The sequence below is a fragment of the Periplaneta americana genome, chromosome 3 (genome assembly GCF_040183065.1).
Source record: "Periplaneta americana isolate PAMFEO1 chromosome 3, P.americana_PAMFEO1_priV1, whole genome shotgun sequence".
Taxonomy (NCBI): domain Eukaryota; kingdom Metazoa; phylum Arthropoda; class Insecta; order Blattodea; family Blattidae; genus Periplaneta; species Periplaneta americana.
The window spans coordinates 199,913,997-200,029,591 of record NC_091119.1 but is presented as its reverse complement, the minus strand read 5'-3'; the positions used below and the strand labels follow the sequence as shown (position 1 = coordinate 200,029,591).

The following is a 115,595-nucleotide window of genomic DNA, read 5'->3' as shown; positions in this document are numbered from 1 at the left end:
GGAAGTCACGGATTGGTGGAAGGAAGAGACTGTCAGTTGCTTACATCATACGTGAATGACTCACTTTTGGTTGACCCTGACCCTCAACAAAGGGAGAATTATTGAGCCCCTAAAAGGGCTTAACTTACGTCATTGTTGTTCACAAATTTGTAAATACTGTAGCATGACTTAGCTAACTTGATTTATATCTGTAAGAACCATAATTTGATGACTAGGTACCCAAAACTTTTACGATATCCTATGCGACCAAACGCACAATATCCAAGTGAAAAAAATTATGATTTTCACGAATATTATTTTAATTTAGAAAATAGCGAACATATCACATCAGGCATTTTCAAATATATGATATATGTACATTTTCAACTTTAGATATCGTCTCAAACGCTTGTGTAATGTACCAAAAAAAATCTTTGTCGTAAAGTTGGTTTCTTTTGAAAACAAAAGTAGCATTTGTTCCCACAAAATGATCACCATGTAATTACAAATTAGTTCTCAATATAGGCGACCTGGTGGCTCATTGGTAGAGCAATTGGCTTCGTACTAGAAGGTTCGGGGTTCGATCCCGGGTGGTGACGGGATTTTATCGTTGGCAAACTTAGGAGCGTGGTGCCGACCACACCACCTCATTCTAGAGTCGTCACGGAAAGAATGGGGCTCTACCTTCATGTCCCCCCAAAAAGTGCCTTCATGGCATGCGACTGGGCTAACTTTACCTTTTTTATTATAGTAACCTTAGCATAATATAGTAGCCGCCACTGAATCACTAAAAGCGTGCCATCTAGTAATACCACAGTCTTATATATAGTCACGAAGCTCAATACGTAGGGAATATGCATTCATGGATAGTTGCTAACCACTAGGATCGCTACTATCGCCTCATCACAGACAATGCGAAATTGTACCGACAGTCTATTGTTCCTAGTAATCTCGTCAACTCAAGCTTCGTGACTGTGGATAAATAGAAAAAAAAATTGAACATCACTTTATCAGAGTCATCTTGTGTCTGATGAATAAACTGCTTATATCAGTTACTGAAATGGAGTTGCAGATCGATAAAGGAGCAGCGGGAAGTACGAAGTTCCCTTTCTTTTCACATTCGTAACTTTGAGGAGCAACTTCTTTGCATAAAATAAAGTATGAATAAATCACGTAACTTATTTAACATATGGGCACATTACATCTGACAACACGTCAGTGCAGCAGTGTTCAAGTTTCATGTCATTATTACAATGTCGTTTAATCACAATTTAGTATATACAGTCACGAAGCTTGAGTTGTTGAGAGTACTAGGAACAATAGACTGTGCCGGTACTATTTCGCATTGTCTGTGATGAGGCGATAGTGGCGATCCTAGTGGTTAGCAACTTTCTATGGATGTATATTCCCTACGTATTGAGCTTCGTGACTATATATACTTTTTTTTTAATTACTAGCCATTTTATTATTATTTTATAATCGGTATAAAGAACCTTGTTTCACCCGACGGTATATTACGGTCGTAGATCAAGACAATGTTACTATTTATACATACACAAACTCAGTGACGGCTAAGGCATATTGGTGACACAAGAGGCGTCATTGTTGAACCTATGTGTACGCTATCTTTTTGGAAACGTAATCAATTATTGGTGGTACACTGTTCTACACATCAGGCAAGGGACCAAGAGACCTGGTACTTTTAATAAAAAACATGTTTAAAAAATCTACACATTTCCCGAGTTGGGAGTCGATCAGGCCATTCTTTCTGGGTGTTGCACTTTTCACAAACATTGGTGTATATTTAGGGAACCCAATAATTTAAATTTATTATCATTTTCAACGTCCAAGACCGACGATTCATGATTTTTCACTCTCTCAAAAAGATGTTTCAGATTTTTATTACCTACGATTGTCCAGTTTTTTACAGTAATCTCACTAGAGGTTTCGATTTATCTACAGAAAATCAAAACTCTAATGGAATTTTAATTGGCCATTACACGATTAGAAGAAAGTATATAAAGATTAGAAGAAATAAAGTACTCTAATACAATAAAATATTAATCAACTTACTAAAACACTAAACTGTCTTGAAAATGTATTATTTTACCATCTCATCATTACATAATATTGCGCTAGATGACAGTAGTGTGTTATGATCAGTTGTGCCAACTATACAATCTTTATTGAACTCTATGGACGATTACTAGCCAAGAAGACTGTTGATTCAGTTCCAACAGTTGCACTGAATTATCAATATATGTTAAAACAATATTTCTGATCCGTGACTATCCATAATCTCATACAGCAGAAGCGATAACATAAGCTAAATAATATAAACAAGATAAATGACAGAAAAGTTTTAATTATGAATGATAAAATAAACATGATTTTAAAAGGTACAATTATTGAAAGTTGGCAAACAAAGAAATAAATGGTGATAAAAACAAATGCTAGGGAGGTTACAAAAATTTTAGGATAAGCAGCCATGATTGGTTGAAACACGTCATTCTGTACCATTTTATTGGTCAAAAGTATTATACGTAGTAAAAGTGTGATAGTTCCCACAAATAGAACACACACGAAACAAAATAAAGACCATTTCTCTCACTTAGACTTAACCAGAATTTCTCATCAAACCAGGCAGTTGAGAAAGATCTTTCCTGATTCTTCCCACTTTGTTCAAGACCTACAACACGCTATCAAAACAATCATATACAGAATAAAGGGACTCACTATTTTGCAGAACAAATCACTATCTTCCCTCCAATGAAAAACAAAGAACTAAGACAGCTGAATTCCAAAGCATATCCTGGGGGCACGAGTAAACAAATGAAGCCCCCAACCTAACGAATGCATCGACGCAACCCCTAAAAATGGCAAAGCTGTTGTCTGTGTTATGATCCTGCTCGAGTGGTCGACGACAATTTCTTTTAACTTTTCCATTGATTAAATAGGGATTTAGCGACTTTTCAGCACCCTCCAATGGCAAAAATAAAACTTTCAGTGGCGAAGCTAAGGTGTGAATACTGGGTAGGTTAAAAAAATTTGCTTACCTTATATCTTTTTATCCAGCAGATGTTTCTCGGCTTTTCTATTATAATTTTTTGTGACACAGCACCTTGTTAGCCAAGCATATTTTTTATACCATGAAAATTGAAATTTTCTATTTAGTCTTCCTTCATCTGCAATTTTAATACGTAAATGTGGTGTCGATCTCCTCTATTTGTAAAATTCATAAGTCCAACTTGAAAACGGTTTCTCTATTAATTCAACAAATAATGTCCTCAATGTTATCTCAGTACGAGCCATCTTACACAAAATTAGCATGTAACACACACACGCGCATGCTCTTTTGATTAAACTAACACTCAACAATGCAGCGTATTCACAGAACACCAATATAGTGCGACGTATTATTATCGCGGTTGAGACTAGCCACGCTTCCTGCTAATGAGTCGTAGCGAATCAATACCCCCTCCTCCCCGGCCTTTCCTCAAGCTTGCGCGTGTCGCTGCCTGTGAGCAAAGCCTCGCTACGAGGCTTCTGCCACAAGCCTCTCGCGGTGGAATGACTGCCAACAGTGAATGAAAGGATCGGAGTAAAACCACAGTCTAGTATATAACCTACAGTCATGAAGCTCAATACGTAGTTTTTTATTTTATTTCAGTAGGTTATTTTATGACGCTTTATCAACATCTTAGGTTATTTAGCGTCTGAAAGAGATGAAAGTGATAATGCCAGTGAAATGAGTCCGGGGTCCAGCACAGAAAGTTACCCAGCATTTGCTCATACTGGGTTGAGCGAAAACCCCGGAAAAAACCTCAACCAGGTAACTTGCCCCAACCGGGAATCGAACCCGGGCCACCTAGTTTCGCGGCCAGACGCGCTAACCGTTACTCCACTCTCAATACGTGGTAAATATGCATCCATAGATAGTTGCTAACCACTAGGATCGCTACTATCGCCTCATTACAGACAATGCGAAATAGTACCAGCACACTCTATTGTCCATGTATTGTGGATCCCTATCACCACGGCATGGCGCGTCCTCAGGTTGCGGATAGAGGAGACGGCCTCCAGATATGGAGGGTAGCTGCGAATATATTGAATAAGCAGTCGTGGACAGCCGATAAGGGGTGGTCCTCCAGCTGGGGGGTTGGGCGAAGGGCTAACAACCCATCACCGTAAAAAACAGCTTGTTACGTATCCCTATAATAAGCCTCGGAATAGGACTGATTCTCTGGCACGACCACAGCAAAGGAATAGACATAGATGGGAGGATAATATTAAAATGGATTTGAGGGAGGTGGGGTATGGTGATAGAGACTGGATTAATCTTGCACAGAATAGGGACCGCTGGCGGGCTTATGTGAGGGCGGCAATGAACCTTCGGGTTACTTAAAAGCCATTTGTAAGTAAGTAAGTAACACTCTATTGTTCCTAGCACCCTCACAACTCAAGCTTCGTGACTGTATATACTAGACTGTGGTAAAGCCAAGTTTTACAATACATCGTTATACTGTTACTTGATATAGTATAACTTTTCTGTGTAAGCTAAGCCTCAAAAGTCTCGTGAGAGCTTCACCACTAAAAATTTTCTCTATTGATAATAATGAATCTAGCGACTTTTGAAATATCGTTTAACGGCATTCTGTACACTGCAGTTGGTAACACTGACAACGACTGAGAACGTTATCGCAATTCATTCATATAGGCCTAAGACAACAATGGCTCGTTGACTGGGCACTGCCATCAAGATTATACGCCAAAATCGGCGTACAGTCTGAATTAGAATATACGTTGATTACTGTAAAAAGAAGATGCTTCTCGAAAAACCATGCTATAGGCTAAATACAAATACGATGTTAATATTGTTAGGTTATATACATAAATAATACAAATGTCGAAGTTTATAATAAATTATATTACAAGATTCTTATTGCCAAACTGAGGTTAATTTCAAACATGCCTCACTACAGTTGATAACATGAAAATAACTACAGCTATATACAGGGTGATGCTACTGCTTGACTGATGCGCGGAATCGCGGCTGCCCTGTGTGCTGGGGTCTTCTACACATCTCAGGCCTTCATGACGCAGCAGGAATCTCACTTGGTCCGGATATCGACAGTCATCCTCTGAAAGCAGTCAAGAGTATGCATTGCATTTGTTATCATTTTTATTTAACGTAATCATGGACGTCATTTTAATTTTTGCTTGTGGGGGGGGGCAAGGAAGACCTTATAGGGTATATCGCGTGGCATATTTCTTCTCTATTTCCTCTAAAATGAACCACTGGTAGGCCCTAACATGATTACCAATGGTTCAGTAAAACTGTAGCCCGTCACGACGATCTCTTTTTGGTTTTTCTTCCATTAAATGGCCATATTTCATGGTTTTTCAGAAACGAAAATCACAGAAAAATGGCTGAAAACACAATTGACATTTCTAAAATGTTTTTTATAAAAGTGGTATTACTTTAATATTAAAGGTACAGTATTCACATTTTTCTTTAGTAGTATTACTCAATTATTATTTTTTTAATCTGTAAATACAGGAAAGAAAATATTGCCCTACCCTGCCCCCGTCGTAAATGACCCTCTACTCGTAATAATTCTTTTTAATAACTAGACTTCGTTGAATTGCCACACGCAGCATGCAATCAGGTTGCCGATGTACGGTAGTATAGAGGAGGTGAGCGACCGCCCGGTCTCGTAGTATAAGCAGTTCATGTTAAGAGTTGTGACCTGTCCAAATAGATAGAGCAGCTACAGCTAATGTATACCTATGTAAGCACTTGTTTTTGCATTACTGTGGTTGAAACAGTCAAAGCTTAACATTTGTTCAGTGCAGACAAGAATTCAATCAAACATACTACAATGAGAGTGTTGCTGTCCCAAAAAATTGCCCCTGGAATACCGTTACCCCCGCAGCCAGTCTTGACCCGTTTGGAAACGTGGTTGGATGCTGTTAATTATTATGCAGAATATTACGGCAAAATAATGGAGGTAATTGATGCATTGGATAGCACAGACAGTTCTGCTGTTGCAGCTGTAAAATCATTCTCTTCTGAACAGCTATTGGAAGATATTCTGTTCATTGATTCTAATTTTAAAATCGTGTCCAAAAGCATCACTCTGTTAGAATCGTCTAAACTACAACTCTCAGAAGCCCTTAATATAGTGGATAAAGTATCACAAACCGTTATCCAAAATAACAATTCAGTAATTTCAGAAAAAGTGAAATGTAAGTTGAGAAACATTATTGCTAAAAATTCTGCCTATTCACAACTTCGTATTATAAATGATGTACTATCAGGTCACGACAAGACGTCTGAAGTTGGTGTACTAAAAAGTAGTGACTTTCCGTTCTTCAAATATGCACGTATTACATCGTGTGATGTTGAACGTACATTTTCCCAGTATAAAAACTGTTTGAGTGACCATCGGAGGAGGTTCACTTTGCAGTCGCTCAAAATGTACGTAACTGTTCACTGCAATGCACATATTCAAGGATGATGTGAGTATCTTACATTAAATTTTAAGAGTTAATATATCTCACTACAAAATAATTGTGTATTTACATGTTTAGACATTTCCTACTTCAATGATCATTCATTATATTTCTTGAATGCAGGATACAGGTTTTATTGTAACCGCAGTATACTGCTCTGTGTTTACATCAGAGGCATACTCCATCCGTTGCACGCTCCCTTCTCATACAGTCTATACCGCGTGCGTAATAAAAAAACCTTACGATTCTCGTGGCAATTCCACGAAGTCTATTAATAACGATTATTCTACAGAGCGATCCATATGAACCTTTACAATTTTAATGACATAACCTCTGAACCAATAATAGCAAACGTGTGCAATCTGCTCTGAATTGCAGAGTAACTGTGGGAGATTCCTCAGAGTAAAAGATTTTCACTACTATTTTCATCGTTTACGATCGCAGTTATTTCATCAATACAGTAGGCACGTACCTGCACAATGCACCGAGGTGCGCGTGGCAGTCACTGTTAAGTACACCGGAGGACACCGGAAGGAGTAGCTGGCGCACGGGGCAGGAATCTTGATGTCGGTCTGCTCCAGACCCGTCACCTCGCTGCAGTCCGTGCCCACGGCCGCCACGTCCCGCGACACGCACACAAGTAACTCGCCGTATCCGCTTCCTTGGAACTGATCACAAAAAAAAGAAAACGCTCCAACTATAATGGAAATCTTGGCATCATTAAATACAGATTTTCATTAAACTTTACACAGGAGTTACAGGTAGCAAACTTTTTTTTTTTGTATACGAACTCTCATTACGTTTGTGTAAGAAGAACTATCCTTTTATAGGGGGTTGTTTTAGATAAAATTAATAACTTTTCTCCTACCAAACGGTTTTCATGAAACTTTGCACAGGAGCTACAGGTAGCAAACTATTTTTTTGTATACGAACTCTCATTACGTTTGTGTAAGAAGAACTATCCTTTTATAGGGGGTTGTTTTAGATAAAATTAATAACTTTTCTCCTACCAAACGGTTTTCATGAAACTTTGCACAGGAGCTACAGGTAGCAAACTATTTTTTTGTATACGAACTCTCATTACGTTTGTGTAAGAAGAACTATCCTTTTATAGGGGGTTGTTTTAGATAAAATTAATAACTTTTCTCCTACCAAACGGTTTTCATGAAACTTTGCACAGGAGCTACAGGTAGCAAACTATTTTTTTGTATACGAACTCTCATTACGTTTGTGTAAGAAGAACTATCCTTTTACAGGGGGTTGTTTTAGACAAAATTAATAACTTTTCTCCTACCAAACGGTTTTCATGAAACTTTGCACAGGAGTTACAGGTAGCAAACTTTTTTTTTTGTATACGAACTCTCATTACGTTTGAGTAAGAAGAACTATCCTTTTATAGGGGGTTGTTTTAGACAAAATTAATAACATTTCTCCTACCAAACGGTTTTCATGAAACTTTGCACAGGAGTTACAGGTAGCAAACTTTTTTTTTGTATACGAACTCTCATTACGTTTGAGTAAGAAGAACTATCCTTTTATAGGGGGTTGTTTTAGACAAAATTAATAACATTTCTCCTACCAAACGGTTTTCATGAAACTTTGCACAGGAGTTACAGATAGCAAACTTTTTTTTTGTATACGAACTCTCATTACGTTTGTGTAAGAAGAACTATCCTTTTATAGGGGGTTGTTTTAGACAAAATTAATAACTTTTCTCCTACCAAACGGTTTTCATGAAACTTTGCACAGGAGCTACAGGTAGCATATACTTTTTATGTAAAACTCTCATTATATTTGAAGAGTCCACTGCAAGAATGATGGATGTCATTCGGAATACATTTTGCAGGAGAAGCAATTGAAAGTTTGAAATGCTTAGCGCTCAAAGCTTAACTGTGATTTTCCGATCATTACTGGACAATGACTATCAGTGTTAATGCTATATAACTCTGTATGTACATTCTATATGTCTTAAGCTATGCATTGACAGTCTTGGTTCATTTTCGACAGGAAAGTGACATCCATCATTCTTGCAGTGGACTCTTCATTTGTATAAGAAGAACTACCCCCTTACAGGGGTGGTTTTAGATAAAATTAATTACTTTTCTCTTATCTATCAGACTTTCATGAACATTTATACAGAAGTTGCAGGGAGCATATAGCTATTGTTTGTATAATTACTTTTCTGTTAGAAGAACTATCCCTTTAGAGAGTGCGGTTTTAGAGAAAATTAATAACTTTTATATAATAATAATAATAATAATAATAATAATAATAATAAATTTATTTATTCTGGTTGTGTTAAGACCATCAGGCCTTCTCTTCCACGCCACCATAAATATGCACCGTATACATACAGGGAAAAAAAACAAAACTTTTCTCCTACATAACAGATTTTTATGGAACTTTGTACAAGAGTTACAGGTAGCATACATTTTTTTGTACAAGTTTTCATTACGTTTGTGAGGAAGGAACTATCCCTTTATACATAATGATTTAAACAAAATTAATAACTTTCCTCCTGTCTACAGATTTTCTTGAAAACTTGTACAGGAGTTGTAAGTACCATATATCCTATACGTGGTTTCTAGAGCAGGGAATTTAAGAACAGTTACTGTGAATAATATACAAGGAATAAATAAATGACTTTTGATAATGAAGAAAAATACTTTTGTCTAGGCAGATTCGTAATTTGACCCACTGTGCGCATGTCAAAGGAAAAGAGAAGAAGCAGACGAAGGAGGTATTACTATTATTATTATTATTATTATTATTATTATTATCATCATCATCATCATCATCATCTATGTTAGGAGAAAATACACAAACGATTAGGGAAAACACAGAAATTTTACTTGAAGCAAGTAGAGCGATCGGTTTGGAAGTAAATGCCGAAAAGACAAAGTATATGATTATGTCTCGTGACCAGAATATTGTACGAAATGGAAATATAAAAATTGGAGATTTATCCTTCTAAGAGGTGGAAAAATTCAAATATCTTGGAGCAACAGTAACAAATATAAATGACACTCGGGAGGAAATTAAACGCAGAATAAATATGAGAAATGCCTGTTATTATTCAGTTGAGAAGCTTTTATCATCCAGTCTGCTGTCCAAAAACCTGAAAGTTAGAATTTATAAAACAGTTATATTACCGGTTGTTCTGTATGGTTGTGAAACTTGGACTCTCACTTTGAGAGAGGAACATAGGTTAAGGGTGTTTGAGAATAAGGTGCTTAGGAAAATATTTGGGGCTAAGCGGGATGAAGTTACAGGAGAATGGAGAAAGTTACACAACACAGAACTGCACGCATTGTATTCTTCACCTAACACAATTAGAAACATTAAATCCAGACGTTTGAGATGGGCAGGGCATGTAGCACGTATGGGCGAATCCAGAAATGCATATAGAGTGTTAGTTGGGAGGCCGGAGGGAAAAACACCTTTAGGGAGGCCGAGACGTCGATGGGAAGATAATATTAAAATGGATTTGAGGGAGGTGGGATATGATGATAGGGAATGGATTAATCTTGCTCAGGATAGGGACCAATGGCGGGCTTATGTGAGGGCGGCAATGAACCTTCGGGTTGCTTAAAAGCCATTTGTAAGTAAGTAAGTATCATCATCATCATCATCATCATCATCATCATCATCATCATCATCATCATCAAGAAGGTAAACTTGCGAATTCTAAATGAGGCAGTAGAGCAAGTGGACAGCTTCAAATACTTGGTGTGTACTATAAACAGTAACATGAGCTGCTGCCAGGAAGTCAAAAGGAGGATAGCAATGGCAAAGGAAGCTTTTAATAGAAAAAAGAGCATCTTATGCGGACCTCTGGAAAAAAGAACTAAAGAAGAGACTAGTGAAGTGCTTTGTGTGGAGTGTGGCATTGTATGAGGCAGAAAAATGGACTTTACGACGAAGTGATGAGGATCGAATAGAAGCATTTGAAATGTGGATATGGAGAAGAATGGAGCGTGTGAAGTGGACAGACAGAATAAGAAATTGGCTGGGTCACTGGCTAAGAAGAAACTGCCTACTGAGGGATCCACTGAAAGGAATGGTGAACGGGAAGAAAAGTTCGGGGTAGAAGAAGATATCAGATGATAGACGACATTAAGATATGTGGAGACTAAGAGGAAGGCAGAAAATAGGAAATATTGGAGAATGCTGGGTTTGCAGTGAAAAACCTGCCCTGGGGCAGATAACTTTTAATGAGTCAATTATTATTATTATTATTATTATTATTATTATTGTTGTTGTTGTTGTTGTTGTTTTTAATATCCGGATGTTTCGGTTGCTCTTACCTGAATACTGATATCACCTGCGCCTTCTAGGAAGACGGGGTGTATTCTGTACGTCCGTGGTTGATCGGGGGTCACGTAGTCCTCAAATTCGTCGCGGTATCCTTCCGCATCGTCACCAAGACAGTACGCAGTCATTATTCTGCTGGGCACTGGACAACAGAGAAACACAGCAACGATTAAGGGAGAAACTTCACCATTCCTTGAATGAATGAATGAATGAATGAATGAATGAATGAATGAATGAATGAATGAATGAATGAATGAAATGAATGAATGAATGAATGAATGAATGAAATAGCCTTTGGATTTCCCGTGAAGGGCTATGGCCTCCTAAAAGGGGAGCTCTTTAGAGATCATGCGGTGAGCTAATCCGCATGACTGTAGATTCTGTTCTATATAAGTTTTGTTCGTCGTTTGTGTGTGTACACTTGCGCTCTCACTCGATACTGGCAAACTGTAGCGATCTCCATTCTTCTCGGTTCTTGGCTGTTCTGGACCACAGGGGTCCAGCTAGGCTCTTGAAGAAGTCCGCCCATCTGGTCCCAGGTCTTCCTCGGTTTCGCCTCCCGATGCGTGGGTCCCACGTGGTGGAAATATGCGCCCATCTGCAGCCTTGGAGTCTCGACACGTGGCCTCCCCATTTCCATTTCAGGCGTTCCCCTTGGTGTGCCATGTCTCTGGTGTTTGTCATCTGCTTGAGTCTGGTGTTGGAAATCTTGTCTCTGAGGGAGAGTCCTAGGATTTTCCTCTCCATTTTGCGTTGGCAGACCTGAATCTGCGTCTTCTGGTTCAGGTCTGACAGCCGTACAGTAAGGTTGGGAAGATACAGGATTGCAGCACCTCCAGCTGTAGTTTGCGGTTCAGTTTCTTGTCAAGGAGTATGAATTGCAGTGACCAGAAAGCTCTCCATGCTGATGCAATTCTTCTTTTTAGTTCTCTCGTCATGCAGCTTTTGAATCCGACCAATTGGCCCAGATAGATGTATTCCTCCACGTACTGTAATCCGGTTGCGTTGACTTGGATTGGTTGTGGTTGGCTGTTCGTCATGACTTGGGTTTTTTCCATGTTCATGCTTAGGCCTGCGTGTGCGCTGCAATCGCTTAGTTCCTGTATCATCTCTTGTAGGTCGGTGGCGTTTTTAGCGAAAAGTACGATGTCGTCCGCGAATCTTAGGTTCGTCAGCCGATATCCGTTTATATTGATTCCATGTCTTTTCTCCCACTTTAGCTTACGGAATATGTCTTCCAGGAGGCTAGTAAATAGCTTTGGTGAGATCGGATCCCCTTGTCGGACTCCTCTTCCTATTCTGAATGTTTGTCCTTCTCGTTCTGTCATCACGATGGCGTGCGAGTCTCCGTAGAGCTTAGTTAGGATGTTGATATATTTGTGCTCGACTCCCTGGTTTCTCAGCGCCTGTAATACACAGGAGTGTTCTACCGAGTCAAATGCTTTCTTGAAATCTATAAATGCGAGATAGAGGGGAATATTGAATTCGTCCGTTTTTTCTATGACCTGGTTGATTGTCTGTAGATGATCCACCGTGCTGTAACCTGAGCGAAATCCTGCCTGGTCTGGAGCTTGGTTGTCATCCAGTACTTTCGTGAGTCTCCTTGTGATTATCTTAGAGAACAGCTTGTAGACATTTGACATCAGACTGATTGGACGGTAGTTGTTCAGGTCGTCCTTACATGTACAGAAATCGAGTCACAGTGAATGGTTTCATTTACGGTGGTGGGGAGGTGGAAGGAATATCGTAGGAGCATGATCAAGAACTGAATTGATACGAAATGTGTAAACATAGGCCTACAGTGAGAAATTATCTGTCAACTTTGGAACACAAACTTCATTATTTATTTAAAGAAACAACCGTGTTTGTATAGGATGGAAGGTGACTAAATAGGATCCCCTTTTCATAGACGAATCAGGACAGGGAGTTAAACATGAAAGTCTAGTATTGCGGCCTTTTGTGACCTTTGAGAGAAGTAACATTTCAGTTGCATTTTTAATGCGTATTCCAAGAAAACTGGAGACGTGGGAGAGGTTTTTTTAGTTGATTATTTAACGACGCTGTATCAACTACTAGATTATTTCTGTGGTGTTCGGGCAAAGTGGAATAAATCATTTTTTTTTTTTTTGTGCAGATGGAATTTTGTTCCCCAGACGAACACACAAGTTAAATTATACAAGTGGGTGTTCAAAAATGAAAATAATGCTAGCAATTGATGTCTTTTATTTGTGTAGAAAATCATTTACTTAAGGACCCTAAGCTTAATTTTCATTTATCTCCAAACTTTTTTTATGACTTATCTCACTTTACCCAAAACAACACAGATTTAGCCTCGATGGGATTCGTGATAGCGAGATGATATTTGGCGAAATGAGACTTATTCGCCATAGATTACCTGACATTCGCCTTACGGTTGGGGAAAACCTCGGAAAAAACCAAACCAGGTAATCAGCCCATGCAGGAATCGAACTCATGACCGAGTGCAACTCCGGATCGGCAGGCAAGCGCCTCAGCCGACTGAGCTACGCCGGTGGCTTGTTAGAGAGGTGATGTTTGGGGGATTTTGTAGAGCAAATACCAACAAAATGTGTCCTTATCGGTTTGTTTTATAACATCGAAAGTTTGGCAGTAATTTCATTGAATATCGGTAAGAAAATGTGTGAGAGGAAGACGTGGCAACCGTGTGCACTCATTGACAGTAGACGCAAGTCGGAAAGGAGGAAATATAGAGCCACCAACGTCCCTCTATGACACGCTAGCTTACTGAACCATTATGTACAGACGTGGACAAATTATTAGACTAAAACGTTTTTCTTGGAAGCATAATATAATTCGTCATATCAACTATCAGTATAATTCACAGAGTCTCTATTGTTGCAAATATGATTGTTTACATCTTATGGTATATTTTTCCAATGGTTAAGTATATTTTGTCTGGTTGTGTTGGTACTACTGATGTTTTAATTATATACTGCAGAAGATATTCAAGAGTCTCTTCTCCTATGGCCTGCAAGAAGACGGGACATGAACGAAATTGAAAATCTGTGATCTATACTGAAGAAGAAAATGAACAAAAAGATGCTTGCAACAAAACATGGACTCATTTAAGCACTGTCTGATATCTGGCTAAATGATTCTGATATTCAAAGAAAGTGTCAAACTTTGGTTTCCAGCATCCCTGACAAAATCAACGTGTTAATAAAGAATAAGGGAATGTTCACAAAATGTTAGTAACCTCCAGACTCCATTTTCTATTCATTATTTCTGTGCAAAATATATTTTTGTTCATTATTTCTACCGATAAATACAGCCTTGTTACACACATAATTAATTTAGTCTAATAATGTGTCCACATCTGTACAATTCCAGAAAAAAAAACTGTCCGAGTCTTGATGGAGGTCTACAGATATGTAGGCAACAAGTTTCGCACGACTGTATCCAAGTAGCATACAGACACTCTTGTTTACCGCATATGCGCAATAGTAGCACAAGTTAAACAAGCACCCACCTGTTAAAACACTGTTGACCACTTTGGTGACGACCGACTCAGGACTGCTGTCGGACGCTGCGGTCGCCATGTCGACGTATTGGTCGTCGATGACCGACAACTGCTTGAAGCGATCGTAGTTGATATCGGATGTCAGGTACACGAATCTTACGTCTGGAAATCAAGCACCAGTTAGTAGTTAAACATTACAATTTCATAATTAGGGACAATGTGAGATTCTCCATTACCATCATACTTCAAGGTTTTAGGTTCTTGGCGTGTTTCGCCTTGATAATACATTCCATAGGATTCTCCTGGTACAGGGCTGGGCAGCAAGAGCGGATTCTACTCTCTCACGGGGAGCCATATGATTTCTCTTCATCCCCTTTCTTCCCCGCCGAACACCGCGCAGCGTTGATTCTGTGACGGATGAACATTAAGCGACCCTGTTTAGAGTCTGGATGAGCTCTCGATGCTCAGCCCTGTCCTGGCAGGATCATCCATCCATCCATCCATCCATCCATCCATCCATCCATCCATCCATCCATCCATCCATCCATCCATCCATCCATCCATCCATCCATCCATCCCTTCATTCTTATTGTGTTTCAATGACTTAGCCGCTAGTTCATTAATGCACAGTCATTCATTCATTACGTTCATTACTTAATTATCTATTAATGAATCTTCATATTCATTCATTCATTCATTCATTCATTCATTCATTCATTCATTCATTCATTCATTCATTCATTCATTCATTTTGTCCTTTGTAATTTATTGCCTCGTTTATTCATACACAGAGTCACTCACTCGTTACTTAATTAACTACTTCATTTCTTCTTTCTTTCCTTCCTTTTCCTTCCCCTCCTTCCATTTCCCTCCTCCTCCTTCCCTTTCTTCCCTTTCCGTTCCCCTCCTCCCTTTTCCTTTCATCTTCTTCCGTTTTTTTCCCATCCCATCTTTCCCTTTACTTCCCTTTCATTTCTTTTCCTCTCCTTCCCTTTTCTTTCCCCTCCTTCCGTTTCTTTCCTTTCCTTTCCTTTCCTCTTATTCCCTTTCCATTCCTCTCCTTCCGTTTCTCTCCCTTCCCCTCCTTTCGTTTCTTTTCCTTTCCGTCCCTTTCCCTTCCCTTCCCGTCCCTTCATTTCCCTTTCCTTTCCTTTCCTTTCCTTTCCTTTCCTTTCCTTTCCTTTCCCTTTCCCCCTTCCCCTTTCCGTCCTTTTCCTCCCCTCTCCTTCCCTCGCCGTCCCTTCCCTTTCCTTCCCTTCCCTTCGCTTTCCTTTCCTTTCCTTTCCTTTCCTTTCCTTTCCTTTCCTTTCCTTTCCTTTCCTTTCCTTTCCTTTCCTTTCCTTTCCTCTCCTCTTATTCCCTTTCCATTCCTCTCCTTCCGTTTCTCTCCCTTCCCCTCCTTTCGTTTCTTTTCCTTTCCTTTCCGTCCCTTTCCTTTCCTTTCCCTTCCCTCCCCCTTTCCCCCTTCCCCTTTCCGTCCCTTTCCTTCCCTCTCCTTCCCTCGCCGTCCCTTCCCTTCCCTTCGCTTTCCTTTCCTTTCCTTTCCTTTCCTCTCCTTTCCTCTTATTCCCTTTCCATTCCCTCCTTCCGTTTCTCTCCCTTCCCCTCCTTTCGTTTCTTTTCCTTTCCGTCCCTTCCCTTCCCTTCCCTTCCCTTCCCTTCCCTTCCCTTCCCTTCCCTTCCCTTCCCTTCCCTTCCCTTCCCTTCCCTTCCCTTCAATCATACATTAATTAACTTCATAATTTCCCCCAGAGTCTGTCTTTTCAATTGATCTGTATACGTTCACACTTCGCCAGTCCAATTTTTGCTTGTGCTGTTCTCGTAACTTAACACTATCACACGTGTGATAACTACTCTTAATATTTCCTGATGCTGTCATCTCTCAACAGTTACTCACAGCAGTGTTTGAACCTATGCCGCACGTTACCTGGATTGTTCTGCTTGAAAGTGGTCACGATTTTGACACTCTGACTGTAGTCGTCGTCACTGATGGTAGAGCTGTATCCAAGCACCACGATCACGTGGCTGAAGTCGCCGATCACGCCCCTTCTTCTCTCTTCAGCTACTCTTTGAGCTAAGTAAGTGCTGAGTACGGCCAGAGAGAGCTTCAAGTTCAGCCTGGTTGGCCCTAGAATGGTAATGAATAGATGAATTCATAACACACTAGGCTGAGTGGTTCTGAAAAGGAATTTTAAAAAGTAATATTTGTTAGGATCAAATTTCTGCACATTTAAAGGACAAAACTAAAATTCTTTCAATCATTTATCATCATAATACTCTGCTCTCTTAAATTGACTGAGAATATTGGAAATCAAATCAATGGCTTTCCCGAAACACGCTATGAAATGTGTCATATAAACAATTTTTATGTCTGAAAGAAGCAAAAACGAGCAGAATTGTATTAATTTTTTTGTTTGAAATATCTCAAAGAATAAACCCCAAAAATTAAATTAATGACATCACGTAGGGTTCTTCTTGTATACATTGACGTAGTGAATATGCCCCGTATTTAATTTTTAATAAGAGCATCTGGCGCTTGTTTTTACCTTCACTATGTCATAAACTTGCTTGCAGAGGTTAACAAATGACAGACGATATTTACTGATTTAATAACATGAGGTACTTTTGAATGTCCGACATTGGTTCTTAGAATTATTATATTTTTTAATTATGTCCGCTTTTAAAAATCTCTATTATTTTGCCACGTGAACAAGAAAATATTTAATTTATTTTTAAACAATTCTTAGAAGGTTTCGTCGAGTAAATTGCTGGAATTGTGTCCAATTGGTAAGAAATTTACTCACCAATTATCAACATCATAACGCCTACTATTCCCCAACTATAATTCCTGTGCGAAAATAAGTTTTAAAAATAATTTGAAACATTCTGTTGTAACATTCATTTCGCCCTTAAGAAATATTTAAGAAAACTGAATGAAGTTTGGTTGTAATAACATGGATGACATTTATTTCTTGTTTTTAATACACTGCTGCATTCATTTGTTGACAAAACAAAAGAATACCCAATGTCAACAGACATGGCCTACATCGTTTACCTATGCCTTGAGGATTAAACTCGCTCCGTGACGATGACCTCACGGATATGAAAGAAAAAAAAATGTTCACAGGACAGAATTTCTCTCTTGGAGTGCCATAATGTTGTTTTCAGAAGAATTTTCATTATAATGTAATGGAGCCTGAACAATTCATTTTGTAGGTCACCCTCACTGTTTGTTTACAAAACTCTTGGTCATCGGAGAAGAATAAACTGAGAAATGTTTGTCACGATGTACGTCATTACAGAGAACGCTGTCCGTAGTACATGAACTACTCCAGTAAATATCTTCGTTCATCACGCAATGGGTCCCGGCACCCGAATTATCTACACGAGAGTCCATTATGTTCTGTACATTCTGCTTACGTGGGAAAACAAACTGTTGTCTTGACACATTGTTTCGTCTGTGAAAAAGTGCAGGTGGGAGCAAACGGAAGTCCTCAAAAGCAATGCTGGATTGTTTTCCAAGAGGTTGTAAAACATTTGACAATAGATATCTCAATGTTTATTTCAGATGATAATAAGTATGGAGATTTTACAGAAATATAACGAAATTACAGCAAAAATTACACTTTTTAATAGCCTAAAGGTTGAAATATGATAAATTAATGTTAGTACAAGGTCACTGTATGCAGATGATAGAATAAAATATTAGGTCAGAGATTTTAACTGGATACTCTGTACTGACATATTGCTTCTTTCGTTCCAGCCTATTGCAAAACTCTACAGCACCGAGCCAACGAGACCGGCTTTGTTTCCGAGCAGTGCAGTGGAATGAATGAAAAAAATACATCTATATACTAAAATCATTTTGTAACAATTCAAATACAAATGCTTCGAAACTCGGTAAAGCTAGTTTGTAAGATAAAAGTGACGGGGGATTTGAGGTTATTCCTATGATCGCGTATAAAATTCATACAAGAATTAGGGTAATGGAATTAGGATAAATAAATACAATTTACTGTAAGATTTAAGTGAGTGTATGAATGGAATGAAGTAAGCTACGAATAACAGTAAATCCTGCAATACTAATACTACTACTAATGATAATAATAATAATAATAATAATAATAATAATAATAATAATAATAATAATAATAATAATAATACAGCAGAACTCCGGTAATCCGAAATCCCGGATAACCCGAACACGCCAAACAAAGATAAGTGGAAAAAGTAGTGACTTAGGCCCGTAACACACTTGCAGAGTTTTCGCCTGCGAGAAATGTGTTGCGAGAAAATTAAAAAATTAATAACATGGATTCAAATGGACGTCCACACACTGGAAGAGATTCTCGCTCGAGGCAAAAACCTCGCGCGAGTTTCTCGCTGGAATCGGTAGCTCAGCGAATTTTCTTGACACATTTATCAAAGATGTTTGACATTTATACTCTTTATGGCGATTGAATGTAGAAAAAGATATCACAGGTGGCGATGAATTGTTTTGTTTCTATTTGAAAATGAGGTAAGATGGCTGATAATTGCAGTCAGAAACTTGTCGAACTTGCACGATGTCACCCGTAGGCCTATTTATATGATACACGGGATGAAAACTATAAAAACACGAAACTTAAAGAAGAAATCTGGAGACAAATATCAGATTATCTCAAAATAAATAGGGCTATGTTTTATTTTGATGAGATTTAATAGTACTAATTAAACATTTGAAATAATGTATCTATATGTTTTAACAGTTCACATAATTTTAATCAGAACATAGCAAAGAATCCTTTATCATATCATGAATGGCAAAAAACTGTGGTCCATTCAACCTGAAATAATGCCTAAACGTATCATCATTCAAATCGAAACCAGTGTCCAAAACTCGCCCTTATTTTCGTAAGATACAATGTGATTTTCAGATATTTGTGGCTTTAATTTTAGGCCTACTTTTTCTTTTCATTAACAAAATATGTTCATGTAACTCCATTTCCTCATCACCTGAATACTCAGATTCAACATAGCGTTCGTACGTAATTTGTAAAGTACGACAATATACTTACAGGTTATATATTTAAGTACGACAATATACGTAAATACATAACCTATAATATTTCCCCCAACGAGTGATTACTATAATCAGAAAAATGCTTTCTGCATGAAGACAGTGCATAGCTGATCATAGCGAGGTGTGATCTGTGATAGCGAGAACTCTCCAAGTGTGTGGAGGAAGGCTCTTCGCCTCTTTCTCGCAACACATTTCTCGCTAGCGAAAACTCTGCAAGTGTGTTACGGGCCTTAAGGTAATGGCATTAGGATAAATAAATACAATTTACTGTAAGATTTAATTAAGTGTATGAATGGAATGAAGTAAGCTACGAATAACAGTAAATCCTGCACTGCTGCTGCTGCTACTATTATTGCTACTGCTAATAATAATAATAATAATAATAATAATAATAATAATAATAATAATAATGGTAATAATAGTAATAATAATAATATAACAGTAATAATACAGCAGAACTCCGGTAATTCGAAATTCCGGATAACCCGAACACGCCAAAGAAAGATAAGTGGAAGAAATAGTGACTTATGTATCAAAGGCGAAATGAAGATGTTTATAGCGAAGGCTATGGGATTGCTGCCCATGGCCTCTGGCCCGAGGTTTAAACATGAAATTTCGCCAAAGGTTCACGCATTATTTTGGACGCACTTGTCCGTAATTGGATAAATTGAAGTTTTTTTGATAAGAATTTTAAGTTATAAATTCGCTTTGTGTTTGTACGTCTTGTTTAGCGTGTTTTGTTTTGGTATCTAGGGACTGTGTATACTAGAAAAAAAAAGAATACGTAGAATAAAAATTATCCGTTGAGGGAGGCCATGCATGATGCTATTATTTCTTTTTGTTAAGTTACCAGTCTCTGAATTTAATAAAAATGTTCTGTTATGTTGGAAATGATGTTAAGATCTGTTGAAAACTAAATTCCTTCTGGAGATGTTATTAAAGCCAAACAAGCTGAAGGTAAGTTGTTGTCAATTAAATAAATATAATTAGAAGTAAAGAAACAGCAAGATTTTTTGGGCCTAGGATTTATAAAAGTTTTTTTTTTTAGGCCTGCAAAGGTATAATGGACTGTATTATATATTATATAGTATCCATGGAAAAAGTGGACAAAAATTATGGGCTATATATTTGAAGTGAAACTCAATTTAATACGACATTATTTAGAAACTCAGTGTGTACAATATACAGTACAACTTGCATTAACATTAGTGAATGAATTAGACCTCGAAACTGAACAAAGCGGTGGACAGTAAAGGATGAAGAGGGGCTATGACGTGGTTTTCCTGCTTGCATTCCTTTCCCTGCTTAATCCAAAATTTCGATAAGGAACAGATGCATTATAGGGGCCACCCATCACACATTATAAGCAAAAAAAAAAAAAAAAAAGGTCAGCGGAAGTAATGGTTCGATTAGCATTTTTAGCATTCGATATTCGATAAGCATTAAATGCTACCAAATTAAAAAAAAAATAAAAAAAATTAAACAGTTTGTTACTACTGATGTGATTTTAGTCACTTTGTATTATATTTTTGGTCCAGGGAAAAATATATTTTACTATTACTGCCGTTATTTCCATTTTGAAGTAGGCTGCAAGTCAACAATATAAAACTGACTGTTAATTTAGAAGTTGGCAACATATTTTATGTCGATTATAACAACAATACATATCGATAGTAGCATTCATACCATTCAACCAATAAGGAGATTGGCCCCTATAATGCATCTGTGTCAATAATAATAATAATAATAATAATAATAATAATAATAATAATAATAATAATAATAATAATAATAATAATAATAATACATCCAAAAAATAAAGAGAAATCTTACATGGAGTAACTGTGGTCGAATTGTCGGTATCATTTCTGAGTTTGAACAAATCAAAGGCTTGGAATGTTTGCCTCGTTATCCAAGAGCCGTCCTCTCCGTTGATGACGGCCATGCTGCTGCCGTAATGGCAAACATCTGCCTTCTCCGCTAGATATCTGGAAGAGAAACAGTTGAAATACACATCAAGAAAATGATCACTTTCATTTATCAGCTTTTATGTGCCTAGTTTCTTTCAGAAAAAAGTACATTATAACGGAGTTGAGACATACTTTCTCATTTGTTGTTGTTTTTTTTTTTTTTTTTGTTTTTCACTCTATCTGTGATGCAAAGGACAACCCTGTACCCCAGGCATATGGACAGTAGAGGACGGCAAAGTTTCAAAAAATGGTGTTTTTTATCCATCTTGAATCTTGCGACACTACTTTTAACACTTATATATAAATGATTGGTTGATTGGCAAACTTACTCGTGTTAAATTACATAAGCAACTGTGGCTTACAGCTGTTTCGGTGCTTCTTCACACCATCCTCAGATCCTACTACTGGGTGTTCATTTCAAAGTATGTCATGACGTCACTGTTGTGAGTCAGCGATTTGAAGCGAGTTTCAGCTTTTATGTCAGAGAAGTTGCCTATTAAGCAAGGCGTTCAATCTGAACTTGAGAACGTGTACGGTATAACTTGAACGTCGTAGCAACAGATGGCGGTCTGTACGGTCTGTGTGCTACCATAACCTCTTTCGAACTGTGTTTTGCGCGGGCAAGTCGTACGTAGGGTATTTATTATCATCGGTTGCGTACGGCAACATTCCACAGTAGAAATCAAATGCTCCGTGTCCATGTTGACCGTCGTAGTTAATGTCAACAAATACGTAAGTAATCGTCTTAACCCTCTCCCCATATCCCGACAGTAAGAAAAAAACTCGCCTCAGTACATGTTTCCAAACAGTTCACATTCCTGCCACTATAGACGTTACCGTACGTATCGGTAAGTACTCTTCAGAAAGACCGCCGTACTTGCTAGGCAACTTCTCTGGCATATAGGTAATACGCCTCTGCGGAAGTGTAGGAAGATTGAATTCTCTAGGCTCATCGACTAGCCACATGACGACATACAGCGAGCAATGACACATTTTGAACTGAACACGCAGTAGATCTCAACATACAGATCAATTTCAGAACACACACTATTTGACTCCACTTTTCAACACTTTTCATCACGCAAACGCACCCCTACAATAGGCAGCGAAGTTCGAGATGACGCCGAGATCTAGTAGGCTCTGAGGATGGTGTGAAGAAGCACCGAAACAGTTGTCACAGTTGCTTATGTAATTTAACACGAGTAAGTTTGTCAATCAACCAAACATTGGTATTTTTTAGTTTTCAAAACAGACTTTTTTCTGGTTCCATTAGTACTTTCATGAAGTAATCTGTAACAGAGCTGTTGACTCCTGAGTACTCACGCTAGAACCCGCATGGCTTCATCCTGAGTCCAAGTGCCGTCCACTATGACGTTGAGATGGACTCGAGGGTGAGACGTGGGAGTCACACAGTACAGGCCGCTGAGAACATTGGCTGCAATCGAAGTCAAAATATACTGGGGTAAACTATTGCCCAATTGAATGAATGAATGAATGTTGAATGAATGAATGAGTGAATGAATGAATGAATGTTGAATGAATGAATGAATGTTGAATGAATGAATGAGTGAATGAATGAATGAATGAATGAGTGAATGAATGAATGTTGAATGAATGAGTGAATGAATGAATGAATGAAGGAATGAATGAATGTTGAATGAATGAGTGAATGAATGAATGAATGTTGAATGAATGAATGTTGAATGAATGAATGTTGAATGAATGAATGAATGAATGAATGAGTGAATGAATGAATGAGTGAATGAATGAATGTTGAATGAATGAATGAGTGAATGAATGAATGTTGAATGAATGAATGAATGTTGAATGAATGAGTGAATGAATGAATGAATTTTGAATGAATGAATGAGTGAATGAATGAATGAATGTTGAATGAATGAATGAGTGAATGAATGAATGTTGAATGAATGAATGAATGAATGAGTGAATGAGTGAATGAATGTTGAATGAATGAATGAGTGAATGAATGAATGAATGTTGAATGAATGAATGAGTGAATGAATGAATGAATGAATGAATGTTGAATGAATGAATGAATGTTGAATGAATGAATGAATGAATGAATGAATGAATGAATGTTGAATGAATGAATGAATGAATGAATGAGTGAATGAATGAATGAATGTTGAATGAATGAATGAATGAATGTTGAATGAATGAATGTTGAATGAATGAATGAGTGAATGAATGAATGTTGAATGAATGAATGAATGTTGAATGAATGAATGAATGTTGAATGAATGAATGAGTGAATGAATGAATGAATGTTGAATGAATGAATGAATGAGTGAATGAATGAATGAATGTTGAATGAGTGAATGAATGAATGAATGTTGAATGAATGAATGAGTGAATGAATGTTGAATGAATGAATGAGTGAATGAATGGATGAATGAATGAATGAATGAATGTTGAATGAATGAATGAATGTTGAATGAATGAATGTTGAATGAATGAATGAATGAGTGAATGAATGAATGAGTGAATGAATGAATGAATGAATTAATGAATGAATGAATGAATGAATGAATGAATGAATGTTAGCCATGATGTCCCATGTTGGGCACAGGCCTCCTGTGATGGGGTTAGAACCCCCTCGACAGGGATGGCTCAAGTGAGCCAATCCAGGCGAGCTTGTCGTGTATACTACTTTTGCGACATGGTTAATAATCCTGTTAGACTTTAACTATAGTCCGGATCTGCTTACTCAATACCCTAAGGGGTGAAACCTAACCATTTTTTCCCCATTACTACATATGCTAGTGGATTGTGGTGATTTTCTAGTTTGCAGGTTGAACTTCGTTTCGAATTTCGATGTACTGATAAATACTAAAAATGGTAGTGATTTTGAAACTGGTACGTTGGCAACCGAGACAAATATCGATAATATTTGTCGGTACTGGAGTTCCATGAAATTAAAATTGTACTAGATTTCTGAGCCGGTTACTGGAAGCTAGAGAAATTTGAAAATACTAATAATTAATTAATATCAGTATTAATATTAATACATAAATTTATTTTATGTGTTGCATTGTGGTTATAATTCAAGACTATAAACAGGTAAGTCTCCGGAGTTAGTACTAATAATTTCATGTGGTCAAACAAAGTACATTTTTAGGTTAGGTCTCGTAAGTCAATTGTTTAGTCAAACCAATGAATTTCGTATTGCTAGACAAAGTACTTGACATGTTGATCCCTTTCTCGTATAGTTTGCCTACGAAAATAAGTTACAAATTATTGAATTATGTAGAATAACCTTCCAACATGAAGTACTGTAAGTAAATAAGTCATTTAGTACGTAGGATTGTGTGATATCTGGTAACAGTTGGCAACACTGATTAGACGGCAATATTTGCTGTTTAGGAACTGTTCTTATGTGACCCTCACTATAGTCTCAGCACTCTGTTCTTTGTTCATTTTTTTTCTTGCACTACACACATTATACTCACACCGGCACTTTGACAAATACTGATTGCTATTTACACTATTTACCTGACACTTTCTCGACACTGACTTTACTATTTACCAGTGGCGTAGCATGAAATTTTGAGCAGGGGAAGCTAACTCAAGTTGTCTTTCATGCAATATGAGAAAACGTATTACAAAAATACAGTCTTAAAATAAATAGTAGTCAGTTTCAAGTTAGCAGTCGAGGATTGGTTGGAACATCGTAAGTAACACCAATAAGGCATGACCTCAAATGATACGTAATAAAATATGATTTCACGGTTTACACATATCTCTTAACAAATAGACACGTATAGCCTACGTATAAAATTACCTCACTCCCTGTCATACTTAGAGAAATCACAATATTAGTATCATTACGTAAGTATGCGTCTGTCTTTTGGTTGTGTCCTTCATTGACAGCAAGGGAGTCGGTCATTTGTTTTTTAAATCACACTTTTGTTCGTAAGTCAGTCTTGATAATACAATTGTCCTAAAAAAATTCAAGTAAATTGGTGTCAGGAACTGTTATTTCGCTCATTATTTATTATATCAGCCACAATGCACACTAACACTTCAACTGAACACAACTGACGAAAAGGGATAACTCGGAAACTACTTATTTTCAATGTTAAAGCTAGCTTCTTGCGAGCCTTGCGACTAGGGTAGTTTAGTTAGAAAGGGATGGAAAATCTGCGGGGTGGATTACACAGAAGAAACCAGTCTGCTTGGAAGCTGATGTGTGCAGGCTTCTTGTTTACTGCTGCATCACAAATCATCCTGAGCTGCCGCATCACAATATTTAACGCGTAAATAAAAATTCTATTAAAATTAATAAATAATTTTCTCCATAAACTGCAGGTTTATTATGAAATTATTATTAACTGGGGAAGCTAAGCTTTTTAGCTTACATTGACGCTACGCCACTGCTATTTACAAAACTTATCTTACACTTTCACTAATACTGACTTTACTATTTACAATATTTTAACACTGATTACGTTATCTATTTACAATGACCTTCCCTAGTTCTTTCCACAAAACTCTGCCCTTTGCTGTCCTCGACCACTATTTCCCCGCCTCTTTGGTAAACGTGTCAGACCATCTGAGCCGTGGTCTTCCCTGTCCTCTCTTTCCGACGTAGGGGTCCCACATCGTGACTGCATGGTGTAGTCTCGCCACATGTCCCCCCCCCCCAGGTCCACTTCGTTGCCGTGGCTCGTTCTGCAGCGTCAGTAGTGTTCGTCAGTCTTTGTAGTGTTTCGTTTGTCATTCTGTCTCGTAGCGTGGTGCCCAGTATTTTCCTTTGCATCTTCCTCCGGCATGTTTGTATACTAGAGCGTTGTCTCTCGGACAATGTCCAAGTTTGGCAGCCGTATAGCAAAACTGGGATTATACGTGTCTCTATAGTCCCGACGCTGTTATTTCCGGCGTGACTCCGCCTCTTTGCTTACGTCTTAGAAAGCCAAGGCTCTATAAAGTCTAGGTAGGTAGTATCGTTCGCCATTTTTGTTCTTACTTTGCCGAGCTACCATACGAGGAATCTATTTGCCACACCGTTAAACATTATCATGTCGTAGCTTCTATGATAACAAATCAAACGCAATGTAATTCAGCAAATAATTTAGCGGCAAATAACGTCTTTGTGTGCTTTCTGCAAACGCCAACGAAAGAGCTAAAATGGCGGGCGATTATATTAAGTATTTATCGAGCCTTAAGAAATGAATCAGCGAATCACAAGACGCACACGTTTAAATGTAGCCGACCTGCAACGCGATTGGCTGCCGGAAATTAGAGCGACGGGACTATAGTGCCTCGAACTTGAGATTGCGGTTGATTGTCTTGTCCGTCCATATGAACTTCAGGCTCCAGAACGCCTTCCATGCCGATGAAATTCTTCTATTGATCTCTTTGTAATTTCTTTGTGAGAAGGTAACTATTTGACCCAAATACACATATTCAGAGACATATTTGCCCAATTACCTCCTTTTATCCTTAAAATGTTCCAAAATATTAAATTTTAAACTTTCTGAAGCTAAAAACTGCTGATAAATATTAAATGATAACAATTTTGTTACCGTGTCCACCCACAGTATGATCTAGCTGTAACTCACACAGATGGGCGTTGTAAGCCTCCACCGCCTTCGTGCTGAATTCTTCCAACTTCCTGTCAGAAATGTGCACCGCTTCGAGGGACGTGTAAGACAACACCCGAGCAAAGTTCGTCGTCTGTGAACAGAAAGTAATTCAAGGGTCCTTAAGAAAAAGAGCCTTGGCAAAGTTTTATTTTCTTTCGATAAACAAAATTCACTTAAAACTTATATAACTTCCCACACTTCACACGAGTTTAGTGTCTCGTTTGCGTTCGTTTCATCATAATCAAACCAAAGCAATATAAATATATTCGCGGCATGTATTAACTATTAATTAGATACACACTTTTTATTACTTACATATTTATTGCCTGTATTTCTTAAAATAATTTTTATTTGCCATGTTAATTTTCATTTGTTTTTATTTACGTAAACAATGATGCATAATTTTTTGCTCTTTATTTATTTAATTAATTTATTTACTTATTTAATTTATTTTATTTGTTTTATTTATTTTATTTTATTTATTTTATTTATTTATTTTATTTATTTTACTTCATTTATTTATTATATTTATTTATTTTATTTTATTTATATATTTTTATTATTTATTTATTTTATTTTATTTATTTTAATTAATTAATTTATTTATTTATTTAAGAAAGGCACTGTGTTTCATATAATATTAAAGAAAATTATAATTGTTATTCCATTTTGATTGAAATGATAATATAAACGTGATGAAGATAATGAGTGTTTCAGCATGGCCCTCTTCGTGCCCTTCTTTGCACATGGCCTTCTTTATTATTACAGACAAGAATCTTCTTCTGTTTCTGTTTCTTCTTTTATATTACAAGTCCTGGTTGAGTGTTAGAGTGGCCTTAACTCTGCCAGGTTAAATAAATAATAATAATAATTATTATTATTATTAGATACCGTATTATTATTATTATTATTATTATTATTATTATTATTATTATCATACAGAAAGGAGATACACAAAATGGATACAAAAGTGATTATATACATTTTAGAAATTGTTTATAATTTATGTAGGTTTTGCCTCTGTTCAAAAGGTTTTCTTTTTCTATTTGCATTGTAACTATTATACGTGTCTAAGGACACACCCTCTGAAGAACACAATACAAAACTCACCTTATGGGCAAGCATCCACACAAAGAGAAATGGCGAGAGTGATGGGCATAATGGGACCAACACAAAAAATATCTTCGTACACAATCCACGCTATATTACTTTGGAGTGATTTATTAAAAAATGTATTCAAGACTCAATTTAGAAACAGGTTAAACGAATTATCCTTGTGCCAAAACAGACGTTCCCTGGACCAAATGATCGTATATTAATTACTTGGATTCAATAGCAAATTAAGAAAGATGTTAAAAGAATTATCATTGCACGAAGATATGTGCTTCCTGGTCCAAAAATGATCATATTTTAATTATTTAAAAACAATCGCAATTAAGAAACGGATGATCACTGGACCAATTGATCGTATTTTAATTATTTAATTACTTTATAGTTTCATACGGTACTTTATGAGTCTGTTACGACTGAGGTACCAAATCACATTTAATTTATATCTATGCAAATAATGATCAACATCTAGGTTATTTAGCGTCTGAATGAGTTGAAGGTGATAATGCCGGTGAAATGAGTCCGGAGTCCAGCATCGAAAGTTACGCGGCATTTGCTCATATTGGGTTGAGAGAAAACCTCAGAAAAACCTCAACCAGGTAACTTGCTCAGACTGGGAATCGAATCCGGGCCACCTGGTTTCGCGGCCAGACGCGCTAGCCGTTACTCCACAGGTGTGGAGAATAATGATTTACTTCCATCGAGTAAAAAATGCATTTTGCCTAACACCCAGGCTCTATTGATAACCTATAAATTTAATAATGGAAATATAGGGACATCATTTTATTTTTACTAACATTTTTAATATTAACCTGGTTATACCTTTGAATTAACGGTTGACAACCGGAAATACGTTTTCTACCCCCTTCTACGACTGGAGTTCGATGATACTGGCGTAAAATACAAACAGATCACTTAACTAGGTATAGGAGGGAAGAAAAGTAGTTAATCCATTTACGTAATCTAGGAAATATCGCGATTTTGAGTTTGATAATTTTCATTAGGTTTTTGTTTAATCAAAATACAGTACTGTATCAACAATAAGTGTTTTTACTCACGAACTGAGCTATCCATTCTGACGTATTCGATATGCAGTGTATATTATACTGTCTACAGCACATTAGCGTACAATATAGAGAATGAAGTTAAATTGAAAAATAATCATGATATGGACATAACACATTTTTTTAAATGGTGGCCGTTCATTTCCATACAGACTTCAGTTCTAATGTGCATATTATCGCACTATATACTATTGTACCTAATTCCAATTACCAGTTTCGTCCTTCGTACTAGTAACTCATGTTGAAATAATTCTGTACCTACTTTATAAAAGAGTACCTTACGTACTGTAAATTCAATCTTCACTTCTGCCCGATCCGAAAACATAAAATTACTCAGACATGCTATCTACTGTCCGTCCAAGTAGTTTTGTCGCAGGGTCGTAGAAAGGGAGGAAATCACGTGACAGTTAATTACTTAACGAGGCCCTTTTATTTAAGTTATTTTAAACAATTGTATGGGTATAATATCACGTAGACGTCCAATTAATGTTTTCAGAAAAGAGCTAAGACAGCCCAGCCACTAGCCTTTACAGAGAGACGAGCAGAAGCGGGTGGGGGAAACAGAGATACGACGTAGGCAAACAGACGACAGTACCTGTGCGAAAATATGATTCAATATTGAAATCTCTTTCGTCACTGGAAAACGCGAACATATTTCTGAAACGTACTATACTCACTAACTCAGCACTGCTTACTATAACTGTAAGGCGACTTTGACTGCATACGCGGTCTTGGTTCTGTGTGGAAGACGGTTGTAAGTTTAATAGTAGAGGAGATGGGAGTGAAGTACATTCAAAAACTCAAGTACAATAAAAATTGAAGTAAAAATAAAATGATGTCCCTGTACATTGTATTAACAGTGTCTGCACACAATGGTTCTAAATAAATTATGGCACTAAAAACCAAAGGATTAATAAAACAATGGCAAGCCCTGAAGAGCTGGAGGGATCAGAGGGTTGCAGTATGGAGTCGAAGCAGAAACACTGAGCTGGTACGTCTTGTGTTGACATTCATTGAATTGCATCACAAACGTTACGGGTAGTCTACGTACGTAGGCGGAACACTCTACTTCATCACGTCAGCTTGCCTTGAACAGAGCAAGCAAACTAACCTTCCTACTGTGACTAACAAGTGACGATCGCATTATGAATGACGCACACAAGAAGAGGGAGGGGAGACTGAGGCGATCGAAACGATGAAGACACTTCAGCCTGAGATGTTACGTCAATACTCAAAACTACATTCTGTATTAATTATTTAATTTTTGTTATTAATTTTACATACATTTTTTTACTGCGATGATTTATTTTTCTTATTCTTCCTCTATTTATTTTAGTTCCTTCTTTTCAATTTTTTAAATTATGTTTTCCTTTTATTTCTTTCCATTTTTTCTTTCTGTTTTCTTTCTCGCTTTCTTCTTTTAATTTAGTCTTTCCTTCCCTTCCGCCTCTCCGCCCGCCTTATACAAGCCCCCCTAGTCGTCCTTGCAAAGAATTCACTGTGAATGTGTCAGATTGCATAACTCCGTATAAATAAGGCGCAGGTGACTCACCTGGTAATGCGGACTTGCCTTGTATACATGCCTTTGGGTATATAGGCGTATTCTTAGCGGATATCCCCCCCTTTTTTGTAATATAACTAAAATAGGTTACAGTATTTACTTATTTTCTAACGTATATAGGGTGAACCATAAGTTAATGTCATTAATTTCAAGTTACTTACTTACTTAAGGCAGGTTCACAATAAACCGGAAACGAGAATCGGAACGAAAACGAAAACGGTAAAATTGTTAAAATGTACACGTTTAAATGTGAGCATTCACAATTAACGAAAAGCTTGCCGGAGCCCGAGATCGGGAAAGGAGATTTGGCCAAGTTTCAACTTTGGCGTTCACGTTTCCGATCACAGCCCACTAGATTCATTCTATTGCCATCTAAAAGCTATTTTGTCGTCGTATATTTTGTAGCAAGAAGACCGTGACATAACCTATGCATTATTTTGTTCTGTGCTGTGCATCATGGAGCAAGTTTTATTTGATGAGATTCTAATATTGAGTGTTGAGGAAAATCCTCACGTTTACGATAAGCGGCGCGCCTCGTATAAAGATGAGAAAATGAAGGAGAATATGTAGCTTTCAATAGCTGCATCTTTGAACACCGATCGGAAGCGAATCATATTTTATTACTGTATTGGTTGTATTACACGCTACATAGTCATGCTTCAATTCAATAACTACTGTTGTGTTCATTTTTGTTCTATTACAAATGTTTCTTCTCTAATTATTTTACGTTATGGTGGACTTAAAATAGGTTGTGATAATAAAGATGCATGGGCATATTTATAGTACCGTACCTAATGAAATGTTTCAGTTGAAATTTCGAAGTTGGTTACCCTGTGTTTATGTTGGCTGCCTTGTACTCATGACAGAACGCCATTGGTCAATTATACACAAATAACATCAGAATGCGTAATATCGACTTTACATATCGTTATTGACATACATGTCGATATGCATAGTCGCCTACGTTCTCGGTTTATTGTGAATCAAGAATTTTTATATTCACGTCCTCTGCTTCTCGTTTTCATTCTGGTTCTCGTTCCCGGCTTATTGTGAACCAGCCTTTACTTACTGGCTTTTAAGGAATCCGGAGGTTCATTGCCGCCCTCGCATAAGCCCGCCATTGGTCCCTATCCTGAGCAAGATTAATCCATTCTCTATCATCATATCCCACCTCCCTCAAATCCATTTTAATATTACCCTCCCATCTACGTCTCGGCCTCCCTAAAGGTATTTTTCCCTCCGGCCTCCCAACTAACACTCTATATGCATTTCTGCCTTTATATGGTCGTCTTTCTCTTCTGTAGGGGCATGAGCATTTATAACTACGATATCGCACCATCTACCCTTAAGTACTAAATATGATAACCTGTCACTGATAAATTCGACCTTTTTTACTGCTGATTTTATTCTTTTATGAACAAAGAATCCTGTTCCTAATTGGTGATTATTGTTTCCTTCCCCATAATACAACAAGTAATCTCCTATTTGTGATATGCCATTCCCATCTAACCTAACCTCTTGTACTCCTACGAAGTCTATTCTATATCTAGCTAGTTCTTTTGCTACTAATGTTACCCCTCCTGTTCTATAAAGACTAGTTACGTTCCAAGTGCCAAATCTCAAATCCTTATTCCTTTGCTGTGGTCGTGCCAGAGAATCAGTCCTATTCCGAGGCTTATTATAGGGATACGTAACAAGCTGTTTTTTACGGTGATGGGTTGTTAGCCCTTCGCCCAACCCCCAAGTTGGAGGACCACCCCTTATCGGCTGTCCACGACTGCTTATTCAATATATTCGCAGCTACCCTCCATATCTGGAGGCCGTCTCCTCTATCCGCAACCTGAGGACGCGCCATGCCGTGGTGATAATTTCAAGTTATTATTCATTGAGATATTTCAAACAAAAAAATGTAATACAATTTTGCTCGTTTTTGCGTCCTTTTAGAGATAAAAATTGTTTCATATGAAACATTTCATAGAGTGTTTTGGAAAAGATATTGATTTAATTCCCAATATGCTCAGTTAATTTAATAGAGTAGCCTACTGTATTATGATAATAAATTATTGAAAGAATGTTAGTTTCGTCCTTTAAATGTGCAGAAATTTCATCCAAACAAATGTAGGCCTAACATTGTAAAATTAATTTGTTGAACGAAAAGTTAACATTTGTTCCCATCAAATTTCTGCACATTTAAAGGGGGGGAAAAAAACTAAAACTCTTTCAATCATTTATTAGCATAATACATTGCAAATGTAACATTAAAAAATTCCTTTGGTGAACGGAAAGATATATTTTAAATCGTATTCGTGTGAGAAATTTTATACTTTTACATTGAAATAGCGTAGTAGACAGTCTGGAGAGCTGTTAATTTGACGTACAATTTTTACTAATTATGTACACAATTGTTTATTTTTAGCCTTTTTTTTCAGAATTTTAGGTCATTTTTAGAGTTTTTTAGGTCATCAAAATCCGCGTCCTGGCCCAGATCACAAATATAACAGATTGCTCATCTCTATGTTAAAATCGGCAGCACTTTGAAGAGAACAACCGCCAGGATCGCCACCCATCCGCCGTAAACGAACACGAGATGGCAGTACAGTCGCTAATACAATTCAAATGGAAGTTATGACGTGACTCCTTATGTAACAACTAGATGTCAGCATAGTAAACCTGACAAAAGTTGTTACCGTCAAAGCCCTATAAGGCCGAGCAATCTGGGTATTTGATCTAGGGCTCTGGTCGTTCAAAACATCCGTAAAAATATTTTTGCATGACTTCCAACTGGACAGTAAAAAAATGCATCTGCATAAGAATGCTGGTCCCAGTTATAATATGGTATGCTTATTCGGTGTCTGTAAAATTACGATACGCCTATAAGTCGGTGAAAAAGACAAAGTTTGGGACAAGTCTTCGACTATCTCGATAAATACTTTTTTTATCCCTAATATTGGTCATTCGTTATCTCATGAAACTTGCCATCGCATGAGGGGAAGAAGAAAGTGGACTGAGAATCTTCCCTCCCTCACTACGCTTTCACTTGTCGCCAGTTAGCTCACTTACCCCCACAACAAAATTCTTACTATAAGCTCTGATCACATATATAACACATTGGCCCTCCTCATGTTCAAAACTGTGATATGTGAAAGAGAAGAAACACCAGGATCGCTACTATCGATTGGTAACGACCGCTAGATGGAAGTACAATTGCTGCATGCAGTTCAAATGAGAGTTACAACGTGACTTCTTATGCAGTCGCTAGATGGCAGTATAGTGAAAATGATAAAAGTGTTGCCTCTAAAGCCCATCTGGACTATAAGCTACTGCTCATGCTTGCATTTGGTTTCACGGGAAAATGAATGTGTGTATGTATTTATTCACACTGCAATGGGTATATACCCGGTGGCAGTGGTAACTAATTACACTCAATAATGACAATAATATTCTTATTAATTAAAAATATAATTAATAATAATACTAATAATTAATACTAACAATAATTAATAATAATAATAATAATAATAATAATAATAATAATAATAATAATAATAATAATAATAATAATAATAATAATAATAGGGAACATCCTAAATTAAATGAAGCACGATCAGTTAAAATAACATTTAAAGTAAATGTAATTTGTACCTTAAACCTAAGTTCGAACTAAAACCCACGAGTATGATATGTTCATATCTGCACAAGTACCTTTCCACATTACACTCATTTCGCTGTCAACTCACTCACTGCACTGGAACTACGACACATTTCACTGATTCTATCCTGATTTCACTAACACTTCAAAAACATTTCACTGTTCAAATACTTTGCACTGCCACTATAAACTATAAAACTTCACTCACAGGAACACGTTTCACTGACACAACACACTTCACTGACACAACACACTTCACTGACACAACATAATTCTTCACTGATACAACACTTCAATAACAAAATATCATTTACACCCTTTAAATACTGTGTATAATTATCGTCTATTAGTAAAATCCTTAAGCCTATTTTTAAATACGTTTTTGGTTGTTGGTAAAGCCTTTAGTAAGTCTGCAGGTAAAGCATTCCAGTCCCTGATAGTACGATTGAGAAAAGAAAACTTTCCAGTGTCCGTCCTCTGTCTTCTTTCCCTCAATTTATATGAGTGGTCGTTCCTTGAAGAGTAATTTGGCGGCTGCAACCTATTTTTTATTTTTCTCCAGGCAGGCTCACCTCTGTATGTTTTGAACAGTGCGCATAATCGAATTCGCGTTCTCCTGTCCTTGAGTGTGTCCCATTTTAATGGTGAATTTTTCCGACAATACTTGAGAGCCCGTTTTTGAATCTTTTCCAGTGTCTTAATATGTTCTAGTCTGTAGGGATCCCAACATGCAGCACCATATTCCATTACTGGACGTACTAGTGATTTATATGCAATCTCTTTGGATTTATCAGAGCCTTTTCTTAGTACCCTCATCACAAAGTGTAACGCTCTCCATGCTTTTCCCGCTGTGTCTGTAACGTGTTCCCCCCAGCCGAGATCGCTGCTAAATGTTATTCAAAGGTATTTACATTTGTTAACTTCCGGAATGGTTTCACCCCCTAACGTATACGATGCGATTATTTTATTTCTTTTCCTTGTAAAGCTGATGGCTCTTTAGAGAATTTATTTTCATTTTGTTGGCTATTGCCCAATCGTTTATTCTATTGAGGTCATTCTGGAGAAGAGTAGTATCTTCATAATTTTTTATTTCCCTGTATACCATACAATCATCCGCGAATAAGCGAACCCTAGACAAGATATTAACTGGCAGATCATTTACAAAAGCCAGGAATAGAAGAGGCCAGCCAGGAATAATGGCCTATTATACTATAATATGGTTCCATGGATAAATATATAATAGGATGCGAAACTGCGGTCAGCACCATCTGGCGGCGGGGGGCTGAAATAAGATGATCAGCGCCCAACGTCGTAGGTAGTGAACATTAGAACTACGTGTTCGGTACATTATCCAGAGTTCTCTATTTATCCGTTCGAAATAATATTGCTCGAGGAGCCAAGATGGCAGACAGAAACTTGCTAATAAGTGAACATAAAGTGATACCACGTATGTATAAGCAGTGTATGTTAAACAGTGATGTTTATGGGCGTTGTAAAAATAGTGTTGTTGAATGTATTGTAAAGTAATAGTAATATAACAAATTGAACTATCTAAGTAGTTCTTGCAGACTTTTCCATTGCGCTGTACAATAAATACCCCAAAAATACAGTCCTAATTATCCAACCTTTTGCTTTATTTTTTGTCTCTGTCTGGTTATATTTTAATCGGGTAGTGTAAAACACATCGTCTCTTTTATCTTCCTGTTGGCTCCGGTAAGAATTTTCAGTAGAAGATGCTGTGAGGGATAAAACTGTAAATGTTTTATTTTAAATTGGGTTAGTTTTGAATATCGATGAGGGTGTGAGGGAATACTTTCTGCACAGTTTAACATTTTCGTCACCAGGTGCGCTGGTAAATGCATGGAGTAATTAGTTACTCTTTTCGCTACTTGGTGCGCTGCTACATGTAATAACGCCACTCCCCCAACAGGTGGCAGCAAGGTCAATTTCTACAACAGCGCTTCTAGTATGTGTTACGGGAAACTCAGTAAGTTTGATTTATAAAGAACTGACACATTTCTTTCTTTAATTATTCCGTTGGAAATTCATTCAATGACCCAATTTTAGCACCAAATTAAGCAGAATGTTCTGGAGTTTCGATTCCTTGTCACTAGATGCGCAGATGTTTATGTTTTATTCCTATTGTTGGCAGCCTAAAGCCATATAGGGTTACGGTTGTTCATCAGCCATATAGGGTTACGGTTGTTCATCAGCTACAGGAACCAGATAAGGATAAAAGATTGAATTATTGTCGTTGGTTTCAGACGTTCATTGTGCAAAACCCTGCCATATTGTCCATCACATGGTTCACAGATGAAGCATGGTTCCATTTATCCGGTTATGTGAACTCTCAGAACTCACGCCATTGGGCCATCGAAAATCCACATGTCATCCATGAAGCACCTATGCACCCGGTTAAAATCGGAGTTTGGTGCGCAATATCCGCACAGAGAATAGTGGGGACAATTTTTTTAACCAGACTGTGAACACTGCAGAGTACCGACTGATTTTCTTGGAATTTGTTGAGCAACTGGACGATGTAGAGCTGAGTCAAGGATATTTTCAGCAAGATGGCGCTACATGCCATACATCAAATGAATCCATGGAAATAATTGCAAGTTTCTTTGACGACCGAATAATTTCCAGGAACCTGTGGCCACCGAGATCTCCGGATTTGACAACGCCGGACTTCTTTCTATGGGGTTACTTAAAAGACAGGGTTTACGCCACACGTCCCCAGACATTGGACGATCTGAAGCACATCACACAGGAGATTCAAGCTATTGACAACAGAGTCCTCCAACGAGTGGCCAGTAACATGGAACGACGTGTTGAGTTGTGCCTTATGCAGGATGGAGGACATTTTCAACATTTGCTATAGAGGTAAATAATCTCCCAAAATTCCTCTACATTTTAGGTACATAATAAGTTGTCGCTAGCACAATTCGTTTTGAAACAATTAATGAAAGAAATGTGTCAGTTCTATATAAATCACCCTGTATATTCATCCATGATGGTTCTCTGAGAACAGTGCTTACTGAAGCACCTCACCTGCTCCTGCAGCTGGTCGGGAAGCTCCCCCAGCCTGGCCTTGCGCTCGCAGGCTCTGTACTTGCTGTCAAAGATCACGCCTCGGTCAGAGTAATACATCTCCAGCACCTGGGAGAGGCGCAGGCTATTCATCTGGTCCACCCACTTCTTAACGGCGCTGGCTAGAATCAGACCTGCAGCCAAACCATAGTCCTACAGAATTATCTGTTATGGTTACAATTGGTTATTAATGGAGAAAAATTCGCTCCGGCGCCGGAGATCGAATCCGGGACCCACAGTTCTACGCACTGGGCGCTCTAACCACTGAGCTACGCCGAGGCTCAATCCACAGCACCGGATCGAATCCATCTCCTTTAATACTTTTCCTTAGTGGCCTTACTCCATGTTCGACAAGTCAATAGCTATCACAGAACTGGGGTGCCGGGTTCGATCCCCGCCGCCGGAGCGAATTTTTCTCCATTAATAGCCAATAGTTTCTTCTCAGCCAGTGATTCGACCAATTCCTTTTTCTCCTCTTCCTGATCAGTTTCAACATCATTTTTTCTTCACCCACTTTTGCCAGCACAGTTTCATTTCTTTTAAACGCACGAACGAACGAACGAACAAACAAACAAATAAATAAACAAACAAACGAACAAATAAATAAATAAATAAATAAACGAACAAATAAATAAACACACAAATAAATAAACACACAAATAAATTAATAAATAAACACGCAAATAAATAAATAAACACACAAATAAATAAACAAATAAACACACAAATAAATAAATAAAGACACAAATAAATAAATAAATAAACACAGAAATAAATAAATAAACACACAAATAAATGAAAAAAAAACACACAAATAAATAAACAAATAAACACGCAAATAAATATATAAACACACAAATAAATAAACAAATAAACACGAAAATAAATAAATAAACACAAATAAATAAATAAACGAAGAAATAAATAAATAAATAAACAAATAAATGAATAAATACACAAATAAATAAATAAACACACAAATAAATAAGTAAATAAACATACAAATAAATAAATAAATAAATAAATAAACACAGAAATAAATAAACACACAAATAAATAAATGAATAAACACAGCAATAAATAAATAAACACACAAATAAATAAACAAATAAACACGCAAATAAATAAATAAACACACAAATAAATAAATGAATAAACACAGCAATAAATAAATAAACAAATAAACACGAAAATAAATAAATAAATAAACACACATATAAATAAATAAATAAACGAAGAAACAAATAAATAAACAAACAAATAAATAAACACACAAATAAATAAGTAAATAAACATACAAATAAATAAATACATAAATAAATAAATGCACAAATAAATAAATAAAAACGCAAATAAATAAATAAATAAACACAGAAATAAATAAATGAATGAATGAATGGATGGATGGATGGATGAATGAATGAATAAATGAATAAATGAATGAATAAATAAATAAATGAATGAATAAATAAATGAATGAGTAAATAAATGAATGAATAAATAAATGAATGAATAAATAAATGAATGAATAAATGAGTAAATGAATGAATGAATGAATAAATGAATGAATGAATAAATAAATGAATGAATGAATAAATAAATGAATGAATAAATGAATAAATGAACAAATGAATAAATGAATAAATGAATAAATGAATAAATGAACAAATGAATAAATGAATAAATGAACAAATGAATAAATGAATAAATGAACAAATGAATAAATGAATAAATGAATAAATGAATAAATGAATAAATGAACAAATGAATAAATGAATAAATGAACAAATGAATAAATGAATGAATTAATAAATGAATAAATGAATAAATGAACAAATGAATAAATGAATAAATGAATAAATGAATAAATGAATAAATGAATAAATGAATAAATGAATAAATGAACAAATGAATAAATGAATAAATGAATAAATGAATAAATAAAATAAAATCTGACATTGCTTTCGTTAAAACTTTCCTCTGAGAAACGTGGGTATGTTAATACACATTTCTCACAAAAGTACTGTCAGATTTTTAACCGTAAGTACAATAATCTATTTATTTTTTAAGAAAAATATTAAATAGAAATCATCAAAAAAAGAGCCTGACCCTCACCACAATATTTCAATAGCTCTCTATGTTACTCCTCGGCTAGCCATTCTGTTTTAAGGGTTTACTCGCATAAATACACAAACAAGAAGTAGACTACGGTTCAGTTCCTCACCGTCGATGCCTCCCCTGGTCTCGGCGTCCGTCATCTGCCACAGCGCGTGGTTCTTCTGGTCCATGTAGAAGACCCGGGGCAACGCTGTGTCGTTCCACTCCCCCGTAGGGCCGATGAAGAGTTCGCCTTGCACACGGGGCCCTTGGTACACCGCCACCTCGGCCAGGTCGCCTGGAAACGAAATGGAACTGTACAGAGTGCCGTTCATTTTTGCTTAGGCAGCCCAAATAACAGTCGAGACATGTGGGAGGTATTTAACGGTTTCTTAGGCGGAATAAGGGGTGAATATAACGTTCACTGACATCATCACCTGAATGTTACGAATTTTAGTCTTCATATGATAAGTTTATGTAAAACACGTGCTGTCAATCTACTGTATTATGTTATTCATTTACTTTCTTTCTACTCTGCAACGTTCATTCCAGTCTTGGGTAATGTTTTATCCAGTCATTTGCTCTTTTTAAGTATGTATGTATTTATTCACACTGCAAATGAGTAAATACCCGGTGGCAGTGGCAACTAATTAATAATAATAATAATAATAATAATAATAATAATAATAATAATAATAATAATAATAATAATAATAATAATAATAATAATAATCCGTGGCGCTACAGCCCGTGAAGGGCCCAGACCGACCACCCGGCTGCTGACCTCACGCCCACATGCCGAAGCAGAGGTGTACGATCATCAAACCAGAATGGAGGTATCGTGTGGTTAGCACGATGATCCCCCCAGCCGTTATAGCTGGTTTTCGCAACCTCATTTCGCTACCTATCGTAGCTCCCAAAGTGCATGTTGCTGGCTGGACACCGGTCCCATACACTGGCCGAAATTTCATGAGAAAATTTCTTCCTCCATGAGGACTCGAACCAGTGGTAACTAATTACACTCAATAATGACAATTAATAATAAACACAATTAATAAAAAATACAATGATAAATTAATAATAATACTAATAATAATACTCACAATAATAATAATAATAATAATGAGTATCCTAAATTAAATGAAGCACGATCATTTAAAACATTTAAAGTAAATCTAATTTGTATCTTAACCCTAAGTTCGAACTAAAATCCAAGAGTATATGTTCATACCTGCACAAGCACCTTCCAAATTACACTCATTTCGCTGACAACTCACTCACTGCACTGGAACTACGACACATTTCACTGATACTAACCTGATTTCACTAACACTTCAAAAACATTTCACTTTCAAATATTTTGCACTGCAACTATAAACTATAAAACTTCTCTGACAGGAACACGTTTCACTTACACAACACACTTCACTGACACAACACACTTCACTAACACAACACACTTCTTCACTGATACAACACTTCAAATAACAAAACATCAATTGCACCCTTTAAATAGTGTGTATAATATATTAACGTCTATTAGTAAAGTCCTTAAGCCTATTTTAAATACATTTTTGGTTATTCCAGTCCCTGATAGTACAATTGAGGGTTGATTATAGTTCCTATAACATACCTTGAAATTAATTTGTTTGTTTTGTTTCATTTGGAATAAGCAATATATCTTTAAAGAACAGACAGCGCAGAATTTAACATAAGTTATTATTTTATTTCAATATATTTTGAATATCTCACGCCTTCTGACAACCATGAAAACGTCAAAACCTGGGTAGATCAAGAAAAAAGTTGGATTCAGACTGTCACATGCAAATCTGGCTTTCAGGTAGAGCTCCCTGTGAAGCAGACTTGAATAATTTCAAAGGAAAAATTGTTCCGGGGCCGGATATCGATCCCGGGACCTTTGGTTGAACGCACCAACGCTCTACCGACTGAGCTACCCAGGATCTACATCCGACATCGTATCAATTTTTCCCTTGATATAATATATGATGAAATAAACTTGTTTATACTGCATACAGAGAGATTAGAAGGTCTAACCTGCTAGTGTGGCCGCCCACGTGTTCTGCAGTACCGCCGTCAGCGCCATGGACTGGTAGCGCTCGAACTTCTCGACCCTGTCGTCGGTGGCGTTGCTGTGGTCGGGCTCCGTGAGCAGCAGGGCGATCTGCACGTCCTGAGGCTCCAGTGCCGCCGCTATAGCTGCCACGACCGGCCCTAAACTGACGGTGTCCCACTTGGACGTGTGCACCACGCCTTCCTCTATGGGGCAGCGGCTAACCTCCACACCGACCAGGCTGATCTTGGGGTAGTCTGGGTCTCGAATGCTGCACAAATAAACAAACGGCTAATGAGCGGCAGATCTCCCCGCTACTTCGAAACACCCTGTATAAACAAATTCAGAAGGCAACAATTTATTATAGAAAGGAAAGTGACAAGTGGCTGAAGATTATTGGCAGGGTTGTAGTCCCAAACTTTACAGTACATTATGTTTTTTAACCTTTGGTGAAGGGGAAAGGTTTGGGTGCAAAAAAAAAAGACAAAGAAAGAAATGCCATAAAGTAAGACTTTAAGGAGAATGCAAGGCAACACCAATCAAAACCTACTCCATTTAGCTTCTGAAGCTCAAGTAAACCGAAATGGTCACTGTAAGGGTGGTCATTCTGCACAATGTAATAAGCTGATCTAAATTTCGCTTTTGTTGCTTCACGGTGGGCTGCACTCGTTTATTTGCCAATATTTTCAATTGATTGCTTTTCAGAAGTATCAATAATTTTTATGCTATATTATGAGCATTGGATTTCTTGTGTTCAATGATGGTAGTCTGTATAGCTCAATTGATGAATTGTATATACTGTAAATTGTATAGTAGTGTGTATAGCTCAACTGATGAATTGTCTATGATTATAAATTGAATTAAACTACTTGATATTAATTGCACAAATTTGTATAGCTTAATGAAAGTATGCTACTTTGTATTGTATATATTTGTATAGTTTTGGCCGATGAATTGTATATGCTTAAAATTGAATAGTAATCTATATAGCTCTACTGATAAATTGTTCGTGTTTGTAATTTGAAGTGGTTTGCATGACTTGTATTATCAATTTCTGTATATCACAACTGGTTGAATTGTTTATGCCTTAAATTTAATTAACTTGTTTTGTATTATACATATAGCTCAACTGATGAATGATCGTTTGCGTTTGTGAATTTAATAATCTGATTGGCTATGTATTGTATACTTTTAGTAGAGCCATCGATGTAGCTCAGTCGGCAGACTCGCTGGGCTGCTGATCCGGAGCTGCGTTCGGGCTTGGGTTGGATCCCCCTTTGGTCTTTGTTTCTTCCGAGGTTTTCCCCAGTCGTGGGACTGAAGCCGGATGGTGTATGGCGAGTCCTCGGCATCAACCCCTTTGATTAGATTACCTGGTTGGGTTTTTCCGAGGTTTTCCCCAACCAAAAGGCAAATGCCGGGTAATATTTTGGGGAATCCTCGGACCTCACCTCATCTCACTACATCTCGCCAAAATATTGTAAAAAATTGCACAAAATTGTAAAAATTGTAGAAAATTACTAAATTGTAAAACTATAAAAATTTGTAAAAATTGTAATTGTAATATTGTAAAGTTTTGACTTGTTCCACATCTTAAAGCTTCATTCCTCATGTAAGATCTATGGAATAAAATAAATGAATGAATAGAATGAATTAATTTTCGTAGTGACTTAAGCTGATCTGATCTGATCTGATCTGATCGATCCGTAGTAATTTACTGAATATGAGCGCCATTCATTAGGTACAGAAATGCACTCTTTTTTAATGCACCTAATGTAGTTAGCCAACTTCATGACCCACTCTACAGCCCAGCTTACATTGGTTACAATCCATCCGCGGATAAGCTTCTTTTTTTCTTGACCACATATTTTCTTCATTCCATACATTCGGCCACTCATTTTGCAGGCCGACTTTTTGGCTTTCACTATTTTGATCTTTATAACGTTGAATATTCTTCGCAGTGATACTGGAACTGTATCTTTTATACAGTATCTCTGGTTGAATTACTAGCTTCATCAAATAGAAGCGATGGGCTTGAGATATCAACAATATCAGGAGAGGAAGCTTTTGTAACTCCACTAGTAACACCAATGACACGAGAAAAAGAAGAAGTTAATGTTTTTTGTCTATGTTTATTTTGTTCCATATTTACTGCAGAGCAATAGATAAAAACAAAAGTTTCAAGCAGTCTTTTAGTCACGTTATAGGCAGTAAATTAACTGTTTAAAATTCACTTCGTAAAAAACTGGGAAACAAACACAACACATTTCGGTAACACCATAGATCAGTGATGTCAAAGCAAGCGCATTTTTCTGACCTTGACGTCGTGCGCGGGCATCGAGCGCTAAGTATGGAAAGAGGAAGGGTTGTGTATATGAATAAGCAACCTGTTGGATTAAGAAAACAGTGGTGCACAAACTTCAAACGGAACGTGAAATTTTATGTCGTTATTTTTATATGGCTTCTTTCTGTTTGATATTATCTATATTGTCTGTAAAACAAAAGTACTTACACTGATTTCTTAATATTGCAGTTGTGTTTTAAATCTTAATAACATAATAGAGAGTTAAGAAGGAATATTCACTTAAATTCCATAGTAGTATAATATTATACTGAATTAAGTAGATGAAACACATCATTCATAAAGAAAGTGATATTCCAAAGAAAAAGATTGAGTATGACATAAGTTGGAATTTATATTGATGGTATCTTTAGCCTTACAAAAGTAATCAATAAACTAATCAAAACAATATTACAGTACAAAGCAAAGTTACCTAGGTGCTGTATCTGTTTTAAGTGTAACTAATATTCCATAACAAAACTCTTATCGCATTATGCTTTTAAGGTGATATTTTTGAGCAACTTCCTATCATCAGAATATTAAATTATTTTCTCGAAATCTGCTGAAGCTATAGAGCTGACATTTTTACAACACATGGGCACGTATCTTTCGCTTATGATGTAACAGTAGTTGCTTTGTTAATTCATTTCCTTACAAACAATTTCCATGCGAATATTTTCAAAATTTTCAATACACTATCTTCAGTAATACGTATTTACGGTATATTAGATTTACGAAAACATTCTGTAAGGCTACTAAATAAATAGGCCTATACCTGAAAATTTCACTTTTCTATACGAAAAGTTGAGAAAATATTTCTTTTGAATAAAAAAATCAAACTTGTGAAAAATGAGCATTAAAATTAAAACTTACATTCTTATAATGCACTTATACTTCTCAGGCAAATCTAAAAATTACCATGGATACAGTTTTAATAAGTTCTCTTCCCTTTATCTATTCAATCAGTGCTGGCCATCCCTGAATATAGCTCGACCAAGCGGCATATACCAACTCTTTCGTCTGTCTCTTTCCTTTCCGCTATAAAGCGCTCAGGCTCTCCTGGGCTCTAAAGCGCGCGCTTGCTCCTGTGGGCATCAATTGACATGCCTGCCATAGACAATCTCCTGTATCGTACAAAGACGCGAAAACTAACGAAATACGATACGAAACGAAAGTGAATTAGGAATGTGATCATTTCGCGCAGGCGCACTAAAGTTTACTTTGGTGGTTGTCCTGTCACTCATAGTGGTCTCGCGATCCTCTACTTCCGACCTTGTTCCGATTTTCTAAAGGAAGCTCAGAAAATATAATCACTAAATATTCTGACATTAACTAAGATAGCGTTAGCTGTAAAGTATTGTGATGTCGAAACAGATTTTAAAATTCCAAATCAGTGCCGGAGCTCCGCTCCACCTCCACTACACCCCTGATTATTGGTTAAAACAATATCATGTGACTGTATAGCACCAACATCACCTGTAATTTACTGGTGGCTACAGCCTACTTACAGAACACGTCTGTGGTGTTGGGTGCTGGTGCCACCCGTCAACAGGCCGTGCAGGTTGTAGGGACACACCTCCCCCTCGTCACCCCGCTCCCACGGGTCCACACAGCTGGACAGCATGAAGTGAAGAGTACACTGCAAACGCCAGCAATTTTGCTTTCCCATTAGGATTTAAATTATGACACTCCTGAACACAGATTTAGAGATTTAGACTTGAATATAGCTTGTTATTTGCTCTACTTATAGAGCAATATGATTATTTACTTGGTGTCCCGTTGTTAACAGGTCCTGCTAGACAGATAGGACAGGCACATCCATATTCTCTCGAACACTGCCGCCTCTAGCGCGCCTATTGGAGCATGTTGAATACTTACTTACTTACTGGCTTTTGAGGAACCCGAAGGTTCATTGCCGCCCTCACATAAGCCCGCCATTGGTCCCTATCCTGAGCAAGATTAATCCAATCTCTATCATCATACCCTCATCTCCCTCAAATCCATTTTAATATTATCTTCCCACCTACGTCTCGGTCTCCCTAAAGGTCTTTTTCCCTCCGGCCTCCCAACTAACACTCTATATGCATTTCTGGATTCGCCCATACGTGCTACATGCCCTGCCCATCTCAAACGTCTGGATTTAATGTTCCTAATTATGTCAGGTGAAGAATACAATGCGTGCAGTTCTGTGTTGTGTAACTTTCTGCATTCTCCTGTAACTTCATCCCTCTGAGCCTCAAATATTTTCCTAAGCACCTTATTCTCAAACACCCAAAAACATAAAAACTTAAATTAAAAAATTTGCGGTCCCCTGCTAAAACTTAGTAAGAATAATAATAATAATTTAATACTAATAGTCATATGTCAGAGGAAAAATAATTGTTTGTATACATCTGAAGTCTGATTAGTGTAATATGTAACTAGTCAGCGATGTATGCAATGGAGAGAGAAAGAAACTGGCCACCCTACCCTATTATCTTTTGGCCTAGTTACCTCATGATTATGCCTTATTGGTGTCGCTTATGGGTTGAAATCTATCTTCGGACATTTGGCTAAAATAATAATAATAATAATAATAATAATAATAATAATAATAATAATAACACTGTACGCATTGTATTCTTCACCTGACATAATTAGGAACATTAAATCCAGACGTTTGAGATGGGCAGGGCATGTAGCACGTATGAGCGAATCCAGAAATGCATATAGAGTGTTAGTTGGGAGGTCGGAGGGAAAAAGACCTTTAGGGAGGCCGAGACGTAGGTGGGAAGATAATATTAAAATGGATTTGAGGGAGGTGCGATATGATGATAGAGACTGGATTAATCTTGCTCAGGATAGGGACCAATGGCGGGCTTATGTGAAGGCGGGTTCCTCCGGGTTCCTTAATTTTTTTTATTTTATTGGGTTATTTTACGACGCTGTATCAACATCTAGGTTATTTAGCGTCTGAATGAAATGAAGGTGATAATGCCGGTGAAATGAGTCCGGGGTCCAGCACCGAAAGTTACCCAGCATTTGCTCGTATTGGGTTGAGGGAAAACCCCGGAAAAAACCTCAACCAGGTAACTTGCTCCGACCGGGATTCAAACCCGGGCCACCTGATTTCGCGGCCAGACGTGCTGACCGTTACGCCACAGGTGTGGACAGGGGGTTCCTTAAAAGCCAGTAGGTAAGTATAATAATAATAATAATAATAATAATAATAATAATAATAATAATAATAATAATAATAATAGTAATAATAATAATAATAATAATAATAATAATAATAATAATAATAATAATATATTTCAACAGCACACACATCTTTACTTACCAGTTCCTGAGCCGTTAAACTCTCGTTGGGAAATGTGTATGCATTCCCCGGAACAAGACCCCGGAGTAACACCCTGTGTTTAGGGTACTGATGCCCTGTCAGCCGGAATGGTACAAGTCCGGGCATTTCTGGAATATCCGGGATTCTCTCGATACCATCCATTCGAAACCTGTAATTGATACAACATTCGCAAAAATAAATCCGTGACTGGAAGATTAAACACTTTCCCATTACACGTTTCGTAACGAATTGTTTCTTCTAAAAGATATTCCACTTTCGTATTTTATTTCCTTGAACAATCAACCATATGATGGTTATAATGTGGAGATGTTCAATTGTTTTCCTAAGCCTACTAAATTCATAAACATGACCCACCATATATCTCACAATTTTTATACATAGATTTTTAATGACAATGTTAAACTCCTATGTTTTAGGTTCAGAAAAACACCTAGTACGGTATATTTTTCCTCCATGAAGGTTTTGTATCCCTTTTCTAGACCTACATTAGGCCCGTAACACATTTGAAGAGTTTTCGCTAGCGAGAAATGTGTTGCGAGAAAGAGGCGAAGAGCCTTCCTCCACACACTTGGCGACTTCTCGCTATCACAGATCACACCTCGCTATGATCAGCTATGCACTGCCTTCATGCAGAAAGCATTTTTCTGATTATAGTAATGACTCGTTGGGGGAAATATTATAGGTTATGTATTTACGTATATTGTCGTTCTTAAATATATAACCTGTAAGTATATTGTCGTACTTTACAAATTACGTACGAACGCTATGTTGAATCTGAGTATTCAGATGATGAGGAAATGGAGTTACATGAACATATTTTATTAATGAAAAGAAAAAGTAGGCCTAAAATTAAAGCCAGAAATATCTGAAAATCACATTGTATCTTACGAAAATAATGCCGAGTTTTGGACACTGATTTCGATTTGAACGATGATACGTTTAGGCGTTATTTCAGGTTGAATGGACCACAATTTTTTGCCATTCATGATATGATAGAGGATTCTTTGCTATGTTCTGATTAAAATTATGTAAACTGTTAAGACATATAAATACATTATTTCAAATGTTTAATTAATACTATTAAATCTCCTCAAAATAAAATATAGCCCTATTTATTTTCAGATAATCTGATATTTGTCTCCAGATTTCTTCTTTAAGTTTCATGTTTTTATAGTTTTCATCCCGTATATCATATAAATAGGCCTACGGGTGACATCGTACAAGTTCGATAAGTTCCTGACTGCAATTATCAGCCATCTTTCCTCATTTTCAAATAAAAACAATACAATTCATCGCCACCTGTGATATCTTTTTCTACATTCAATCGCCATAAAGAGTATAAATGTCAAACATCTTTGATAAATGTGTCAAGAAAATTCGCTGAGCTACCGCTTCCAGTGAGAAACTCACGCGAGGTTTTTGCCTCGAACGAGAATCTCTTCCAGTGTGTGGACGTCCATTTGAATCCATGTTATCAATTTTTTTAATTTTCTCGCAACACATTTCTCGCTGGCGAAAACTCTGCAAGTGTGTTGCGGGCCTTAGACAACTGATAGTACTCTACACGGCACAGGACCTTCATATAAGAAAACACAGGACAATCACATTTAGAACGGATAATAGGTGTACCTATTATCTTGCTGAATATGAGATTTAATCACTCTATATTAATTTCACATAATATGACGTCATTACCTGTGCAGTAATGCTATGGACAAGGTTCTGAGATCGAGATACGCTCCTTTGTACAACTCCACTTTCCGTATCAATTCAATGAACGTTGACATTGTCATAGGAAGTCTCTTGTCTCGGGAATAAAGATCTGGGTTGCCATAGCAATCTCTTAAAGACATAGGAATTGTCATCCCAGCATTCTCTTGCTCATTTGTTTCATAAACAGTTCCTAGAAAAAGAAAGTATGAAACGCTATCACAAAATATAAAATTGCCTATTATTATTATTATTATTATTATTATTATTATTATTATTATTATTATTATTATTATTATTGGTTCCGTACTATTATTATTTATTATTATCATTATCATTATTTATTGCTTATTTAATAAATTATTTAATAATTTAATTAGTCCTACTCTTATTTATTTATTTATTTATTTATTTATAGGCCTACTGATTTTTTTTTTGTTTAATGAGTAGTTATGACCATCAGACATTCTCTGCTCTGCTACGGAGGTACATTCATTATTTTCTCGTGCATATGACAAAGGAGAGAGAGAGAGAGAGAAAAAAAATCTCATCCGGCCTTAATTAAGGATGACCACGAGGATCCGGAAATTAATAGCAAACAAATATAATTAATTAAATATGAATATTGTTATAAAATACGTAATTTTAAAAACGGACGTAATTATGAAAAATTAAAGTACCAAATGCGAAACGACATTCGAATGTACATAATATAATATAATATAATATAATATAATATAATATAATATAATATAATATAATATAATATAATATAAAATATTGGTTCACTTACCGCTTGCATAATCAATGAGTGTAACTTCTAGCCTTATATTATTTTGTAATTATTATTTAGTATGTTTGCATTATTTTACTCAACTTGTGCTTGTATGGCTATATAATTTTTTTTATTAGTGTTCTTTAAATATTAGTCTGTAAAATTGTATCAGCCTCTTTTGTTTCTGGTTAAGTGGAAGAGAAGGCCTGATGGCCTTAACTTCGCCAGAATAAATAAATAAATAAATAAATAAATAAATAAAGTAAATAAATAAATAAATAAAGAAGAAACAAACAAACAAACAAACAAAAATACATACAAACAAACAAAAGAAACAAACAAACAAAGAAACAAACAAACAAATGAATAAATAAATAAATAAAATTATTATTATTATTATTATTATTATTATTATTATTATTATTATTATTATTATTATTAAATTATCGTACTGTAGTACATATAATATAACTGTAAAAAGCGAGAAATTGATGCTGAAAATAATGCATAAATCACTCTTATCATGTGTAATATCTTAACCCTTCAAGTTATTTGAGACAAATTTTCCTTTAAAATAAAATCACTTTCACTAGACTTTAATAGAGCCTCTACATAGACCTTTACTATAATTTGTCCAGTGTGCGGAAGTTAAGGGACTTTTGAGCCATCTTGTAAGATTGGAACACTATTAACGGCGAAATAAGTGATTAAACATGTAATTAGCAACACAATTACCACAACTCTCCCAAAATTACAACACAAAAACAGAAGCAGAGTGACGCTACTTGGTTAGGAAGGTCTACATTACTTCTTTCCTATAGAGCATCCAAACCAACAATTTTAGCAAATGACGATAATGACGAAACAATGACGACGATGGGGATAATTATTAGGTCTGAGCCTAAATTTTTGGGATCTAAAAAAATTCAATGCGAGTTTTTTTCGAGGCGTGTTTTTTTACTATGTCGATAGGCTACTTAAAATAAGATTTTATAATTTTATTAAAAAGAAAGGAAACCTTGCAGCGTGCTGTTACCTGTAAGATTAAACCATTGCGTTGGTGTACCACACCTCCAAACAAATAGTGCCACGCTTTTATAAGATAACGGAAACAGATATTTATGACAGCAATCAAACCCAACACATCATGCCGCAGACACTCTGAAGATATTGCATATTCGCATCAGTCATTTAACGGATCCAAAGCAATATTTCATCATAGTTCTTTTTTTAATAATAATAATAATAATAATAATAATAATAATAATAATAATAATAATAATAATAATAATAATAATAATAATGTATTTATTCACACTGCAAATGGGTAAATACCTGGTGGCAATGGTAACTAATTACACTCAATAATTACAATTAATAATAATAATACTAATAATAATAATGAAGATAATCGTAATAATAATGAAGAAGATGATGATGATGATGATGATGATGATGATGATGATGATGATGATGAAGATAATAATAATAATAATAATAATAATAATAATAATAATAATAATAATAATAATAATAATAATGTGTTGTTTGGGTAAAGGGAGATAAGTCATAAAAATAAGTTTGGAGATAAATGAAAATTAAACTTCGGACCCTTATTGCAAATAATTTTCTACACAAATAAAAGACATCAACTGCTAGTATTCTTTTGATTTTTGGACACTCACTTGAATAATTTAACTTGTGTGTTCAACTGTAGGATTTACCTTGGCAGACTAATTTCGAAGTTCTTCATTGTCCAAAGCCTGACATTCTATTTCTATATTAAGAATACATTAGTAGCATTGGTTCGAATCTAGAGATCCTTGGTTTAAGACGTCGATAGCATTAATTATGGTGTTGAAAAAAAATTGATAACTGTGATGACATTATTATGACTAAGAGGCCGATGATAATGATGACGATGATGATCACAACGAAGATTATGATAATGAAATTGATGGTATTTGTTTATTTTTAAAAGTATATTATTTAACAACGCTTTATCAACTACTAGGTTATTTATTGACTTAGCGTCGATGGAAATGGTGATAGCGAGATGGTATTTGGCGAGATGAGGCTATGATTATGAACACTAAGGATGATGATTATGATGATGATGCTCCTGGTGATGATGATAACGAGTAATTAGCCTACTCTTTGAAATAGCACAATTGCTGAGTTTAATTTCATGGTAATACCATGATATCTTAATCACTCATTTAAAGTTTGTGTGACTGCAACCTGTGTATATTTTTGTGTGGTTTTGTGTGGCTTTACTTTGTTTATAGTGTTTTTTCTCTCTCTTTATTTCTTGTGTAGCTTTATTTTGTATATAATGTATTTTTTTTCCTGTTTATTTCTATTATTGTATTTGTATTCCTGGTATTGTGGAAGAGAAGGCCTGATGGCCTTAACTACACCAGAATAAATAAATAAATAAATAAATAAATAAATAAATAAATAAATAAATAAAACAAATAAATGATATGACGATTATAATGAATTAGAAAGTAATGGTTGAAAAATTAGCTTGCTGAGAGAAGTTGCCCTCATTAGCTTTCTTTCCTCGTCATAAATCCCATTTTTGTCTCTCCAGGACATGAACCCTGGTTTCTCTAACAGTTCTGCTAACGTATCTAATGTTTCGAAAAGAAGTGTACCATATTTAAAAGTTCTAATTTCACTACATTACATTCTTTCATTAGATTCGCATAGCTGTAAACTGTTATCATATCACCCAAGATTAGAAGATAAAACAGGACTCACCGACAAACACCAACAGGAAGACCAGTTTCGTTAACGCCATGTTGATTTTCTAGTTATTGTTTCTTCATGTTCAAAGATCTCGTTGCAACTGATTCTCTCACATATTTGGACTCACTTAACACGTGCTGTTTCTGATATAAGTGATAATGCAATTGTTTCTCGTCCCTAGCTACGCAATCAGGAATGAGTCTGCCTACAGATAAGATACTGGATACGTGACGTAGGCCTATTTCAATCTCTCTGGCAGTTCACCTATATTTCTTGGTATCTTCAGTTCAGTCATGGCAGACAGAAACGTCTTGTAGAATTATTCAAGATGTTTTCCGCCGCTGTTGAAATAAGATATCTTACTCGGGGAGGGGAGAATGACTTTCTTTACCTCCCCTATATTATCGACTTCCAAGTCTATGCAGTGTAAGGGAGGAAAGATATTTTCTGTGAATCGACACTAGACACATCTACAAATTGAGAGCCTCCCTGGTTTAGGGTTCCAGGCGAAAAAAAATAAAAAGCAGGACTTTTATCTGAAAAAGCAGGATTTTCGATGAAAAAGCAGGAAATGATAACGTGATACATGACAAAAAGTTATCTTCAATATTTGAGTGGCTCGGGCGTAAAACATGGTAACTGAGATTTTGGTCAAAAGTGAGATATCTTACATTGTGCGTCTAATGCAGTAGTTAGTTTTGCAATATCTCAACAGATGGCAAAAGCATACAGATTTTACTTTCCTGGTAACTATACGAACTCCTCATTTTATACAGATTGGAAGTGAAATAACCATGAAAATTTCAGCGAGCGATTAGCCCATGTTGTATGTAACAAAAAAAAGTGCAATTCCTACAAATGTTTTACCCCCTTTTATTCGGTAATTATTGCCAGTAGGATCGATAGAAAATCTAATAATGAATCATTTTATCCATCTGGCGTATTTCAATAGCATATAGGTTTAATTTAAAAACCACTAATTTGAAGCCATTGAACGATGCGATTAGATTCCAATATTATAGCCACAGTATAGAGAACATTCTTCTTATACTGTGTTATAGCTATAGATGGAGGTGCGAAGTAGTTCACGTATGGAGACAGACCTGAGTTCGTCAAACGCACCCACACAACAGGCAGAGAAGTTCGAGATGACGCCGAGATCTAGTAGGCTCTGAGGATGGTGTGATGAAGCACCGAAACAGCTGTAAGCTTCATAGACTTACATAATTAACACGAGTAAGTCCGCTAGTTAATCAATTACTTATTTGTTTCCTTTTCTATTATTACAATACCCCTATTCATTTCTGTGTAGTTTAGATGCATATAATTAAATTTTTACAAGTTCACATAAAATAGGTGTACATAAACACAGGGTCCCGCAAAAAGACCTGAACTTTTTAGGTTGGCAGTAACTGATTGATTGCTATTTCAGTTGCAATAAATTCATGGAACGCATCGCATCAAGCACTTGCCATGGAGATGTTTTTCAAAACAAATGATTCAGTAGTTGTTACGCAGCATACATTCCGACAACAGTTCAATGTGGGTCGACTTGGGCGCGTTCCTAGCCATAACACAATTTATTGTGGGTAAACAATTTCAGAACAACTTCTTCAGAATTAAAACATAAGTCAACAGGAAGACCAAGGACCGCCCATATGCCAAAAACACGGTAGGCAGGAAAGTGCTGAACTTCAGAGTTAGTCTCCAGGAGTGCATTAGGAAAAAACTGACGTCATTTGGAGTGTGTAATTTTCGAAACCTAATTTTGTTCTTTTGCATCAGTAAATGGCAATAATGTCTCTTTTACTCCAAAGTGAGCAAAATAAGTTGATGAAACAATATTTACTAAATCAAATTGATAATACGACAAATAAAGCAATAATGAATATTAAAAATTACATCTTTAAAATTGGGCTAGGGTGGTTATGGAATAGTTTAGCTACAAGAAATATGTCAGCAAGCCTAAATCTAATTAAATCAAGATGTAAAAATATAACTAGGCAAAATGATTTCAGTAGTAACAATGAAATGCGATCCCTAATATTTTTTAATGAATATAAAAAAATATGGGGAAGGAGTACATATATAGAAAATGTGAATATGAAGGAAAGATTTGGACTAGCTTGGTTTAGACTGGGGATTTGGAAATTAAGAAATAATAGAGGCAATATACCTCAAGGCACATGCCCATTGTGTGGAAGGAGAGAAGATGACATTCACATTGTTCTTGAGTGTCAAAATACTGAAGATATACGTAAGAAATTTATAAAAGAAAAATTCCTTCAAATAAATAAAGAAATAGCTATAAAAAAGCTCATGAACATTAATAACATAAAATTGCAAAAGCAATTAGGTTTATATCTTTTTTTGGTTAAAAAAATTAGAATGGATAGAATAAAGGAAATAGATGTGAACGAAAGTAATTAAGAAATATATAAATAAATAGTGAAACAATTGTAGTGTATGTGTATGTGTATGTGTATGTGTATATATGGTTCTTTCTTTTTCTTGTTATAGATGTAAAATTATGCATGGAAGAAAGTAACAAGTGTAGATGTATGGAGAAATACGAGGAAAGTCAACATCCCTTAATAATAAACAAATACACGGAAAATAAAATACCGGAGAAGATTGCAAAATTAAAAAATAGAAGGAAGGAAGCATTAAGGGAAAGTACAGTTACTGAGCTGACTAATAAATTCAAGTTTGGAAGGTACGCTTTGTCTAGACTCACAGATAATAACATATTTGACTTAGTTAGGAATTATTTGGCTATCTTTTTTATTTCTAAATTTAATAGTTTTGAAGGTACGTCAAAAGAATATTATGAAATAAAATTAAGGAATGAAGGCTTACCTACGAGAGAGAGCTTGTATGAACTGTATAAATACTTTTGTAAGGAAAGAGGTATGGAAGAAACTAGAATTAGAGATGATTTAGATACGCTAGCTGCACATTGCAGAGTGAAGAGGGAAGTACATCTTAGGAAGGTAAACCAATACTGATGGTACCAATATTCTAGAATGAGTTGAGTCTTGCACAATAACTGAAAGCTAGTGCAAGACAAAACAAATATGTTAATAGGTAAAACGTACAAATTGTATTTAAATAATTATATATCTTTGTGTAAAATTGTTGTATGTAATGTGTCTGTGATCTATTATATATAATAAACCAAATAATGTCTCTTTTCGATAGAAGAATAAAAACCAACTTACATTAAAATACAAATGTGCTGTCTCATTTCAAAAAACCTCGGATCTTTTTGCTAGGTTCTGTATATTACAATCATTTCTAATGCTATTCTCATATTTATTTTATGAAAAACTATATTTAAAACTGATATGGATGATCAAACATATCAGCAGTTCATAATGAGGCTCATTAGGAGAAACTCGACCTTTTTAATATTTTCCCCTTAAATCACTCAATCCTGCTTTAAATATTGCTTACTTGATAATTTTTCCCATAATTTTATTGGTTTTCTACTTACTCGTGAAGTACCAAACACTTAGGCCCGATTGTATAAACCATTTAATCTTAGCTCAGAGGCTAAATTGATCCTTGTTTCAGCTGAACTTGGAATTTTGTGTTGTATAAAGTCTAATCTGAGATTAATTTGTCTCAAACTAAAGTCAACTTTGACTGAAGAAATTTCTCCGATTAAGTTAGATGATCCAAGTTCAGTTATTTCTTTTCTGTTTGAAATATACGAGTGACAGATTGTGCAAATAAAATATCCATTATTATTAATATTAATAGATATGTTAGGTACATTTATATATATTTCTTTCAATTTCTTGCCTTAATACACAAACATTCTTATATTTTATAAGGCTCTATCGTGTTCAGCATTATCAAATAACATAACCTATAATTATATTATGTTTATAACAATCATTAATTATTAATTGATATGATAGGTACATTAATAAATGTTCAATTAACTGTATTACTAAACGAAAATTGTCGTTTTATAAAGCTTTATTATGTTTAGCAGTATCAAACGCCATAACATGATAACAACTTGGAGAACAGTCAGCCTTCTTCTTATTGTCCGCCATTATTTACATTACACAAAAAAAAAAACAGTGTCTGCAACAGAGTGTACGGAAAGTCGCCAAAAAGTAGTTGTAAAGTCGCTAGATTTCTCATTATCAACAAAGAAAGCTTACATTTTGTCACTATGGGGTGCTAAAAAGGTCACTAAATCCCTATTTAAGCAATATAAAAGTTAAAAGAAATTGTTGTTGAAAAAGAGTTAAAGTCGCTAGATTGGCAACACTGAACAAACCTGTATAACATGGTCCGCGCATCACGTATTTCACCTGTTTATGCGATGTTGCCAAATCATTTTCACGTGAACTTAGATTGCATTTGAACCAAGGTAATTTGATCGCAGAAAAGTTTTATACAATAGAAGAAGTGTCTGAACTCGGTTCACTTTTCGATCTTCGATCAAAGTTGATCTTTAGTCAGGGAGTTTTATACAATTGGGCCTTAGGGTGACCAGATTCACATCGATAAAAAATGAGGATTCAAAGCTTAAAAAACGAGAACATTGTTCGAAAAAAAGAGGACGGAAAATATGTACTTAGATTTATGCTTAGGCCCATATTATACTTTAAGGGGAGAGGATGGTATTTTTGATGAAAAATGACTGAATTTAAAAAAAATATATATATATTCTTTAAAATACTCTGTGATATGTGTGGATCGCCATTTTTAAACTTCCTGCATTATGGACTTTTAAATCACTCGCCCACTTTTATTGTTGTTTCCGGTAAATTAAATTTAAAAAAATTTTTTTTTCTTTAAAATACGCTTTGATATATGTGGAATGCATTGCATAACATTTTGTGGGTATTTGTGCCCTTATCGGATGTTGAGACGTCATTTTTAAACTTCCTGCGCTATTAATTTTTAAATCACACGCCCGCTTTTATCAGTTTCCAATAACTTCATTTTTTTTGCTACATTGCCAGACAAAATGGATATAATTTCTGCACTATTAAAGATACATGCATGAAATTTAGAACACACATTCTTTAGACTATTAGGAAACTTTTCTCTGTAACAGAATTTTGTTAATGGATTTCATTTAAAAAATACGTCCGTTTGTTTGCAAGAAAGGAAATCAGAAAATTGTTACTAAATTTTAATTGTTTATTTTACAAACGTAGGGACTAATATCAAAATTCTGTTACAGACAGTTTGTAGAACATGCTTTTGCAAATACATTGCAAAAACTGTTTGAATCTATCTTTAAAAACGGTTTAGTAGTAGTAGTAGTAGTAGTATTTATTTATTTAACCTGGTAGAGATAAGGCCGTCAGGCCTTCTCTGCCCCTCTACCAGGAGGTTCCAACTACAATATCAACAATAAAATTACAATTAAGTTAGTATTAAATTTACAATTACAATTACAAATAATATTACAATTAGTATTAAATTTACAATTACAATAAAATCAAAGTACGAAAAGATTACCTGAATAATTAAAGCTAGATAATTTATCATACAGAAACAAAGAATATTTTATATTTACTGAATTACAAATTAAATCTAGAATAACAAAATTGTATAGTGATGAAATTACTGAATATTGAAATATTTTGTGATAGATTAAAGAAACTATTTACAAGTAATCAGTTACTGACCAAGTGCCTAGTAAGTTTTCGTTTGAATTCAATTTTATTTCGACAGTCCCTGATGCTAGCAGGTAGCGAATTCCAGAGTCTTGGCAGTGCTATTGTGAAAGAAGATGAGTATGAGGAGGTGCGATGGGATGGTATTGTTAGTATTGTTTCATGACGAGAGCGTGTGTTCAGATTATGGTGGGAAGAAAGGTAAGTGAAGCGAGACGACAGGTAAGAAAGAATAGAAGAGTTCAAGATTTCGAAGAGAAAGAGAAGTGAATGTAAATTTCTTTTCTTATCTAGTTTAAGCCAACCTATTGCTTCCAGGGATGGGGTAATATGATCATATTTACGAACATTGCTTACAAAACGTACACACAAATTATGAGCACGTTGAAATTTCATTTTGTTGTCGCTGGAGAGGTCAGTCAGTAAAATGTCCGCATAGTCGAAATAGGGAAATGCAAGTGTCTGCACAAGGGACTTTTTTAAGCAAGAGGGGAGATGAACATTTATCCTTTTTAGCACATGGATAATAGAATATACTTTTCTGCAGGTTTCTGTGATTTGCATGTCCCAGTTGAGATTATTATCCATGTGAATGCCAAGATTTTTAATGAAGAACTGAAAGGGATATGCACTGTACTTACTTTAACAGGGGAAATGTCGAGGTATATATCGGTTTTAGTACAATCCTGCATTGGGTATATTTTTTTCAAATTTGGGCCCCCAAATAATTTTTTTTCAAAATATTTTTATTTGGTTGAGTTGCCACAGCTATGAGCTCTCTACATACAAAAAATTAATATTTTACACCAAATAGGAAAAAAGTTAAAAAAAATACCATCCTCTCCCCTTAAATTAAGTCAATATCTATTATTACAAAATATTTATAGTACAGATTTAGGCTTATATCATACTTAAAAGTATGTTAATATTTATTTTATTACAAAATAATTATGAAAAAACTTTATAATAATCATTTAACAGTTAACTACACATGAAAGTCACGGGAACAACAATAAAATTATTAAGCAGAACGGAAAATACCTATTTAGATTTACATTAGCACCTCGATTTACTAGCTACCTGTGAGCAATGACCATAATAAGGACGAACAAAGGGAATTATGACCATTGACAAAGAGTATATTCCATCGATGCTGCTGCCACCTACAGGCAAATTACTTGAAAAGGCGTCAAAGCAGCCAATTTAAAAATATCAGGCATACAAGTTACGAAAAGGATTTTTTAATCCTTAAGTACTCGCGTTGGGTCTATATGACCCGAGTGTTATTTCTTTCCTCTGTTTTCTTTGCTGGAAGGTAATATGAAGAGTGCCGGTGGTGTGTAATTTCTTCTATTGTTGAAATCTTTGAAACGGTCTGGCTGTAGTCATTGTTGAGTTTATCATTTAGCCCCAACAGCTGTTTATATGTGATTTGACCCGACGCGAGTGTGTGCGTTCTTCTAAAAGACAGGAAGATTTTGTGAATAACTGAGGAGATTTCTTTATTTATGCGTAAGTATTATTTGATGTAAGCTTTATATTATATTCTTCACATTTTCCGCGTTCATTTCAGCTGTATATGCAGCTCTTTTTATTATTATTTTCAAAAAATGTCAAAGAAAGTAGTAATAGACGAAGAAATTGCAGAGAAGTCGAAGTCGAGGGAATTACTAGTAACAGACGAAGAAATTGCAAGGGAGTTGAATACGACTCTCAGTAATGCACTAATGTAATGACGATGGTGAATCTGTGGGGGAACTTTCTGAGCTTGACGATGTCATAGATGAAGACACAGGTTCCTCCAAAAAGCCAGAAATTGGACGTTTTATAACTCTACCAAGGCTGAAGTTGATTCATGCGACCTATTGTGTTGGACGTAGAACAAGAAGGTGGCCGCTGGAGTGTTCTTCCATTTCATAAATGTTTCAGCACTTAACTCATATGTTGTTTATTATAAGATGAATACCAGAGAGAAGATACAAAGAAGAATATTTCTGAAGAACCTGGCTAAAGAAATTATTATGGAAAACGTTGTCAGGAGAATGAGTAATCCTCATGTATCATGCAGTCTCATGGCAAGAATAAAAATATTCCTAACGGAGAGAGGCGTTGAAGTGCCACCGAAAGAACAACAAAATCAAGAAACAAGAAGTGGAGCAGCATCTCAGACAAGAAAGAGATATCATATCTGCCCTAGCATAAATGATAATAAGCATTCAACACGACGTGCTGCTTGTTTGGGACATGTATGCAAAATTCACTGCAAAGTTGTTTGCACAATATGTGGAGAATAAGCCAAGAAATGAAACTCTGTTTTGTTTTACAATGTCTGATTGAAAAGTTTTAAGACTGAAGCCAGCAGTGCTTAATGGTTTACGGTGACATCTTAGGAATCGATGTAACAATTCAGAATGAACCCCTTTGAAGGGCATTCACTGCAGTAGCCTTTAGGTACAGTGATTTTTTATTACAAACCCAGTCAACATTTTTCAAGAATGTTTCCAAATCTAGGATAATAGTAGGAGTTTGTGTATTCCTCCAGAAGAGGACTGTAGTAGTCTTTAGGTACCATTATTATGAACCTAACCTTGAAATTTTTCAATCACACCTCGTAAAGAAACAGTATGGTTATAAGATTTCAAAGTCATGTTTTCACTTTTCTTTAGTTGAGATTTACAAATTTCATTGTATTTAAATAATTTCACTTTTTTAAAGTTGAGATTTACAAATTTCATTGTATTTTATTATGTTCAATATGAATAATGTACAGTTCAGAATAAACATATTTCATTTACTTCAGTTTAAACATTTCATTTACCCCATAATTTTGCCATGAATCCACGTCCACACCTTAGTTTGTGTCAATGGGTCAAATTGACCCGACGCGAGTGTTTATGTAACTTTCTACCAGGCAAGTACTTAAGGGTTAAAAATCCGCCCGGAGCACAGACAAAGGCCTGGAAAGGAGGACATGTCCGGATAAAAGAAGGCATCTGGTCATATTACAAATACTTACCACAGCATGCATTCCTTGAAAAGCAGAACTTTCTGTTGGGACTTTGAAGATTGCAAAAACAAGCCTTACAGCAGACAAATACATTCAATAAGATTAACATATTTTTAAGTTTTTAGTAGAGAAGTTAAATAACCTGAGAAAGATAGTTTACTAAACTGTGTATTATGGAGAAAACACAAACCATCACCTTCTAATAAGTTAAACCTTGACATCACTACACACTACTACAGTATGTATCATAGGATTAAGGGTATAGGAAACAACGCTTGTGACGATTTTCATTCAATTAGTTACTTACATTACCATTTGTAAGAATGATGGATACAGAATCAAAAAGGATTAATTATATGAATGATCTCCCCAGATTGAATTGGCCGCCATACACGTGTGTTGATAGTTATATCTTCAGTGGACAGTTGACTAAACAACATTAAGAGTAAGAAAACACAATTGCAGAAATGAAAAATTTAGAAAAATCGTTATGAAGACAAGAAGAGAGAGAACTGGAAAAGATGACATGTAATAGGAATATGTTGTTATTGTTGTTTTCTAATGCCAGGTGTTTGACAATAAAGTCATTTGACCTCTTGCACTCCAATATTTTTCAAAGATATTATCATGGTCAGTCACTGAAGCAGATTTTGAGGTGTTCTGAATCCATTTCTTGGTTTGAGTTGCACAATGGACAGTTAGGGGACTGATATATTCCAATTCTATGCAGGTGTTTGGCCAAACAGTCATGGCCTGTTGCCAATCTAAATGCAGCTACAGACGATTTTCGTGGTAAATCGGGAATTAACTGTGGATTATGATGCAGGTAATAGGAATATAACATGAAAATAAATGTAAGGTGAAAGCAAAGAGAGAAATACGAAGTCAAGCAGGTAACACAAAAAGAACAGTGAAGAATGTTTGTTGCAGGAAGGCACATATAAACAGAAAAGAAGCATTGGGAAGCTGCCTAAGATGACAGGAAAAAACCTAGACTAAGAAAATACTCATATTGTGATGAAGATAGTGATGTTAAGAGGAATTAGAGGAAGCATTGGCAGCAAAGCAATCACAATGATGATTTTTTTTATGATTAATTATGGTGAGAGTGACAATTTATGATTAAGTACATGATGTGGTAGTGGTTATGATGATGGCATTGTTTTCTTCACTTGGTTAGTTATGTTCTGGTATTCCTTCATACATCTATCTTCCTGAGGTAATTTTAATATTGTGATGTACCACGAGTTTCGTGATTAATTCTACCAACCAGATGACAACAAATGATGTAAGGAAAAAACGTGTAGTAGATGTGTAGATATACAAAATTTTATTGAAAGTAACACATAAAAATACAATAAACATCAATGAATTAGAAATTGACACGAAAAACTAAATGAACATCATGAAGATACGAATCATATATATACACTAAAGACAAACTAATTCAGGTTTATATACTACTTCCTCATGCCTTCCATACTTCGATGAATTACCGGTAACTAAACTAAATACACATCTACCAAACTTCCATTACTTTCCTTTTACAGAAATAAAGATTTCTGAAATATGAATATGATCTTCTTCATCGACCTCACATCAGTTCATGTAGGTAGAAGAAAATGATTACAACTTTATATCAGTTCTATAAAATAAAACAATCAAGGAGAGTTTTAATTTATAAAATATTGACAAGTTGTGTTGTACTAAAATAAATTTCTTTTAATTAAAACATTCTTCTTTCTGCTGTACATGTTAGCTACCACTGTACAGATTTCTCAACAGCAGTATGCTCGATACTGCAAAAGCAATCAGGTACGAGTTGCCCAGAAAGTGGATGACGCCTGATGTACAGCCAAGTCCTTGGTTGCTAATTGTGTACTTAAAGTCTGTAATACGTCTGCAGTCTGTAACAACAGAAATAAAACTCTGAAATTAATATACTTGAGGACGATAAAAACTGTCATCAGTTATAAGAAAGACCTTAAGAATTTCAGGCCTTTACCATCTTCTGTTCATGTCTTTAGAAATGGTTTCTCCCTTTCCATTTTCTTATGCTCTTTGGTCTAAAGCTGTGTGTCTGCAGGATGTCAGGGAAAAACGTGAATAGTACATTATGCAACGAGCCTATAATGGTAGTAATTAAGACGCGAGTATGTTTATGAAACGACCGCAAGTGAGTTTCATAATTTTCATACGAGCGTCTTAATTACCATTATAGTCAAGTTTCATACGATTTTTTATGCGCGAACATATTGATTTTTTCCGGCATTTGGTGAAATGAGTTTGCGGGAATGTGCTTTGTGAAAGGCTGGAAGATGACGGTGAATTGATGTTAATTTGTGTGTTGTTTTTTTCGACTGAGTTTAATATTGTCTAATCTCGCGCTAGTTGTCTTTCGATTGTATTTCCGAGAATAATCGATACTTGCGCTTTCATATTGCTACAATGGTATTTTCTGATTGGTGGAACACCTCAACTTTAATGAGGTCCATTAAAGGGCTGCTACCAAGTGTATAATTACTACATTTCGGCATGGTCGAGCATAAAATATTTTTACAGGTGATAGATAATGATAATATTTGTTATCATCAACATCTATTACAGTTATAATGTATCTCCACATTTTTTGTATTCGGGTTCCACCATAATTTTCTATTTTGTTTACCTGAAATCCTGAAAGAATGTTTAACTAGTAACTCCACTAATCTTGATATGAGAGAAAGAGACCTCTTGAGATGCCGAGACGTAGATGGGAGGATAATATTGAAATAGATTAGAGGGAGGTGGGATGTGACGGTAGGGACTGGATTAATCTTGCTCGGGATAGGGACAGATGGCGGGCTTATGTGAGGACAGCAATGAACCTCCGGGTTCTCTGTAAAGTAATCCTGATATTAACATCAAACAGTTCATTTCTCCCTCCTGATCTTAAATGGCCACCATCTGCTATTACTCCTTCCAGATCACACTCCACTCATGTTCCTTTCTGCATTATATATAGAAATAAATTTAGGATCTTTTCTACATCCTATCTTATTCTTCCTGCTCTTAAGGTGGATCTACATGATTAAACTTTTCTATCAACTTTATGCATTCAAGCAATGCATACAAGATAGAATGTTATGAATGTTGTTTTATTTAACGACACTTGCAACTGCAGACGTTATATCAGCGTCGCCGTTATGCCGGAATTTTGTCCTGCAGGAGTTCTTTTACATGCCAGTAAATCTACTGACATGAGCCTGTCGTATTTAAGCACACTTAAATGCCATCGACCTGGCCCGGGATCGAACCCGCAACCTTGGGCATAGAAGGCCATTGCTATACCAACTCGCCAACCAGGTCGATTACAAGATAGATATTTAATATTAATTAATTTATTATATAGCCTACTCTGTGAAGATGACGTTCAAAACGGTGCACCAATGCCATTGTTGGCTCATGGAAAACTTGAAGTATTTGTTGGGTGTATTCGTAAAGATTGTTCTTGTTCAAATTCTCTAAATTTTTGGATTGTTGCAGATAATTTACGTAAAGGAACAGCTACAAATGCAATACAAATAGAGGAGAATTATTAATAATTGTTATAACTATTATATTACTAACAATAATTCAATAATGACGAGATTTTGTACGAGAAGGTACTTATCAAGGATTACATACCAAAATAGTAACAAAATGACTACGATGAGGTATAATCTTATTTATTATTTCAGAAGTATTATTCTTCATTTTATTCTTCTGAGCATTCTTCCACAGAATCCTATCTCCTGTAGACACAAAATCTTCATGCATCTCAACTGAATGCGAGTTTTAAACTTGATTCTTTCAATATTCTTCCCAGATTGCATGTGTACACCCATGGAAAATTTAACCGTGTAGATGCAGCGTCTTTTACATTTTATGCGTTTCAAGTTATTGCAAGACTCTACTATTTTTCATACAGTATCTTCTTCTTCTTCTTCTTTTTCATATATTAGGACTCATTTGTTTTTTCAAATAAATGCGAGTCTCACATGTTACTGTCTGCGCCAACTTGCTCGGAAATCAAGATATTATCATTTTCATTTCATTTAGTGTTCTGCCCAAAGGCAAGTCTTTCACTGCAAACCCAGCTTTCTCCTGTCTTTCCTATTTTCTGCCTTTCTCTTTATATATGCCTTTATTGTTTGTTATTCTATTTCGGCTCTTATATTTTTGCATTGTATTCTATTGTTCATTATTACACTTTCAAAATATTTTCTTTAAATTTTTACTTTCTAACCTATTTAAAATCAATGTACTAACATTTTCTTAACTTCCTTCCCCCCTCATTAAAAAATAACAATCGCTATTCCTATTTAACACTTCACACGGTTTTACTTATTGGAATCCTCTTCTTCCTAATACAGATCATTTTAATAATCTTGCTAAATTTTAACATAAGTTTCAATTATACATCTTGATTACACACTTTTTAACACTTTACACCACTCTGGAATGTAGTTATAATAATCACTTTCATGTGTTAAAATAAACACTAAGTTGTAAATTACCGGTACCTACTTCTGAAGATGGCGGACATAAATATGAAACAAGTCAAATAGGTAATTTACAACTTAGTTTTTATTGTAACATATTAAAGTGGTTATTATAACTATATTCCTAAAAAAAAGTTTCACATTCACTTTGGCTTGGTCATCCATTCCTTAACCTCAGCAACACCCATTATGAACTATACTACTCTAAAAATGCTAACTACCCTTATAACTACCATCTTTCAGATTTTTATTTCTAAATCATTTTCCAAGATTTACTTCTTTACCATAAACTTCTACTGATAACTATATTAACTAGAAAATTTTAAATTTCCCATGGTCCATTTCAATCGACCTCTATATCCAAGTTCTCCTAAACACATTTTCATCACACTGAACACGATTTACCACCACTACCATCATCACATCACCAAACTACTGTATTACAATATGTTAATCTTACGAATCCTTTCCTTTCTGATACTTTTCTTACTTATGCCGCTCATGCACCAACTCCTTAGACTAACTTTTTCGGTCCTTATTTCTTTCCATTACAGGTGATAGATAAAATCAATGCTAATTGAAAGTGCCTCAGCAACTTGTAACGTGAAACGTTTATGCTCAAGTTGTTGTTGTTTTCTAATGCCAGGCGTTTGACAATAAAGTCATTTGACCTCTTGCACTCCAATATTTTTCAAAGATATTATCATGGCCAGCCACTGAAGCACAGATTTTGAGGTGTTCCGAATCCATTTCTTGGTTTGAGTTGCACAATGGGCAGTTAGGGGACTGATATATTCCAATTCTATGCAGGTGTTTGGCCAAACAATCATGGCCTGTTGCCAATCTAAATGCAGCTACAGACGATTTTCGTGGTAAATCGGGAATTAACTGTGGATTATGATGCATAGAGTTCCATTTTTTCCCTTGGGATTGTGTTATCAAATTTTGTTTGTTGAAGTCTAAGTATGTAGATTTAATAAATCTTTTCACAGAGGAATACGCAGATTTAGTAACAGGTCTGTAAGTAACAGTGCTGCCCTTCTTTGCTAAAGCATCCGCATTCTCGTTTCCCAGGATTCCACGCTCAAGTGTTAAAGGAATAAAATGTTACCGGTACCATGGAATCAACTTTTTTATCCCTGTGTCGTAGAAGTCTGTTGCCTGGGATCAGAACCAGTGTGTGACAACCGTCTGCACCTCTGTGGCGATCCCATGGTATGACAAATGTCTCAATTCTAGTGGGGAATACATTTAAAAATAGCTCAACAGTTACTGTATCTTTTCCAATAAATCTTTCCATGAAATCATGCATTTTTTCTGTAAACAGCCCCAGGGAACTTACTTTCTGGACGCGCCTCGTAGTTTTCTAGAGCTCTAAAACAGTTTCCTCTATTTAATTAAGTAGGGTTTGTTTCAAGTTCTTGAAATAATGTAATTTGACTAAGTTGGTGCATCCTAAATAGTTAAACATGCTAACTTATTCTTAACCTCTGATTAACTTGCAACTTCTTTATTGTGTTGACTAGTTTCGAAGTGATATCCTTCATCGTCCAAAGCCTAGTGAAGGTCCTGCGCTATCTTCTGGTTTCCTGTTGTGGTGGGGTGTGTTCATGATTGTGTCAAAAGGGTGTGTGTTTTGAAATTGTGTTGAGTGTTCAGAATGTCTTGTGGATGTGTTTTTGTAAGTTTCTAAATTTCATATTATCCTAGGGTGTCAAGTTTCTAGTTTTTTGGCTGGAATGTAGTATTTTCATATCAGTATCCATGCTGCTGTACTTGTGATTGAAGTTTGTGATGTGTTCTGCATACCGGTAGGTTAAATTGTTGTGTAGTTTGGTAATGACTGTGATATGTTCCTTGTAACGTGTTTGAAATGATCTTCCAGTTTGTCCAATGTAGAAATCATTCCAATTGTTGCATGGTAGTTTGTGTACACCTATATTATTTTAATGTACCGAAGTACATATGATATTTCCATGCAGATATTCTGCGTCATCATACGATGAAAGAGTAATGGAACGGAGAAAAATTCTCTCCGGCGCTGGGATTTGAACCCAGGTTTTCAGCTCTACGTGCTGATGCTTTATCCACTAAGCCACACCGGATACCCACCCCGGCGTCGGACAGAATCGTCTCAGTTTAAGTTCCAACTCTTGGGTTCCCTCTAGTGGCCGCCCTCTGCACAATGTCATAGATGTCTATGAACATAGGACTGAAGTCCAAATCCTGGCGCCGGAGAGAATTTTTCTCCGTTCCATTACTCTTTCATTGTATGATGACGCAGAATATCTGCATGGAAATATCATATGTACTTCAGTACATTAAAATAATATATATGATATGCGTAAATCACTTCGTGATTTAAGACGGCGCTTATTCCGTCGGATCCCGGCCAACTAGTCACTCATAACGAGTGCACCTCAGCACATGTGTGGACTTCGGTCCTACGTTCATAGACATCTACGACGTAGTGCAGAGGGCGGCCACTAGAGGGAACCCAAGAGTTGGAACTTAATCTGAGACGATTCTGTCTGACACCGGGATGGGTATCCGGTGTGGCTTAGTGGATAAAGCATCAGCACATAGAGCTGAAAATCCAGGTTCAAATCCCGGCGCCGGAGAGAATTTTTCTCCGTTCCATTACTCTTTCATCATTGTATACACCTGTTAAGTTGTTTTTTTTTATGTATATCTTGTCTGTGTGTCAAGATGTTTTTGTAGTGTGTTCTGTATGTTCTTAACAATTATTTATCGTACAGTAACTGTTTTAGATCTAAAATTATCTTTCCCCCTTAATGCCAAATAAAGTATCTTCCTTTTCTTCATATTACAAACTTTTAGAGCATAAATTTGTCACTTCTTGTAGAGACATTAGATTGTTCTACACAAATTGTGCACATATAGACACTCAAATATTTCAACTGTATCAGGTTGTTATTTGGATTCACAGATTGGCAATGTTGTTTTCTTACCTTGGCAATTATATTGTGGAGTTGTGCTCACTGGTGAAACAGAAATGTAGAGGGGCGGACATTGTGCGATGTATTCATAACCAGAGCAAGGATTTTCTAATTTAATGACATTTGTGCTGGATGTCTGCATGCACGTGATGTCATTATTATTAGTACTGGAAGTAGCATTGTCAGGGAACTCGTACTTCCTTGAATAGCACACCTTCAAGTCACCTGTACGTTCCTGTTGAACCTGAAAAACAGAAGAAGGAAAGCGGGATGTAGTACTTACGTACTATAGCTAAAATGGTTGTTTCCTCTACTTACAATATTTAAATAAACCTACTGTATTATTCTCTTCCTACATTCACTCAAACATAATGTTATTTATGTGCACGTTGTTTGCACTGACATATTGTACGGTAGTTTGCTTTATTGATCTATGACGTCACTACCATTTCACTGCATGTAGGTGTCCTATCTTCATTTCCGAAACCTTTTTCGAGTCAAGTTATATTAATTATGTGCAATTAATCTGTAGAAAACTCTTAGTTCTCGTCTTCTCTTACAATAGCATTGGTAATATTCTGTCACTTCTTCTGGTATGCCTGCAAGTCTCTTAAATAAGTAAATAACTTAATGTTTTCATGTTGCTTTCATTAGCTTTCTAATTCAGAATTCTAAATAGGTTTACTTATTTGTTGGACTTTTCCAGATGGAAAATAATTTGTATAAAGTATTTTTATTATTATTTGGTAATTTTCTCTGTTCGTACATAACTTATTTAAAGTCTAATATATTTTCTTTTTTGTAATTTCTCATCTTCACTGTTTATCTACTTGGAGGATTTTGTGAAGAACTGTTTTCAGAACATGGGAGGAGTGACAGTAGGAGGAAGAACATTTGCTGATGATATGTCGTTGTTAGCAGAAGGGGAGACGATACTAAGGGCTATGTTCTAGAGCTAAATGACAGCTGTGAGCAGTATGGGATGAAGATAAATGCAAACAAGACGAAGACCATGGTTGTGGGAAGAAAAGTAAAGAAGGTAAACTTAAAAATTCTAAGTGAGGCAGTAGAGCAAGTGGACAGCTTCAATACTTGGGGTGTACTATAAGCAGTAACATGAGCTGCTGTCAGGAAGTCAAAAGGAGGATAGCAATGGCAAAGGAAGCTTTTAATAGAAAAAGGAGCATCTTCTGCGGACCTCTGGAGAAAGAACTATGGAAGAGACTAGTGAAGTGCTTTGTGTGGAGTGTAGCATTGTATGAGGTAGAAACATGAACATTACGAAGAAGTAAAGAGAAGTGACTAGAAGCATTTGAAATGTGGATATGGAGAAGAATGGAGCACGTGAAATGGACAGACAGAATTAGAAATAAAGCTATGTTAGAAAGAGTGGGTGAAGAAAGAATGATGCTGGAACTGATCAGGAAGAAGAAAAGGAATTGGTTGGGTCACTGGCTGAGAAGAAACTGCCTTCTGTAGGATGCACTGGAAGGAATGGTGCTCGGGAGAAGAGTTCGGGGCAGAAGAAGATATCAGATGAAAGAAGATATCAGATGATAGACGACATTAAGATGTGTGGATCATATGAGGAGACAAAGAGGAAGGCGGAACACTATGAGTGAATGACTGTTAATCTATTATTGTACCGTAATTTATTATTTATTATAGACATGCCTAGGAAAGACTAAGTTTATTTTATTATGTTATTTGTTGCAGAATAAACTACAATACCAGTACAATATTAGATTAAATGGTACTGATTTCAGAGAATCTATACAGTAAGCACATAGTTTCTTGGTTTGGAATTTGATAATCATTTGAACTGGAAAATACATATAGAATATACTGAGCTCTGCCCTTTTATGCACTAAGATGTAAGATCCTTATCTTGTACTGGCAATATCAACACCCTTAAAATAGCATACTTTGTGCACTTTCATTTTATAATGAAGTATGTGTTAGTATTCTGGGACAACTCACTCGAAACTGAACATATTTTTGTTTTTATAAAAGAAAAGCATAATCAATCAATCTTCTTAATGTATCCAACTGTTTGTTGACAACATAAAGTCCACTATAGTCCACTGTAGTCTATTCAGTTGTTTTTCACGAGAAATGAGGGGTATTTTGATCGGTGTTCATTATAGATGCCTGTTGCTAGTAGCCAGAGGTGGGATGTAGTCAATATATACTGCAGGGCTGTGTCTTCTGCAACTGGTACTGATGATTTTAATTTACTTCTTTTGTAGTTTATGGATGGACAGTATAGAAGAATGTGTTCCAGATCTTCATCATGATTATTACACCACAGACAAGTAGGATTATCAGAAATGTGAAATAGGTGTAGGTACAATTGAGTGACAATGTGACCTGTTCTGGCTCTTGTTAAAAATGTTTGAACATGTCTGGGCAAGTTTTTGTACATTTCCAGGTCATTTGGTTTCTTTTGTACAGACTGTAAAATTTTTCCTTTGTCAGAAGAGAGCCAATTGTTGAGCCATAGGTTTGTAAAATGAGACTTTACTGAAGCAAAAGCATTGGATAGAGATATCACTTGAAGAGGTCTTGGTTGCAAATATGTTGCCTGTTTTGCAATATCATCGACTTTCTCGTTTCCAGGTATACCACAATGACTAGGTATCCATTGAAATGTTATTTCCTTTTAGTTTACTTAGTTGTTTCTGAATTGGAATAATTCTATGTGCATATAGGTTTGGTACATATTTAATTATATTAAATATAGCCCCCTTGGAGTCGGTAAGTATGCAAATAGATTTTTCAGAAATTTGAGTAACACACTGAAGAGCAGCATCAATAGCTAGCAATTCAGTGTCAAGACTGGAGGAGGATGAACATGGTATGAAATAACTTTCTTGATATTTTGGAATATAACACCCTGCTCCTGATGTCCCATTATTAGGATTTAGAGATCCATCTGTATAAATTTGAAGGTGATCCTTACATGTGCTGCAGAGTAGTTCCATGGAATCTAACTTAAGAATGTATGGAGGATCATTTTTGGAATGATTTCCTGGAATAACGTTAAGAACTGAAGGTAAATGACTGGAATTACCTTGATTTCGATTGCGCCTACTCCGAACAAATAGTTGGAACTTATTCGATGATAATTGACTCCAAGATGCTTCACAGAGTGAGTGAAGTCTCCGTTGTTATAACTTTCTCCTTGCCAGGTGGATCCACACGTTGGATTGGTCACTCGTAGTGGTACTAGAAAAACAAACAAGTTGTCATTTTTAATGTCTTAGTAAATTATAGTTTGTAATAATTAGTTTCAACTATGTTAATTTTGCTTTAGTTAAATGAGAAAAACAATTTGAAATTATTTTAAGAAGGCTTATACTTTCTGTTGGTTTATTCATTTCAAAAGCAAATGCTATATCAATTATAAGCAAATACCGTAACTCAGTATCATGTTACATACAGTGTAATGCCAGAATAACGAACTCGAGGGGGTACTGTAATTATTTTCGTTATAGTGAAATTTCGTTAAGCCGAAAATTGATCAAATTTGCCTACAAACTGTGTCCCATACTATGGAATAACAGATACTGTACCTGGGTTAGGTTATACTTTGTCCATATTATAATGCAACTTCAATAAGTATCGGTACTATAATAATGCATATGCGACAACTGAAAGTTCGATTTTATTAAATTGTTTCATGTAAATATAAATTCAAACCACAACAATCGCGCCTACAGAAGTGCATTCAGAAAACTCACTAAAACCAAGAGTGACCGATGCCTAGCAATAATTCATTTATTTTATTTTCTTTCGAATTAATTTTAAGTAATTTTTAACTGCTTATTAGATCTAATTTCGTTAAAATAACATTTTTTGTAGTGCGATGAATTATAATTATGTTAAACTGAATAGTTCGTTACTTAAGTGTTCTTTAAACTGAACATTTTTAACATGTAAATTAATAGTAAAATGGCTGGAACTAAAAAATTATTTCGTTATTCTGAAAAATTCGAAATTCTGACATTCGTAATAGCGACATTTCACTGTACTGTATTGAATTCAAACTATTAACAACGCCTTTCTATATACAAATTGCTTAACCACACAATCTCATGGACTCATGTAATGAGTAGGAAATCATATGGGCAATACCACAGAGATGATTCAGGAAGTTGCCTAACGGTCACTATATATAACAAAACATTTCTAAATATCAGAGGAATGCCATCTTGACTGTCCCAACAGACATCATGACCATCCTGAGATTCTAGTGATTGTTGCTGCAAGGAGTTCTACTTCTAGTGTTGGCAGCACTATTGGTACCAAAAATACCGGTACATTGCAAATAAAATCAAATACAGTATTATAAAAAGGACTCGCAGATGTAACATAACACACTATGTTAACATAGGAAAGCATAACCCTGTGTACGAAATGATGTAAGCATGTGTGTCCATCCATTCCACCCCACAACAAATACACACATAAGTACATAAAAAATTTCACATTACTGGTACTTTTTTCTTTTAGAAAATTTCCTGAGAAGAATGGACTTGCTCCCTTTCCGGTGGTGTTACTATGAATGACAAATAATACTGTATTTAACTTTATATATTGGTTTGCCACGTTTATACATTCATTCATTCACCTGCTTACTCACTCATTTATTTATTTATTTACTTATACTGATTTATTTATTTTTGTACACTTATTTTATATTATGGATATGGTTTTGTTATTTTAATGATACCGTTATTTTCATTTAATTACATTTGTTTTTCTGTTTGTGGTTAAATGTCTCATCTCCCATCACACTAAATAATTACATTAAAACTTCGTCTGTAACTGAATCATTTTTCTACACAACTAATTTCTTCCATGAAAGGGTAACTTACTTCAAAGTTTACGATAACCATAACGGTCACATATTTTTCAAATCTCGCTATAAGCTTTCCAAGCACATACTTCATTGCATTTCCTTGTAGTAGCTTATTATCATTATGCTGCAAATCAAGATTTCAGATATAACTCCCTGTAAAGTTGAGAGCGTTGGTACGTTAAACCAAAGGTCCCGGGTTCGATACCCGGCTCCGGAACAATTTTTCCTCGAAATTATTCAAATCAACTTTACAGGGAGTTATACCTGAAATCTTGATTTGCATAATACACGTCACTGTTCGTTAACAGAAAACCACAATTTAAGTCACACGGAGTTAGTGTGCACTCGAAGTTGGTTGCTTGACGGTTGTCAGCCCACTTTGAGGTCTGTGGATATAGAGGGAAAAATTGGATCGGTGTCGGTTAGAGTTCCCGGGTAGCTCAGTGGTAGAGCGTTGGTACGTTAAACCAAAGGTCCCGGGTTCGATACCCGGCTCCGGAACAATTTTTCCTCGAAATTATTCTTATTATGCTGTTAGTTACATTGAATAATATTTTATTTCCTTTTCATTTCGGAAAGAATTCTTTCATTCATTCGTCATAACAATGACATTATAAATTTAAGCACGCAACACACACTATCTCCAGCATCTCATAAAGTATACTGTAATTCTTTTTATACCTCGAATCTTCATGAACAAAACTCATTATATCTCATTGCCTCATGAACCAAACTATCTCTCAGCATTCCACAAACAAAATATTTTTACATAATACTGATATCAGACAATTTTGTAACTCAACATCTCATGAACAAAATTCTTTACCTTCAAAAGTGCGGAATGATACATTTCCTGGCAACAGAACTAACATTAGAAGTACGATTTCCTCTACAATCTTCTCTCCTAAACGAAATACGAAATGCTTCACATTTATATGAAGGATTGAGAATTAGAATAGATTATCCACTCTTCGTCTTCCTTCTTGTCTTTAAAATCCATAATTCAGAACGACTTAAATATTGAAATGTTAAGCATACAAAATGTCATCCAAACTGAATAGCTGTTTATATCAACAATGGATTCCTACTAGTATCTTGGCAACAAACCTGATGACGTAGATGAAAACGCATTTTAACGTTAAAAAAAAAAGTATCTTCAAATTGTAATTAATTAATTACAATATACTATTTATACATGATCTCACGAACCTGAAACTTATACGTGTAACTATAATAATATATATCCCAGCATCCCTTTTTATATCACAACATCTCACAAACAAAATACTTTTTACATCTCAACATTTCAAAACCAAATATTTTTACCTTCTATTATTAAAATTACCTGCTTTATATCGGAGTTGAGCTTACCTTGTCCAATTCTAGTCACAAGATTATCAATGTAGACGGTCAAATCTGTAACAGTTCCCTGGTAATTATTTTGGATGAAATCTTTTGTAGGATCGTCCACTAATTCTGCGTAGTTTTCCATATTTCCGGGAGCCAGGTACAAGAATTTCACATCTGAAACAACAGGAACGATGTAATTTGTAAAGGAAAAGTGGAGACATAGGAAAGTAACTTGGAATGCTGAGTATAAGAAACCCATTACCGTACCTATTGCTATGAAGGGCTGGAGTAAACAGTTAATAAGAAATTAATGTAACAAATATGACATTCACTTTCTCTTTGTATATTTTAGGTGTTAGACAACAGTTCGGTTATTTTGTCGTGTTGTGAATATTCTGTACTCCCCTTCTTTGTGACGAGAGTCAGTATTTGCTAGTTTTTAAATTACTCTATACATAATTCTGTAACAGCGTATTGCATTGCAATTTTCCTTTATTTGTAGCCCTTTATTACATTATTTTTAATGACGTATTCTACTTCATTTAAAAAGAAATCTTCGTTGTAAAAAAACAGGAAAATAACTTAAATAATACAAACCTGGAAAGACTTCCCTAAATTGTTTGATTTTGTCCTTTGCGATTGTCAAGTCATTGTCACTGAGACTGATGGCATTTCTGGGCATGAACACGACCACTGTCGACCTTCCTCCTGCGATTCTCTGCTCTTTCTCATACGCCAGAAGACCTTCCATACTCAGCCATAGTTCTTGTTCCAGAGCTTGCGCAATATCTATGCCAGTCTCATCTGAAATTATGACAAATGAATTCAAGTCTGTGCGAGCAATAATGTAAATCGTTGTTCATAACATACCTACAGATAACTCGTTTATGGGCTGTAGTTGTTTATAAATTGCATTATTTAAAATATCAAGATTGCTCACAGCAACTACAGTACCAAGGCACAGCTGTGGAACTGTCACATGTTTCTATATTCAGTAAAAGTGAATGAGCAGAGTCATCTGAACTTAGGAGACAGAAACCATAATTATGTGAGCAATGAAATTATAAAAAAATGTCGTTTTTAAGAATTCTTTTCACAATATTAATCAATTGGGTGTCAGAGTGTTATTTTACATGCCAGAAATTCAGTGTCACACAAGAAAATTGTAAAATATTGTAAAAATTGTAAAAATTTGTAAAAATGTAACTGTTATATTGTAAAATTTTGACTTGTTCCACATCTTAAAGCTTCAGTGCTCATGTAAGATCTATGGAATATAAGAAATGAAATGAAATGAAATCTACAGCTTTATTTCGCTTCTAGAGTAAACCATAATGTAATGTACTTTAAATGGCTGCAAAAGGGTATCTGTTGGATACAGGGGGGAGAGTCATTAATCCTTCCCATTGAAGGCTTTAAGGAACCAACCTGGACAAATACCCAATGTCCCATCCCTACCTTCCCGTGGTGCAGCTGTTAGTAAGCATAATTTTACGAGCTGAACTAAAGGGAGGGGCTACTCAACCATTAGCACTGGTCAGCTTGATGAGTTAATGACTGAATTTGGTATAATTTTTCTCTATCTAATACCTAATTCCCTCTTTACTCTTTCCTATCCAGTCCTCTGACTGAACTCTTACTTTCTTCGATCCCGACGGCATTAAAGCATTCGAGGCCTAGGGGTTCATTTCCCTTTCCTTCCTCCTCTTTCTACTTTTCTGTTCCTAGTGCTGACCTGCTATGGCACTAAAATCGTCCTCCAGTGGCTTAAGGAGGGAAAGCTGGTGATCAACAAGATCTCCCAGCTAGGTCCAGTGGACCCGTCGACCAACAGCAGGTGTGGTCCTCCAGACATTCTGGGGGTTGTGTGTGAATGAAGTAGCCACCAAAACGTTAAAATATGATGTTCACTTAAATCGACTACAACTTGCCATTTGAAAATCGTCTGTAGCTGCATTTAGATTGGCAACAGGCCATGATTGTTTGGCCAAACACCTGCATAGAATTGGAATATATCAGTCCCCTAACTGCCCATTGTGCAACTCAAACCAAGAAATGGATTCGGAACACCTCAAAATCTGTGCTTCATTGGCTGGTCATGATAATATCTTTGAAAAATATTGGAGTGCAAGAGGTCAAATGACTTTATTGTCAAACACCTGACATTAGAAAACAACAACAACACTTTAAATGTAATCATAACATAGAATGTTTATTTTCTCATTGTGTACGTATATGTATGTTTTTTTTTTAAATTAGGTATTTAACGATGCTATATCATCTACTAGATTATTTAATTGGAATGGTCATGGAATTGGTGATGGCGAGATGAGGCCGAGATTTCGCCATAGATTACCTGACATTCACATTACGGTTGAGGAAAACCTTAGCGCAGCTCTGGATTATTAGGCATATCCCTCTGCCAAGTGAGCTACACTGGTGGTTTGTATATGTATCAATTTGCCTTTTTTATGGTGTGGGCACATTACTATGATCACGACAAAAATATGCATTTGTGTATTAGATTATTTTATCATCCTATTGTGCCCTCCCTCCACCTAAGGAAATCATTCTATCTCCGCCTATGCTCTTAATACTTAATTTTTTTTGTCAACTTAATGTTGCAATGTAGATCAGAAATCTGTAATGTATGAATGAGATAACTTACGTGTATTGTACTGGGTCTCATCGAACCTATCAACCAAGTCGAGAGTGGAAGATGAATCATTAAAGAATGGAGCTCTGGTCTTCCCATCAAGCACTGTGAGTCGACTTCCATATTCTTCCAGTTGAAGTTTATCCATCAGATAGCTGTAACAATCAATAAAGATGATTCCAAAAAAAATTTTTTTTTAGCATTATCTTTAAATTTACATTGACAGATTATTAAAAATGTACATACAGCATACACAATTTTGCAGCTACAAGTTTTAACCTAAAGCATGGACAAACAACAGTAAAGAAGCAATATGTGTAAGGGGAGAAAGAAAAAAAAAAAATATATATATATATATATATATATATATATATATGTATATATACTCATTCTCTTCTCTCATGATCACACATTTATAGCCTACCAGTACTATGTTTACTGAATGTTGTGCTGTGGTCACTGAAAGTAGAGTCTTGTGGACTCACTTTTTTTAATTACCCTTTTCATTTTTATTTTCTCAATTTTTGCTACAACAATCTTTACTCTTTTCATTTTTATTTTCCCAATTTTTGCTACAACAATCTTTACTCTTTTCATTTTTATTTTCATAATTTTTGCTACAACAATCTTTACTATTTTAATTTTTATTTTCCCAATTTTTGCTACAACAATCTTTACTCATTTCATTTTTATTTTCGCAATTTTTGCTACAACAATCTTTACTCTTTTCATTTTTATTTTCCCAATTTTTGCTACAACAATCTTTACTCATTTCATTTTTATTTTCATAATTTTTGCTACAACAATCTTTACTCTTTTCATTTTTATTTTCCCAGTTTTAGCTACAACAAACTTTACTCTTTTCATTTTTATTTTCCCAATTTTTGCTACAACAATCTTTACTCTTTTCATTTTTATTTTCCCAATTTTTGCTACAACAATCTTTACTCTTTTCATTATCATTTTCCCAAATTTGCTACAATAATTTTTACTCTTTTCATTTTTATTTTCTCAATTTTTGCTACAACAATCTTTACTCTTTTCATTTTTATTTTCATAATTTTTGCTACAACAATCTTTACTCTTTTCATTTTTATTTTCCCAATTTTTGCTACAACAATCTTTACTCATTTCATTTTTATTTTCATAATTTTTGCTACAACAATCTTTACTCTTTTCATTTTTATTTTCCCAGTTTTAGCTACAACAAACTTTACTCTTTTCATTTTTATTTTCCCAATTTTTGCTACAACAATCTTTACTCTTTTCATTTTTATTTTCCCAGTTTTTGCTACAACAATCTTTACTCTTTTCATTTTTATTTTCCCAATTTTTGCTACAACAATCTTTACTCTTTTCATTTTTATTTTCCCAATTTTTGCTACAACAATCTTTACTCTTTTCATTTTTATTTTCCCAATTTTTGCTACAACAATCTTTACTCTTTTCATTTTTATTTTCCCAGTTTTTGCTACAACAATCTTTACTCTTTTCATTTTCATTTTCCCAAATTTGCTACAATAATTTTTACTCTTTTCATTTTTATTTTCTCAATTTTTGCTACAACAATCTTTACTCTTTTCATTTTTATTTTCATAATTTTTGCTACAACAATCTTTACTCATTTCATTTTTATTTTCCCAATTTTTGCTACAACAATCTTTACTCATTTCATTTTTATTTTCATAATTTTTGCTACAACAATCTTTACTCTTTTCATTTTTATTTTCCCAGTTTTAGCTACAACAATCTTTACTCTTTTCATTTTTATTTTCCCAATTTTTGCTACAACAATCTTTACTCTTTTCATTTTTATTTTCCCAGTTTTTGCTACAACAATCTTTACTCTTTTCATTTTTATTTTCCCAATTTTTGCTACAACAATCTTTACTCTTTTCATTTTTATTTTCCCAGTTTTTGCTACAACAATCTTTACTCTTTTCATTTTTATTTTCCCAATTTTTGCTACAACAATCTTTACTCTTTTCATTTTTATTTTCCCAATTTTTGCTACAACAATCTTTACTCATTTCATTTTTATTTTCATAATTTTTCCCAATTTTTGCTACAACAATCTTTACTCATTTCATTTTTATTTTCATAATTTTTGCTACAACAATCTTTACTCTTTTCATTTTTATTTTCCCAGTTTTTGCTACAACAATCTTTACTCTTTTCATTTTTATTTTCATAATTTTTGCTACAACAATCTTTACTCATTTTATTTTTATTTTCATAATTTTTGCTACAACAATCTTTACTCTTTTCATTTTTATTTTCCCAGTTTTTGCTACAACAATCTTTACTATTTTCATTTTTATTTTCCCAATTTTTGCTACAACAATATTTACTATTTTCATTTTCTCGTGGCACACCAGAGGATTATTTGCGGCACACAGATCATACCAAATATTGTGTCCACATTACTTCAAAATTAAAGAATTAAATTTTTATTTCCAGTACTGAATTTTATGCGATTAAAAGTGGGAGTTTTATGTGAAGCTATAGCATTAGTAACTGTCCCGTTTTGAGCTTCAGAAATTCTAGTAACATTACATTAAGCATAATATTCACAATTTAGTCAAAGCTACACACCATAATAAATATTATTATTTTCATTTCGACACATACTGACCTCAAAATGTACTTCATTTCCTTGTAAGTCCAACTTCGGTCAATCACAAGTGTCACATTGGCGTACAGAGCTGTATTGGCATTGCTGGTTGTTCCACGAGGACTGATCTGGGTTGATGTACATGTATTCTGAGGCATTTTGGCTGAAAAATAATAATAATACTCTAAATAATAACATTATCACAAATTTATACATCTTGATTATACACTGTTAACACTTTTTATCACTAATGATTCGTTATTTTGTTAAACAAACAACTTTACTATGGTGAATTGAAACTAATGTGATATTTTACCTTAAAATAAATCTTGCAACACAGTGTACTATCAACGATTTTCGCAATTATTCAATTGAGTAAGTAAAAAGCAAGTCCACATACCGACGTAAGAACTCAGCTCAGTGACGGCATTTTCTGCAAACTGTTTTATAAGCTTATCTGTCATAGTGGCTGCAGAAAATGTATGCAGATCTAGAACACTTGCAAATCTGTATGCCTGCAAATAAATCAACAGCAAACAATTTAAACAAATAGGAATAACAATTTAAACAAATAGGAATAACAATCAGTATTTTGAAAATGCAGTTCTGCTTCTATTATCAAAATAAATAATAAATTTTCCTCTGAATACCCACTGAGTATTGGTGCGCCCCAAGGATCTGTTCTTGGTCCCTCATTATTTAATTTATTTATTTATTGGTCTGACCCATTATTTTGGGTTTGCCCTGCGACACAGAATAGTTCACAATAAAATTTAAAATGAAAAATTATATAAACAGGTTTCAGACAAAAGTGATTAAGACATAAAAAAAAAAAATGAACCAAGTATAATTTAAATTGAATATATGCCATAAAGATGGTGACGAAATATCGCTACAGAAAATTTTATAATGGTGGTGACGATGGCATCTTGAAGATCTCTCGTCAGCTTGTATTTTTCTCTCCACTTTACAAAGGCTTTCGGAATGGTGCCTCTCGCTCCGAAGAAGAGACCGGTAACTGTGATTTTTTCAGTGTTGTATTTCGCTGACAGATACTGAATCGTGGGCTCGTAGATTTTCTTTTTCTCTTCGTTCACTTCAGATGGTTGAGTGGCTGAGATTTCAAATCTGATCGTAGGATCAATTATTTCGGCTGTCTGTTTATTCCTATTTATAGCTATGATATCGATCCTACGATTGCTCCCACCATCAGCAATACAATGAACTTCCTCGTGAATGTCTAGATTTTTGGATTGAAGTGCATCTGCGATCATAGAACGTATGATGTTGTGACCTTTTATTCTGAGTACTTCTCCCTGTGGGCAACTCCCAAGCACATGTGGTAAAGTTTCATACTCACTGCAGTGCCTACAGTGGGTTGTGCCTGTAGAGCGACCAGGGAGAGAACGTACTGGTGCCACCATTGCAGCCATTTATTTCTGTTAATGACTTAGAGCATTACATTGACTTTGATTGCTTAGTAATGTATGCTGATGTTTCCTAGGCTATCTCAGGCATCTGTCTGGATATTCTAAATATCAAAATCATGAATATCATGGAAGCCTTTAAAAATTGGTGTGATGCTAACAGACTCATAATGAATGTTGACAAGACAGATTATTTTTTCATAAAAGTAGCATTTCATATAATTCTGAGTTAATAAGTGCATCTAATTTGAGTTTTTGGGCATAATTCTCGATGAGAGTCTCTGTTGGAATTCCCATCTTTTTTTTTTATTATCCAATTTAATAAACCCTATTTCACCCTGAGGTATATTAGGGTTATAGTCGGTATCAAAATACATATTTTATAAGCAATAAACAATAATAAAATTATAATACAAAATTGTGGTCAAGGTTACAATTCACATGAATTATGTACAAGAATGCACCTTAATGAAAGAATGGGTCGTTTCATAAAGCCTCAAGGCATGTCTCTATATTTATATCTAATGGTTATAGGAAGAAATATATATATATATATATATATATATATATATATATATATATAATAGCTGTTAAACATGTTATTTTAGAAGCAATAAATAGCTATACTAAGAGATGGCTTAAAATTTACGAATTAAATACATTATTTAGTAACAACAATTGGCAATAATCAGGTATTACAAGAAATGGCTCAAAATTAGAAATCAAATGCCTAATTAAAATAAAAATTAAAACCAATAGTACAATATTACAGTATGCGAAATTGAAGACTTACAGTTTCATTATAGTTGATTAGAACTAATACGATTTTTTTCCCCCGGAATAATTTAACATTTCACAGTTTCACGAATATTCTATTCAAGAAGGACATGAAATACTTGTATGATTTGGAGTTTGTAAGTATATTGGTTAACGGTTTGGTAAATGTATAATTTGAAGTGTTCAGTAACAACTCAAGCTTGTATCTTTCACGGCAAAAGACTGGACAATCATATAATACATGTTTGACATCTTGAGATTCCTCCCCACAAATGCAAGCTTCATCGTCTTTAATATGGAATCTATTTAAGTATTCCCCGAATTTTCCATGCCCAGTCAAAAACTGTGTCAGTACGAAATTTGGCGTTATTATTTTGACTATGTTTCTAGCAAAGTAAACAAAATTTGTTACGCTAATAGATATTTGAAGTAATCTTTTGACTGTACAAATTTGTTAAATATGTATTTTGCATATGCTCAGTCTGTCTTATCCTATAATATACCGGTAATGCTATTGAGCAATGCAAGCAATGTTCAGAAGGTTTCTATCATTCAGAAACGCATTTTACGAATTATTTTTAATTTAAATCAAAGAGAATCTCATAGAGACACTTTTAGATGTTATTTTAAAATTTTAACAATTACTTCTTTATTTATTTATAAAACAGTTCTCTTTTACAAAAAGAAATGCGAAATGTTTAAATTAACTGAAGATGTTCATACGTATTATACATAGGTTGGATAAAAAGTAATGGCAACACTGCTGTCACGTGACGATGGTGCGTTAGAGAGCTGCCAGCTGTGTGGACATGAACAAGGACTGTTAGATGAGTTAGTGCAGCCAGCGGTGACAGTACTCTGTCAATCTACTGCAGTGTGTAGAACGTTGATTTTCTTAGGGATAGTGCGAGCGCCCTAAGACCATGTTTACAAAACTAGAGCAACGTTCCAGGATCAAAATTGAAGTGACACGAGGTCGTAGTGCACAAGAATGTTTTCAGGGACTGCATGAAGCATATGCCGATGCAGCGTTGCCATATCGCACAGTGGCACGATGGGTTAAAGCATTCCAGGAAGCCAGGGATGCCGTTCAGGACAACCTCTGTACAGGACGACCCCGCGTGGAGGACAACACAGTTCAACTCCTTGCTTCCCTGTTGGATGCTGATCGCCGATGGACTGCGCAGCGGAAGTCTGAGTATGTCACAAAACTGCGCTCCACATTCTGCAAGACATTGGTGGTACAGAATCCCATTATTCTTCATGATAATGCAAGGAGTCACACTGCTGCAGCTGTCAAGGACCTCTTGCATCACTGGCAATGGGAGATTCTGGAACATCCGCCGTACTCACCCGATATTAGACCATGCGATTACGATCTTTTCACCAAAGTGAAAGAACTACTGCGAGGGACCCGGTACAATACCAGAGATGAACTTATCCGTGCTATAGGGCAGTCAATACGGAACATCAACAAAGATGGACGCACTGATGGTGTACGATGCCTTCCAAATATTTGGCAGAAGGTAATAAATAAGGGGGGCTACTATATAGAAGGTACGTAAATGTTGTACCCCTGTGAATAAAGCCATGTCAAAAAATATCGAACTGTTGCCATTACTTTTTATCCAACCTTAGTACAAGGAAAAGGAATTAAATATTTACTGATAACTACAGGACATCTTATTATTCAAAGTCTCCCGTTGTTTCTGTCAGTTACATTGTAAATAAATTACCACCTGACATAATGCAAATTTGTAACAAGAAGTTTATTGTTTATATGTTAAGTACTGGTTTGTTTACCTGTTCCAGCATGACTGTATTCTGTGCTACTTCAGAATAGGAATCTTTACGCATGCAAGCACGATAATTGGTATCAATTCCTTCTTCCGAGTAAAATGAGGCAAGTACCTCTGACAGTTTTAACTGCCTGTTTGCCAAGGAATTCCAGTTCTCAATTTTCGTTCCCAGTATGAGACCTGTAAATATGAAGCACAAATCTTGTTACTGTAAAGAAAAATTACATTACAATTACAATAGAATAGGAGTGATTTATTAAGAAAATTATTAAAGATTCATTTAGAAACAAATTAAACGAATTATCTTTGCATCAAAAATGGATGCTCCCTGACCCTAATGATCGTATTTTAATTAATGATGGCATCAAGACACAAAATACGCTAAAATTATTTATTTAAATAGACTTTTATAATGAATAACATAACGAAGGCACATATTGCATTGATATAAATGTTTATACCTGCATCTCATTGCATCTCAGTTTTAAAACATAACTGATATTTTATTCAGTGAAAAATTAGTACCGGTAGTATACTTTACACTATATTCAGTAGTGGCATTCTGTGTTTTCTGCAAGGTCCGGTCACAGACTATTAATACTACCAGGGGCCTGTTTCTCCAAAATACTAGTTTAGTAGTTCACCAGCAATAAACAGGCAACAACAAAAGGCTATTATCATAGATCCAACTATACGCATGGAGAGAGATCTAAACCAAGCTCATCAGGTTGATCAGGAAAAGAGGGCCATTTATGAACCTTGTATTCCCTACCTTAGTGCCAAGTATAACATCCCTCTCTTCAATTGGTCAGTGACAGGTTTATTTTTTGGTGCTCGGAGTTCTTTACCAAAATTTACATATCATTTTTTAAAACAATTATCAATATCATCTTTTGAAATTCAAAAAATCATCTCGCAAATTCTCAAAGATTCCCTGCAGATTATACAATTTCATTTATACTACTCAGAAGGCCTTAATTAAGGATATGCTAATTTTAACTAAAATCTTTTTTTATCAGTATAATTTAGTCATCTTCTAAGATTTTATTTTACAATTGATAATCAATGGTGCTTAATTATTACACTTTATTTTTACAACAATATTCATATTTAATTAATTGTATTTGTTTGCTATTCATTTCCGGATCCTCGTGGTCATCCTTAATTAAGGCCAGATGAGTTTTTCTCTCTCTCTCTCTTTCTTACAAGAGTATATTTCACCAGCTCTAGTAGATTCTGTTTCTCAAACTATTTTACCAGTCTAGTAACTTGTGACAATTTTTCACTAGTCACATGATTTCTTTCACTAGTCAGCTGATTGAGTTCATTTGTTTATAATCATTGGTAGGTATTGTTATTTGAGGTTAGAAGGCTCAGTTTTTTTGTGTTTTGGTTTTGATTTCTCTTTTCGGTTAAAATTCCATCAATTGAAAGCAAATTAACTATACTCAATATGATTGATGAATCAAAGTATATACTTACTATTCGGTGCTTTTTCAAGCAGAATAAGAAAAAATTATAAAGTAAACGAATGGACAAAAAATGTTGTAATGTGTGAGGCTGTGGAACTGATACAGTACCTCAGAACAAAGATTATGCATACATTAGGGACACTTACTGGACCAACATTAAGAAAGCAACTTTGATCAGCACCAATTCAAGTTCACAGTATCATCATAGTCTAGTATATACAATCACGAAGCTTGAGTTGTGAGGGTGTTAGGAACAAGAGACTGAGCCGGTACTATTTCACATTGTATGTAATGAGGCGATATTAGAGATCCTAGTGGTTAGCAACTATCTATGGATGCATATTTACTACGTATTGAGCTTAGTGACTGTATATACTAGACTGTGGTATCATAATATAAACATATTATGTAGTTAGTGGGTCTACTGCCGACATGAATGCCACTTATAACTTGATGAAAAATTCGCTTTTTTTTTTTTTTTTCAGTTTTATATTTTATCTATTCATAAATTAGTGTCGTTTTATATTTAATTTGTAGGCTAAAGTTGACAATGCCAGAATAACTGGCAGTGGAGGAGGAAAGCCAGCAAAATTCACTGCAGTTGATGAATTGGCATTAGATTATTAGGAAAATATTCTGCATGTGTTGCTGGTCTAGGACAGAAAAACCTGATGACATTGGAAAATAATCAATATCCCAATTTGTAGAGTATTTGAAGATTTGCTGATAATGCATGACTTCTATTATATGTCTTGTTATGGCAGGTTCCACTATATTTAACAACTCTCCAAGCTTTTCAAAATTCAAATTATGGTTTATTTAACAATGCTCGCAACTGCAGAGGTTATATCAGCATCGCCGTTGTGCTGGAATTTTGTCCCGCAGGAGTTCTTTTACATGCCAGTAAATCTACTGACATGAGCCTGTCGCATTTAAACACACTTAAATGCCATCGACCTAGCTCACGATCGAACCCGCAACCTCGAGTATAGAAGCCCTGCGCTATATCAAGTACGCTACCAAGGCTGACTCCAAGTTTTTCAGCACTCCTGTAAGGAGTGTTCTTTCTCGATATAGTTTTAGCTCTTCTCACAACAACTTCATCACTTCAGTCGGATCACTAAACCACATGTATTAAAAAAATAAATACAATATTTTGTTTTGATTCTCTGAGAAAGGTTGTCACTGGTAACTGATAATATAGAAATCACCAGTCTTTAGAGTCTTGTAGGAATATTCCTGTTGAATACTAGTATAATCAACTAGATTAGTATTTTGAGAAACAGAATCACTTATGAACTGGTGAAATCGACCAATATTACTAGTCTGTGAACTGGTAACTACTACTTTACTCTTGTAGTTTCTAGAAACACAGACTTGTAAAATAAACTAATATTACTACTGTACAGACTAGTATTACTAGTCCATGAGTTTTGAGAAACAGGCCCCAGAAATCCACAGCAAACTTGAGCAGCATATAAATTCTCTCAAACAGAGATCAGCGAATAGGGATTATAAAGAGTGGACACTGAGCGAATTTTCCTGTGTTTTGTTTCTCTGTGCGCCAGCGTTTAGTTCCACTTTCAAGGACCAGAGGTTAGTGTAATCGAACACACATTAAGATAATAACTGAGAATAGAGTTGAGACACAGGATCCAAACATCGCCTACCTTATTGCATAATTCAGTAACGCTTTGCTTCAAATAAATTCAAGTTAACAGTTTTTCCTTATTTCTCAGTGACAAACTAGTTATAATAATTGTTTATATTTTATATATAATAAATTATATTATAAAATAATATAATACATTATAAAATTATGTATCAAAATTCGTTTAATATTTGTATACAATATAATATAGGTATATGGTTTTACTTCTCATAGGAGTTTTGCTTTTTCAATTTTCAGCGCTATCAAATCATTACATATTTTAATTGTTGTTGGGGTCAACGTCCCAAGTTTCATTATAAAGGAACTCTATAGAGTCTAGACGTTACAGTTAATGGCGATTTATTATTTCATCGGTCCAGTTTATTTTATTTGAGTACATAATGTACTTACATGTATTAATTGTATGTCCATTTTGAATCTTGCGTACACTACTTTTAACACTTGAATATAATTAATTAACACGAGTAAGTCCGCTAGTTAATCAATTAATTAATTAATTGTATGTGTTATATTTCTCCCGTGTTGACTGCCAGCTGGTGTGATGTCAGTGCCAACTCCAGGGAGAAAGCAGAATCTGACGCTCATACTGGTTTGAAGGTCATTGAAATCAGTCCTGCTACATCAAAGGTAGGGGTCAAGGGGATGACAGAGGTAGTACCTTTGCATGGGGTTGACTCAGCACTGGTCCTCGTCTACCCAGGGCTAAGCTGAGGCATATGCAAGATCTTTTGCCGAGGATGCTATAACCAAGACCGTCCATGCGTGGTGAAGAACCACATCCTGCAAGAGGTGGCCCTGCTTATACAGAACATGGCGGATCTAGACCTGGCTGGTCGATAAATAACCCCGGCATGTTTAACAACAATACATGAGAAACCGGTGAGAAACAGCTGGTAGTAGTCCTGAAGAATTCACCGAAGCCGAATAGGTGAATTTTTAAATGTCAGGAATGGCCATCACTAAAAGAAAACCAGTAGGTCTTCTTTAGGAAGACTCATGGCGAATATCCGGCGCCTAAACGGGATTTTTTCGGCTAAGGAATGGTAACCCTGACAGAAGGTTTCCTTGTTCTCCAGGTTGGGGGTTGGGCTTTGGGTTGACAACCCAATCCCGGAAAAATTGTAACATTGAGAAACCCAAAGAAGCAAGCCGGACTGATCATCGGAGATGTTGACATAAAACTCAGAAAGTTAGAATGGCTGGGACACGTAGCCAGGATGGAGAACAATCGCACACCCAAAGCTCTACTAGATGCATTGCCAGTAGGAAGAAGGAAAGTCGGACGACCTAAATTGAGATGGCTGGATGACGTTCAGGCTGACCTAACAAAAGTTGGAATTAGAAGATGGAGAACACGAGCATTAGACAGGATGTTCTGAGGGAGGCTAAGGCTAAATACAAGGGCCGTAATGCCAATGATGATGACATCAAAGGTACCAACGCGAAGTGTCCTTACTGTATAATATCTATACACTGCAGAGAATTGCATAACTGCTCCCATTTAATTTTCTTCTAATGTGTGTCTTTCGAGACCGCAAACAATGGCTCTACTCTTACCCAAAGTGTGTGTCACCATTGGCGAAGAACGAAGCTTGCTGGCACATCTGCTTGTGCAGAGCATCCTAGACTCGAGGGGAAGTGCGATGGGGCGTGCGCAAGTGTACTAACGTACAGATAGTCCATATGGGCTGTGACTGATGTAGTAGGGACCCATCTGAAGGGGCGGAGGCATTTCCTCGAGTTGCGACGGCTTCCTAACGGGTGCTGTTGGGATGCTCCCCTGGGCATCCTCCCGGGTGAGGGGACTGTTAGGGGTTGGGGGCGACACTCGGTTATTTTGCAAGTTAGATAGGAGCGTCGCCCCCTTATGGCTGCTACCTTGACGTGTTTGGAGGGCTTGCATGCCATTTTGATATTGAATGGATCAAAGAGGCCAGACTAAAGGCAAGAAAGGAAAGATAATGGGGGACAATTGGGAGTTAACAGAAGAAAAGATTCCAAGAAGACGAAACACAAATGAAAGGTAATACAAGCATAAGTGCAATTTAGTGCTAAAATAAAGAAGACTATTGCTCGGTATCAAGTAAATCTTAACATTCCTCTATGTACTAATGCAGAGTTCCAAGATATGTCCACTAATATTAATGGTTCACTAGATTCTCTGTCTAACTTATAGGTCTGACAACTGTCTTGAAATGCTTGCTTCTTCAGGAAGATATAGCCCCGGTTTCTTCAACCTTTGTTAAAATGTACCTAACATAGCGTTAATTAACTGTAAGTTAAAAGTATGAATTGCTGTTAAAAATATTGCGTTTCTTCAACTTTACATTTCACATTTTAACATTCTGTTTGTTAACTCTCTGTTAGGACCAGAGATTCTAGAGTTTAACCATAACCTATAACCAACTATAGGCTCATTTCTGTTTTCTGAACTCTGACAATTGCGATTTTCGCTTGTTTCTGTTGTTTGATTCAGAGAGGATAGAAGTCTGTCTATTCTCTCAGGTTTGATTTCTGCTTCTTTCCTCGTCTGTATCACAATAGCGTGGAGCGGCGTATTGGTATTGCTGTTATGAAATGGAAAACACTGGAACAAAAAGAAATCGTGGGACTAATTTATCTTCGTTCGAAAGAAACCTTCTGCTGGAAATTATTTCGCAGTATAAATCAATTAATGAGAATAAACTAACAAACGGATCTAAGTTGAAAGCGAAAAGTGAGGCTTGGCAGAAAATAGCCTTTACCTTTGTATGAACTTCTGGTCTGTCAGATCACAGAAATCATCCCCTCTGTTTATGTATTCATGGATATCATTTTCTAAATAATCCAGATATATAAGTTCAGCATCTAACGCACCAGCCATATTTGATACTTCTATGCTAACAGAGAGTTAAATGATTTAACTGCATGAAATTGGGCAGTTAAATTAACATAGGTTTTAACAGCCTGTTACTACTAACATTAGTTGAAGAAATGCTTCAACTGTAAAGTTTACAGTTAATGGAATAACACACTGTTATAATTTAACAAAGGTTGAAGAAACCGGGCCATAGTGTAACAAATGAGATTCTTTATTAAAGGAATAAACCATCTCTTACCATCCAAACCACCCCGAATCTCAGCATCTGTCATTTCGTTATTAGAAACCTCTGATATAAAATACCAGTGAGGGTCCAGAGTATCATTCCACCCACCAGCTGTTCCAATCTTGATAGTTCCAGAATTCTTAGGTCCCTGAATTAATGCAGCTTCAGCAGCATCTCCTGTAAGACAAGAAATGGGTCAATAACAGATGCTGTCTTGTCAATGACATATATGTTCGTGGACTTATGAAACTCATCAGGAGGTGGTCCAAAGCCTAGTGAAGATTCCGCGCTATCTTCTGGTTTCCTGTTGTGGTGGGGTGTGTTCATGATTGTGTCGAAAAGGGTGTGTGTTTTAAAATTGAGTTGAGTGTTCGGGATGTTCTGGGGGTGTGTTTTTGTATGTTTGTAAATTTCATACTATTCTAGAGTGTCAAGTTTCTAGTTTTTTGGCTGGATGTGTAGTATTTTCATGTCAGTGTCTATGATGCTGAAGCTGTGATTGGAGTTTGTGATGTGTTTGCGTAGATTGAATTGTTGTATAGTATGGTTATGGCTGTGGTATGATCCTTGTCAAAAAATCAGAAACTTGACATTCTAGAATAATATGAAATTTACAAACATACAAAAACACACCCCCTGCACATCCTGAACACGCAACTCAATTTCAAAACACACCCTTTTTGACACAATCATGAACACACACAACAATAAAACAGAAGATAGCACAGCATGAATTTAAATACTATTATAGTCACAATCATGCCGTGGTATGAAAGAAAAATTTCACAACCCCTAGCAGGATTCGAACCTGCGACTTCCTGTTCTCCGGTCAGGCGCTCTACCACTGAGCTATCGAGTTCGTCTCACGCCAAAGGATTGGAATTATTCTTTCATACTGGCGACTCTGTTATAGAGTACTGTCCATAGCGTCTGATCTAGTCAGCACTGCTTATGGGTGGGAAGAAACATTACAAATGTAATCTTCATCTTGCGATGTTGGATGACGTATACACGTCCGTTGATATGACATATTAATGAATTTAAATACTATTATAGTCACAATCATGCCGTGGTATGAAAGCACAGCATCTTCACTAGTCTTTGGACAATGAGGGATAACACTTCGAAACTAGTTAGCCAGGTTAATTTCCTACAAATTTACACAATAAAGAAGCTGAAAAGTTAATCAATGATATATACGTGTTCAAAGTGTATATAGAACAATGAATAATATTTTTTGTATCATGAATATCTGTTGTCAGATTATAAAGATAAAAATGATTGTGTGTGTGTGTGTGTGTGTATGCATATGATCTTTATCATTATAATATGGGATCAGATATTCATCACGTAAATACAAGAAATTGTTCTACATTAAATATTCCTAATTGTCTATTTGCCTTTATGAAAGAAACATGTTTTTTATAAAGGAGTAAAATTTTATAATAAACTACCTTTATCAGTAGATGTTAGGACATTTACTATTAGTATTTTTAGGGAAAATACGGGAATTTTACTTGAACCAAGTAAAGAAATAGGTTTGGAAGTAAATCTCAATCAGCCGTGGGACTGAAGCCGGATGGTCTACGGCAAGTCTATGGCGAGTCCTTGGCATCAACCTCTTTGACTTGATTACCTGGTTGGGGTTTTTCCGAGGTTTCCCCCAACCAAAAGGCAAATGCTGGGTAATATTTTGGCGAATCCTCGGACCTCACCTCATCTCACTACATCTCGCCAAAATGTAAAAATTGTAGAAAATTACTAAATTGTAAAACTATAAAAATTTGTAAAAATTGTAATTGTAATATTGTAAAATTTTGACTTGTTCCACATCTTAAAGCTTCATTGCTCATGTAAGATTTATGGAATAAAATAAATGAATGAATGAATGAACAAAGTATATGATAATGTCTAGTGACGAGAATATTGTACGAAATGGAAATATAAAAATTGGAAATTTATCCTTTTAAGAGGTGGAAAAATTCAAATACCTGGGAGCAACAGTAACAAATATAAATGATTCTCGGGAGGAAATTAAACACAGAAAAGATATGGGAAATGCCTGTTATTATTCGGTTGAGAAGCTTTTATCATCCAGTCTGCTGTCAAAAAATCTGAAAGTTAGAATTTATAAAACAGTTATATTACCGGTTGTTCTTTATGGTTGTGAAACTTGGACTCTCACTTTGAGAGAGGAACATAGGTTAAGGTGTTTGAGAATAAGGTTCTTAGGAAAATATTTGGGGCTAAGAGGGATGAAGTTACAGGAGAATGGAGAAAGTTACACAACGCAGAACTGCACGCATTGTATTCTTCACCTGACATAATTAGGAACGTTAAATCCAGACGTTTGAGATGGGCAGGGCATGTAGCATGTATGGGCAAATCCAGAAATGCATATAGAGTGTTAGTTGGGAGGCCAGAGGGAAAAATACCTTTAGGGAGGCCGAGACGTAGATGGGAAGATAATGTTAAAATGTATTTGAGGGAGGTGGGATATGATGGTAGAGACTGGATTAATCTTGCTCAGGATAGGGACCAATGGCGGGCTTATGTGAGGGCGGGAATGAACCTCCGGGTTCCTTAGAAGCCAGTAAGTAAGTAAGTAAGTAAGTAACTAAGTAAGTAAATAAGTAACTAAGTAAGTAAATAAGTAAGTAAAGAAGTAAATAAGTAAGTAAATAAGTAAAGAAGTAAATAAGTAAGTAAATAAGTAAAGAAGTAAATAAGTAAGTTAGTAAATAAGTAAGTAAATAAATAAATAAGCAAGTAAATAAGTAAATAAATAAGTAAATAAGTAAAGATGTAAATAAGTGAATAAGTAAGTAAATAAGTAAGTAAGTAAATAAATAAGTAAATAAGTAAGTAAGCAAGTAAGTAAATAAGTAAGTAAGTAAGTAAATAAGTAAGTAAGTAAATAAGTAAGTAAATAAGTAAGTAAATAAGTAAATAAGTAAGTAAATAAATAAGTAAGTAAATAAGTAAATAAGTAAGTAAGTAAGTAAATAAGTAAGTAAATAAGTAAGTAAGTAAATAAGTAACTAAGTAAGTAAATACGTAAGTAAAGAAGTAAATAAGTAAATAAATAAGTAAGTAAAGAAGTAAAGAAGTAAACAAGTAAGTAAGTAAGTAAATAAGTAAGTAAATAAATAAGCAAGTAAATAAGTAAATAAATAAGTAAATAAGTAAAGAAGTAAATAAGTAAATAAGTGAATAAGTAAGTAAATAAGTAAGTAAGTAAATGAGTAAATAAGTAATTAAATAAGTAAATAAGTAAGTAAGTAAGTAAATAAATAAGTAAGTAAGCAAGTAAGTAAATAAGTAAGTAAATAAGTAAGTAAGTAAATAAGTAAGTAAGTAAATAAGTAAGTAAATAAGTAAGTAAATAAATAAGTAAATAAGTAAGTAAATAAGTAAGTAAGTAAATAAGTAAGTAAATAAGTAAGTAAGTAAATAAGTAAGTAAGTAAGTAAATAAGTAACTAAGTAAGTAAATAAGTAAGTAAAGAAGTAAATAAGTAAATAAATAAGTAAAGAAGTAAACAAGTAAGTAAGTAAATAAGTAAGTAAATAAATAAATAAGCAAGTAAATAAGTAAATAAATAAGTAAAGAAGTAAATAAGTAAATAAGTGAATAAGTAAGTAAATGAGTAAATAAGTAATTAAATAAGTAAATAAGTAAGTAAGTAAGTAAATAAGTACATAAGTAAGTAAATAAGTAAATAGGTAAGTAAATAAGTAAATAAATAAGTAAATAAGTAAGTAAATAAGTAAATAAATAAGTAAATAAGTAAGTAAGTAAGTAAGTATTTTTAAGAAGAAATTATTATTAACTCAACTATTCTATTCGATTAACGAATTTGATTGTTATACTAACATTGACTCAAATTGATATAACACTCTTACTGACGAAGTCCCAGTCAAGTACCGTACATTGGTTGTGAGGTAATAAAGAGGATTGATTGATTGATTGATTGATTGATTAGAAAACTATGAATCAACTAACCAGGCATAATAAAAATAGTCCACAGTACCTATAAGAGTTGCTGCCAACTTGTTGTCGATAAGAGTGGTGGTGAGCGGTGCTGGTAGTGGACGCGTACCACTAATAGCAAAGTTCTGAACCTGGACGTTCTGTGGGAAGAGGCCAGCAGCCAACCCAGCAAGCACAGACCCCAATGCCACTGCCCCCCAGTCCGTCTTCACCACGCCCATCTCAACAGGACAGTCGCTCTGAATAACGGTTGTGGTTGAGCGTGAAAATGTTTTCGGTGAATCAATTGATTTCTGCGGCTTTACTGTCGAGGTTACGACCATTTTAGCCTTCGGCAAGGGTTTGACCCGGGCAACTGGAGGAGCCATGTCATCGTCGAAGATAAACTTCCCACTCTTACTCTCGTTGGACCTGCAAAATATAAAGTATTTCAAAGTTTAGTATCACCTTGGTCACCCTACTCTATAATGCAGAATGCCATATACTCCCGGTTTCTTCAACCTTTGTTAAATTATAACAGTGTGTTATTCCATTTTAACTGTAAACTTAACAGTTGAAGCATTTCTTCAACTAATGTTAATAGTAACAGGCTGTTAAATCCTATGTTAATTTTACTGCCCAATTTCATGCAGAGGCAGAGGAAGGGAAAGAAGACAGAGGACGGACACTGGAAAGTTTTCTTTTCTCAATCGTACTATCAGGGACTGGAATGCTTTACCTGCAGACTTACTAAAGGCTTTACCAATAACCAAAAATGCATTTAAAAATAGGCTTAAGGACTTTACTAATAGACGGTAATTATACACAGTACTTAAAGGGTGTAAATGATATGTTGTTATTGAAGTGTTGTATCAGTGAAGAATTATGTTGTGTCAGTGAAGTGTGTTGTATCAGTGAAGAAGTATGTCGTGTCAGTGAAGTGTGCTGTGTAAGTGAAACGTGTTCCTGTCAGTGAAGCTTTATAGTTTATAGTGGCAGTGCAAAGTATTTGAACAGTGAAATGTTTTTGAAGTGTTAGTGAAATCAGGATAGAATCAGTAAAATGTGTCGTAGTTCCAGTGCAGTGAGTGAGTTGACAGCGAAATGAATGTAATGTTGAAAGGTACTTGTGCAGATATGAACATATCATACTCGTGGGTTTTAGTTCGATCTTAGGCTTAAGATACAAATTAGATTTATTTCATATGTTATTTGAAGTGATCGTTTCATTTAATTTAGTATATTCCCTGTTGTTGTTGTTGTTATTATTATTATTATTATTATTATTAATTATTGTTAGTATTAATTATTAGTATTATTATTAATTGTATTTTTAATTAATAAGTTTATTATTGTCATTATTGAGTGTAATTAGTTACCACTGCCACCGGGTATATACCCATTGCAGTGTGAATAAATACATACATACATACATACATACATACATACATACATACATACATACATACATACATACATACATACATACAGTTAAATCATTTAACTCTCTGTTAGCATAGAAGTATCCAATATGGCTGGTGCGTTAAATGCTGAACTTATATATCTGCATTATTTATAAAATAATATCCATGAATACATAAACAGAGGAGATGATTTCTGTGATTTGACAGACCAGAAGTTCATACAAAGATATAGGCTATTTTCTGCCAAGCCTCACTTTTCGCTTTCAACTTACTCGTAGATCCGTTTATTTGTTTATTCTCATTAATTTTTTTATACTGCGAAATAATTTCCAGCAGAAGGTTTCTTTGGAACGAAGAGAAATTAGTTCCACGATTTCTATTTGTTCCAGTGTTTTCCATTACATAACAGCAATACCAATATGCCACTCCACGCTATTGTGATAATGTGATACAAACGAGAAAAGAAGCAGAAATCAAACCTGAGAGAATAGAAAGACTTCTATCCTCTCTGAATCAAACAACTGAAACAAGCGAGAATCGCAATTGTCAGAGTTCAGAAAACAGAAGTGAGCCTATACTTGGGTACAGGTTATGGTTAAACTCTAGAATCTCTGGTCCTAACAGAGAGTTAACAAACAGAACGTTAAAATGAGAAATGTAAAGTTGAAGAAACGCAATATTTTTAACAGCAAGTCATACTTTTAACTTCCAGTTAATTAACGCTATGTTGGGTGCATTTTAACAAAGGTTGAAGAAACCGGGCCGTAGAGTTCTATACACATGTTTCCAATGGAAACACACCTTAATAACAAGGATAAAGTTACTTATCCCATCTCCAATCAGCTCTGACACATGATACAAACACAGTTCCTTGAACAAGATTGAAACTTACACAGCTGTGTGGTTGACGACGACTTCAGCATCAAATGTATCTTTATTTTCTTTTTCTGAAGGCTGTTTTAATTCCTCAGTCTTTTCCTCCTCTTCTGCATTTTCCTCCGCCTCCTCCTCCAGTTTGCTCGTCTCTTTCGAGTCGTCCTCTGCCGTCTCATGGACCACATCGTCGTCTTCTGAGGGCACTTCGAGCATAGCGCGAGGCAACTGTTCTGTTTCTTTCTCCGCACTCATAGACTGCTCGGCTGCTTCCTCTTCTTCTATCTGTCGTCTAAATCGGGCATCGCGGGGGACGCGACTACTTCTGCCCGAGACGTAATTCGACAATTTGCTACACACCGTTCCTTCATCACCCCGTTGAGTTCTGTCAAAGGAGTGGGACATCATAAAATGCAGCGTACACTGAAACAGAAATAATTGATTAAATGGCGAATGCACTCGTGTTAATTATGTAAGCAACATGTGGCTTACAGCTGTTTCGGTGCTACTTGACACCATCATCAGAGCCTATTGGGTCTCGGCGTCATCTCGACTTCACTGCATGTTGTGTGGGTGCGTTCATGTGATGAAGAGTTGTGTCAAATAGTGTGTGTGTTCTGAAATTGTTCTGTGTGTTGAGAATTTGATTAGGGTGTGTTTTAGTGTGTCTGTATATTTCATATTGTTCTAGTGTGTTGAGTTTTTGGGTTGTATGTGTAGGATTTCCATGTCTGTATTTATGTTACTGTATGTGTGGTTAGCATTAGTTATGTGTTCGGCATATGCAGATGTATTGTGTCTTCTGGTTATTGCTTTAATGTGTTCTTTGTATCGAGTTTGGAATGATCTGCCTGTCTGTCCTATGTAGAAACTGTCGCAACTATTGCATGTGAGTTTGTATACGCCTGTGTGGTTGTATTTATTTGTTTGTGTTGTTTGTGTGTTGAGATGTCTTTGCAGTGTGTTTTCTGTTCTGTATGCTATGTTGTATTTCTGTTTTCTGAATGAGGATGCGATCTTGTGTGTGTTTTTGTTTTCGTATGTTAGTGTGATGTGTTCTTGTGTTTGTGTTGTTTTTTGTATGTTTTTGTGTTTGTTAAGTTTTTGTTTTGTCTTCCTTATGATGTTGTCTATTATGTTTGGGTTGTAACCGTTTTCTTGTGCTATGTATTTGATTGTGTTCGCTTCTTCATTGTAGTGTTGTTGGCTCATGGGTATGTTGAGTAATCTGTGTACCATTGTCCTGAATGCAGCATGTTTGTGTTGTGTGGGATGATTAGATGTGTTGTGTATGTGTGTGGTGGTGGTGGTTGGTTTTCTGTATATTTTGAAGGTGTGTTTGTTATCAACTTTTGTTATGGTGATGTCTAGGAAATTTATAGAGTTGTTGTTTTCAAGTTCCAGTATGTATTGGAGTTTTGGGTGTATTTTGTTTATGTATTGGTGTAGTTTGTGTATTTGTCGTTTGTTTCCTTTGTATAGTATGAGTATGTCGTCTACGTATCTGTGCCAGTATATTATGTTGTCTGCATATTTGTTGTGGTCATTGTTGAGTATATATGTTTGTTCTACGTTGTGTAAAAAGATTCAAAATGAAACAGAAACATACAAAGGAAAATTACGTCTTTATACTTCGATAAACTGAACTACATGCAGCCCTGAAGACACAACAAAGTCCCAAGAAATGGAATGAGTTTTTTCAGTTTCAGTTTGAATATGATTGAAGTGGAAAGATGAGGGAGAAATCATTACCCCAATCATTTTATTATACATTTTCAGCATATGACATTTCGTGGGCCACCTGTATATATCACAACCACATAGAATCTTCTAGTAAAATATAGATTTATAAGTATTATAAAATTCAGAATGCAGAAATATTTGAAATTTCCAATCAGTCTTTCAGAACAAAAATCTCAACTTACCAGTTCAGCTGGTGTCAGACTCTCATTCGGAAACTGGTAGTTATTGCTCGGCACGAGATATTTCAGAACAAGGCGATGCTTAAAGAATGAATTTTCATTAACTCCATATGGAATAATATCTGTAGATTCTGCGACGTTCTCACTTCTAGTGATGCCATCAAGACGAAACCTGAAAAAATATAATTGGTAATACAGTGGGCGTTACCAAAGATACAACATTTTAGTTCTAGAACAGTTTGGATTTAGGAACACTTCAATCCCTGAAGAAGCTCGCCATCGAAAGTTTGCAAACAACTCTCCAACTAACTTGGCTGAGAACCCGAGAAGAATTGAAGGGCTTGGGGTAACATAGTGCTATGCGACACTCAAATTTTATAATTTGACAAAACAACGTCAGTCACAATTTTTGTGTTGTTCAAGTTTGTCGTTATTTCCAAATATTTATAGTTCAACATATCGTTTGGTATTAAAATTACCTGATTTATGTGTTCATAATGAATCTACAGATAACTAAAATATTTTAATTTTGTTTAAATAACAGTCTTTTTTTCTTTTTTACGTTTCCTACAAGTCTGGATTTCATGACTAAAGCTGCTTTAACAAATAATAATAATAATAATAATAATAATAATAATAATAATAATAATAGTAATAATAATAATAATAATAATAATAATAATAATAATTCGTGGCGCTACAGCCCGTGAAGGGTCTAGACCAACCAGCCGGCTGCTGGCCTCACGCCCACATGCCAACGCAGAGGTGGACGATCATCTAACCAGAATGGCGGTATCGTGTGGTTAGCACGATGATCCCCCCAGCCGTTATAGCTGGTATTCACAACTGGATTTCGCTACCTAACATAGCTCCGCAAGTGCATCACGATGCTGGGTGGGCACCGGTCCCTTACACTGGCCGAAATTTCATGAGAAAATTTCTTCTCCCATGAGGACTCGAACCAGCGTGCATTCCGTAACGCGAGTCCTAGGCACAAGGTTCTATCTAGTGTTTAGTAAATTTTACAGGAGAGCATTTTAAAAGTTTGGTTGTTAATCAAATCAATGCAGATAAGAACCTTTCCAAACTAAATTTATCACGAACAATAATTGAGATATCAACATATAATTTATATGGTAGATAGCTGTGAAGTAGCAGAATTCAATGCAACGAAAATCTCAATTTTGCTAAAAATGTCAGATAGAACCTTGTCATTCTGACCCCGCGAAATATAGATTCATACTCTTAAATCTTTAAGGGCCGAATTCATAGTCAACACTTATCGTAAGGAAACACTTAAGCAGTTGCTTATAATAATTTCCAATTCATAAATCCCACTGAAGTGAACACTTATTCTAATAAGGTAGCTTGTCAGCTTACTCAAGCGTTTCCTCATATGCATTGTAATCAGCTGATTCGGTATACAATGGATGATGATTATGATTTAATTTAATTTATTGAGTTCTGTAATTAAAATGAAAATGAGTTTCGGCAAGCAAAAGATATATCAGAGATATGGAAAACCCTTTAGAGATGTATAATGATCAACAATTTAAGAGGAGATACCGTTTCGACAAGAACACTGTTGTGGATATTCTGGTGTCTCTCATTTCAATTCACAATACAACCATGAGGCTTACCGATTTCGCCACTGCTAAAAGTACTGGTTGCTTTGAGATTTTATGATACAGCAGCATTTTAGGTAGATTTAAGTGGCATTTTTTTTTTTCGAACAGTATTCACATGTTATTTGCATTTTGTTTGTATTCTACCCAAGGAATAAGCTGTTAAAATTTGCATAATTATATCATTTCCACTTTGTTTAGCATAAAAATAACTGAAAAATAAATTTAAATGATTTACTTACAGGAATATTTTCGGAGTTTGCATTAAACTCAACTCCAATTTTGTTCCATGTCAATTTCTTCTTTTGGAGAGAACAATCATCAATTTTTTTTACTTTCGACGATATCTCCATATTTCATAACTAGTTATCTTAGCTCACTTCTTTCTTTTCTGTAAAATGCTTTCTGGATATCTTGTATAATTTTTAGCTCTATAATATTCACTTCTGTATTTGTGTATGACAATAATGCCGATTTAACAATTTGAAGGCGCTGGATAATAATTGAATGTAGGAAAGCGCTCACGTCTAGCCATGTTGCCATATTTCTTTCGATGTCAAGGGAATGCTCAGGGCATATGAATGAGTAGTGTCTCTGCAATACGATCTGAAATAAGTGCTAAGCAAATGCTCATTACTTAAGCGTTTTCTCATTTTATAAGTGACGACTATGAATTCGACCCTAAGAGTTGTTTTCCTGTAAAATTTGAGTGTGGCTTAGCACTATGTTACTTCAAGCCCTTCAATTATTCCACATCAAGAATGTTTTCTATTCTGAAGATTAAAAAGTAATAAAGACAAGGATATCCATTAGTATGTAGGCCTACTGGTATTACTTCTATAGGTAGGCCTACATCTTGATTACACAACTTTTAACATTATATCATCATCCATCTTCTTTACTTGCACACTAATAAAGAAAATATGTTAATAGTTACCTGTGAAGCATTGCTGTAACCAGGGCACCCATGTCCATGGTTCCTTTTTGGTATTTTTCAACCTTCCTGACGATGTCAATGAAAGTCTTCATAGTCAGGGGATGCCTGTTCTCGGGGTGACGCAGTGATTGGTTTCGGTAGCATTCGAGAATAGTTTCTGGAATCCGTGTCTGTGCATTTAGTGTTACTTGGGCCGCACAGCATGCTAAAAAGACAAAATGAATATGACTAACAGATGTGACTTGAATGTTTCCAAATTAGGCAGAAAGAAATTCACAACGAAAATTAAACATAACCGTAACATAAACACAGAAGTTTGCGCTCAGGTTACCAAATGGGATCATTCACAATGATTCACATAAACAATATCATAAACATTGCCGTAAGACGTTAGCATGAAAGTTTGCAAACTCCAAACTTTCATGCTTATGTTTACGTGATTTGCAAACAGAACACAATCGTGGAGCGCTGAAGTATACGACAGAATATGAGGAAATGGCGTCGTTGTTATGTTTCCATGGTTACCAAACAACTTTGCGACTATATTTATGGTTCCATCGTGAATGCTCTTGATTTTACCGTAACGTTTACATTTTTAAGTTAACGCTTACGTTATGTTTAATTTTCATTGTGAATAAGCCTTTTAATTTTACCTAATTCTGCTGTAACAGAACTTACAGCTGAAATCGACCAACCTATAGTTTTCTTCAATCACGTCCCAAGTTTTGTAGATTTGTATTTATGTTGATTTTTAATTATAGTTAGGCTATTACTTTTATGTATATTATGTAATTAATTATTATTTTGTAAATATGACATTTCCCATATCATGTATATGATCAGTGGATGCAATAAATGTTTATGATTATGATTATGTAAAGATAATTTTTAAGCTTCAAATAATTATTTGATTCTTTCGTCTCACCTAAGAATAACACAATACAAATCTGCAATTTTAATTTTAAATTCACAAAATTGTTTATTGTTTTATGATTCATTTGATCCTAATGTCTATTTGATGTCCAATTCATAAAAAAGATTTGACAATTTTTATTGCAAAGAATCATAAAAGTTAGAAAATTAATATTTTGAGGATCATTAGATCTCTACAGGTCTTTATGTGTTTCTATAATAGGCCTACACCGTGTCTGGCTTAGAGGAATTGAGAAATAAGTGTTAATTTAAAGTTTAAATAATGGTTTTATAACATAACTTTTTGTACAACTTGATGTAAAAGCTCTCCGAGTTTCGGAGAATGGTCAGTGCAACTCGATGTGTGGGCCTCCAGCTACCCTGAAGACATCCAAAAGGTACTCAACCTTCTGCCAAGTGTCCCATAACATTTGTGGAGTGATTAGCACAGCTGCATTTATAATGTGTTGTTTTAGTTTTTTCAAAGTGTCAACTGTACCACGTTGGTACACAACACTCGTCATAAAAGAAAAAGGTCAATGGGCGTCAAGTTGGGTGACCTAGGTGGCCAACCTACAAAAAGTATCGAGTCACCCCCCAGCATATCAATTCACCCTGTTTTATGGTACTGAATTGATTACTATAAAACTTGCATAATTTTTATTTGAGAGAATAATATTACATTGAAAATAAAGCACCTTATTTTGGACATTATACTTACCTAATAACCCAATGAGTAAGAGGAGGCAACTTGGTGGTAACCTCATTTTGAGAGAGCCTGAAATGAATTCAATAACAAGAGAAATTAATTAGGTACTACATAACTTGAAGAAATAACACTACAGGTATTAATGATCTATGCAATGAAAATAATGAATGTAACTAGCAATTATATTAACTCATAAAGAAAAGAGAAATCCATTAAAAAAATTGCTTATGTACCTACACAAGTGATCAATCAATATTAAGTGGTGTCAACATTACCATATTCGAGCCTTTTTTTTAAATTTTATATTGCTATATAATCAAGTGTAGTATTTTATGGCCTGTCCCAAAGGAAATCTTATAATTTATATCAGAGACCATACGGGTAGCCCTGAAATCAATTATTTCATTCTAGTAATAGACACGACAGAATTTTATCATATATTATTACAAGTAATATTTTATATTTCGAGCTTTGGCATTTAAAACTAGGGCTAGGATTCTTAGGTAAATAAATATTTTATTTACACTGTAATGGAAACTCGTAATTGTGTTTTAAGTTTCGGGCAAGGTCACTTGAGCATAGATTTTAAATTTTATTTTACATAAAAATGCATATTTTGAATTTTATTTCACATAAAAACACATATTTTTGAATTTTTTATATAAATATATATTTTCAAATATTCACACTAAAACACATAAAAATTAAGTTTTTGTCAAATTATTTTTGACAAAAGCCCCATTTCAGATGAATCACCACCCAAATTCTCAGTGCAGTTGCTTAGAGTGACAGCTGGCAACTGTTTCTAGAAGCAGGCTACTCTCTCACAACAAGCAATAAGAGCTGTCACCACTAAAGAAATTGTATTATAACTGTAGTCCTGTCGCTCTAATTTCCGGCAGCCAATTACATTGCAGGTCGGTTACATTTAAACGTGTGCGTCTTGTGATTCGCTGATGCATTTCCTAAGGCGCGATAAATACTTAATATAATCGCCCGCCATTTTTGTTCTTTCGTTGCCGTTCGCAGAAAGCACACGAGGACGTTATTTGCCGCTCAATTATTTGCTCAATTACAATGCGTTTGCTTTATTGTCATAGGAGCTACAACATGATAATGTTTGACAGTGTGGCAAATAGATTCCTCGTCTGGTAGCTCGGCAATGAAAGAACAAAAATGACGAACGATACTACCTACCTAGACTTTATAGAGCCTTCACTTCCTAAGACGTAAGCAAAGAGGAGGAGTCACGCCGGAAATAACAGCGTCGCGACTATAACACACATAAAAATTGATGTGTCATTTAGGAGTGCCTTGTAAGTTATCACAACGCTGATTCAGGAAGACATTATAATTTCATTAACGTCAGCTGTCTCTGTTTTCGTTTCCAATCACAAAACTGCCTCTAGGGAGTGCATATATTTTCTTAATGACCAGGGCGCTCTTTTTCCCAGTACAAGGCAGTGTTCCGCGATAATCGTCAGTCATTTGTGAAGAACAGCTTGAGGATGAATCTCATTGTGTACTGTAATCCTTCAGCAGTAGGCGAGACAGCATAATTTATACTGGTGAGTACTGCATGTTGTTTATATTCACATAAAATAATTGAAACATAAATACTGTATCTTTCCTTTACAGTCACATATTTTCCCGGTTTTTAGTACATAAAAAATAAATATTATCCGAGCCCTATTTATAACGTTTCAACATTTATATATTACCTAAGAACCTTTATTAAATACAGTAAACTGAGCTTCTGTGGTATATTGTAGATGGTTTGTGTTCATGTAACTGATTATAGTTTTTGAATAATTGATTAAATGGCGATCTTACTCGTGTTATTTATGTAAACATGTGCGGCTTACACTGTTTCGGTGCTACTTGACACCATCCTCAGAGCCTTCTGTGTCTCGGCGTCATCTCAACTTCGCTGCCTGTTGTGTGGGTGCGTTCGTATGATGAAGAGTTGTGTCAAATAGTGTGTGTTTTCTGAAATTGATCTATGTGTTGAGAATTTGATCGGGGTGTGTTTTAGTGTGTTTGTATTTTTCGTAATGTTCTAGTGTGTTGAGTTTTTGGTTCTTGGGTTGTATGTGTAGGATTCCCATGTCCGCATTTATGTTATTGTATGTATGGTTAGCATTGGTTATGTGATCGGCGTATGTAGATGTATTGTGTCCTCTGGTTATTGCTTTAATTTCAGTACACACACACTATTTGACTCCACTCTTCAACACCTTTCAACAACCAAACACACCCACATAACAGGCAGAGAAGTTCGAGATGACGCCATGATCTAGTAGGCTCTGAGGATGGTGCATGAAGCACTGAAACAGCTGTAAGCCGCACAAATCTTACATAATTAACACGAGTAAGTCCGCTAGTTAATCAATTAATTAAATACTGAGGAAACATTTCGAATGTTAGGACTGAAAAATGATCTGGTGTAAGATGATAATTTTATAATTATGGAAGAGGACGAGTAGATTCTTTCCAAGATGCTGATTCTCTTATTGGAGTAGACCTAGATTTTGGTGATTTCCTTCATCCCCTGGTAATAAATTATCTAATCATTATCGTCAAGATTATTTCACAGAAATTAGAAGGTGCACTACTTACCAAATCTAGAAATCAGACTTTTAGTTGCACAGAACGACGACAGCGAACTCTGCTACAAGACTGAGGCAGTAATTACTGCAAAGATAAAGAGATTATAGAGCTTCAGCCTCGCCTTAAAATGCTGATGGTGAAATCTACCTACGGTCCGATCCTGTCGAGCCTTTTCGACCTTAATCAATGCACGTGATAGATAACAGGCAGTATCTCTCTTGATATGGAGTTAGTCATTAAAGATAATGCCTGTAATACAATTATTAGGAAAAAGAATTCGATATTACTTAAACCTGAAACTGCATACTATGTACCCAATCAATATATATGTTTTCGTAGGAAAACGAGCATATTATTTTGATAGTTAATTCTTTCAGTGTTAAATTCAGATCTTTTCCCCGGGGGATTCATACTATATCGGAGAGGGGTGGTACCTACAGCTAAAGAAACAATAATCCATTTAAAGATTAATTAATTTTTCGTCTTACAGAATTACCTGTTATTTATTTATTTTATTTGATTTGATTTTATTTATTTATGCCTATAACAGGGCAAAGCCCCAATTACAATGACATATTTCGCGCAATTTTGTAAGCAGTTTGGTCAAGGACAAACTCATGTCACTGAAGTATCAATGTCTGCAGTGAAGGGATCTATAAAAATCCTAAGAAACCATCTCTACAGTTATATAGATTGATCTCTTTGCTATGGCGATCTGCTCACTTAAGTTGGGTCTTGCAACCAGTGCTAAATAGACGACTGTGATCACCCAATAACTAATAGATACTAGGAAATTTTATGTTTCTCCTGGAATTAATGATGTTTTGTTTAGTCTTTTCCAATTATTTCTAATTGTGCTATTTCTTATTCTTTTTCTTCTCCATTGTTTTCTTTTTTTTTTCCATTATAACAACAATTTTATGGTAAGCTTTGTCTTCTAGGCAGCCTTCACTTGGAGGAAGCTGAATAAAATTTATTCGAAATAAATATAGATATTCGTGTACAAAAAAGAACATAGATAACATGAAAAAAGAGATGAAACAGATACAAGTGTAAATACAAATTAAAATGGAAAATGAGAGAAGGAAAGAAAAAAAAAAAGAACAGACAAATAGATACTACCTAAATAAGAGATACAGATATAGATATAAATGAAAAATACAAAATAAAATAAATGAAAAATAGTTCAATATAGATATCATAGCCAAAAATGTAAAATGTAGCTATAATTGGCAAATTACAGAGTAACAAATAGCAATATTATATAAAATCAACTACCTTCAGTATATTAATAAGAAAATGTTTGTATTCCATGTAAGAAATGCAGAAATCTAGATCCCATGTTTTACATATTTCATTGAAATTTGAACACATTTTTAACACTGGTGAATTTTTATGTGATGAAATGTTTGGTTTTTTATAATATAACAATTGAAGATTTCTTGAATGTGATGTTCTAGCGTTAATCTGGATTTGTGATAATATTTCGCAATTATCAAGTAGACCGTTGAATATTTTATATAATAAAAGTTGTTCAGCAAGTAATCTGCGACTGGCAAGAGATATTAAATTAAATTCAGCAAGTAGTTATGGTAACCATTTGTTATTAATGGAGAAAAATTCGCTCCGGCGCCAAGATCGAACCCAGTACCCCCAGTTCTACGCACTGGGTGCTCTAACCACTGAGCTACGCCGAGACTCAACTCACAGCACTGGATCGAATCCTTCTCCTTTGGTATATAAAATATTAGCACGTTAAAATACTCAATTAGATCTCTAAAAGATCATTTGTTTAAAATAAATCCGCTAAAATGCTTTGGGCCTGTACTGAAGCTACGTTAATTCCTTAACCACCACGGTATACAAAAAAGCAAATGCTCTACTATATTACATTACACTAGGATTCTATTAAGGTATTTTTTGCCTACGAGATAAGCTACAGTAGAGTACACCAGACAGAGTTGCCAAACTAAGCAAGTTACTCTTGCAAGTATAACTTCATACTCAAAATGCACTCTAAATTTTCAACATTTTCTGTTATTAATCTCAATTTAAAAATTGCTTGTAAATGATATTATCTTTTATATATATATATATATATATATATATATATATATATATATATATATATATTCAAATATCTTGGAGCAAAAGTAACAAATATAAATGACACTCGGGAGGAAATTAAACGCAGAATAAATATAGGAAATGCCTGTTATTATTCGGTTGAGAAGCTTTCGTCATCTAGTCTGCTGTCAAAAAATCTCAAAGTTAGAATTTATAAAACAGTTATATTACCGGTTGTTCTGTATGGTTGTGAAACTTGGACTCTCACTTTGGGAGAGGAATAGATATTAAGGGTGTTTGAGAATAAGGTTCTTAGGAAAATATTTGGGGCTAAGAGGGATGAAGTTACAGGAGAATGGAGAAAGTTACACAACACAGAACTGCACGCATTGTATTCTTCACCTGACATAATTAGGAACATTACATCCAGACGTTTGAGATGGGCAGGACATGCAGCACGTAATGGGGAATCCAGAAATGCATATAGAGTGTTAGTTGGGAGGCCGGAGGGCAAAAGACCTTTGGGGAAGCTGAGACGTAGATGGGAAGATAATATTAAAATGGATTTGAGGGAGGTAGGATATGATGATAGAGACTGGATTAATCTTGCTCAGAATAGGGACCAATGGCGGGCTTATGTGAGGGCGGCAATGAACCTCCGGGTTCCTTAAAAGCCAGTAAGTAAGTAAGTAACTAAGAAAATGATATTTAAAATTGATTCTAGCCTAGGTATAAAGCTGTTCTATGTTCTTATCTGTTTGTTTTATTTTTTAGTATAATATTTTTGTGTAGTATTAACTTTTGTATTTCGTGTTTAATAAAGCTTTGATGATGCAGGTTTTCCTGATTTTTTATGTTTTATACACCTAATTCAGTATAAATAAATACCGGCATCAAATGCCATTTCTTCTTCGTCCTGTGATCAGTTTGATCGCATTCCCCTCCCTTCGTTACGTCCATTTTCGGCTTTTCTCTTTAAAAATTTTCTAGAGCTCCTTCAGTGGAACAGCGAAACCCGGAGTGAGACAAGTGGCCAACAGGCTTGGAGCCAACATATTCAGTTTCTTTTAGCCTCGAACCCTTTGCGAGAACGCGTTTTCCGTACCCTTTAAATTTCTCCTCCCATTTCTCCTCTTTCAATTCAATATCGCATAAACACGAACAAACTAAAAAAAAGTCATGTGGGATGGTATTCCACAGAAGCATTTATGCCATTTCTTTGTCACCATTGACTTTCTCGGGAAAGAAAAAGGGAGAATCCATAGAAAAAAAAAGCAAGATTATATAGAACTCGGTGCTCCGAAAACTGTTAACGTCCACACCTGTGGAATAACGTTCAGAACGTCTGACCGCGAAACCAGGTGGCCCGGGTTCAAATCCCGGTCAAGGAAAGTTAGGCCTACCTGATTGAGGTTCTTTTCCGAGGTTTTCCCTCAACCTAATATGAGCAAATGCTGGATAAATTTTGGTGTTGAACCCCAGACTCATTTCACCGGCATTATCACCATTTCATTCAGGCGCTAAATAACCTGAGATATTGATACAGCGTCGTAAAATAACCCACTAAAACTGATAACGCTCGTTAACTATCACGCTTCCGGTTGCGTTGGTTCCAGACGACCAAATTATTTCCAATTAACGTGGATTATCTGCGGAGTGAATATCGCTTTACCGGTGCAATGGCGTGAATTGTGCAATTAGATTTTATCAGTTAGGTACTTATCTCTTCCGATAAAAGCTTCACAATACTCTAACAGGAATGTGCAATATTAGAACTCGTTCACCAAAACCTTAACACAGCGTTAAATTAACGAAAGGAAATTCGTTTCCGCGTCGACTTAATTTCGCAAATGAAAAATCGTGAGATGTACAAGTAAATAAACCAATCGGAGTTTTAAGCCAAAATAAAGACAGCTGTACTATCTCATATAGAGAAGAGTAAAGAGAAAGTAACGTTATGTTACTTCTAATTATTTCCATAAAACAAACACTTCAAACTTCTGACCTGAAATGTTTATACTCGACGTACAAGGAAATAAAAGTTGTAACGTTTTAACACGAATTATTTTTCTGTAAACTATGACGTCCTCACAGTACCATGGAAACATAAGTGCAAGTTGAACTTCGTGCATCGTAGTTTTCCACACGGTCCGCCTCGATCTATTATCTATTTATAAATTAAACTTACGGTGTTACTAATAAATACACGTATACAGACGTTTAACTGCTTTATACTTATACAGTGAATAGCTCGTTTACAAGTCGTGTGTAAATTCCTGTCTAATAATCACTATATACGTCGTGTATAACAATACGACTGTTATAGAACTACGTCATAGTTTCGTCATTTATTTTATTAGGAAAGATAACAGCATAACTGAGATTCTTTACTGCATTCGATAGTGTGCGCTAGTGTGTCGCGCTAAGTATCGATAGTACAAGTGGGCCTAATCGATTACCACGCTATTTTTGATCAAAGAGTACAGCTACAGCAATATTATTCTAATTATTCGGTGCTCTTCCATTTTGTTGTTCTGTGGTTACATGGCAACCATCATAAAAATGACAATCGATACGAACAGCTGTTAAAGAGACGGCCATTCCTTTTTTCTGCATATAATGCTTAAACAGGAAAGGGTTAGGACAAGCCCAGTATACTTGTGCACTAATATGGGCCTAGATGTCTGTCATGAGCAAGATTGTTTTATGTGCTGAAAATCTATCAAGAAGGAAGGAATTTCCCCTCGCTAGAAGCACTGAGAATTATATCGATCTCGTGCGATTCTGAAGTCGCAAATATCATATCTATTTGAAGATTCATTGCTGCCCTCACATAAGTCCGCCATTGGTCCCTATCCTGAGCAAGATTAATCCAGTCCCTACCATCATATCCCACCTCCCTCAAATCCAGTTTAATATTATCCTCCCATCTACGTCTCGGCCTCCCTAAAGGTCTTTTTTCCTCCGGTCTCCCAACTAACACTCTATATGCATTTCTGGATTCGCCCATACGTGCTACATGCCCGCCCATTTCAAACGTCTGTATTTAATGTTCCTAATTATGTCAGGTGAAGAATACAATGCGTGCAGTTCTACGTTGTATAACTTTCTCCATTCTCCTGTAACTTCATCCCTCTTAGCTCCAAATATTTTTCTAATTACCTTATTCTCGAACACCCTTAACCTCTGTTCCTCTCTCAAAGTGAGAGTCCAAGTTTCACAACCATACAGAACAACCGGTAATATGACTGTTTTATAAATTCTAACTTTCAGCTTTTTTGAGAGCAGACTGGATGATAAAATCTTCTCAACCGAATAATAACAGGCATTTCCGATATTTATTCTGCGTTAAATTTCCTCCCGAGTGTCATTTATATTTGTTAATGCTGCTCCGAAATTCTGAATTTTGCCACCTCTTCAAAGGATAGATTTCCAATTTGCACAGGTGCGGTACGATATCATTGATGAACTGAAGGACGCCGTGTGACGCGCTTTCCAACAGATCACACCAGCAATGCTGAGGCGAATGTTACACCGAATCTGATGACGCATTATTTTGTGTGAGGAGAATGATGGGGGACATACTGACCCTTTGGACACTTTGGGCACACAGTTAGAGTAAAGTGGATGTATGTCTGCATCATGATCGGGATTACATAAATAGTGTGTATATTTGAGGTATTTATATTGGGTAACGAGACTTTGTGCCCACCCTGTAGAGACATGAGTACTGGATACGACTTAATATATTGCATGGTTGCTAAGTAACCGTTTCTAAAACAATTTTATTTTGTTGTTCTGAAGCCTTTGCTTACAGGTATGTTGTATAAAATTGTGTTGTGAAGGCGGTGATGACATCATGGAATACTAGTTGCTAGGTAACCTTTTCTAGCACCAGTGCCAGAATTAGGCCAATTTTGTACGATTTATAGCGCCATAAAGCGTGTTTTAATGCTAGGATTGCATAAATACAAATATCAGAACTAACAATACAAATAATACTAGTAACATAGTAATAATAAAAGTGTAAATGGTTATGTTAATAATAATTATAATGATAATACTAATAAATAATAATAATGATACTACTACTACTACTACCAAATACCTTACTATAATAATACCGGACAGCTGTATACTACCAGCATTGGCGTGAGTGCGAAATATCGCGGACCTGATATCTAGCGGAGCGGGATGGAATTACGTCCACATATACAAATATTAACATAGCGGGATTCTGACTATTGTTTAAAACGTGAGTTACTAATGAGGAGTAATATATGAAACACTTAAGAAACGTTGAATAATGTTTAATGTAAAATTATCTTATATCAAAGCTGTATATTATGAGAAATATTGCATACTTCATATTACTTTCCGTAATTAATTGTTACATATTTTTTCTTTGGTTTAGTGAGACAAAATCAAATCTGATATTAGGAATGAATTTACAATAATGCTTTATATACGCATTGCTGACAACTGCAAAGATGAAATTGATAGTAATCTGATGCTTGTAATAATTAGTAAAGGAATGTGGAAAACAATAAAACTTAATTTGATAAAACCTTAAAATTTCCGATACATTTTAACTTCTACTCATTTATTAGGTCTAGATAAAAAAGATAATTTGTATTTTTCTATCAACACAAAGACGAAGGAATTAGGCCTACTAAAGAATGTTGTTGACTCACGTTTTATGATTCCTCGGAAATCGAAAGTACGATTTGGAGCAATTTGTAATGCTGTAATTTTGTAGCAATTATAAACAGCACATATATACACCCTGACATTTTAACACAGCACTTACTTACTTACTGGCTTTTAAGGAACCCGGAGGTTCATTGCCGTCCTCACATAAGCCCGCCATTGGTCCCTATCCTGAGCAAGATTAATCCATTCTCTATCATCATATCTCACCTCCCTCAAATCCATTTTAATATCATCTTCCCATCTACGTCTCAGCCTCCCTAAAGGTCTTTTTCCCTCCGGCTTCCCAACTAACACTCTATATGCATTTCTGGATTCGCCCATACGTGCTACATGCCCTGCACATCTCAAACGTCTGGATGTAATGTTCCTAATTATGTCAGGTGAAGAATACAATGCGTGCAGTTCTGTGTTGTGTAACTTTCTCCATTCTCCTGTAACTTCATCCCTCTTAGCCCCAAATATTTTCCTAAGCACCTTAATCTCAAACACCCTTAAGCTCTGTTCCTCTCTCAAAGTGAGAGTCCAAGTTTCACAACCATACAGAACAACCGGTATTATAACTGTTTTATAAATTCTAACTTTCAGATTTTTTGACATTTTAACACAGCACTAATTAATAAAACTATTAACTAGCCCAGCAACAATATATATTGCAGATGATTACAGCTTTTTTCACGAGTATGACCACACCGGCCGCCTAGGTAGCAGCACCAGCGTCGTTCGCACGTAAAATTCCTAGGTGTCCGGTATTATTACAAGTAAGGTATTTGCTACTGCTACTCCCACTACTACTACTACTACTACTACTACTACTACTACTACTACTACTACTACTAATAATAATAATAATAATAATAATAATAATAATAATAATAATAATAATAATGTGATTATAGTCACAGAAACGGAAAACGCTGAAGTAACTAAATCTGACAATAATAACAATATTAAATTAATAAACAATTTCTGTAACAATTGACTTACCGTCTCCGTTAGGAATGTGTACGAGCTAAGCAGGTATGTGTTGGTTGAACTGCACAATACTAAATAAAAGATGGGAAATAATCCATGTAACTACACCAGAACTCCCTTGGCATACGAGTACAATGAACAGACGTGAAATCTCTCCTACCTCAGCGATATCCCTGCTCACAGATCACTCATTCTAGCAGCAGCACCGGGCGAAGAAAACACCTACACCTTGGGTCCAATTCCTGAACCAGACTGTACCCAAGATAAGGCGATAACACAATCTAATCATCACAAGCAAACAAATTTACTCACTAGCAAACAAAGCAGGTCTTGCCGTCTCCCACTCATTTCTGAGAATATCCCACCTTTCTGTCACAAATTAACTGCCATTTTTGTAACTTAATTACAAAATGGATGACGTCAACGAAATTTCAACGACTTCCTTTAATCATCATTAGTACTATCTTCCATCGAAGGAAACGGATATGATTGTCAATATTTTCAAGTAATAGTCTATTAATGACATCCCGGCTCTTTAAGCTATTTTGTCCAGTTTATGCCCGTAGGAAGGGATTAAATTACTTTAAAAAATGCAGAGCGATTAACCTCCCCAAAAAAATTTAGTTCACCTAATCTTATAATGAAAAAAAAAACATGTTACGAAAATCAGTATGTAGGCTATACAAAATGCATACATTCATATACAATGTAAATATGTTATACCTCGCCTTAACTATTTGTTTTTAAAAACTCACAATTGTAATATATATATATATATATATATATATATATATATATATATATATATATATATATACATACTTTTATTTTAGATTAAGCCATATATATGTATTTGTAATAGTTCTGTATCTTGCTTAGGTATGATCAATGTAAATAGGCAAAGTAGACTAAATTGGGCGTATTCACCATTACAAATCCAAATGTATATGTATCGTAGGAAAGGGAAAACCCTAAAAAACATGTAGTATTACTCTGTTATGGAGCATGTTGTTAAAAAAAAAAAAAAAGAAAGAAAAAATACATGCATACACAGTCGGCCTCGGTTGTGTAGTCGGTACAGCGCTGGCCTTCTATGCTCGAGGTTGCGGGTTCGATCCCGACCCAAGTAGATGGCATTTAAGTGTGTTTAAATGCGACAGGCTCATGTCAGTAGATTTACTGGCACGTAAAAGAACTTCTGCGGGCATGGTATGAATTAATATTTCTGATGAAAGGGAGATAGAGTCCTAGATAGGGAATGCCATAAGCATACATAAAATTATTATTATCCTCATTCTATACGGCTCAACGCTTGGTTGCACTGAGTTGCTTGTCTTGCATCTTGATCATAATAATAATTATATCCATGAGCAGGCTTAAGATAAGATGTGTAATTCCTAAGTCATTGATTGTTGTCTGCTTGCCGGTGATAATACATCAATATTATTTCTTTACTTACTTTATGCTTTATAAAGTATACTCGTATTAAAACAATATTATATTTTGTGAGAAGGTAGAAGTTATCCCTGGCAGGAATGTTGTTGTTGTTTTCTAATGCCAGGCATTTGACCTCTTGCATTTCAAAATTGTGCACCTCAAACCAATAAATGGATTCGGAACACCTCAAAATCTGTGCTTCAGTGGTTGGCCATGATAATATCTTTGAAAAATACTGGAGTGCAAGAGGTCAAATGACTTTATTGTCAAACGCCTGGCATTAGAAAACAACAATAACAACAACAACAACAATGCTATATCGTTATATGTTTTGCTACACCATATATCAGTCTGATTTTAAAGACGTATTTACGTCAAAAGTCTGCAATTTCCGGGGGAGGGGGACATCTTAGAATCCGAGGAGAACAGTTTCCCTCTCCGGGCCACCCTCTGAATTCACCACTGTTATAAAGGGACTCGTTATGCCACTGTCGGGAACTTGAGCCGTACTCTTGACATTGGAAAGCTTGTATGTGGGAGAAAATTCCATGCTGAAGTGAACAGGATGTGGCGAAGGCATGTCATCTGTTGAGCAGAAGAAAAACGATCAGCAGTTCGCAAACATATGGCGTTGTTTATAACACAAACACCTGTGTTTCTATGAGCTACAGCTACAGCAAAACGTACAGACTTGGCATTATTAATTAAGGTTTTTTCGTGCTTTATAGTTGAGCTGACAGATGGAGTAATTAAGAGTTTGATATTTCAATTCAATATAAATATTGATATCATTTCATTTCGGACACACTTAATAGGCCTATGCATGAATTTTAAATTTAGGGAAATTCAAAACATTTCAAAATGAGGAATACAATATAACAAAATATTTTAAGATTTAAGATCTAACGTAATTATAAATTCGAGTGGGGAAAAATATTATGGAATCTTGATTCCAGAATTAACTTAAATATCGTTAAATATTAGGTTCTGTATTGCATTGCTCAAAGAAGTGTTATATATTTTGTTATTGAAAACTTATGAAAAAAAAAAAAG

The 115,595-nt window shown here is 35.3% G+C and overlaps 2 protein-coding genes across 5 annotated transcripts; both read right to left on the bottom strand.

The window, feature by feature from the left end:
- Nucleotides 1–4,887: 4,887 nt before the first annotated feature.
- LOC138696958 (uncharacterized) lies at nucleotides 4,888–52,695 on the bottom strand. The gene is made up of 15 exons (XM_069822489.1): nucleotides 52,524–52,695; nucleotides 48,968–49,175; nucleotides 47,252–47,420; nucleotides 45,438–45,568; nucleotides 41,573–41,859; nucleotides 39,645–39,815; nucleotides 37,382–37,554; nucleotides 26,923–27,037; nucleotides 22,664–22,775; nucleotides 21,204–21,358; nucleotides 16,236–16,436; nucleotides 14,318–14,470; nucleotides 10,803–10,951; nucleotides 6,968–7,163; nucleotides 4,888–5,120 (listed from the first exon to the last, which is right to left on the bottom strand). The coding sequence occupies exons 1-15, from the start codon at nucleotides 52,561–52,563 to the stop codon at nucleotides 4,942–4,944; spliced, it is 2,439 nt and encodes an 812-aa protein (XP_069678590.1). The 5' UTR covers nucleotides 52,564–52,695; the 3' UTR covers nucleotides 4,888–4,941.
- Nucleotides 52,696–62,476: 9,781 nt separating this feature from the next.
- Nucleotides 62,477–113,350, bottom strand: LOC138696957 (uncharacterized). 4 transcript variants are annotated; one of them, XM_069822488.1, is made up of 18 exons: nucleotides 113,266–113,350; nucleotides 105,363–105,437; nucleotides 103,941–104,016; nucleotides 102,756–102,812; nucleotides 101,123–101,327; nucleotides 98,564–98,732; nucleotides 96,658–97,061; nucleotides 94,403–94,773; nucleotides 90,382–90,546; nucleotides 84,144–84,319; nucleotides 80,537–80,651; nucleotides 80,158–80,299; nucleotides 77,535–77,677; nucleotides 75,464–75,670; nucleotides 74,888–75,040; nucleotides 71,726–71,880; nucleotides 68,665–68,896; nucleotides 62,477–63,076 (listed from the first exon to the last, which is right to left on the bottom strand). In XM_069822488.1, exons 4-18 carry the CDS (start codon nucleotides 102,799–102,801, stop codon nucleotides 62,925–62,927), a joined length of 2,835 nt encoding a protein of 944 aa, XP_069678589.1. In that variant the 5' UTR covers nucleotides 102,802–102,812; nucleotides 103,941–104,016; nucleotides 105,363–105,437; nucleotides 113,266–113,350; the 3' UTR covers nucleotides 62,477–62,924. The 4 variants fall into 4 exon arrangements, with proteins under 4 accessions (XP_069678589.1, XP_069678586.1, XP_069678588.1 ...); XM_069822485.1 differs by lacking the exon at nucleotides 103,941–104,016 and adding an exon at nucleotides 113,118–113,176 and having other exon boundaries at nucleotides 113,266–113,335; XM_069822487.1 differs by having other exon boundaries at nucleotides 113,118–113,296.
- Between the last annotated feature and the right edge of the window lie 2,245 nt (nucleotides 113,351–115,595).

Excerpts from the sequence above, each read along its gene's own strand:
- LOC138696957 (XM_069822488.1), bottom strand. The coding sequence starts at position 102,801 with ATGAGGTTACCACCAAGTTGCCTCCTCTTACTCATTGGGTTATTAG. Across the intron at positions 90,547-94,402 it reads GTTGGCAGCAACTCTTATAG|GAGATGCTGCTGAAGCTGCA; the intron begins GTACTGTGGACT and ends CTTGTCTTACAG. Across the intron at positions 80,300-80,536 it reads TGAGCTGAGTTCTTACGTCG|CCAAAATGCCTCAGAATACA; the intron begins GTATGTGGACTT and ends ATTATTTTTCAG.
- LOC138696958 (XM_069822489.1), bottom strand. The coding sequence starts at position 52,563 with ATGGCGTTAACGAAACTGGTCTTCCTGTTGGTGTTTGTCG. Across the intron at positions 22,776-26,922 it reads GGCTTACAACGCCCATCTGT|CCAATGTTCTCAGCGGCCTG; the intron begins GTGAGTTACAGC and ends CTTCGATTGCAG. Across the intron at positions 10,952-14,317 it reads GGTCAACAGTGTTTTAACAG|TGCCCAGCAGAATAATGACT; the intron begins GTGGGTGCTTGT and ends TCTGTTGTCCAG.